At 46.3% G+C, this 134,514-nt stretch overlaps 2 protein-coding genes across 7 annotated transcripts; one reads left to right on the top strand and one right to left on the bottom strand.

The window, feature by feature from the left end:
- The first annotated feature begins 1,693 nt into the window (after positions 1-1,693).
- On the top strand, positions 1,694-33,079 carry ANGEL2 (angel homolog 2). 3 transcript variants are annotated; one of them, XM_073338931.1, is made up of 10 exons: positions 1,730-1,782; positions 5,435-5,464; positions 6,356-6,870; positions 14,009-14,262; positions 16,289-16,358; positions 19,093-19,514; positions 23,240-23,366; positions 23,936-23,996; positions 26,061-26,224; positions 28,553-33,079. In XM_073338931.1, exons 3-10 carry the CDS (start codon positions 6,363-6,365, stop codon positions 28,705-28,707), a joined length of 1,761 nt encoding a protein of 586 aa, XP_073195032.1. In that variant the 5' UTR covers positions 1,730-1,782; positions 5,435-5,464; positions 6,356-6,362; the 3' UTR covers positions 28,708-33,079. The 3 variants fall into 3 exon arrangements, with proteins under 3 accessions (XP_073195030.1, XP_073195032.1, XP_073195031.1); XM_073338930.1 differs by lacking the exon at positions 1,730-1,782 and adding an exon at positions 5,869-5,983 and having other exon boundaries at positions 5,433-5,464; XM_073338929.1 differs by lacking the exon at positions 5,435-5,464 and having other exon boundaries at positions 1,694-1,782.
- A 174-nt stretch (positions 33,080-33,253) lies between these two features.
- VASH2 (vasohibin 2) lies at positions 33,254-102,154 on the bottom strand. Of its 4 annotated transcripts, none has more exons than XM_073338932.1 (8): positions 102,068-102,154; positions 100,913-101,361; positions 86,138-86,226; positions 82,725-82,781; positions 66,188-66,262; positions 49,524-49,905; positions 43,995-44,110; positions 33,254-36,734 (listed from the first exon to the last, which is right to left on the bottom strand). In XM_073338932.1, exons 2-8 carry the CDS (start codon positions 101,186-101,188, stop codon positions 36,662-36,664), a joined length of 1,068 nt encoding a protein of 355 aa, XP_073195033.1. In that variant the 5' UTR covers positions 101,189-101,361; positions 102,068-102,154; the 3' UTR covers positions 33,254-36,661. The 4 variants fall into 4 exon arrangements, with proteins under 4 accessions (XP_073195033.1, XP_073195034.1, XP_073195035.1 ...); XM_073338933.1 differs by lacking the exon at positions 102,068-102,154 and adding an exon at positions 101,821-102,028; XM_073338934.1 differs by lacking the exon at positions 100,913-101,361.
- Between the last annotated feature and the right edge of the window lie 32,360 nt (positions 102,155-134,514).

A 134,514-nucleotide genomic window follows, 5' to 3' on the forward strand; every position in this document is an offset into this window, starting at 1 on the left:
GTCAAACACCAGCCCTGGAAACCCCATTAAAACGTGTTCGAGACCCACTTTGGGGTCCCAACCCACAATTTGAGAACCGCTGTACTAGCGGTCTATAAAACTAGCCAGAGATGACCCACGCCTGCTGACAGAGGGGGGGACAGTGAGGGCAGCCAGCTTCAGCAGTGTTACTTAGCATGCTTAGTCCGCATGCCCATACTTAGTACAAGCCAAACAGCAAATGGCCACATGACCCTGCATGCCCCTCATGCGTTGCCTCTGAAACTAGCATGAGAAAATTGGTGGAGCTATTCTGCAATGGCAAGAGGAGGGACTAGATCAGGGGTCGGCAACCTTTGGCACACGGTCCATCAGGGTAATCCGCTGGCGGGCCGCAAGACATGTTGTTTACATTGACCGTCCGCAGGCATGGCCCCCCACAGCTCCCAATGGCTCAGTTCCTGCAGCTCTTGGCCAATGGTAGCTGCGGCCACTGGGAGCTGCGGGGGGAGCCGTGCCTGCAGGTCAACGTAAATACAATGTCTCACGGCCTGCCAGCGGATTACCCTGATGAGCCGCGTGCGGAAGGTTGCCAACCCCTGGACTAGATTATCTAATGCACACATCTCAGACAGTGGTGCTATGATGTATAACATATACCGTGGTATTGGAACATAATATCACAGCATTGCGTCAAAGGAGATTATCCTACTGGAATAAGTTCTAAAGCTGTACACCAAAGTGCAGAACGTATCTGAAAATCATACTGTAAAACCGTAAGTGTTTAAAAATTGTGAGACAACCCCCCTAGAATCATGAGATCTTTTTAACAATAATACATTTGGGGTTCTTATTATTTTCCTTCTGGTTTCAGAACATTTAGGGTTCATGTTTTCAAGCTTTTCTCTGCAATCCTGGGGGCTGAGAACTTAGATGTTTTAAAAATGAAAGCTGAGTTTCTCACCTGATCCCAGGACTCCAGATGCTGGAGCTGTAAGAAAAGCATCAAATATTGTGTGACTCACAATAACATTGTGAGTGTTGCCAACTGTTAAGGCTCCAGTGGAAACCATGAACACTAGTAGGTGGCAGAGTAAAGTCACCCAATCCCCAGGCATTTCTGGACAAGGTAAATCACTGAGGATAAACGTGAGGCTTAGGGGCACCCTCTGCCCTTAGGGTAGTATGACAGAGAGTAGCCAGACAGAGCCCTAGGGAGCACAGGGCGTTCTTAGTTACTAGTCACCATTCCACAGTTGCAACTAAGTCACACATTAAAATAAAGGCCTTTGAGCCTTGCAATGTGCCCAGAGCAAAGATGGCTACTAAGCTTCAGCCCTTAACTACCATTGCCTCTCTGCCCGGCTTCAGCCCTAAATCAAGATGGCCCCCAGCCGCCTACCCTTAACCAAGATGGCCGTCCGCCAGTCAAGAAACGGAGCCTGCGCCCTAAACCAAGATGGCCGCCGATCTTCGGCGCTCTGAATAGGCCAGATTCCCTTAACAAACATGGCCTCCGGGAACGGTTCCTAGCGGGGCGAGGCGGTAGAACTACGACTCCCATGGCCCAGTGCGCGCCGCCCGGGTGCCAGGCCGGCCGGCTGGCGGCGATGAAAGCGTGGCTCTGTGTGAGGGGGGGCTGCAGCCGATGCGGTTGCAGAGGTCGGTCAGTGCGGAAGGTGGCCGGGAGGCCGGGCCGGGGGGGAAGGAGCTGGTGGCGCTCTAGGATGACCCCCCTGTGGGGGAGCGATGTAGAGGCCAGAGGAGCTCCTTGGAGCGGCTAGTGAGGCGCCCGACTTGGAGGTAAATACGGGCCGGCGGGGGGCCTAGGCCGCGGGGGCTAAGGTGGCGGGTGGGTGTTGGGGCCGGGCTGGCCCGGAGGCCTGGGCGGGAGAGGCGGGCCCAGGGAAGCGGGGAGTAATGGGAGAGGGGGCGCGCTGGCCCACTGGCATGGGCATGCAGTGATACTCTCCCACATGGCCCGCGGTTGGGGAACTGCCATTAACGACCTCTGGTTTGAGTATCTAAATGCTTCGGTTTGTGGTGTATGTGCTTTACAACTCTGTACGTAATTCCTTCTACTTCCAGATCCACTGAGTGAAAATTCGCAAAAAGAAAAGGAGGACTTGTGGCACCTTAGAGACTAACCAATTAAAGATTAAAATTAAAATTAAAGATTAAAACTATGGAGCGCTGTTCCATATAAGTACCTAACGGCATCCCACATAGCAACACCTACTTTTGTTGGGGAAAGAAATGTGTATCCCAATGAAAGTAGAGCTGCAGGCTTTGAATGAGCAAATAATAGGCAGATAACTTATTTATTTAAATCAGTTGAATTTTTGGTTGAACTGTATTTAAATATATATATAGAAAGATAAATATATTTAAGAAACGTTAAAATCATGAGTTTGGCAGAATAATTTTAGTTCACTACACATGCATCTCATCTCAGACCTCTCTCTACTTTTGATAAACAGTCGAAGGAAATTATTTGATAGTGGGACCCAGCAAAATATTTTAGTTGTCTTAATCAACACAAAGCTGAAGTTTTTAATGTATTTTTTTCCAGTGACACAGCCTGTTGTGAAAATATCATTACATTAGGGAGACAGTATGATTTCAAGTCAATGGTGTGTCCAATTTCATGAGCAGCAAGTCGACAGTAACTTTAACTGGCCTAATTTTAATACTGCATATCTAATGCCTTTCCAAAAACTGGAAGACTGCTTATAAATGCAAGCAAATGCTTAAAACCAAACTGCAGTGGGAATCTGAAAGCAAATGAAGATCATGTTTATATGCTGAATGCCCCACTAACTAGAACTTGGATTGGAGGCAGTCAGGTCATAAAATTGAGTCAAGCACAGTTTTGCACTTCTCTTTGAAATTCACCTGTGGTTTCCCAAACAAAAACATTTCATGAAAAAATGTATGGCTGTAAGAGGCTTTACATTTGAACTATGAACAAAATCTAATCTGAGTGATTATAAAACAAGCATTCTAAGAACTCCTATCAGAAAGTGGTGTGAACATGACTTACATCCTAACTGCAGCATAGCATTCTATTCCATTTGTATTAATTTCTCTGTGTAAATGACCAGGAGGGCTTCTAATAAAAAGCTGCTGCTAGAAGAGGAGAAATTGGATCAACTGAGGGTCACAAGTATTCTTATCCACTAGACCAAGAGGAAGCCACGAGGCTTTTGTCTCTAGCCCTCCTTCTGACAGTTACTAGCCTTAGTACTTTTTACTTGTAAATCCTATTTATTTAATTATGAAGTAATTAAATATCCCTGTGTCCATTTTACAGATGGAGAAACTGAGGTTTAGAAAAACTGACTTGTGTTGTGGCACTGTGGCTTAGGTTATTAGGCCTGGACTGGAAACAAGGAAATCTGGGTTCTGATTCAGACATTGGTTTTATAAGAGGATAATCTGTTTGAGCTTCAACTTCTCCATCTAGAAAACTGAGACAATGCTATTTAACTGTTTCATTAGTAACTTTTTGTAATCAGTGATGGGTTAAGAGGGAAGGTCCTCTCGTGGTTCAGTAACTGGTTACAAGACCGAAAACAAAGGATAGGAATAAATAGTCAGTTTTCAAAATGGAGAGATGTAAATAGTGGTGTCCCCCAAGGATCTGTACTGAGACCAGTGCTGTTCTACACGTTCACAAATTACCAGGAAAAAGGCATAAACAGTGAGGTGGCAAAATTTGCAGATGATATGAAATTACTCAAGATAGTTATGTCCAAAGTAGGGCTGTCAAGTGATTAAAAAGATTAACTTTGTTTTATTTTTTGAATACAGTTTTTTTACATAATTCTACATTTGTAATTTCAACTTTCATGATAAAGAGATTGCACTACAGTGCTTGTATGAGGTGAATTGAAAAATACTATTTTATCATGTACAGTGCAAATATTTGTAATCAAAAATAATATAAAGTGAGCACTGTACACTGTGTATTCTGTGTTGCAATAGAAATCAATATATTTAAAAATGTAAGAAACCATCCAAAATATTTAATTTTAGTTGGTATTCTATTGTTTAACAGTGAAATTAATCACGATTAATTTTTTGAGTTAATCCCATGAGATAACTGTGATTAATCAACAGCCCTAATCCAAAGCATACTGTGAAGACTTACAGAGGGATCTCACAAAACTGTGAGACTGGGCAACAAAATGGCAGATGAAATTAAATCTTGATAAATGCAAAGTAGCATGTCAAAAAACATAATCTGAACTATATATACAAAATGATGGGGTCTAAATTAGCTGTTATCACTGAAGACAGAGATCTTGGAGCCATGGATAGTTCTTTGAAAACACCTGCTCAACATACAGCAGCAGTCAAAGAAGCTAACAATGTTAGGAACAATTAGGAAAGGGATACATAATAAGATAGAAAATATCATAATGCCACTATATAAATCCATGATACGCCCACATCTTGAACACTGTGGGTAATTCTAGTCACCGCATCTCAAAAAAGATATATTAGAATTGTAGAAGGTACAGCAAAGGGCAACAAAAAATATTAAGGGTATGGAACAGCTTTCATTTGAGGAGCGATTAAAAAGATAAGGACTTTTCATCTTGGAAAAGAGGCAACTAAGAAGGAATATTGTGGAAGTCTATAACGTCATGACTAGTACAGAGAAAGTGATGAAGGAAGTGTTATTTTCTCCTTCATGTAACACAAGAACCATGGGTCACCCAATTAAATTAATAGGCAGCAGGTTTAAAACAAACAAAAGGAAGCACTTCTTAACACAACACAGTCATCCTGTATTGCCAGGGGATGTTGTAAAGGCTGAAACTATAGTGGGGTTCAAAAAAGAAGTAGACAAGTGCTTGGAGAATAGTTTCATCAATGGCTATTAGCCAAGATGGTCAGGGATGCAACCCCATGCCTCTGATTGCCAGAAGCTGGGAATGGGTGTCGGGGATGGATCACTTAATGATTGCCTGTTCTGCGCTTTCCCTCTGAAGCACCTGCTATTGGCCACTGTTGGAAGACCAGATACCAGGCTAGATGGACCATTAGTCTGACCCAGTATGGCCATTCTTATGTTCGTAAAGTGCTATAAGTATGAAGAGTTATACAAATCAGTAGCAGAGGTGGGGCTAGAACTCAGAACTGTCTAGTTCCTATCCTTGTGCTTAACTCAGTAGACCATGTGGCTTTTGGTAAGCCTCTAGCACATTTTCAAAATTCACAAGTGTGGCTTATTGAGGGTAAGTGGATCTCTGATTTCTTGCAAATTCCCTCTATAATGGAAAAAAAATCATGCAAAATGTCCTCAAAAACTGTTGAAACTTTGTAAAATTGATCCTATTGTGCTGTAGCTTTGTACACTCAAAGATAGATAAATTGTCAGAAAATGTCTGTTCTGATCATTCTTTACCCAGCTGCAGTTGATTTCAAGTTCTTGTTTTGTTTTCAGACACCTGTCCACATATCTTGGTACAGTAAGGTAAGAGTATAATTGGCAGTTAAAAATAAAAGAGTGAATTATCTGTCCAAGATCATTCAAAGTGAGAATAATAATAAACCCATTCCACTAGCCTGCAGTCTTGAATTTTTACCAAGACACCATTTAATGGGGAAAAAAATTAAAAATCTTTTCAAACCTGTGTATATATTAAAAAAGGAGGCAGGCTCAGTCTCTCTCTTCTCTTCCCCCCTCCTCCCCCTTCACCCCATCCTTTTTAAATTATTATTATTAGCATGTCACCTCTTTAGGCTAAAAATTTAGTTTTAAAGAGCAACAGACCATTTAGAAAAATTAAACCTCTTTGTGGTGGTGAAGAGCCAAATATGCTATATAGGGGAAACCAACTTCTGAATATGTTCAGTGACAGCTTTTCTTTTCTACAGGAAACTTCTACACTGAAGTGTGTGGTATAAGAGCCTATATTGAATAGATGATGTCCCAGCATACTAAAATACTGTACCTACCTTCTGGGCTTTCTCATTAGTACTCCTCATACAGGTACTGAATGAAAAAGCATAATCAAATCTGAAAAAAGTTATAACAGGGCTTGTTCATCTATTTTTTTTAATGGGCCAACTGTTTAAATTGTAACTGAAGGAAGAAGTGACAGGTTCATAAAAAGTGATTGGATCTGATAATCAGATTCTTATTCTGGGCATCCAAGCTTCTGAGTGAGTTCTAAATGGAAAATGTTATTTCCCACTATCTTCATATAAATCAGTGTATGGGGAAGAAATATCCTGTAAGAAATCACAGTCAGCAACTTAGGAAAAATTGTACCTGTGGACAGTAGTCTGCATCTCGTGTTCTGTAAGCAAACTAGTTGAATAAAGAGCAGTATGTTTTAACTAATCTATTCTTCTGTTGTAGACCCCCCATGCTGCCCCGTCACATGCAGAGGCTGGGCAGAGATTGGGTTGCCCACTGGGATAACCCTCAAAGATTCTGCTGGAACAATCGTATCTCCAATTCTATAAAGTGGGTTGGTCGCTATTCTTGGGCGCCGTATCTCAGCACTGGGGATTTTACAGTGAATTGGAGACCGCCTCGCTTTTTTGGGCCTTGGAGACCGCCTCGCTTTTTTGGGCCTTGGAGACCGCCTCGCTTTTTTGGGCCTTGGAGACCGCCTCGCTTTTTTGGGCCTTGGAGACCGCCTCAGTACTGGAAGTGGCAACCTGATAACTTCACACACAACTCTTCTTTTCATTTCTCTAATCCTAATATGAAATCTGAGGGTGATGAACCTTCTTCAAAAAGGAGAAGACACAGTGGTCAGAATGATGTTTGCAGTCCTAATGAAGAAATTAGCAGCTCTAATCAGAATGAAGCAGCCTGTCTTTCCACTCCACCAAAAAATGAAGAAGAAAATACTGCAAACACAAGAGGTAAAAAGGGTGTTTGCTATTTCTGTAGTGTTTTCTTTACATATTTAACAGGCTTTAAGTGCCATTTTCTAGCGCCCTCTATATTCCACCTCTTTGCTGGCGACTATACCAAGAGGGTCTTGGTTTTTAAAAGGTATTACAAATGTCAAGTACTGTACTTTATAGCTTTAAACTGTTTTGATTTTGTGCTCTCAAAGACCCGAATCTGGCAGACAGAGCTGAGCTCATGCTGCTTGAGACAGTCAGGGTGGCTCTCATTTTTTTGAAGTGGCACCACCAGGTGGTCATATTTGATTTTTGCCATTTATTTTGATAAATTATAATTTCAGCAGGCCTTGCTGCAGTTTTCTTTACTTATCTGAACATGAATCAAGTACACCTGTGCAGATTGTGCATATCTTAATGCCCAATTTCTCAACTCAAAACAATGTGGTCTATACAATTCAAATCTTATCAGGTCTAAGTGAGAATCACTGCATCAGCAATCAAATTATTTATGAACAGGGAGCCAGAATGCTTAATTATTTAAAGTCAACGTGCTTGATGCTAAGAGCACAGTGAGGTCTTCTGCAGCAACTACTCTTTCTCGATACTTTGACTTTAACGTACTCCTCCTAAATTGTCCCCAGCTGTTTGCTTAAGAGCTTTTTTTTTTTTTTTTACATAATCTGATTCTGGGACTTGTTTGACATTGTGAATGGCTTTTTTTCTTTTTTTAAGGGGTGAGGAGGGCAAAAGAAAAAATCATCTCATTTATCCAATCTACCCTAGCCCAATTTAGTGTCTGTACTCTGACCTAGCAGCAGGAACTTCTAAGTTTTGTTGCTGCTTCTGATGCCTTGAATTTTTTTTTTCATACCTCCCTCCACCCAAAGAGGCAAGTCTGTTCTCTTCTCCAATGGACTCCTTTCGGATACCAGCATGAGGTGCTACAAAGAGAAATTGGTAGTAGCTGTTAATGCCCCGCGGCTTCAGTCAGACTTCATAGGCTGCATTGTGCTTGGTACTATACATACATAATTTTATAAAGCAAAAGAAACAATTATGCTGTATATAAAATATGTTCAGCGACACTCCCCACCTGCCCAGTTCTCAGCAAGAAATTTTAGTATGGGGTCTAGACTTTTTTTGGAGACTAAAAATATCAGACCTGTCTGGAAAACGTAGTCCTTGTCCAAATAACTTAGCCTAGAGCCCCTGTCCTGCAAGCTGCCCAACACAAGCAGGTCCTTGTGCCTGCTTGGAGCACCATTGACTTCAGTAGGGCTCTTCATAAATGTAAGAGTGCCTACATAGAGTTTCTTGCAGAATTAAGTCTTATACAGGCGGTCCTCGGACTTGCAACACAATTGGTTCCTGAAAATTGCGTCGTAAGTCGGAACTCAGAACCGCAATCCACTCCATTGCGGGACCAAGTGTGGTAAAGTTGAAACCAGTGGTTGTAAATTGAATCAGGATGTCAATTCAGAAATGTCGTAAGTGCTGTTCATCGTAAGTAAAATGTCGTAAAGTCAAGGACTGCCTGTAAAGGCAAGTGACTTGCAATGGCTCTGGGGAAGAGGGATAAAATTACTTATACAAAACAAGCAAATGTATGTTAAATTTTAGATATGTATCAGCTGTCCAGAACTGACCCTTCACCTAGACATCTTGAGTTACCTGACTTCTTGCAGGAGTCTCAGCAATGGGATTTGAAGGACAGGATAGTGGTCTCACAGATCAGCTCAGGGAGGACATTCTGTACACAAGAATGGCATCAGAGAAGCAGACATGGGAGAGTATCATCTGGGCCATCATTGATGGAGCACAGGACATAGGAAAAGATGTGATAAGGGAGGAACACAGTTGTGAAGGCCCTTAAATGTGAGGATCCGAGATTTAAATTTAATAGAGTGGAAAAAGGAGTCGGTGGAGGGATTCAGAAAGATGACTGACAGACAAAAAGAGGAATGATCAATGGGCAGCCCCTCCTTTAGCACCTTAGCACGTGCAACTCCTCCCCACTCCTCTGAGGATGTGGAGTCCCAGTGGTGGAGTGTATTCTCTTTGGAAAGTCCTTCAGATTGCTGAGAAGATTCTGGGCAATATCTCCCTGTACTGTCTTTGAGTTCGGAATTGGCAGTTGTCGGGAGGGGGAGTCAAGGATTCAGTGAATGTCTGCTTTGGCAGGGAGGTAACTTTGTCACTGTGCTTAATCACAGAAGACCACTTTAGGATTTAGAATGGACTAGCCCAAATACAATTCAATAGCAGAGATGGGACAGCCACTGGCATAAATATTTCATCGGTGCATAATTTCGGTATCTGTCCTCCAGCTTCCTTTCAAGGGAGGAAGAGGCATAATTGTCATATAGTACATTTTTTGGCCTCAGGTTATATATAAACTTACATGAAATGGTCAAAATACACTTGTGTCTCAAGTAGTTGAACTGAATTGTTTTCATTAAAAATGGTCAATGCTTCCCAGGGGTATACTCATCCTTGCAGGATTCCCTTGGGCCTGTTCTACACTAAAAAATTAGGTAGAAAGAAGCCGCCTTAAGTCAACCTGTTAATGTATGTGTCTACACTACCGGGTCCTTCACGCCGACCTAAGTCACCTCTAACGTCAACTTCTGTAATCCACTTCTGCAAGAGGCATAGCACTTAATTCAGGAGGTAGTGCAGATGCAGCATTGTGTAATTTGACTTAATTGGACTCCAGGTGGTGTCCCACAATGCTCATCTGAGACCACTCTGGAGCTCATTCTCAACTCTGCTGCACTGCAGCCAGGTATACAGGAAACAGCCCCTTCACTGCTAAAGCCTTGGGAATTTTTGATTTCCCATTTCCTGTTTGATCAGCATTGGGAGCATGCCAGTTTGAGCACAGATGATCATGGAGACTACACACCGCAAATGTGCTCCAGCCTGGTCTGCACAGGAGGTGGTGGATCCTATCGCTGTGTGGGAAGAAGAGTCTGTGCAGGCAGAGTGCCGATCCAGCAGAAGACACACTGACATATATCCAAAGATCGCTTGTGGAATGGGGGATAAGGGCTACATGAGGGAGACACAGCAGTGCCGTGTGAAAATAAAAGAAGTTTGCCAAGCGTACCAGAAGGCAAGGGAAGCGAACAGTTGTTCTGCTGCTGGTTCTACAACGAGTTTTATGTGATTCTCAGGGGTGACCCTACTATAGCACCCTCACAAGCAATGTGGACACCTCACAGGTGTGATTCTAGGGACAACAATGAGGATGATATGGTGGATGAGAAAGAGGAGAAGAATGGGAGACAGAAGAATGGTGGATCCATTTTCCCCGAGAACCAGGAAATATTTTTAACCCTGGAGCCCTGTGGGTCGCAGGGCATCACGGTAGCCGACCGTGATGCCAGAGAAGGCACCTCTGGTGAGTATACAGTTACAATCAAAGTCCAGTTAAACTTTAGCAGACACACACATTCGATGGTATTGCATGTTTACTGTGAAGAAAAAGCAAGGTGCTGTGGCTCTCTGCTTACAAGAGGCCACTCCAGCTATGCAGAGAGTGGCCCCCAGAAAATACTGTTTATGTGGACTGGAATAGCCTCGGAATCCTCCATGGATATCTCTAGGAAACTTTCATGGTGGTACTCTACAATCCTTTGCAGAAGGTTTCTGGGCAGGGCAGTCTTATTTCTCCCACCATGGTAGGACACTTTCTCACCCAACTCCTGTATTAATTCTGCTGGCATCATTGCAGTACACAGCATTGCAGCATAAGGACGGGTCTGTGCCCAGACACTTGCCGCATCTCCTTCCTTTCCACCTGTTACCCTCAGGAGACTGATATCATATCAGGTCACCTAGGGGAAATGTGGGGAAAGTTCTCATTAAAAGTGCTCTTACAAGAAAAAAAGAGCGCATAGACAACCCCCACCCCCCACATGTTCTGGATTGCCAAACCACGCAGCCGCTAATGCACCGGCAAGTAGTTTAAAGTGGCTGAAAAGGGACTGGGGCCCCACATGAGAGATTTTGCAATTTAGGAGTGAAAACATACCTCTCCCTCTCTCCTCCCCCCCCCCCCCCCCGCCCAGTTCGTAAACAGCTTGCTGTGGGGAAGAGCCATTGTTTGACTAGCTACCTCTGTTCCCCACATGAGCCTGCCATAAACTTCATTGAAAGTGCAGTCACCTGTGACCCAGGGTGACCTGCTCACCATGGCTGGAGCAGCAAAACGGCACAGTGAATGGTTACGGATTCTGATTATGTTCTGGCTTGCACCTAGTGTAATAAGGGTTTTATTTATGAAAACAACCTTATTATGGAAACATTTTATTCATGTACAATGGCTCCTTTATTTTTTTCCTATGACTGACCCCTGGAAATGTGTCCTTCAGCGTGTCATCAAAACCTGAAAGCATACTTTCGCTGATTAGAAGGAGAAGAAAGAGAACGCGGAAGAGATAATGAATGCCTCCAGGACAGCTGAGACAGCTGAGAGCGTGGAGGATTTCACTGTCCAAGAAGTTAGACATGAACATGGAGAGCAGGAAAGCTTCCAATGAGCAAGAGCGTGCGGCGCAGGATGAGATACTTCGGATTATGAGGGACGTGTTGAGGCGTCTGGTTGAACTGCAGGAACAGAAGCAGGAGGGTAGAGTTCCTCTGCAGACCCTGGTGGACAGCCAGTCAGCATCGCCTGGTGCAGAATCACCCTCCCCCAAGTGTTCCATGAGGCATGGGCTAAAAGTCCATTATCCCTTTCACTTAACTCCGGGGGAGGGTACAAGGAACAGAAGGACGCCCATTCACAGACCATTGGTGGTCTGGAATGTGGTGTTATGTTACACAGTTGAAAATGTTTCTCCTATTCCAACTTTACAACCCCTTTTCCCCAGGGTTATCTTTTTTTCTGTTCTCCCTCTTTACTTATGTTTGTTAAATACAGTAAATGGATTCGAGAAATAAATGTTCTTTATTGAGTAGAAGCAGTGGGCTTGGGCGGGAGTTGGCTTTACAGGGACAGTCATACAAGGCAGGTAAGGTTTGGGAAAGCACAAGCAGCTCACGTTACTGTGACTCATTGTTGAAATGGCCTTTCAAAGCCTCCCGGATACACAGCATCCCTTGCTGTGCTGCCTTTATTGCCGTGGTGTCTGGCTACTCAAAAATGGCTGTCATCCCATCTGTCTCAACTGCCCAGCCCTGCAGAAAATTTCCCCCCTTTTTTTCCCCACAGATATGGAACACACAGTAGGCAGCTATAACCATGGGGAATGTTCTCTTTGCTAAGATCCAGCCTTGTTAGTAAACCTCTCCAGTTCCCTTTCAAATGACCAAAGACACATTCAACCACCATTCTGCACATGCTGAGCTTATAGTTGAACCATTCCTTCCTGCTGTCCAGATGGCCAGTGTATAGCTTCATGAGCCATGGGGAGCAACGGGTAGGCTGGGTCCCCCCAGGATAACTATAGGTATCTCAACGTCCTCAATGTTCATTTTGTGGTCTGGAAAGAAAGTCCCAGATTGCAGCTTTTTGAACAGACCCAAGTTCCTAAAGATGCATGCGTCATGACCCTTTCCTGACCATCCTACATTGATGACGGTGAAGCTCCCGCTGTGATCCACCAGTGCTTGCAACACCATTGAAAAGTATCCTTTTTGGTTTATGTACTCTTTGGCAAGGTGGTCTGGTGCCAAGATGGGGATATGCGTGCTATCGCCCCACCGCAATTAGAAAACCCCATCGCTGCAAAACCATCCACTATGTCCTGCACATTTCCCAGACTCACTACCGTTCATAGCATAAGTTGATAAATAGCCCTGCACACTTGGAGCACAGCAGCTCCCACAGTTGATTTACCTACTCCAAATGGATTCCCCACTGACTGGTAACTGTCTGGCCTTACAAACTTCCAAATAGCAATTGCTACTTGCTTCTCCACTGTCAGAGTAGCTCTCATTTTTGTGTTGCTGAACTGCAGGGCAGGGGAAAGCTTTGTACAAAGTTCCTGGAAGGTGGCCTTCCGCATTAGAAAGTTCTTCAGCCACTGCTCATACCTGCAAAACGATGTGGTCCCACCAGTCAGTGCTTGTTTCACGGGACCAGAAACCGCACTCAGAGTGCAGCTGCTTTGTGACTGCGAGCAGCAACTGTGAATTGTTTTTCAATGGCTTGCGGCAGGTCTGCTTGCGGGACATTGCTATGTTCCGCGTGGCAGACCCTACTTCAGCTCTGGAAATACTGCAGGAGAAGGTGTGAGGTGTTTGAGATGCTCACAGCAAGAGTGCACAACTGAGCAGACTCCATGCTTCTGGGGTTATGGCATACGCGTGGTGGTTTTAAGGCACGAAAACCACTGGGTGGTTTGCCGTTGAGCCCAGTGCATTGTGGGATGCCGACACAATGTTCCCATTCTCCCCTGTGATCAAGTTTTGGTCCCAAGAGGCATTGCATAAACTTCCCAAAACACACTGCAGCAAGTTGCACTTTGGGATAGCTAGCCACGATGCACTGCTAGTGAGGACATACTCCATCAAGACAATGAGCATGGTGTGGCCAAGCACAACTGACTGACTTAATTCAGAGGCTCAAGGTCAAATAAGATAAAGTCGACTTAATTTTGTAGCCTAGACAGGCCCTTAGATAAGAGTATCGGTTTTGCTACCTGTTTCCAGATCCTTTACTACTCTTGATACTGTATAGGAGATAATGCAGAGGCAAGATGGCATTTTCAGTGGTTCTTGTGGCTCCAAATTTAGAACCATATGAAAGCTTTTGAGTCTCTCTAATCCCCAAACTTTTCAGGAGAGTTATAAACACCACGAGTAGCATATCTGGAAACTGGCCATAATGAGCTTCATAGGATATATCCGGTTACTCCAACTTCAGAGAAGTCTGAAATGTGGGGCATACCCAGTGGCTACCAAGTGTGCAGTTTATATGAGCACAGTTTATTACTTCCATCTCAAATGGAAGGTCTGAAATATTTCTAATCATAACAGGTACAAACTTGCCTATACATTTTTTTTAAGCAAAGGGAGCTCTCAGGAGGAATCATAATTCCTTAAATACAATATGTGGCATACAAAACAAGTTGTAAGATCAATGTATGGTAATGTAAATGTATTACATGATCATTCATTTTGGTATTTCATGTTTTAACAGGCATGATCAAAAGACATTGGGAGTATTTCTGTCACCATAGTAAAAAAATGAAGATTCTTGAAGATAAGCAAATTGACCAGAACAATACAGAAGACAAGGGAAAGTTTGATTTTACTGTGATGTCCTACAATATCCTTTCACAGAATTTGTTAGAAGATAACTCCCACCTGTATAATCACTGCAGACGGCCAGTGTTAATCTGGGGTTATAGATTTCCCAACATTCTACGGGAAATCAAACACCTGGATGCAGATGTAAGTGGAAAACTAACACAGGTTTCATTGAGAACAACATAGTTAATGTGTAGCAAGAGTAGTTTTGGATTGTGTGTGATCTAGTAGATAAGATTTCTAATGGATTCAACTGTCCTTTAAGTTATCACGTCATGCTTATTAGTACTGCCAGTTCATGTTTACCAAAGTAATGTTTTCTGAGTGATCTAAACCTCAGGCAGTAGCCAGTGGTAGTGTTACTGTAATCCCCACTACTATATTTACAGATGCACTTCTGAAACTGTCCTTAATGCTTCTACGGTCAAACATAGTCTCTCATTATCCCATCATTCCTGCATTTTCATGATGTCATTTCCTGATTCTCTTCCTACCCTTTGGGTGTCTTATTCAGTGGGTCATCATCCTCCTCCCCTCCCTTTCAGGGGGAGGTCCTCTCTAGGGCTCTGCTTTGGCAATCTCTTCTTCTCCTTCAGTATCTTATCTCTGGTTGATCTCATTTGCCAATAAGGCTTTGACTACCATCTTTATTCGGATGACCTGCAGATCTGCCTCTCCATGCTAGACCTCACCCCTCCATCTAAACTAAAATTTAAGCTTGTCTTTTGTGATAGCTAGACATGCATGACGAGATGTCTACTAAAAATTAACACTGCCAAAACTGAGAATTCATTATTTTAATGAAAAATAAGAATTCATTATTTTCTTTTGAAACTAGCTTCTCTCCTGCTTCTCTGTTGGAGTGGACAGCGGTCTGTCACTCAGGCCTGTAACTTTCACTTCATCTTTGGCTCAGCCCTCTCTTTGAACCTACACATCCAGGCCATGTCCAAATCTTCCCACTTTTTCTTGCACAACTCCTCTAAGATCCAGTCTTTCCTCTCTGCCCGTGCTACCAAAATTCTTATCCAAGTCCTGATCGCTTCACACTTTAACTATTGTAATTTCTTCTCTCAGTGCCTGCAATCTCATCGCTCAATTCCATTCAAAATGCTGCTGTCAAGAACACCATCTTGCTTGCAACAACTCTCGCAAAGTCCTTCACAACCTTTTTAATTTATCACAAGGTCAACTCCTACCTTTCTTTCACCAGTGATGCCAGGCTTGATTGCCTGACTCTACAACAAGCACTTCCTGCTGTGCTGCCCCTTGTGAGTGGAAAAAGATCTCCATCAAAATCTAGAAAGCTGCTACCTCATCCTCCTTTAAATCTTTCTCCTTCCTTAATGTATATATGAAATGGTAACCTGTGAATGCTTAGGCTGCTGAAAAATTGTGATTGCTGCTCCCTGGTTGCTTGCTCACTGCTTTATAAAGCTCTGGCCTTCTTGTTAGCCCTGCCCCCTGACTAAGGTTCAGCCAATGAACATAGGCTTCTAGAGTTCAAACCTTGTTTAGAAGCTCACAGCTTCCAACTGCCGGCCACAGCACACGGTCCTTCAAACAGACAGACGAACACAAGCTCAGCACACGCCAAGTGAGAATACAAACACAAACTACAGCCATCAGGAATCAAGGCTAGAAACTTATTTTTAATCTCCCAAATGTGAGATGTATAAACGTAGACAGTGCTGTTTGAGGGAGTCTGTGGGCAGATATCTCCAGAGCCTCTGCTACTACTTAGTGCTTTGCAAGCTGATCACAAGGCTTCTCACATGAGTAAAGTTACTCAAGTGCATAAATGTTTGTCAGAGTGGGGCTTAAGTGCTGATTTGTGTCCAAGAATAGGATTAGGACGTCCCAATCAAGCACCCAAACTTGAAAATTTAGCTCCTTGTCAACCAGGAGCTTTTTTATTTTTTGTCACTTAGTCATTTGGTAAATCTACATGATTAGACAGATCAGAATTTTGAATAAATAAAATGGGTACCAAATACTACTTACACTAAGCAGTTTTTAAATAGAGAAAGCTCTTGCATGATGGTTTTTACCTCTTTAAATAAAGTTACTAAAGCTTCAAGGAAAAAATAGATGCACTAGTTAATGAAGTGAAAGCTTTTGTTAATATGTTTGTTAATATATTAAATTCAAATTGGGAAAACTCTTTTAGGTACTGTGTTTGCAAGAAGTACAAGAGGACCATTTTGGAATGGAGATCAAGCCAAGTTTGGAATCTTTGGGTATGATGGAACACTTTTGTCCCACATTTCATTACATTTTCCTTTTTAATGTACCGTATATACTCATTCATAAGCCGATTTTTTTTTTTTTTTTTTTTGTAAAAAAGGGAAGCATCAGAGAAGGGGGTCGGCTTATGAGCGGGTATAGAGAGGGAGGGGTGGGACACAGCCTCTCCCCCCAGCGGAGGGGGCAAGGAGAGGCTGCACAGCCAACAGAGCCAGAAGGAAAGAGGTGGGGCCAGAGTCTCTCCGCTTCTGGCCACGCTGCTCTCCTCTCAGCCTCTGAAGCAGCTGCAGCTCCGGGGTTAGCAGGCTGCGGCCGCGCCACCTGGCCCCGCCCACCAGAGCAGGCTGCGGCCAGGCCAGAGACATCCTCCCCTGGCCCGCTCCAGCTAAGGTGGGAAGGGATGGGATGGGGAGAGTGTGGGGGTCCTGGGCTACAGGTGGAGTCATGTGGGGGGTGGTCACAGGGGTTACTCCCCTGACCCCCAGCTCCTTCCCCTCCCCCCCTCCCCCCAAAAAAATTTCCCCACTAGTTGCTGTCCTGCCCATCAGGGTAAGCAGCTGGCGCACCGGGACGTTTTGTTTACTTAGGTTTACCTCCATGCCTGTGGATGCTCAAGGTAAACAAACCATCTCAGCCCACCAGCAGTCTATCCTGATGGCCCGGGAGCCAAAGTTTGCTGACCCCTGAATAGTAGGGTCAGCTTATGAATGGGTCGTAAATTTTTCCATTTTTACTTATCCATCTTGTGGGGGGTCAGCTTATAAACGAACTGGCTTATGATCGGATATATACGGTACTTATAAGAAATAATCCATGTGGAATGAAGAGAGATGCATTTTTGATATGGCAAAAATTAGATAAATAGTTGTTACTTTAAGACCTGTTCTTGCACTCCTTATTTTGGCAAACTCACTAATGCCTGAATTTTGCCTGCATATGAAGTGCAGAACTGGGCCCAGAACTGCTTTCAAATGAATTTACTTAAGACCTGATCCTGTAAATTGCTGAGTGCCCTCAGCTTTCATTGGCTTCAGTGGGAAAGGAGGCCACTCATCACTTCACAAGAGATGCTTAAAACATGCAAGTCAGTCCCTTAAATTCTAGAGGAATGTAGATGCTGGATCTTAGAATTCTAGGTTTAACTGAAGCTACAAATCAAAACCAGTCTTGTTGATTGGTTTCTAAAGTCTATATTATGTATGCTTTAGAGTTTAGTGTAACCATTTATTTAAGCTGTTGTGTGTTCCCTGAAGTGGTTAATACAGTCAAAGTATACTTTCATAAATAGTTATATTTAATTACCGTGGAAGATGTACAGCTTCAGTCATAAATAGAATTGTAGAAAATACTTACTTTTGTGACAGTTACAGCTAATGGAAAATATTATAATCCCAGAATAATGCATCGGTAATGTTGAATATAAATGTCTTGCTCTGTATGAAAAGAACTTTCAAAAAAGCTGTCATTTTTAAGCTGTGTTGGGTACAAAGCACTCTTAATATATTGAGAAGGCACTGGAAGCTTATTTTGAGACAATGCAGGTCTTACTACAGTAAAGCAAATTTCAGAAAGTTGGGTGATTTTTATATTAAAAGAGTAATGTTATGATAGAGTAATGTTCTTAAAGCTGTCAGACAATTATTTCTGACCTACAGAAATCTGTCAAGTACTGTTCTTAATAGGAATGTTTCACAGGTAAAGCATTATTAAGCTGCTCTGGTAGCACCCTGAATAAACTTTAAAGCATCAGTCATTTTACATTTTGACTTGTCTTTTGATGCATGAGAAGTGCCATGATGAGTATTAGTATTGATACTAATTAGTATATGAGTATTATAATCATTAGTTTAGAAGTATATACACCACAGAAGATACTGAACTGGATTTATTGTTCAAATTAACGTCTCACATCCAAGTGTTTCTTTCCTTTCTGAGTTCCTTGGGTGCATGATGTGTAGCCTCAGAAATCTGGTTTTATTTTAACAAGTCACACCGAACATAGATATGTCTGTAAAGGAAGTATGATATGGTTACATGTATCTTTTCTCTTTCAGAGAATGCAAAAGTGAACATTTTCCGTCCCGGAAAATAAAAACCAAATATCAGGGCCTGAAATTTGAATGTGGGTTGTTGAGCTATAAAGTTTGCCCTCTTGGAATGGCAGTATGGCGCTAGAGCGAAGCAACTCTTATTTTGAAAGATGAAGATCATAGGCCTGATGCTCACTTACACTAAGGCCCCTTTACACTGCTCAGTCAGTGTACAGAGCAGTGTAAACAGCTCTTTAGGTAAATGAGTTTCAGGCCCTATGTTAACGTGCACTAGGAGAGTGATTTTTTCCTCTCAGCAGCCATTAAAGCAAAAGGGGATTTATTGGTAGGAATATGTATTGGGAGGCATATTTTTAGTAAGTCATTTATAAAGACAATTTTCTCTTTACATATGTATTTAATTATGCAAAACAGCTTCCATTATAATCCCCCCATTTTCAGTTGCTTATATTCTTTTTTTATAATTAGTTTTCAGACAGAGACCAAACATGGCACATTTCAGCCCAAAAGGTGAAGATCTCAAAGTTAGGAACATTTGAAAATGGGTACAGTGGAAACATTTTGCAGCCTTAACTATAGCAGGCTCAGGTATTGACTACTATATGGAAAAACAATAGCATGAGCTATGTTCTTGTTTTGTTTTTTTTCGTTAGTGATTCACATTTCTTTCGTACAGGTTATCATTGTGAATTTAAAATGAGGACAGGAAGGAAACCTGATGGCTGTGCTATTTGCTTCAAAATTTCCAAATTTAATCTTATCTCTTCAAACCCAGTGGAATTTTTCCGCCATGATATTCCACTCTTGGACAGAGACAATGTTGGACTAGTGTTGCTTCTGCAGCCCAGATTTCACTGTAAAGCTACTTCTGCAGTCTGTATAGCCAACACACATCTGCTGTATAATCCAAGGCGAGGGGACATTAAACTGACCCAACTGGCAATGTTACTGGCAGAGATTGCCAGCGTTGCCCATCGGAAAGATGGTAGATTCTGTCCTATTATCATTTGTGGTGACTTCAACTCTGTTCCTGGTTCTCCACTGTACAGTTTTATAAAGGAAGGAAAGCTGAATTATGAAGGACTACCTATAGGAAAGGTAGGTGTTCTTTTCATCTCAAGTAAGAATGCTCGTGGGAAAGGAATATTTTATGGAGTGACACTGGCCACCTGTCATGGTGTGCACCACTCACTGCTTATCTGGTGCTTCCTCCTGATCAGTTGTAGGATTAGCTCTTGAATTCAACGCCCCTTCTCATGGTCACATACCATCACACACACCCTCTCTCTCTCAGGTCTGCAGCACCTCTCGTCCCGGGAACCGCAGCGTCTTCATGATGCAGCCCTCTGGCTAGGTCACTCAGCGTTCCCCCTTTCAGGATACAGTCCTTCAATTCTCTGTCACCACCACTGTAACCCAGACAGGCTTCCTGTTCTATGCCACAGTCTCTGCCATGTCCTCAGTGGCTAGTAGGGGAACCCAAGCTCATTCACTACTCCAGGGACCCTATGCCCAGCAGTTCTGGGCTTTCCTCTCCCAGCCTCACTGTTCCTTCCCTGGACTGCTTCCTACAATTCCTGATTTCCCCTTCTTGCCCTGGGTATAACAGCTCCAAACCCTCATCCCTTTTCTCAGCAGCAGCCCCTGTCTGTTGCAAGCTTCCTGGCTTTGAACCTGCTTGCAATCAATTCCCTACTCCCTGGCTTTCCTTCCAGGTGCGGCCTGTAGAGTTAATAGGCCTACCTGACCACCTTAACCCTTTCCAGTTCTGTGTGGAGTTGAGTTGCCATTAGAAGCCCAATTTTGATCTCCACTCTAAAATCTACAAACAGAGGAAAGTCTGTGACAGAATTGCTATGCAAGGTCTGAGGCTGACTCAGTGCTTTGTTTCAGAAGTGCAATGGCCAAGCTGGTACCCAATCCCCAGTGTTGGGAGCCATCTATGCCATTGGGCTTCACCAGTTGGTTAGTTTAATTCCTGCTTCATTTGGGTGCTATTAAATCCCATTTGGTGGTTTTAAACTCGGGCAGTGGTGGGCAGTATGGTCCTTGGGGACCTGTTATTCACACCCAGCCTCTGCTAGTACTTGGATTTTTATAGGATTAGAATTGTAACTGCTGTGTCTGCCAAGCCTGTGAGGCCTTTGTTTTGGTACCAGCACCTAGCTTTCACTTCAGTGAATCTCTAACATTTTCAAACATATAAACAATTGTTCTTGAAAGTGGTGTGTATATATACAGTTTTGTATCTGGGCCGTACCTCTGGCTTAATTTAAGTCTTGTCTTCAAGTACACCACCGCTGTAGTGCTTTAGGGAGGACTCTCCTATGCCAACGGAAGAGCTTCTCCCATTGACGTAGTTAATCCACCTCCCCAAAAAGCGGGAGCTATGTCGGTGGGAGAAGCTCTCCCATTGACATAGCGCTGTCTGCATCGGAGATAGGTCAGTAAAACTGTCACTTGGGTGTGGATTTTTTACACCCCTGAGTGACGTAGTTATACTGATATAGGTCCGGAGTGTAGATCTGGCCCATTTTTCTGGGAACACTTTAAATGCCAAGTCTAGTACTTGGCAAGTGTTCCTTTTCTTTTGTAAAGGGTACTTTTCCCAAAAAATAATTTTATTTAAGTATTAAGGTATTCCTTTTACAACTGGCAATACAATAGGGTCTAAGTTATTAGTCAGAATAAGACCAAGGTTCCCTTTTCATTAACTTAGCTTAAATGTCCATAAAACATGTTCTACTGACAGAGTAAAATACTGTTCCACCTTACACCATTATTAGTTTTGATTTAAGTGTCCCAGGTTTTTGTGTGGGAGGAGATTTAATCACAGACCATCTGAACCTTTTCAAAAGGATTATTCTCACAATATGGATGAGCCGGGGCTGTATTGATTAGTGTAAGTGTAAAGTCAAAGTTATGATTGCTAGGTGACCAAAGTAGAAGCCATGTTTGAATGTGGCACCACATTCTAAGATATTTTATGTGAGTTTAGTGTGAACATAACATTCGACGTATCACCAATAGCTATTTAATTTGAAGTGACTAAAGCATCTACGCTAGGGAAATGTGAATTTTCCATTATTGGTGTTAACTGCCCATCATCTGCCAACCCCATTTTCAGCCCCCTTTTGATTTTCTCCCAGAAGAATAAATGCCCCACTGTTAAAAGCAATGTCAGCAGTCAGTGAACTGTTTACACTAGAGCAGTGGTTCTCAAACTTTTGTACTGGTGACCCCTTTCACATAGAAAGCCTCTGAGTGCGGACTCGCCCCTTATATATTTTAAAGTGTTTTTAATCTTTTTAACACCATTATAAATGCTGGAAGTAAAGCAGGGTTTGGGGTGGAGGCTGACAGCTTGCAACCCCCTATGTAATAACCTCCCGACCCCCTGAGGGGTCCCGACGCCCGGTTTGAGAACCCCTGCACTAGAGCTTCTAATGTCACTAACGAGGTCTTGGTATTCTCTCAGCTTAGTCTCGCAAGAACTATTTTACAAAATAGGGTTGTTGTAAAGATGTTGATAAGCAAGAGCACGCAGAGAAGTTGCATATAAAGAATATCATGGTTTAGCAGAGAAAGCTTTGAAGAGCTGCTACAAAAGGCATGTTTAAGGCATGTATAGAAGAGTGGACTCACTGCAAGTATGCCCCCTCATGGCTGGGTGTGGCTTAACAGCTTTGCCTTCTCTAGCATCCCCTGTTGATAGTTATTCCGGTCCTTTAGTGGTCTTCCTCTTCTCACATTTTGGCCCTGCAGGCAGGTCAAATTTTAGTTCCATGCTCCTTTCATGGTAAAAAAGAGCCACAAACAGTCTAACAAATCAATCCCAAGGTCTCTGGCCCCTGACTCAGGGTCCATTTGGCCCTTACCCCCATCTCTCCAGGCTCTGAATTGCCCTAATCCCCTTACTTCAGGGGGCTTCACACCACTTTCCCAGTGGGTGGTATGGGAATGCAGAGCCACTCTCTATGCTGGGTTCCAGTCCAGAGAACCTAGGACGAGCAGCCAAGGTCTGCTCTGTCAGACTCTTTGCCACTGCTTCTCTGGACTCCTTTGTGTCATTAGTCTTTCCTCAAGCCTTTTTCTCCAGCCCCTTCCTGAGCCTTTTGTAAGGGCCAACACCTTCCAGAAGGTCTCCCTAGAGGTCGGGTTCGTACCCCTGGTCAGGGTCAGCCAGAGGAGCTTGCTCCAGACTTGTCTTCCAGATATCTCCCACTTTATAGTGCCCCGAGTGTGCCAGCAGAGTTCTTGCCTTTCTCCCTGGAGCCCCTCAAGGTCCAGTCCAAATGCCCCTTAAGATTTACTTATCACAGCCTCTTGAACTTAACTGCCTCTGGTTTCCTGCTGGCTCAAGACAACCTGCCCCTGGCCCTAGGCTTCACTATCCCAGGCCTCCCAATCTTCCTTCTGGCTTGAGGCCTTCCAGTTTTGGCTCTAGGCTTCAGGCCTCCCAGACTTCTCAGCCTTTAGCCAAGAGAGGAAATACCCTCTACGTCTCACTTGGGTATCCTCCATTGCCTTCCTTCTACTGCCCTCTGCTCCTTCCTTTCTGAAGATCCAGCTCCTCTCAGGTTGAGTTTGATCACCAATTATACCCTATGGCTTAATTGGGTTTAACCGCCCACTGTTTACCCTGCGTTCATACGCTACATCACAGCATGGATAAGAAAAGTGAACTTTTTAGCAGTATGTCTTTTTTGTTAATTGGATCACAGTTGACTTTAAAAAAATAGTTTTTTAAATTAAAATTTTGCACAGGTATCTTGTGAACTAAATCAGATTCTGTTTGAAACAACCATATACCTTTTTTTTAGGTGTCTGGGCAAGAGCAGTTTCCTAGGGGACAAAGAATCTTAACTATTCCAATTTGGCCCCCAAGTCTAGGCATTTCACAGAGTTGTGTGTATGAGGTACAACAGCATCGACAAGAAGAAAACACAGGTCAGTTTCTGAACAGGTAAACTTAGTGGTTCTATGAAAACATCACCCAGATTTACTGTTGAAGACCAGATATTTTTCCATTTAAAAAAATGGGCCCCAGTCTTGCAAACATGAGCTCAGTGGGACTACTCGGGGATAAAGTTTTTCACCATCCTAGGCATTTTCAGGCTTAGGCCTTAGAAAAATAAATTCCTTTGAGATTAACATGCAGTAGGTGACTAGAATTATTAGAACCATTGTTGTGGGCTATTTTTAAAACCTTCCATCTAAGTCTACTTTTTGTCTTTATGTTCAAGGTTAAACATACGTTCAGCTCATCTGAATTGCTCTGTAATTTGAAAGTGTATGTTTCTAGGTAAAGTTTTCTGGAAAGGTACAGATTGGTTTGAAGGGGCTCTAATGAAACTGGGCAATTCAATCCAGTTTTTATTTATTTGATCTTTCCCATCAAAAGAAAAATAAATAGCATTTGAAGATGTTGTCCTAGGCTACTTTTCCTATAGTTTTTCTCCAGTGGTCTTAATGATCTCATTTAAAACATAGATAAGAAATTCTCTTTATTTTTGTAGGTGGAGAAAAAAAAGAATCGAAACTGGAGCACACAGAAGAGATCATAATAGCAGCTGAAAAGTAAGTCCTGGAAAACCTGAGAAGGCTGTTGGTTGGCTCCTATTTATAAAAAAAAAAAAAAAAAAAAGGCAAAACCAAAACCATGATCATCTATGGTATGATTTCAAATTAGATAACTGATAAAACTGTACGTGATCTTCTAATTGGGTTTTGTATCTGCCGGTGTAGGTTGTTAAAATATACGTATTTACATGTCTCTATTTACATGGACATTATCTAATAAAACACACCCACAACAAAAAAGACATTTTCAAAAGTAGACGTCACCACACCTAAACCCTCATCTTCTCAAGTAAAAGTCTCAGAAATGGAGTCAGTGCAGTTTTCAGAGCTAATGTAACGTTTCCTCTGACATTTCACAACTGTGTTCTGGTGAGTTAGTTCCTGCACCCTTGAATTATCAGAGCAGTTAGAGGATGTGAATAAAAACAAACTAAAATTAAATTGTATGTTTCATCATTCTTATACTGGTGATCTTACTTTCAGCAACTACACTAGTTCAAAAGCATGGCTGCCTATTGTTTTCAAAAGTAGTAATTGGAGAATAGAACCCAGAAAAATTTGGATTAGGATAACTATGCGAAGGGCAAAAAATCATCTTTCATTTAAAAGTGAAAGAAAAGATAACCACAGATGGGAAAGGATTAGAATTATGTATTGTAAAGGACCATTTCTGTATGTGCAACTGATGCATGTTATTCCAAACTAAGGAGCTGAGGTTAAGGAAATATCAAGACTGGCTACTGGGCAAGATCCATCTCTCCTCATTAAACAATACTTTTGACATCTGTTTACTTTTGGATATAACCAGCACTCTTTGTTTTATAGTGATGTAGCAAAGCCATAGAATTTGGGGCCAGCAGCAGAAATCTGTTTATAAGTGGCAGCAGTATCCAGCTGCTTAAATTCTCATATTTCCTCCTATTTTGATCATTTTGGAGATGCTGGTTTATAAATGTTAATAAGTATCCTTATTGGGAAACAAAGAACTGTGGTAATGAAGAGGGGAGAGATCAAACTGGATAGAACAGGAAGAAGTTTAATTATTTTAAAAACTCTTCTCCCCAAGAATTCCATATTGGACAGGCATGGAGACAGGTACTTCCTTTCTCTTTTTAGACTCATAACTAAGTTTTAAAAAGAAAAAGCCTAAAAGCATTTAAAGATTTAATGTGAAGACTCCTAGTTAGACCCAAAAGTTTACTTAAAAATCAAGAGGGTGCCTTCCAGTTTAGACTGGCATGGAGGGACATGTGGTTGGTGTCAAGAGGAAGGAAGAATACAGTAATTACATGGGTGGAAGAGCTAATCCAGAGGAAGCACTTATCCAAAGGTCTGGCCTACATTACAAATTTAGGTTGACTTAACTACATCATTCAGGCCTGTGAGAAATTTCACTCCCTGTGCAATGTAATTAAGCCATCCTCAGTCATGGTCGATGGAGGAATTCTTTCATCAATTAGCTACTGCCTCTTGCTGAGATGGATTTACTACAGTAATGGAATAACCCCTTCCATCTACACTACAGCCATACAGCTGTGCTGCTGTGGCATTTCTCGTGTAGACTGACCCTAAATCTCTTTGAAAGTCAATGGGACAGGATCCTAAGTGTTAAATCACTTGAAAATTGGACTTAGGGCATGCTTACACTACCACTTATGTCACTTAGGGGTGTGAAAAAACAGACCCCTGCTTGACATAAGTTTTTTACTGGCAAAAGCACTTGTGTGCACAGTGCTATGTCAGCGGGAGACCTCTCTCCTGTTGGCATAGAGTGGCTACATGAGCAATCTTATAGCGGTGCAACTGTGCCACCCACCATAAGTTCGCTAGCGTAGACATGGCCTTAGACTCCTTTGAAAATTGTACCTTAGGTCCCTGCTCCAAGAAGTTAACAAGATGCAAAACATGAGAATGTTACATTCGGAGGGTGTTAAAAATAGACTCTGTTTATGCAGCTTATTTGTTTTGCCATAATAACTAAAAAAGTGTGTTTTATTAATGACTAAGTCTTTTACTTAGTAGCGATAATGAAGTAAAATACTTCTGTGTAATTCTGTTTAGGTTTCCTTCAAAATTACAACACCACTTTAGATTATCTTCGGTCTATTCTCATTACTTACCTGAAAGTGGGATTCCAGAAGTAACAACTTGTCATTCCAGAAGTGCTGTCACTGTGGATTACATTTTCTATTCTGCAGCAAAGGATGATAGTGCTGCTCAGCCAGGTAAAGAAGCTGAATTGAAGCACTGAAGTTCTCTTAAGGAATATCTCCCTGCTGAATGATAAACTTCAGAACCTAGCCTAAAAGGAGGCATATTGGTAAATTTCACAGATCTCAAGTACACAAAAGATACTAACCTCAGTGATTTACAAGTGCCCAAACATTTTGAACATGTGAACTGTTCCCTCACAGATTAATGCTACTGTCTTATCTCTTCCTGTCATTTATTTTCTCCCTTACTGATTGATGTTAGCTTGTTGTTTGCTGGGATCATTGTAGTATGTAGGGGACATCCTCTGTAGAACACTGCAGAGGCCTGCATAGTTTCTTTTACTAAAAACTTTGACGCTTATGTGGTCGTCATTGTCTCCCTGACTATAAGATTCAAGGAGGTGAGACTCCTGACGAGCATTAAGTAAAGAAGTGAACACCAAGGTAATATCACTGTCATTCAGTAGCCTATGTGAGCTTAGTGACTAGACCAGTGACATGATTGGTTCACATTTTCAAGAATATGATGAACAGAGATTTCAGATGCGTTAGAGATGATATATGACCACTTCGGCATAAGTGCTCATATTTAAAATTACCTTGGAGCAGCATTAGTGTTTGTCTCAAGAGATGACCTATGTGGTTTTGAGATCTCTTGGTATGGGGTGAAAAATCACACTGGAGCAGCGCATTTGTGTGTGTGTGTGTGTGTGTGTGTACCTGTGCCACAATTTTGTGGTTGTAGTTGCAGCTAAAACTCACCAGATGGTGCAAGGAAGACATAACGCATTTGAGTGGGTACCCTTTCTTGGCTTTTAAATGTTACCAACGAAGCAACATACCACTTACCGTATTTGTGGTCTTGTTGTGGGTTCCCTGAGAGACACATTTCCATGTTTTACAATTGGCCATCTGCTTTGCTTCATCCTACATCATCATACAGGATAATGAGCCTTTTATATTGCTTGAAATCCTTTGTTTCACAAAACCATTATACAGTGCAGCCTGGCCAGCTGAATCATTCTAGGGATAAATCCCAGAACAGGGAGACCTGGGTTCCATTCCTACCTTAAGCACAGTCTTCCAGTGTGGCCTTTTCAAATTGCTTAACCATCTGTGCCTCAGTTTTCTATACACTACCAAATGTAAAAGGAAAAATGCAAGAAAATTAATCTAGCGTCAAGGACTTGGTTTTGCAATGTGCTGAAAACTTCTGCAAGGTGCCATGTGTCCTCAACTGCCCCTGACTTCAGTGTGAGTTAAGGTTGCTCAGCACCTTGCAAGACTGAGCCCTAAATACCTAGAATGCCCTAATTGCGTGCCCTAATTAAAGTTGTATTCAGTTTTGCTCTGAAAACAGGAGTTCAGGCTCTTTGTTTTATATGAAAAAGTGTATCTGCCCCAAACTTTCAGCATATAATCTGAGTAAAACTTGAATTTTCTGAGTAGTTCCAAGAAAACTGATTAGTTAGTTTCCAAGTGCTAATAAATTTTAAAAATTGTCGAATAAAGAGTTTGTGTTCTAAGTCTGGTAAGGTTTTGGACCTCATTATCTTATAACCTACAGGTACGTTTGGGGGTGGAGGGGTCTCTGGAGCTAGGTCAATTTGTTAATTAACCCCAAAAAATGGGTTTTACTGCATAGCTGTTGGTTTATTGTATGCTTAGTTGTGGGAAACCAGTTTGAGACCCAGCTTTTGGTTCTATGTAGCCCAGGAGTTCTGTGGTACTGTTCAGACAGTTCAGGAGCGCTCCTGAACCAGCTGAATAGTTTTATCCATGAAGATCCAGATCTTTGCCACAGCAACTGTAGCTTTGAAGACCAGGATGTGTGCAAAAAGTTCCGCTGGTTCAGGATCTGTGCTGAAGCCGTATTCCTGAGCTGACTGAACAGTTTCACAATGACTAGGCTTGTCTTCAGTGCAGTCACAGTTGCTGGCTTGTTAGAGCTCTGGAAAGCTGCTTGAAGAGTGAAGTTCCTGAACCAGCTGAGTAGTTTCATGGAGACCAAAAGTAGCTGCTGGCTTGTTGAAGACCAGGAGTTCTGTGAAGCTGTCCAGCTTTTCATGAACAAAGCAACAGCTACTGTGTCGAAGGTCTTGTTTGTTATGTATAGAATGAGCTTAACTCTCACACAACACAGTTGATATCAGCTGTGAAGTGATCTGTGCAAATTTGTGTATAGCATCGTTGTTACCAAAGCATTGTATTAAGACCTCACAAGTCACTCCTCCCAGGTTGGAGTCCTCCTTCCATGTATAAGGCGGGTGTGGGTGTGTATGATTTGACTCACAACGGTGTGTTTTCTGCACATACTTTTCTTCTTTTCTTTTTATGTAGGAGCCGAAGATACTTTTGATGGAGGTCTGAAGCTTCTTGGTAGATTATCACTTTTAACAGAGCAAGATCTGTGGACAGTTAATGGTCTTCCCAATGAACATAACTCTTCCGATCACCTGTCCTTACTAGCTCAGTTCAGGCTTATTGAACAATAATTCCCAAATTATTTTTATATCTGCACTTTCCTTCACCTTCTCTTCTTCCTGTAATTTGTTTAATTCAGGGATTGTCAGACTGGTTAAAGTTAAGTTCGCCTGGATGCTGAATTTTTAGTGTTGTGTAAAGTAGAGTTTTTAAAGAGATTTCTTTGTAAAGTTGCTTAAATTACTTTATGGAGTCATTAAGAGAAAAAAAAAGTTTACATTAGCTTCCTCTTTTTGATAATGGAAAATGTCTGTGCCATAATCTGAAAATGGCATTATTTTTTAAAAAGATAATGTTTTTATTGTAAATCATAGTAAAATGGGTGATGGTTCTTAAGTACAGTGTACATCTCTCAATCCTTCAAGCAAAAGATTGTGTGTTTGTAGCAAGCTTTATAATGAGCTCAAAGTAGATTTCTATGTACTTTCAAGTGTGCTCTATTTCAAGTTGTTTTTGTTGCCTTCCCCAAATATCTAAATATTGGACACAATCTTGGAGTCCCTCGGCAGGAATTTAGCTAGTGCCGGGGCAGCAGGATTGGGCCTATTCTTGCAGTATAGTAATTAGTTGTACTCTAAAAAGTGATTGTGTAATGGTTAATCTTACAAGAGTACAACATGTTTTGCTGATGTGCAGAAGCTTTAAAAAGAATCTGAAATGAAACCAAGTAGGCAAGTGGTGGTAGCTGAACACAAAGCGGTACAACACAGGCTGAACTGAAGGAACTTTCATATTTGAAACTGGGGTTTTTTAGTTTTTTTTTTTTTAAACAGACTTCTCAAAAAGTCTCACTCCCAGATGTTTCAGAAGTGTTTACAGAGTAGATGAGGCTGTTTTTCATGTATTCATCATTTAAATATTGTAACATTACTACAGCTCCAGAATATTCAGCACGTAAAGATTCCCTCATGTTCAGTTTCATAATACACCATGATGCAGCATACCCTGCAAAACACCTAGGATTTACAGATTAAACCTTAATGTACTACTACATTAACAAACTTCTTGGATGAGGGGAGGACAAACAGAAATTCTTGTGACTTAATTCAATCGCACACAGATCCATACATAATTTAACTAACCAGTATAATTTCTAAATAGAGTTGCTCTCACTAGTGTGCTGATAGAAAAACTGAAACTTCTACTTGATCATTATATTCCAATAAGCAGCTGAATTCAGAAACATTTCTTTGTTCAGTCCACTTTCATGTCCCATTTTCTGTATTAACTTTAATTTTACTATTTTAATTACAGAATAACCATCTTCTTGATTGTCACTTTATATTCTGAGACTTAAGCTAAACATTATTTCATGCACCAGAGGAATGTGGGGCCAATGACAGTCCAGTTGATTTGAACTCGTAATTCAGACTGTTCTGGGGTGATTGGATTTTTGGTTCAGTTTGAATGGTTTTCCTCTGATCTTTGCTAACTAGATTGTGACTTAAGGATCCATCTGCACAGTGAGCTACTCTTTCTGGCTGTATAGCCACCCATTCAGTTAATGCTGAAAAACAAATGCTAGCTATTGTCTAATACTAAACTTTATTTAAAAATAGGAAATAGTTCTTGGTGTACCCCATTTTATGTGGGTTAGGGCAAAGCCTTTAAGGTCTAGGACTAGTAAATGCAGCTATGCTGGCAGGCAAATGGCTGAATGACTTAACTATTTTTGTGAAGATGCCAGATAAATCTGAAAGGGCCATCTTCTGAGCCTATTGTACAAGTGCTGCATGTGGGTGATCTGTATAGGAGCAAGGGGAGATAGCAGAAAGGGTTGAAGCACTGTCACTGTGGGAGAAAGAGATGTCTGCTGTCTGGGACTTCTATCCCCTGCTCTGGAGAAGCAAAAGGATCCCTGATGGCACCTGCTTTCTCCTGCAAACACCCCATGTTGTCTTCCAAGGCATTCATTCAGCCCCTTCTGCCATTGCCTTTCCCATAACCACTGCAGCTCTTAAATTGGAGTTGTTAGATTATTATATAATCTATTGACAGTAATTCCCACTTTGTTTCAGAATTCAGAGCTATTCTGATGCATGTGTGTAGGGGAAAAGGCCTCTTGCTTAACCAAGTGGATCTAATGTGCTACATGAGAAAAGAGTGCCTAGCACTAAGCTTATTGGTTGTTCTGTCTGGTTCATTGTCTCTGACCTGGTGTGTTCAATGTCAGATTTTTAGGAAGCTTTCACTGTCCTTGCTTGTTATTCATTTTTTTTTTCTTTTGCTGCTAGGACAGATTAGGGAAGATCAGTAAACGGTGAAAATGTATAGTGCTTGGGGATAGTAGTAGAGGTTGGGAAAGTGGCAAAGAGTCCTGTGGCACCTTATAGACTAACAGACGTATTGGAGCATGAGCTTTTGTGGGTGAATACCCACTTGTACATGGAATATCACAGAAGCACATACTAGGCTGTTTGTGTATACTTCAATACCTGGAACACAAGAGCTTTGAACTCCACACATTTGTACTCTGATTCATGGTGGAGTGTTTTTCCTGTGTTAGTGTTTTTTTTAAAGTGGCTATGGGTAGAATTTGATAAATTTACCTGTTCTATTTTAAAATGGTTTAGCTGTGGTGTTTAAAGAACACTGGGAAATTCTCCAGCTTTATATAATTGAAGTGGGGAAAGGGTGAGAGCTTGGCCCTTTTCTTACTCTTCATGTAATAGTGCTAGAGTTTCTGGCAAACAGCTGACTCTGACCTGCACACTGTTTAACAGTGGTGCTAAGTCCTTTACAGCTCCTTGAATATCCTTTACATGAAGACAATTGAAACGTTTTCACTAAAAATGTTTGTTCCTGAAAGGGAATCAAAGATTTCCACTGAAGCTGGAGGTTTGTCGGTATGTCAGCTTTTATTTATCTACAATTCATATGATAAAGCTAAATCAATTTAAATTGTAATTATTTTAATGGGGATGTTACAATAAACACATGAGCTTCCTAATAAACATACAAGATGATGGGGTTGCAAATGCAGCCTATTCCCCAACTAAGTGAGATGGGCAGAATTTGACATTTAAGCTATATACCACTTATCTTAAGTGATCATTAAAAACTTACACCTGTCCCACACTTACTGAGCTGGCAGAACTTGTGCTAAGCCACTGCTCAGGCTCAACTAGTGCGAGAGTTCTTGCATTTTGATGGCTGAAAGCAAGAGTCAGGCATGAAAAACTAGAGCTACCTTATCACTGACTGGAGCCCTAGCCTAGTTGTAGAGCAACATTGCTCTTCTTACAATTTTAGCAATGCATCACAACTCACAGTTAACCCATCACATCACTACAGACGATATTAGGCTGCTGCATAACAAGCTGAGCCTCTGTATGATACGATATCTTTCTCCCAACTCCTGACTTCATAGAAGAAGGGCAGGCTGAGATCTTATTTTCTTCTGCCAGTGAATGGCTTCTAGTTCTTCCCAAGGGCCTGTTCTTGTTGAACCCTCCACTTGTGGCTTTGTAAGAGGCAGTGCTGATACAAGCCAAGGCTTTAAAGAGCTGTCTCCAGAAACATTTCTGGGCGTTGGTATACTCAATGCACATACTTGTCCGCACCGGCTCCCATACCAACCTCCTAGTTCATACATGAGATTGTAGACCAGACAAACTTAGAAAATAGTTGAGAAATGTTCATGCTGAAACATTGAGTTTCCACCTCCCTGCCCTGCAAAGCATAATCTTGGTTTGGTAGAAAGAGTACTTTTTTCTTCTATCCCTACAGGATAGGGGAGCCCAGCCATGGAATGAACTATGTACAGTGCTAGTCTGTATCTGGTCACAGTTTTGAAAGATATTGTTTACCAATTGAACAAGCCAGACACTTCAGAAAGTAAAAGCTTACCCTAGTTTTATCTGATAGATAGCTATTTGGTGCTGCTAGAACTACAGAGTACTTACATGCAGGCTCTATCAAGGAAGGCTTTTAACATCTTAACAGCCAATTAACCAAGGTGTTGAAGGAAGACACCTGCCTGCCTCAAGGACATTCCCCGTTTCCCTCCTGCCCAAATCTAAACCAACAAGGCCACTAATACCGTTCTGCTTTATCAGCACATATTATTAGCAAAGAACCTGAATTACTCCCTTCTCTCTTCAAGAGACAACCCTTGTCTTTGGACAATGCTTTAGGGGATGGAGCAGAGACTTTACTGTCAGGGCAAAGCAACAGCTGTTAGGGGGGAGATGTAGCATTCATTACTGATGAAAGATGCTGAGTGAGTGGTGTTTATTATTTCAAGGGTCTCCTTTTAGTTTCTTGGTAGGTGCCATCACTAGGGGAAACAAGAACCCACCATATGATTGAGTGCTTAATGCTTAGGTTACTTTGTGCCAAATAGTCATGGGCTGATTTAATAAAGATTTGATTTTTTTGAAATTTTGCATTAACCCCTCCTCCATTCTGGTGTTACTAGCCTATACTGAGTGAACGCTTTAAAAACACTTTTCCCCACCATGACTATATCATTTAGTTCATACTGCTTCTACCACCACCTGTACATTAATACACATGGCAAAAATCATAATGGGCTATTTAAAAAAAAAGATCAAGACATTTTATTAAAATTCCATGCTGCACATAAACATACAAGTGATAAGAAAAGCAAGACCTGGAACCATGCACATGTATTCTAGTATATCAATTGACAAGTTTGCAATGAGCTAGAAAAACAGGCAGTTGGAATCACAGTTTTAAAAGGTAAGACAAAAATGCAAATGCAAGAGCAAATTTAAAGAGAATTAATAAAATTCACTTGTACTTCAAAACAATGTACAAAATAAATTTGTCACAGCTTTATATCTTAGAAAAGCTTCGGTGTAGTAAGTTAGAAGTTCAGATAAAACATGTAACCCAAAATACTCTGGATGCCGGTAAAACCACATCATCAAGTTGGAAGAAATGCAAAATAGTCAGGGTACTGTAGAAAAAGAGATTTTTCAAAATCAAGTGTATTCTATCTAATGGCACAAAAGTACAGTTAAAATCAAGGCTTCTGTTGCTTAACTAATTCTTATTTTCCTTATCCCCTCATTAATGAGGAACCTGTTGTGTAAGCTAAGAGCTGACTCATGCTTACAAGGTCACAAAACTGAGCTGTACATGTTTTAGAATTTAAATTCTATTGATAATCATAACTGTTTAAAATTTGACACTAATACAAACCATGGTCTTTCCCCATTCTTTACCTCCACCCTAACCCTCTCCCCTCTCCTCCCCCGGCCCCAACCCTATCCTATTCAAAACCTATCTTAAAGCATATCAGACCTGATAAATACACAAAACAAAAAGGCTGTGGGCTATAATGAAACCTGATGTTTTACTGCAAGGAACCCTCTCCATAACTCAGGAAAAGGAAATCCTCTCAATTCAGGTTTCAGAGGAGCAGCTGTGCTAGTCTGTATCCACAAAAAGAATGAGGAGTACTTGTGGCACCTTAGAGACTAACAAATTTATTTGAGCATAAGCTTTTGTGAGCTACAGCTCACTTCATCCGATGCATGCAGGTCATCCTCACCGGTGCTGTTCTTCAGACAGAAGGGAAATCGTTTTGAGAAACCAAAATGAAATGTGAATTACGAAAAGAAATTACCAGCAGTTTTTTATTTGCTATGGGGGGGGGGGGAGATAGATACATAACCCCAATCTTGCAATGAGCTCCAAATACATCTGCAGCAAACCCAGCCAATTACACTGGAGCCCTGTTCAACTGCAGCAGGACCTGCCAGGGCTCATTGCCAGAATGGGGCCTTAATTTGTTCTCTAGTCATTTTGTAGCTTATTTCACCATTGCGTATTGCAAAAATTCCCCCTCTTTTTATAAAAAGTCATGTTCTCTTCCTCCAGGCATAAGACAGGCCAGACAACAGATCAATATATTATTCAGTGTTTATGTACTAGTTTGCTTGGGGAAACTTTTCCGTTAAAAGTACTAAGGCAGTTGATTTACTGTACTTTATAACAAAATGGCCACATTCACCCCTCCCTGCCCCACCAAAATGACTATGGCCTTGCACCCTCATTCACGCCTAGTCCCGCTTACACTGTGAACGTGTAAAAATAACACTGCAAGCTGCAAGGCCATGGAAAATCAGACTCCAGCTTTGGGGACTGACTTCTCTTAACAGCTAAATATTTATTAAAAATGTGAGACTCCTACTTCTCACAAGGGGCTGCGAGCTCCTGCCGGGCAGCGCAGCAGTGGTTGGATGGGCAGAGGTTCTGGGGGGTGGGGGCAGTCGGGATGGGGAACAGGGTGGGTTGGATAGGCATGGGAGTCCTGGGGCCTATCAGGGGGTGGAGGTGTGGATAGGGGGCGGGGCAGTCAGGGACAGGGAGCAGGGGGTTTGGATGGGTGGAGGGTTCTGAGGGGGACGGGAAGTGGGAGGGGGTGGATAGGGGGCAAGGGCCAGGCCGTTTCGGGAGGCACAGCCTTCCCTACCTGGCTCTCCGTACAGTTTCGGAACCCCGATGTGGCCCTCAGGCCAAAAAGTTTGCCCACCCCTGGTGTACAGGCTAGCTTTTTCAGAACAGCTCAGCTCCCACTTATGCACCTAAATGAAGTGGCTAAACTTTCAAGTACTCAGCACCCACTAACTCCCAGAGCTCAATGAGAACTCCTGGGTGCGGAGCACTTTGAAAATTTGACCACTTCAGAAATCTGACTACTTCCATTAGGTCCCTAAATGGGAGCTAAGCTGGTTTGAAAATCCAGCCATACATCCATAGTGCTAGTTAAATCCATCAGTAAAAGGACACTATAAGGAAGGAGGAGATAGACAAACTTGTTCTTGAAAAAAATATCCTGAAAATCAACTATTATTGCTACACTTATTCTAATAAGAATTTCTTTAGCCAGGTCTTTTTAAAGGTCACTAAGTTACTGTAATGCATATAAACAAGAATCTTCCCTAATTTGTGATGTCTGATCTTAATATAAGACACAAAGGCATCATCACCTTAGACTGTTTAACCTTCAAAGACAAATGATTCAAAATTACACACAAATATGAATAGAAAAGTAAACTCTCAAGGAAGCCTATTGATTCTGACATTTCCTCGTGAATCTGACTGTACACGCAGTTTGACTGTTAATACAATGCAAATGCTAGTCTCTACAAAACAATGATCTCCAGGTCTTGTGCTTTAACAGTCTAGTCTGCAAAGTTTAAAAGCTTGTGACAAAGTTTTAAAAAATTATGAAATTTTAAAAATTCATTGTTGGCCGGTTATTAAAAAACCCAACAGAAACCTCAACCGGTTCTCTGTATTTCTAATAAGACAGCAGTGCTTTCAAGAAGACACTTGCATATAATCAAACCTTACACTCTCTCATAGGCATGCACATGATAAGAGTGGTGGGGTGCATCTAATGCAGTTCTATAGTACTCCCAGAAATGCTGGCAAACCGTACAAATTGATTATAAAATTAAAATGGTCAATTTTGCATATCTGTTGTATACTGAGGTAATAGACACTTTAAAAGTCACATCCACCTCTGCACTGCCATTTTTATTGCTGAATAAAAATATTAATACTGACTGTTTAAACCGACTGCCCCCAGCACGTTAACACTAACGAGAAATAGATTTCATCACCACTCTTCTAATACTACCAATGTAGCACAATATTCAAAGCCAATTAAATAGATTAGAAACAATTATTTAAAATAAAAAAAAAACAACCCACCACCTTAGTTCCCTCCTATTTGACGGGGGGAAGAAAGCCTGGTGAAGATAATTTAGTTTTTCATTGATGCCGCTTAATGAACTTAAAAAAAGATAATACTGCCATCATCATTCTAGAATTTCTATTTTCTAAGTGAAACTTGAAATAAAATCCACAAGTTCTTAATAAATAGGCCTGGTTTCTTTTCTTTTTTACCCCCCTTCCTTCCAACGGAGCGTAGGGTAATGGGCGGGTGAAGCACCATGGAAGCCCTCCATCTGGTCTATGGCTTTGTTAGATGCGTAGTTGATAGCCCACTTCATTCAATGTAGTGAGATCACCCACTTTCTTGTCCATCACGGCAGGCCTGCAGTCAAAGAGGGAAGAGGTGGTCAGCAGTCAGCATTTCTTTGACACAGAGATTGTGCAATTGAAAACACCATTTCAAAAAAAGAAACTAATGGAACAAAGTCTCTTGTCACTTAATCTAATGTAAAAACAGGACTAAACTTTTTTTTGTTGAATGAACTAATTATGCCATGTTATCATCTTGACATTGTGATGGCAAGAAGATCAGAGCTGCATGCAGAGACTTGGGGAACAGTGTGTAAATCCTTTAAAGGTAAATCCTGTAGGTTCCCCACTCCTTTGCAAGGATTTAAACATTACATAGATAAACATTAAACAGCAAAAATAATCTCAGAAAAATACAGGATTTATTTAGAAAAAGTGAAAGAAAGAGAGATGCTCTCAAGTTAAAAGTCAACCTCTTCAGGCATCTTCTTTTTTCTGGTGAATACTATTTAACCTGCTCTCATTAATTGGATCAAAAATTTTGGGGGCTTTGTTGGTTGGCATCTCATTTACTAACCAATCCTTTTTCCTGTGACTCTGTCTCTGCTGTACAGTTTGGACAAATACCTTTCCAATTGAGTTGTAACTGGAGCAGTTCACTTTTGACTATTAGCTGTTCATTTGAGATGCATTGTTTCTGCTCTTTGAGTCAGTCAGTTGCACCAGTGAAGGTGAGGGCAGAAAATAACACTTTTCTACTATGAATTCACATAGCTTTTGAGATTTAGGAACCTTGTTGTGAGTAGCTAGTGCTCCTTTGACTATTCACAAATTGAACTCAAATTGTTTATTCACTAATCTGTTTCTACAACTAGCGCTATAAATAGTTTTAGCCTCTTCTGAATTGTTACCCTGTGTCCTGTCTTATTTCTTATTTAGCTTTTAAACACTTTGCAGAAAGGAAAGTGTCTTAACTATGGGCCCAATCACCTGTGAGAGGGGATTAAGCCTGAGAAGATCTCTGCAAGGTTTTTGTTGAGGTTTTTCACATAGTCCTTCAGAGAGGATCGGGCCATAGCTCCATCTCCCAGAGCCTGTGCAGACACCAGACAACCAGTGGGAGATCAGCTCCATGTCCACGAAGGCCAACACCCTGGCTCTGCTTCCTCAGCCTTAAAGGGGGAATCCCAGCAGTTGGTTCAGTAAGGCCTGGAGTTGTATTCATTTTCCTCCGCAAGTCTAGTGTGGGTGGGATGATTCCCTTGGGTCTGCCCACATTTTACCAACGTGCCTAGTCCCACCAGCCCTCCTGTTTGTGAATCCCAGTACCTGCAACATACATGAGGCTTGGGGGAAAAGGCCGGGGAACACTGACATGGAGGCATCAGAGCTCCTTTCTTTTCCCATGGTGGTGGAGTGACTGGCACCGAGGGTCCCTTCCATGTGGATTATGGGGATACAGTCAGGCCTTGTAACTGTGCTAAATAAATACTCTATGAGTAGCTCTGATCTTCCTAGCCTATCATGTCCAGCAGGCTGCATTTCCTGTTGGAATTGTGACTAAAATGGCAGCCTCAGGCACTAACCAGCTCCTCAATTCATACTGATTGTGAAACATCCTCAGGTATTTTTAAATACTGCTTCAAAGTCTCCTTGTATATCCTAATCATAGAATATCAGGGTTGGAAGGGACCTCAGGAGGTCATCTAGTCCAACCCCCTGCTCAAAAGCAGGACCAATCCCCAATTAAATCATCCCAGCCAGGGCTTTGTCAAGCCTGACCTTAAAAACTTCTAAGGAAGGAGATTCCACCACCTCCCTAGGCAACGCATTCCAGTGTTTCACCACCCTCCTAGTGAAAAAGTTTTTCCTAATATCCAACCTAAACCTAATAGCCAACCTAATGAAGTATATCAACCTCTAGGCGTCCAGAGCAGCACTAAAACCACTACAGTTTTCCTGTCAATGTCTAATCAAAGTCAGTCTCACTAGAGATGCACATTATTACACTCACACAACATGCATTTATTAAAATTTCATGTAATATTAGCTGACATTTGCAGCACGGCTATTGGTGCTGACTCTCGCATTACATCCAGGCCCTAACTCTTCCCCAGATTAAAAATGAAACATTGCTTTCCAGTTTCATAAAGATGAATCAGAATTACCAGCCCCTCTGCTTTGGGTTTAGAAGAAAGAACAGAACCAAACAAGGGACCATTCTGTGCTAAGGCAACACTGCAATTTAGAGGGGTTTTTTTGTTTTGGTTTTTTTTGTTTTGGCTTTATTCTTGTAAAATTTTCCAAAAGGATAAAAATAACATATAGCTTTTTATTTAAATGTAGAATTAAATAATATGCACCGCCGTGTGGCTGAATATGGGCCTGATTCTCTCCTTAGATCAGTATTACACTGGTTTAACTCCATTGATTTCAGGGGAGCCACTCTAGATTTACGCCAGTGAAAATGAGATGCGAATCTGACGACAAAGGCCTGATCCTGCAAACAGTGCCTGGCATGGTGCTCAGCATCCACTGTAGCTGTAAATCCAGTAGTAAGTGTCTGCAGGATTAAGCTCTAATTTAAATAAAACTAAAAATTAATCTGAAATAACTCTCTTATTTGAGAGGTTTTCAGTGCAAAACTAAGTAACGGGGGAGATTCTTCCGCATGGCTCCATCTAGCTGGGTTGTCTAATTAGAAGTTCATGGATTAATCTATCCCTATTGTATTTCACTTGTAACAAGAGTGAATGCACAGAATTAACTCAAATTTATCTTCTGAAAGCCTGGATTAGCATTCCGGTCTTTTAGGAAAATACAAAAACTCATTAAACTGTAATGAACAAGAGAAGGAACTGAAGCTATTCTATTTGGATGTGTTTACACTAGGCTGGAGGTACCCCATCGTTGTGAAAGGCCTGAACTTAACAATGTAATAGGAGCCAACATTTCAGAACACTCCCTCCCTTGGTGCAATCGCAACATTGCACACACAATATGGGCTTATTTAGCACTAGCATGCAGGTGAAAGGTTGGGGTAGATAAGGGGCAGCTCTAGAGGGACCCATGGGTGCAATTTAACCCACAAAAGTCAGGATTAATGAATGTGCACTGCAAAGGGTCACTTAGATTTGGCCCAGACACGCTTCTGTCACGACAGAATGGCTGCTGGGCCAAATTTGACCAAATGATGTTGCGAGCTGGCACATGGGGTCACAGCACTACTCAGGTTTCACACCTACCCCAGCAGGGCCCAGATCCCACTGGTGCTGTCACTAGATTCATTTCATTGGGCCCGAGGAATCCAGCAGGCCAAGAGCCAGAGGTAGGAGCGGGGTCTGGGGTACTACTCCCATCGGCGGTGGAGCCAGAGCTCGGCGAGACGGGACCGGGAGCAGCTACCCAGCCGCATGCAGGGCAGAGCATCCCCATCCCTGCAGAGAGGGCAGCAACCCCACAGGTCTGGCTCCTCTGACGCCCCTTCCCCAAACCCCACATCTATTCAATCGTGAGGCTACACTGCCCCTGGGATGTATATAATCCACCTAGAAACGGAAGGATTCACACATCAGCTCTTGAGCTCAGGAAAATGCTGTAGTGAAAACATTTCAGCTTCAGTGTGCTGAGTCTTCCCAGGAGGGGCCTATATAATTTTATTGTCGACAAAGAGCAGTCTGTAATAACAGCTTGCCATCAGCAGGTGAACCCTCTCCAGTGAATGCCAGGATCTTATTCAGTCTCTGCCAGCTAATAATGTAGCTCAGCCTAGCATGGGTATTGTGTGGCATGAAAGGCCTCTCTACTCTGTAATTGGCTATAATTAGAGCATGCAAATAAGAGATTCATAAAGAGATAAGATGCACAATGCCCATATCCACGTTCAAGCTGTTCATTGTTTGGTTAGGAGCACAGGTGCCTAAACATCTTTTTGCCAGCGGAATAAATTTGAGGGCATCTCAAAACAGCTAGGTTCTTCCCAGCCAAAAGAAGGGGGAGTGCACAAGCTTCCTTTATGTATTTCCTTCCCTGCATTAACTAACCTTTGGAAACCTCTTAACTCTACGGGACCAGCATACTCTCCATCAGTCCTCCCAAGTCACTTACTAAGTGGCACTAAACTCACCTCTTTGCCCCTTCGTTTCCCTCCTGTCCCAGGTCTGATAGCTCCAGTTACAATAGGCAGAAACCAAGAGTTGTTTGGCCACAGAGGGGAGCAGGCTCAGAAAGCAAGGGGCTCCTGGAATTGGAAGGGATGGTCTCCCACCAAGAGGCTACCTACAGCATCAGAACCACCTGCAAGGCGTTCCACTATGGCTTGGCTGAAAAGAGGAATGTGGCCAGTGCCCAAGCTGCCATAACTGCCAGTCAGTCAGTGTCCTAGGGGTTAGTGTGGTTTTAAAACAAGGCCTGGATTCTGCTCACTCATCAGTTCTACATCAATGTGACTCCACTGGCTTAGTTACTCCTGATTTACCCCCGTGTAAATGAGAGAAAAGTCGGTCTCCATGGGCCAGACACTGAAGTATTGAGGTGCCTGAAGACAGAGATAGGCACCAGTAGGATAGCAGTGGAGGTGCTTTTGAAAATTCCACTAGGTGCCTATCTGCATCTTTAGGCACCTAAACAGCTTTGAGAATCTGGCTCCTGGTGACTACAGTGAACCACATTCTAGCATAAACAGACTGTATAATGATGGGAAGGAGCATCACTTAACACCAGCTTCTTCAACCTTTACCTAAACCAGGCATGTCCATCCATATCCAGACGCCTTTACTAAGGCCTGCTTTCCAAAGGAGCGGCTGCAACTCCCCTAAAAGTCAATGAGCAGCAGCAAGTACTGTGCACCTCTGACAAGCAGGACTCTTAGTTAGGTGCTTGAATACAGATTTAGGCATCCACGTTTAACACTTTTGAAATTCTCTCTGATGGTGGAAAGGTGCCTCTGTTCATGAGCAACACTCGCAGCTTGGTCCTTGTGGAAAGGCCCAGTTGGACTGCACAGAGATTTTGGAAGGCCACCACATGCACACAGACAGCTCTTGAGCTTTTCCTCATATAGTATGTCCAATGAATCCACATTCCAGGCTGAATGGCAGTCCTGACATTCCTCCTTTGTGGCATGGCAGCTGCAGGCTACTGACGGACTTCAGGTCAATAGGCTAAACATCCAAAGTTACTACGTAAATAAAGACACTCCAAACCTCATCACAGCTGGCAACTTTGGTGACTTTTCTCCTCCCCTTTCTCCCATGGAACCTGTCTAAGGCCAAGGCCTTGTCTACACTGGCACTGTGCAGTGCTGCAACTTTCTTTCTAAGGGGTGTGAAAAAACACCCCGCTGAGCACTGCAACTTTCAGCACTGTAAAGTGCCAGTGTAGACAGTACCTCAGCGCTGGGAGCTACTCCCCCCGTGGAGGTGGGAGCTACTCCCCCCGTGGAGGTGGGAGCTACTCCCCCCGTGGAGGTGCTTTTTTTATAGCGCTGGGAGACTTCTATAGTGCCGCGACTACACAGCTATGTTAAAGCTTAACGTTGCTAGTGAAGACATACTCTCAGGGCTTGGCTACACTTCCATTTTATAGCGCTCTAACTTGCTGGCTCAGGGGTGTGAAAAATCACCCCCCTGAGCGCAGCAAGTCCGAGCGCTTTAAAGCACCAGCGTAAACAAGTTCCGAGCGCTGGGAGCATGGGTGCTAATCCCGTCGTGGAGGTGGATTACCAGGAGCGCTGGGAGAGCTCCCTCCCAGCGCTCGCGGACGACCACACTCACACTCCAAAGCGCTGCCGCGGGAACGCTCCCATAAGAGCACTTTGAAGTTTCCAGTGTAGCCATGCCCTAAGTCCGGTCTACCCTGGGGGACCACAGCACTGCCTGGAGTCTCTATAGCACTACGTGCTGCAGCCCAGTCCCCAATACACTGCCTCCTGCTGCATGCCCCCTAGGGGGAGGGTCTCAGAAGGCAGTCTTATAGCTGTCTTTTTCAGTTCTGGTGCTGGGGGAATCCTCCCCGTAGCTGGATGCAGAACTTCAGAGCCCCTTCTTTATGCCACTAGTGTAGAGGGGCCGGAGCAGGAATGAGAATCTCACGCAAGGAGTCTCAATTCTCAGTTTCCTGCTCTAATCAGATCTGCTGTCTAGTTACAAGTCATCATTATATAGTCCAAGGCTTTATTTTACTATAACTATATGTAATGCCATTAGAGATGGAGCACAAAGAACACCATGCAAGAGAAGGATCCTGGGCAGGTGTGTGTGTTTCGCGTGGAAATGCAGACACTGCAGACCATGGAGTCACCACCTGACTCCAGTGGGTCAAAGCTAGACTACTTTTATTTCACTTGTCCTTTCATATTGAATAAATTAAGCAATAAGAATAGAGCAGGGTTGCTGTACAGCTGACGCTTGCTCAGCAGTTAGCTCTCAGAAAGCCTGAGGCGTCTTTGTAAAGCCAGCGACATTGACACTCCTCTCCAGAATGAACATCTGTGCCATTCGAACAACTGCGGTAGCAGTGTTAGAAACCCAAAGATGAAAATATCCCTCAAGGACTATATGGGAAGGGAAAGTGCCTGGAGTGGCAGGGCCTTTAAACTACTATAATTATCCAGACACCAAATGAGGACTGGAGCCCCTGCTGATCAGCCCAAAATATAATGATGCAGATAGAATACGAATTTACATGTAAAACGTAAACCTGCTGTTAAATCATCAGCTGCTACCTGCATTAATATAGATTTAGAAAGTCAGTCTAACTTCTTTCTTAGCTACTAACAAAGAATTAGACCAACAGTCCCACTGGAAACTTACTTGAAAAGTGCTCATCATAAATAGTGACTAATTTGTGGCCACACAGGTACTTCATAGGTGTCATTCTGCTGCACAGCATGGCCTTTCAGAACTTCACTCCAACCGCAACATGGCTAGAACTCACATCCTCCGACTCCAAAAGCACAGACCCTTACCACTCGAACTCTAGGAGAATCTCCACTAGCTTCTAGCAGTATAAAGCCCATGATACAAATATCCCTCCAGGAGTACGTGGGAAGGGAAAGTGCTTTCTGTCCCTCCAGCAGCTGTTATTAAGAGACCGCGTGAAGAGCATGTGCAATACCACCGTGCTATTAGCACTGAGAGCTCGAGCCATAGAGTTAACCAGAATCTCTGAAGCATACACAAATAGGCAAACTGCTATGGCGGATGAATCCCAATATCCCTCCAAATCCATAGTTTAGCTTTACTGCGTCCTTACGCAGAGTTTCTGATCCATCAACAAATGGGGCATCAGCTCAAAGAGAACACATGAGCGGGAGCAAAGCAGAAATACTCACGATTTGTCTCTTCTGCACACCCGTCTCGGAGGGCTGACTTGCCTTCGCCGAGGGGACAGTGACTTGCCTCGTGATCTCTCTTTGATTGGAGAGTGGGCACTTGAGGGTTTCAGAATCTGGAAGGAGGAGGGGAAGAGAGGCACTGAATAAAGACGCCTGTTCAACATTTAAAAAAAAGAAAGACCCCGTGATAATACTGGAGATCAGAAATGGGACACAGAGCCTGTAGTCTCTTGAGGTTTATGTGAATCCTGCCCAGGCTGGAAGGGACTGAAAGCTGTTATCAGTGCCCCGTTGTGAAATTAGTTGGTGGCCTCAATCCAGTTTCCAGATACGCTGACGTCACAAAAACCATCACCACAACTGGCCTTCTAGTCAGCAGTCTCAGCAGAGAGACCATGGGACGGCAAACGAACTACCCTGTCCCCTTAGCGGCGGTTGCCCTCAACTCACAGTAAAGCACATTGTGACAGCAGCATGGAACTGTTCTATGGACAAATACGAAACTTGAGTCTCAAAGGCTATCACTGGGCCTGATTTGTGTCTCACTTAGCTCAGTTTTATACCACTTCTACCAACTTCAGTGGAGTAACTTCTGATTTACCCCAGTGTGATAGGGAGAAGTATAAGATCCATTATTCTCTATCTAAAAAAATCATGAGGAATAGCCATCTTTTAAAGATTAGACAAAAAATAGTGGACCAGTTCCTCCGCTGGCATAAATCCTAGTGGTTCTACTGTGGCAGGTTACACCAGCTGAGTGTCTGGCCCATAATTCCTTTTTGACGGAACAATGCAAATTATGCTCCATTCATCCCCATGGCAGAGTGAGTGATCACAGTGGGACTGACTCAAAATGCAGAAGTTCATCTCACCCCATATTTGAACATGAACACGAGAAAGATTTAATGTGTGTTATAGCAGTGCAGGGTCACCGTACACTTGTTTTCCACATCTGGAGACCCTGGGAAACATTCTGTTCTCAAAAAGAACGTGGAGTACTTGTGGCACCTTAGAGACTAACAAATATATTTGGACATAAGCTTTCGAGGGCTAAAACCCACTTCATCAGATGCATGGAGTGGAAAATACAGTAGGAAGATATATATATACAGAGAACAAGAAAAGATGGGGGATTGCCTTACCAACTCTAACAAGACAAATCAATTACAGTGGCAACCCCCATCTTTTCACGTTCTCTGTATATATATCTTCCTACTGTATTTTCCACTCCATGCATCTAATGAAGTGGGTTTTAGCCCACGAAAGCTTATGCCCAAATAAATTTGCTAGTCTCCAAGGTGCCACAAGTACTCCTTCTTTTTGCTGATACAGATTAACACAGCTACCACTCTGAATTCTGTTCTCAGTTACATCAGTGTAGATCCAGAATAGTCAGTGAGTTCCCCCAGATTTACATCTGTGGAACAGAGAAGAATATGGCTCCCTAGCTCTTTGGTCCTGCATGGAAATCCATCTGGTGTTTCTTCCTGCATTTGGGTCTGATGGACACTAGGCAAATGACCTATTGTCAACAAACCTGTTAATTGGAGTTGATGGGGACAAATCTTTTCTCCACCATCACAGGGAAACCTGCTAGTGCTCACTAGACTCCACATTCTGTCCGAAAGGAAAACAGTGGGGCCCCAACTACACTGTTCTCAGCTGTCTGAGAAAACCCACTGTCAACAAGAGATCATTTCCCTAGTGTATTTGGACTTTTATTTGTGCACAGCATAAGCCACCAGAGGGTGGAAGAGCAGGGTGCTGCAGGTTGGGATGCGGGGTCCACTGGCAAAGCTGTACATGCGAGCTTTTGTGACACCTGCAAATACTATATATCGCCAAGACCTGCACTGTTAGCCCCTTGCTTGCCTAAGCACTACATTCACTCAAGTTAAAAATTCCACAAACATTGCCTTGGCCTAATTACATTCCCCTCCACCCCCACCCCTTTGTTAAATAAAGGAGCTTCATAGGAAAGTGTGGATGAACAACAGTGAGCTCTACAAAATGGGGATGATGGTGCTTGCCTCCTTTGTAAAACAGAGCTATGAATGAGAACTGCTATATAAGAGCTTATTATTAAGACAAAGACATGCATGGAGTGAGACACATTCCACACTGAACAAGGAATGTGCTTTCTCACACGGGTCTTGCTCCAATTCTCGCTTTCTCCCCTTCTGTCATGCAGGCACATCTAAAGACTTTACATTTAGGGGATGAATCCTGCTGGTCCTTACTCTTGCAAGGAGCCTGTCATAAATATAAAGGGAAGGGTAAACCCCTTTGAAATCCCTCCTGGCCAGGGGAAAGCTCCTCTCACCTGTAAAGGGTTAAGAAGCTAAAGGTAACCTCGCTGGCACCTGACCAAAATGACCAATGAGGAGACAAGATACTTTCAAAAGCTGGGAGGAGGGAGAGAAACAAAGGGTCTGTGGGTCTGTAGATATGCTGGTTTCTGCAGGGGATAGACCAGGAATGGAGTCTTAGAACTTTTAGTAAGTAATCTAGCTAGGTATGTGTTAGATTGTGATTTCTTTAAATGGCTGAGAAAAGAATTGTGCTGAATAGAATAACTATTTCTGTCTGTGTATCTTTTTTGTAACTTAAGGTTTTGCCTAGAGGGGTTCTCTATGTTTTTGAATCTAATTACCCTGTAAGATGTCTACCATCCTGATTTTACAGGGGGGATTTCTTTATTTCTATTTACTTCTATTTTTATTAAAAGTCTTCTTGTAAGAAAACTGAATGCTTTTTCATTGTTCTCAGATCCAAGGGTTTGGGTCTGTGGTCACCTATGCAAATTGGTGAGGCTTTTTATCCAACATTTCCCAGGAAAGGGGGGGTGCAAGTGTTGGGAGGATTGTTCATTGTTCTTAAGATCCAAGGGTCTGGGTCTGTAGTCACGTAGGCAAATTGGTGAGGCTTTTTACCAAACCTTGTCCAGGAAGTGGGGTGCAAGGTTTTGGGAAGTATTTTGGGGGGAAAGACGCGTCCAAACAGCTCTTCCCCAGTAACCAGTATTAGTTTGGTGGTGGTAGCGGCCAGTCCAAGGACAACGGGTGGAATATTTTGTACCTTGGGGAAGTTTTGACCTAAGCTGGTAAAGATAAGCTTAGGAGGTTTTTCATGCAGGTCCCCACATCTGTACCCTAGAGTTCAGAGTGGGGGAGGAACCTTGACAGAGCCCCAGTGACTCCACTGTGCAGTCAGCACTGGTTTCAGTGGGACTCCTCGTGGAAGTAAAGCAAGCAGGTTCTGGCCCTTGATTAGCTGTTAAAAACCAACATTCAGTATCTTACAATATCCTCTGAGGTTTAAAAGGCCTAATGCAAATAAGCTGCCCTGACAGTCCCATCAGCTAGAATGGGGCTGGGCTCCAATGTAGAACTTTGCAGTGTTGCTGTGGGACAGCACAGATGCTTACCTGAGCCTGCACTGCCGACTCCCACAGTTTTTGACCAATAACACAAGTTAAGCTGTAAGATCTCAAAATAAGACAGACAATCTCAGACACTAACAATAGGCCAAACTCCCCTAGCATGAATCAGTTCCACTGTCTGACTGCCCTACAGACCAGCCAGACGCTATCAGACTTGCTCTCAGGAAGCAGGGCCTCCCCTTCCACTGCCTTCTTGGATTCATAACTGTGCTCTGCACAGCTCACTGGCCTTGACTTGAGGTGAATGATCTGGGTGAGGAAAGTGCTCGTGGACAGAAGCCAGGATGAGGATAGTCACTTCAGACCCACATCCCATCCTCCACACGTGTACCTTGACAGTGGCAGGAGAGGGGGGCTGTAGCGGCAGCGCTAGGAAGTCTCTGTTTAGGCAGATTTACCACCCATTTTCCATTGTGCTAACCGGTGCCTGTGAGCAAACTGAAACGGTAGAGACAGACTCTGTAACACCAGGTCACATGTAAGAAGCTCTCTCTCTACCCAGCCAAATGATTCATTCTTAGGAGGGCGAGGAGGGAGACAAAAAGTCAGGAGTGGTGTGTGAAGTAACTTACAAATGATGCCACATACCTCTCGGAAAAGGGAAGCAGCCCTGCACTTCGTGAGTGCACCTGCTTTACCCTAACTGCCGACAGGTGGCTGGAAAGACATCAAATCCAGTTTCACTGCAACTGATACCTGTTCTTCACCCCCAGCTGCCACTGAAGCATATTCAGGAACTCCAACCAGAAAGGGAGTCATATTCTCAACTCTTTGGCAACCGCAGACCTTTGTCTGCAAGTGTCCTCTAAGCTTTTCAATCTGACTCTCCAACGGGGAAGTGCCAGCAGTCTAAGGATTAAACAATAACGAAGAAAAATTAATCTGTTGCTGATTCTAAACCAGAGAACCAATCCTGCTGCCATCAGTGGAAGGCGGAACTCTAGCAGAACGTCCAAACCAGATGTAATGAAGGGGTAAGCCAGTTCCAGTCCTCTGCAGAGGAGAATTTGTTCACAATGAGACAGCACATGCTCATGAGACCCTGGAGACAGCTATAGTATTTTACATACAACTCCTCTGGAGACTTAATTTCAGGTTTCTAATTGGATACAGAAAACAGCGCACCTCTTGGCAGACTTTTCTGTGCCACAGGAGGCCATTGCAAACTAAAACCCTGTTGGCCTAGTTAGGCACATAAGGTGATACTTTAACCCAGCGACGCAGAGGAAATAACAGAACTGCTTGCCACAAAGCCCTCACCATGTCCCTTCCACAGTGAAATTCCCCACCCCACCCCCAACACACAACAGGGCTCACTCCATCTACAGGTGAGAACAGGTTGGAAGGCAGTTATGACTTTGGCAGCACAAAGAGGTTGGGATATAATCCTAATTCCTCTTCTGAGGAGTCCTCAGTGGGGGAAGAGCTGGCATAGCTGGTTCCTACACTTCCCTCCCCACAACTCCTACTGCAGAAGAAGAGGCACAGCCAGAGTATGCTGCCCTTGGTTATACCCAGCTGGCAGATGGTCCCTTGGAGGCCACTCTCAGCAGGTGCATGTTACAGCTGCCTCGGGGCTGCTGTAACATACAATAGGGCTGGGCAGTGAATCAGGGAACCATAACTGGTTCCCTGACTGCCTGGGACCACCTCTTTGCTGTCCAAAGCAGGAAGTTGGTGCAGCAGATAATCCAAGCCAACAACTGGAGCATGCACATGACTCCCCAGACACCAGAGAGTCACTAGGTCTGCTCAGTGACTTTCTTCCAAGCTCAAGACTCAACAAGCTATTTGCTAACAGCAGACTGGATATTCACCCTTTATAACTAGGAAAACTTCTGGGCCACAAATGTCAGGTGAGGAGGGAGAGATCCTACAAATAAAAAGTTACAGAACATGCAACACACAGTTCAGGAGAAACACACAGAGGGACAGAGTAGATGGATACCAGATCTGATTCTAATCTCACACTGGTTTTACTCCAGTGTAACTCCATTAACATCAACAGAATTACTCCCAATCTACTCCAGTGTGAATGAGATCAGACCCAGACTCCCAAGGCATTATAGAAATCATGCACCTACCTTCATTCTCATATCCCTGGCATATTTCTCCAGCTCCTTCCTTATGTCCGTCCGCATCATCTTTGCTACATTGAGGACCAGCTGCTTCCACTCAATGGGCTGAAAGCTGTGTGGCTCGTGCGGGACATATAATCCAATTTTTACTTTTTTGACTGAATGTAAATACTTTTTATAGGAATCTTCAAATTCAAAGACAAGATCGGTCAGGGTTCGATAGGTCAAAGGTTTGTCCATCAGATCTGATCTTCTGCTCATGCCCAGTGAGCCATACCGGCCATTACAGTAAATCCCAAGCACCACATGATGAAAATAGTTTCCTGAGAAGTGGGTTTTAAAGCTGATTGGGAATCGTTCCACGGAAGGCTGCCCATTGGTTAAGTATCTGATATGCACTGTGTCAAGGCAGCTCTGAACAAAGGTTGTAAAGCAAATATTGTTATAAGTCTTCTTACACCTTCCACCCTAGGGGCTCAGAACAAAAACATTCACTCCCACAATGCCCCTGCAAGGTAGGTGTTATAATACCCATTTTCCTTACTGGTAGATGAGGCACAGAAAGCTTATGTAATTTGCCCCAGGTCATGCACCAAGTCAGTAACAGAGCCAGGAAGAGGCCTGACTCCCAGTGCCCTCACCACGCCTGTAAAAAAGGCAAAGCCCAATCAGTATGCCGAAGAACTAGTGAATGCCCCCAGCATTTGTTCCTTCAATTAATACCAATGCAGAGTTCCTCAGTTCTGCGCTCCAAAGAACCTTCCTCTGGTTCCATTTTGGAGCTGGCTGCTGCTCAGAGTTTTCCACAGCCTTCAGATGCTAGGAAAGATCCCACTCCATACGTCTCATTTGAAGAGAGTTTTATTCCTCCAGTTTACAAACTCACCTTTGTTCTGTCAACCAGTGCCATGTGAGTGTTTTTGTCCTCAGATATCCCATTAAATGCATGAAACAAGAGCAGCTGGATTAAAGAAAGGATTCACTCCAGACACTGGCACAAAGAGGTGACCAGGAGTAGCCACCTTTTAACCTGACCATGTTATGGTGATCAACCATTCCAAATACGCCTTGAGAAGTCTCCAGAAGAGAGCTGCCTTATACCAGCATAATACAGTACTCCACAGGGAAGCTACATGTAGTTGTCTAGATCATTTCCTCAACCCCTGCTGGTGCCACCTCCGTGTGATCATTTCTGGAGTGGCTCCCTACAGACTCAAGACTGGTGCTGGTTGGTTCTAGTGGGAGCCAAATCCAGCCATCCTTTGCCAGCAAGGAGATTGGACAGATGTAAGGGGCACAGATATGATCATCAGCAGCATACCAATCAAATTATCTCTGCTGAAGGGTGAGAGGGAGGGACTAGAAGGGAAGCACTAAAATGAGATCCTTTAGGCCTGGTTCTGCTCTCAGTCACATCAGTGAGAGTCAAGAGTCACTCTTTAAGGTCAATGGAATCAGACCAGCGTGAAGCCAATGTGAAACAGAAAAGCAGACCCTTTGCCCTCAGAGAAAAATGGCCTCCCCTCAAGTCAAAGGGCCAGAGCTCGCTGAAGCAAAACATGCTCTGTCCACACTCATGGCACACCTTTGTGGTCCTCCCTACCATAGCCAGCTGATTACTCCAGAATCCTCAGCTGCTCCAGTAGCATAAAGGGGCTGGAGCAGAGGCCAGAATCTGGATCCTCAGCTGCCTTGTGCTGCTCTGCCAGTGGGTTTCTTTGGCAAGGTAAAGCTGCTAACTCTTCTCTGTAGTGGAGGCAGGGGACATGGCTATGGGAAAGGTATATTGTTGGGGTATCCTTATGCCCGACTACACCCCGGCTGCTGGAACAGGCCTAGAACAGCTAGAAGAAGTTAGAGGAGGCTTCAGGCCTTAGAAAATGCTCTAAGTTGTACTGTGGGGGAGAATTAGAGGAATAGGCCTAGCGCAGATCAGCCCAGGATCCAGAGGGACTAAGATGGTTTAAGACTATCCCCATGCACTCTCACCCACACTGCCCCGACTGCAGTTCAAGATCTGGCCAAAATCTCTCTCAGTATAGAAAACAAGGGATGACCCAACAAGGAAAATGTTGCATATACAATTCCTGATCCTGGGATCTTTGGCATCCTCTCCCTGCACCCCCCCCCCCAAAAAAAAATTCTTTAACACAAACACAACAATAGGCATTATATAGTTGAAATGGCATAGGACATTAGTCTGAAAATTCTTCCTGCCTATAGCCTGTTTTCCTCCCCCCTTCCTGCATACCAGGAGTGCCTGACAGCTGCTTAGAAACTGGAGAACAAAAAACTTTTTACCAACACAAGAAAAGAAAAGATCAGAGTCCTGATTCTGATCTCACTTGAACTGATACTATATACTTTTGCCAGTGTAACACCACTGAAATCAATACAGTAGCATGAACTCAAATTCAGCCCCTAGTTCCTAAAGCTGTGTGAAGAAGAATATCCAGTGATCCTCATACATCCTCCAAAATCTTTTCTCCAGGTGGTTTCACCCAGTTGGCATTGGACAAGTCTCACTTTGTGAGACCACCACCATTTTTTCCTATTCTCCTTCCAGCATGAGCATGCCTTGGAATCCCTGAAACTCACTAGAAAAGGATTCCAGGATCATCTAGACCCAGAGGTCTAAAGTCCATACTCCAGAGGTTAAAACATATTGATGTCTTTGTCCAGCAATCGGCCAGATCCTCTGCTGGTGTCAGCATAGTTCTATTGCCTTTATCAGAATTATGCCAATTTACATCAAGTTACATCACCCCTCTACCCAGTGAGACCAGAACATGAACTCATTACCCTTTGGTAAGAGTGAGAAGAGAGGGGCTCTACACGCGACAAAAGCTCACTTGTCCTAACCATGGTAAAGGCCTGGAGCCATTAAACCCAGAGTCGCTCCACTGAAGGGGAGGATTAAACAGGAATCCAGCACATTCAAGAAGGCAACATTTTTGAGCAAGAAAAAAAATTTAACTTCTGAGCATCAAACTGAAGAATTTGATAAAGAGAAAACACATTAAAAGAAGTAGAGACAAACATAGCAAGCCTGGCAGGTCTACATCTTCTGCACATTAATGGACTCTCCCCACCAACCAATATCCATTTCTTGCAAAACAGAATAAAAGAACAAGCCCGCAGAGTAGATCATTTAAGCAGCCCAGAAATCCAAGTGCAACACATGGTGCAACTGGATAAACCATGGCAGTATATGCATCCCTCCATCCATCTGCTACCTCCAGATTACAGTAAACAAACACAGATTCTGATCTTAGCTACACTGGTGCAAATCAGGAGTATCTCCATTGCATTCAGTGGTCTTGACTGTAAGCTCAATTACACCAGTGAAAATCAGGAGTAACCTCACTGAAGTCAATGGAATTAAATGAGTGTAAATCCAGTGAGAGATCAAAATCAGGCCCAATGCAGTTACACCAGTTGGAGAATTACGCCTACAACTGCTTCATTTAAAATGTGACCTCAGTCTTCTCGTAACAGAATGCAATATTCTGTATATGCTAAGATCAGGTTACTATCATTTTTCTTCTGTGGATATACTCTTTTAACGGCCTATTGTATTTATTATTCTATGTAACTGACTAGACCAATGCCTTTTGTTAGCACCTAATAAACTTTCAAGTGTTTCACTGATCTGCCACAATTGTTCCCTTCATTATAAAAGGGTTTTAACCCCATTTCACTCTGAGTAGCTCTCTACTAAGTCCACACAAAGCCTCCATGGCCACCTGCCCATATGCACACGCTTCTACCATAAGGTCTCAGAAGTCGCAATTTAATTGCATTAAGCTCTAAGTAGGAGTAAAAGCCTTTGGAGGAAGGAAATGGCTTTACTTACCAGCAGCTATCACAGAAACAACTGCTGTGAAAATTAACCTTTAGGTGCATGATGCGTCTGCTAAGCGACAAGTCAATCAGAATCTCCAATAGAGATGAAATGAAACACACAGCAACTTGGTTAGAAAGGCAACTTAGATCTTCCCCTCTGGCTGGGTGTCATGATCTCCTTTCTAGTCCCCCCACAAGTAGAGCTGTGCTGCAGCAAACAGAAGGCCAAGACATACCAATACTGCTGTCACAGTCACATTTTTGAGAGACGTGGGTCTGACTGCAGGAATGGGAATCGGGAATTCAGTTCTGTGCTATAGCACAGAAGGCACAACATGCCAGAGATGGAAGAAGCAAAAGTGGCTACCCCCTCTAGATTCCAGGCTACTGCAGGGGCCGATATAGCTCTGCTTATAAATTAGCGCAGTCTCCCCAGGGCTATCTATGGGCTGTGCAGCTGCCCAGAATCCCCCATAGCACTCAGGTATGCTAATCTCCCAACCTGCCTCATCTTGCCTGACACGTCTCCTACTCCAGGGGCCATGGGAAGGGGTGGGAGATTCCACAGGGTATTTGTCAGCCTACACAACTCCTATGCCACAGGAATTCTCCCCTGGCCACTTGCAGTTCCTTCCTTGTCCCTATACACCACTGGAGCACATATGGAAAATGAAGCATGAGTGGACTCACCATTCCCCACCCTCAATCCCCTGGCAGGAATTCCCAAGTGCTACTCCTGGCTCTGATACAGATTCCCTTTGTGGCTTTACACTAGTCATTTAACCTCAGTTTCCCCATGCGAACATTAATGGCTTAGTTAAAGGGCCTGGTTGTGATCTCTCAGATACACAAGGTGGTTGAAATCAATGGACATGCACCAGACTAAAATCAGTGAGAGGAGAATCAGACCAAAGCTTTAGGGGCTTTGAGGATGGGCCAGATTCCCAGTTGGTATAAACTGGCATAGCTCCATTGAGAAGTATTTTAATAAATTCAAAAATAAAAGTTAATGGCCTGTATAAAATAAACATTTTCTTTCTTTTCAGCTATTCATATTTAAGTCTCCTTTGCTTTAACGGTAGCAAACACTAGAGATGAGCCCAAACCCCAAATCCTGCTCTGAACCCCCCCTGCTACCCTGATCCTTGGGAAAATTCAGATCCAGATCCAAACTTCATAATCTGGGATTCTCTCTGTAACTGACCTGAATTGGAACAGAAAATTGGAAGACATCTGAACTCTGAATCTTGCCTGATTTTCCTCTCACATTGGTGTAAATGAGAAATAACACCAATGAAAAGGCCTATTGTATTTATTATTCTACATAACCAACTAGACCAGGGGTTGGCAACCGACGGCACGCATGCCAAAGACGGCAAGCGAGCCGATTTTTAATGGCACGCTGCTGCCTGCCGGGTCCCGGCAGCCGGCCCCGCTCAGCCTGCTGCCGAACCCAGGCTGGGACCCTGGCAGGCAGCAGCGTGCCATTAAAGATCCTGCCCACCCCGGCCCGCTCTTCTCCGCCTCCCCCCGCAGTGGCAGGGTGAAGAAGCTTGGTCCTGCTGGCTGCTGCTGCAGGGCAGACAAGCTCCCCTCACCCCCGCCTCTTCCCCCAGCGTGCTGCGTTCCTGCCTCTCCTCCTCTCCCTCACTGCCACCAATCAGCTGACGGCCTTTGCGGGGAGGGGGAGAAGCAGAGCCGCAGCACTCGCTCCGGGGAGGAGGCGGAGAAGAGGTGGGGACAGGGCCTTGGGGAAGGGGGGTGGAATCAGGGCATATCCCCTCCAGCCCCCTGCCGTGAGCGGCTCTGGGCAGGGGGCTGGGAGCAACCCCAGGACCCTAGCCCACACCCCCAGCCCTCTTCCCTGACCCCTGCACCCCCCACACACACACCCAGCCTCCTGCCCTGACCCCTGCACCCCCCTCACACACACCCAGCCTCCTGCCCTGACCCCTGCATTCCCCCACGACCCCAGCCCTGACTTCAGTACCCCCCCATGACCCCAGCCCTGACTCCAGCACCCCCCATACCTGCCCCCAGCCCTCTGCCCTGACTTCTGCACCCTCCTCACACACCCTCAGCCCCCCCCCCCACTGCATACCCGGACTCTTGCACCCCCCATATTCCCACCCCAACCCTGAGCACCGAACGGGAGCTCCTGCACACACACCCCCCACATTCCCACCTGCACCCCTCACACCAAATGGGAGCTTCCCAGGTAAGCGCTCCACACCCAAACCTCCTGCCCAACCCTGAGTCCCCTCCCTCATTCTAGCTCCTGGCCAGACCCTATATCCCAACCCCCAGCCTACTCCTTCACCCCCAGCACTCCCACCCTCAGTACACTCAGTGCACTCCCACCCTCAGCTCAGTGCAGAGAGAGAGGAAGAGAATGGGCTAGAACCAGGGAGAAGGTAGGTACCCACTCTATGAAATCCCAGACTGGCAGCGGGCTGAGAGGGGCCGGCAGCCGGGACCCTGGCTGGCAGGAGCCGGTGGACAGAACCCCAAACTGGCAGTGGGCTGAGTCAGGTGTCCCGGCCACCGGCCCCGCTCAGTCTGCTGCCGGTCTGGGGTTCTGACTGCCGGCCCGGGGTTCTGACTGCCGGCCCTTTGCCAGCCGGGATCCCGGCCGCAGGCTCCACTCAGCCTGCTGCTGGCTAGGCGAATGGAACCCCAGGCTGGCAGCGTGCTGAGCGGCATAAGATCAGCATTTTAATTTAATTTTAAACAAAGTTCTTAAACATTTTGAAAACCTTGTTTACTTTACACACGACAATAGTTTAGTTATATAATATATAGACTTATAGAGAGAGACCTTCTAAAAATGTTAAAATGCATTACTGGCACACGAAACCTTAAAGTGAATAAATGAAGACTCGGCACACCACTTCTGAAAGGTTGCCGATCCCTGGACGAGATCAATGCCTTTTGTTAGCACCTATTAAACTTTCAGGTGTTGCACTGATCTGCCACAATTGTTCCTTTCATTATAAAAGGGTTTTAACCCTGTTTCACTCTGAGTAGCTCTCTACTAAGTCCACACAAAGCCTCCATGGCCACCTGCCCATATACACATGCTTCTACCAGAAGGTCTCAGAAGCCGCAATTTAATTGGTCAGTGAAGTTACATTGGCTCACATCAGTGTAAGTGAGATGAGAATCAGGTCTAGTCTTTAAGTTGGATTGATCACATCTTGCATTGACACTTGAATCCATGTAGGGTGACTAGACAGCAAGTGTGAAAAATCAGGACACCTTTTTCTCGGGTGGGGATGGGAGAGGGGTAAAGTTGTGTATATAAGACAAAGACCCTAATATTGGGACGTCTGGTCACCCTAAGTCCATTTGAAAGCATGTCATTGACATTGCATTCCAAACCTATTTCATTATCAATGGAACAGTCATGATATTTCACGGACAGCATGATCATGGCTTTTAAATTAGACGGAAGTACTCAGGCTGCTAGATCCCAGCCAGTTGTAAATTAAAAATCCAGGTGTCACATACCTGTTTTCATACATTTGCAGTAGAAAGAGATTGTAGCCATCAATTTTTACCAACACTTCCATGCACCACGGATGCAACAACAGCTTTAAAAGTCAGAATTGGAACACAATGCCATGTTCACAAGAGTCCTAGCAGGAATAAAGTACCTTCCCTCCCTACTGCCAGGTCAGAAGACAGACTTTAAGCCACCCTCCTTGACATTCCTTATTTATTCTTCAGCAGTGACTTCCAGGTCGACTGTCCTCAGTTTGTTAATCTGAACACAATTTTTCTAAGTGCCAGCAGCGTGGGCTCAACTCCAGCGTCAAAGTCAAGCTGTCTCTGGGCTGTGTACATCAACAACAAAGTTTCTGGAATGGGCACTTGCAGCTGGCAATATCTATGTGACAGCAGCTGGCTTTCCATGGGGAGATGAGCTCAATTTACTGCCCAAAAGTAAATTTACACAGAGCCAACAATACTGAGCATGTAGGACTGGGCCAAGGCCCGAAGGCCTTAACCAGTTCGTACCCAGGCCAAACTCCTGTTGACTTTGATGGGAGCTTGGACTGAATAAAGACTGAGGCATAAACTGCCCCCTCTGCCAGTCTGAGAGAGAGGGGAACAAACACCTGGCAGTCCTGGGGAAGAACAGAGGTGGGCAGACAGGATTGCTGCCTTCAGTGAATCATACTCCATTTCCTGGACCTTCAGGAAGCTCCTCCACCAGGCATCTACAGAGGTTGCGATTCACTGCTGTGGGAGAGGATGCTCTCTGTAGCATTATTTCCTCTCAGCTTGCTGGGCTCACTATCTACTGGCTCTATCGGTATTAACTTAAGCACTTTCCCCTTCTGCAGCGTGAAGCCCTCCCTCCAACCAGGGACAGCTACAGAGCCAGCAGGGAATTCTCCTCTGGAGCTAACTGCTAGGAGCTGGAGGGGCCCCAAGAGAGACCACAGAGATATGCCAAGGGCCACTATATACTTGCGGGCTTTGAGAGCCAAGTCTCACACACACACCCTACCAAAGGAATGATCCAGGGCAAGCTCCATGAAGGGAAGGTTGCCCGGATGTCAGTTCCCTGCATGGGATTTTCCTTGAATAAGGACTTGAGAATTTTTCCCATGGAGAGGAGATATGGACAACAACAGGGGACTGACCTTGTTTGGCCTTAACCATGCTAGGGTAACGGCTGGCATTAAAGTATTTATACAGTAAAATGGATATGAGATGCTCGGCAAGTTAAATTCACTTCATCGGAGGGCCAGGACTTTCCAGCTGACTATGAAGGAACTGCACAAAGGAGTAACTTCTGTAGAGACAAATCTTTCCATAGAGTCTGTTTCAAGCAAAATGGCCCAGCTGCAAAGTTCAGACCTGAACCTGAGTTTCTCTCAAAGCTTGGAAGTGTTTAGTTTTGGGTTTTGGGTTCAACCCAGCATAAACATAGGGTTCAAGACACCAAAAATATCAGATCCAGATCCAAGTTCCAGAATCTATGCTTTCACAGCGGGGGATGTGGGGGGCAGTACTAAACTGTGTCCTTATAGTTGACAGGAAAAGCCTGAAAATAAGAATCTGAGCATAAATAAGTGCAACAATGTCTTCCTAAATCTGCAGCCAGCTTGAAACAGTAGCTCTGAAAGGTGTGAGTTGTTCCATTCAGCTCAAGTATTAGCTCTAGAAACTAAGGACAACAGTTTAAATGCCAGTATTGTTAAATATTTCACTGATGGTGATTTTATCAGAAAAATTCAGTTCGGTGCACTTATCTCAGACCCCAAATTATCTACAGCACCTTCCCAGGTACCAAAAGCCATAACATCTCCTTCCTCAGCGGACAGGATCATAGGCGATGACTTTTAGTTTTCCCTAGGGGTGCTCTATCCCTGTTCCGCCCTGAGGCCCCGCCCCTTCCCCCAAGGCCCCACCCTCGCTCTGGCTCTTCCAGCCCCCCCTCCACCCTCTCCCTAAGGCCCCGCCCTCTCTCCACCCCCTCCTGAGGCCCCGCTCTCACTCCACCTCTTCCCTCCCTCACTCTTCCCCCTCCCAGAGGCCCCCACTTGCACTCCACTTGCTAGTCTCCGCCCTCCGACAAGCTCTTCCTCGAGCTTCCAAACAGCTGTTTGGCGGTGCCCCAATCCACTAATTGGGGGCGCTGCCAATCGGGGTTCCACCAAACAGCTGTGGCTGGTGAATGCTGAGCACCCACTATTTTTTTTCCCATGGGTGCTCCAGCTCCGGCGCACCCGTGGAGTCGGTGCCTATGGCCAGAATATCCAGATTTGCTCTTACATGCAGTTATGTGTTTTCAGTACAAACATCTGTGTCCTATTGAATGAAAACTGAAATAGCAGAGAGAGCATCACATTGAATTTACTTCAGATAACTTGCAAGCCCCTGCTGTACTGATTGTGCTATTCATTTTCACAACTAATTCACTAAAATCCTCCATCATTTTACATATCTCCAGCCTGACACACCCTAGCACCCAGACTCCAGGGTCACTGCTGAATTTAGGACCAGCTGGCCTTGGAGTACACAGGACTCTCATATACCCTCTTTTCTTGCCCTTGCCCCAGGCCAGGGGAGCTGCACATAAGGCCCCTGGAGTGCTCACTGCTGTGGAGGAGGAGATGTCACAAGGCACTGCACTCATCCTTAGTTAGAAAAGCTGAGGGGTAAGAGCAGACAAAATGGGAAGCGGCTTTATTTAGATTGACAAGAGTGAGGCTGCTAACTTGGAACAAGGCGGCAGAGGGGGAAATAAACCTCCCACCCTTGACACGTTTGTCAGAGAAGGTTTAAGACTTCAGCAAAAATGGATAAGCTACTTGCAAAAGCATCATGAAACTGCTAGCAATATCAGAGAGGCAGAGGGCCTCACAGGGCCAGCTGTACATAATCAGAGAGGCCCCAAGCAACTTAATGTGGATTCAGATCCAAGTTCCCCAGAGTCCAAGGATGTTTAGATCCAGGGATTTGGTCTAGTTCATTATTCACATCTGGACCTGATCTCCAAGTATTTGGATCCAGAGTTTTGGCGCAGTCCTTCTCTAATGAGAACCTCTGTGTATGACAGCTATGGCTCCCAAGGAATACAGCCAGGGCTTGAGATAGTGGAAGGGGAGAAGATGGGTGGGCCTCTCCTCTCAAACCTGCCATGCCAATGTTGCCCTTCCTAGAGTGCCAACCTTCAGAGTCCAACTAGAATTAAAGATTCCCAGGAGTTTTCAGTTACATAGATGGCCCATTGATAGAGATTCCTCTTGCTCCTTTTCACAGCATTTATTATTAGCTGTCCGAGTGCTTCTAGCTATTAAGTAGAACTCTTTCAACAGTCCAGTTTTCCTGCAGTAAGGGAGTATCTTTCTTACAGAACTCAGTGATAATCAATGGGATTCACCCTGCAGGCCACAAAATCCTTTGCAGGACAGGTGGAAACACAGGGATCCAGGATGGTAGCTGTGGCAGGTGTCTTTGAAACTGGTATCCATTAATCAAATAAATGGCAGGTATAATAGGGCATTAAATCTCCGCAATTCTCACCTTCCTAGCATAGTTATATGCTGGTCTCTTTTCCCCGTACAAATGCTTTGCTTTTTCTTTAAATATACTCTCTCAGCCAGATCCTCAACTGGTGTAAATTGAGGTAGGTGCTTTGAAGTCAGTGATTATATAAGCTGATTTATACCAATTGAGGATCTGATCCTCCGTATTGCACATAAGATTTTCCTCCTAGGTGACCTGCCCTCCCCCCGCTTATGATTTCTTACCTTCACCTGTTTTAATAAGACAAATTTGGGGTGGAAAAGGTTCCCATGGCACTTTCTGGTTAGCTTTGACTCCTTCGCCATTATTCCCATCCTTGAACAGAACTAGTTCTAATGCTGTCTTGCAGTGGATGGGGTGGAAGTTCCATTGTTCGATGGATTTAAACCTGGACTGAACAATGCACAGAGAACGCATTAGGGGGCTCATTCCTGCACAGCTGGGCCTGTGATGACGGGGTGAGGCCATGGAAGCAGATAGTTAGATGGGCTCAATTAAGCAGGTAGTTCGGTTAGATAGATGCATAGACAAGGAGACCTATATAGGTCCTCCCCAGCTCTATTTGCTAGGAATCGAATAGCCATGGATGTGGGAGAGCCTCTGCTAAGCACAGAAGAGCTGCTCTCTCTGTATATGCAGGCACCGCAGTACCAGTATCAGTATCTAACTCCTCCCGTGTCCAAATGTTCTGGGATGTGTCTAGTGCGAAAGGACGTTATGTAAAACCTAATTCGACACGAAGAAGGATTGCACAAGTGGTTAAAAAAAGTCTCAGTAAAAGCTGATGGCACAAGCTGGCAAGCAGCCTGATTAAAGTGACATCTCCCTAATCTGCTCTGCGCTAGGAGGTCTCAGCTTAAAGACTCCCACAGAGGGCTGCTGTGTTGGTCTATGCCCTTTTTGGTAGCCAAGCAACGGGGAAGCTTGTCAGCACACAGAAGTTATTATAACCAGTATCTTATTTCCACAGGCAGAGAAGGGAACCGGAGGGCAACGCAAAATTCAGGGATGCATGGCTCAGACACGTTTGAAAAGATCATCTTGACATTCGGGAGAGGGAGGGGGGAGAGAATGACAAATAATTTCTCCTAACTGGAAACCTAGCCACAGATGCTCACGCTCACTGCTGCCTGCACAGAGAGGACAGTGTCTGGGGGCAATCCACAGATTATGACAAAACTGCTAAAATATACCACGGGCCTGATCTAAAGCCCAATGAAGTCCATGAAAAGACTTCCTTTGACGTCAGTGGACTTTGGATCAGGTCCCCGGTGCTTGTCACGAAAGGACCCTCAGACCATCCTTGCCAAGTCCCTTTACAGAAATACATTCCCAGCCATAGGCACTGACTCTGTGCATGCTCTAAGACTGGAACACCCACAGAAAAAAAATTGTGGGTGCTCAGCACTCACCGGCGGGCCCCTGCTTCCCCTCCCCCAGCACCTCCCACCAATCAACTCCTCCCCCTCCATCGCCTCCTGCCCACGGAGGATCAGCTGTTCAGAGGCGTGCAGGAGGCACTGGGGGAGAGGGAGAGGAGCAGGGGGCAGGAAGAGGCGGAGCAAGGGCAGGGCTGGGCGACACATCAGGGGGACATCCCCAGATGCCAGGGAGTGAAAGGGGCTGGGGGACCAGGAGCAGGACCTAGAAAGGGCAGGACTAGGCCCTTCCGGCCGCTGGGACGCTACTCTGCAGAGTGACAGGCTGGCAGCTGCCTGAGAGAGCCTGGCCAGAAGGCAGCTTCCACTCCCCGCCCAGGCTCGGGGGCAAACGAGCCTGAGCCCTCCCGGCACATTTCCGGTTCGCTCAGCATGCCTCCTACACAGCACCCAGCAACTACATTCACAAACAGGCCCTGGGGGCATCACACTTTGCACAAGAAATTTTGATGGTGAGTTTTGAACATGTAGCCATGCACATGACACCTGGACCAGCTACTAGTTCCTGGGGGTTCAAAGTCTACACGAGGAAGGAGCTCCTACAGGAGGTTCCATCCCCTCCCTGGCAGCAATGCCAGGTGGCTGGAAAATGGGTGGGGTTGTCTAGGGAAACTAACAGGAAAGCAGTTTTTAGTCAAATGTTCCATGAAAAAGTGTGCTTTTTTGGTAGGAAAGTCAAAAAATTTCAGCCAAAACTGAAAACTGTTGAAAATTGCCAAAACAATTATCCAAAAACTGCTAAAAGTTTCCAATTTGGGGGCTCTCAGTTTGCTGACTAAAAATTAATAAAGTTTTCAAGGGAAGCAGACAATTCCCACAAAAATAGTCATTTCCTTGAAAACCAAATTTTCTGACAAAAAAATTTCAGCAGAAACTTTTCTACTAGGCCTAGCAACATCATATTTAGGTGACATGCCTATAAGCATTCTTTATGTATGCAAGTACATTCCCATCTCTTTATGTGTATATAAATAGGATGGCATATGACAGAACACCATGATTACAGGCATCACAGATCATCTCTTTTGTTCCTGGAGTCAGTCTTTGGCCCTCACAGCTTGACACTACAAGTGTGCATAGGATTCCCAGACCTGCATAGTCACTGTACTAGCTGCTGTCCTTTTGATTTTCATTGGGAGGGTGGGGAAGTTTTAGGTGTGGGGATTGTCTCTCTACTTTTATGGGCCCAAAATAATATAAGATCTGATCTTCCCTCCTACTTCTACCATCCAGAAAGTGAAATACTATCAGATGATCAGAAATTATGTTATTTTCGTCCCACAGATGGCTCCCTGAGGCTTTAATAACATTCCAGGAAAACCCAAATGAGCCACTTCCCCACCCCTATTTAAAACCTGTCGGAAAGGTTGTTCACGTCCAAGAGGGCAGAAACCATCAGGCAAGAGATAACGAACATCTGAAGTCCTGATTCTGAACTTTCCTATAGGTATAAATTCAACACCATTCAAGTCAGCGGAGTTAAATGGGTGTAAAGCAAGCACAAATGAGATCAGAATTAAACCCAATGTCTCTTTTCCCTTTTCTATCATTTTAACCAAGCACAAATGCATTGTAGACTTGAGGGACCACTCATGGACTTCACTGACGCAACAGCCACTAGCCAGGCAAAGTCAGCTCCATCCAAAGGAGAGGGTTGACTGTGGTTCCTTTCAGTTGTAGCACCAGTATTCTAAAAGACATCTTTGCAAATGAAGATCAAGTTGTAAAGATTCTGGCCCTGAATCTATTCCCAGTTTCAATGGGGCTGTTTGGGTCTGACTGGGAGCAGATCCTGGCCCTCATTCAGACAGTTTGCATGGAAGACACTAGACGAAGCTTCTATTTTTGTCGTGGGGAAGGTAGATGAGAGAAGGAAAGTTGATGGAATCAGCATTTCGAATGTCATGAAACAGTTCTCCTGGAGAAAGCACGAGATCTTACCTCACCCTTTTGTAGGGCTGTTGATTAATCACAGTTAACTCACGCAATTAACTCAAAAAAATTAATCGTGATTAATCGCAGTTTTAATCTCACTGTTAAACAACAGAATACCAACTGAAATTTAATACATATTTTTGGATGTTGTTCTACATTTTCAAATATATTGATTTCTATTACACAGAATACAAAGTGTACAGTGCTCACTTTATATTATTATTTTTATTACAAATATTTGCATTGTAAAATGATAATCAAAATAGTATTTTTCAATTCACCTCATACAAATACTGTAGTTCCACCTCTTTATTGTGAAAATGCAACTTAACAATGTAGATTTTTTTTGTTACATAACTGCACTCAAAATCAAAACAATGCAAAACTTTAGAGCCTACACGTCCACTCAGTCCTACTTCTTGTTCAGCCAATCGCTAAGACAAACAAGTTTGTTTACATTTTTGGGAGATAATTCTGTCCACTTCTTATTTACAATCTCGCCTTCTGGTGACATCAGGGATTTTTGTAGCCAGCATTGCAAGGTATTTACATGCCAGATATGATAAACATTTGTATGCCCCTTCATGCTTCGGCCATCATTCCAGAGAACATGCTTCCATGCTGATGACACTCGTTACAAAAATGCGTTAATTAAATTTGTGACTGAACTCCTTGTGGGGAGAATTGTAGGTCTCCAGCTCTGTTTTAGCTGCATTCAGCCATATATTTCATGTTATAGCAGTCTCGGATGATGACCCAGCACATGTTGTTCATTTTAAGAACACTTTCACTGCAGATCCGACAAAACGCAAAGAAGCTATCAATGTGAAATTTCTAAAGATAGCTACAATACTTGATCCAAGGTTTAAGAATCTGAAGTGCCTACCAAAATCTGAGAGGGATGAAGTGTGGAGCATACTTTCAAAAGTCTTAAAAGAGCAACACTCCGATGCAGAAACTACAGAACCCAAATCACCAAAAAAAACCAAAATCAGCCTTCTGCTGGTGGCATCTGACTCAGATTTTGAAAATGAACATGCATCAGTCTGCTCTGCTTTGGACTGTTATTGAGCAGAACCTGCCATCAGCAGGTACGCATGTCCTCGGGAATGGTGGATGAAGAATGAAGGGACATATTAATCTTTCATGCATCTGGCATGTAAATACCTTGTGACTCCGGCTGCAAAGGTACCACGCAAATGCCTGTTCTTATTCTCAGGTGACATTGTGAATAAGAAGCAGGCAGCATTATTTCCTGCAAATGTAAACAAACTTCATTGGCTGAACAAGAAATAGGACTGAGTGGACTTGTAGGCTCTAAACTTTTACATTGTTTTATTTTTGAATGCAGTTATTTTTTTGTACATAATTGTACATTTGTAAGTTCAACTTTCATGATAAAGTTATTGCACTACAGTACTTGTATGCAGTGAATTGAAAAACACTATTGCTTGTGTTTTTTACAGTGCAAATATTTGTAATCAAAAATAGATATAAAGTGAGCACCGTACATTTTGTATTCTGTGTTGTAACTGAAATCAATATATTTTAAAATTTATAAAACATCCACAAATATTTAAATAAAATGGTATTCTATTATGGATTAATTTTTTTAATCGCGCGATTAATTTTTTTAATCACTTGACAGCCCTACCCTTTTGCATTTAGGGCCCTCAATGCTCAGTCACTGAACTTCCCTGGGAGCAGGATCAGAACACACATGGTAGGCAGCAGCACATGCAGCCCAATCTTGTGCTACGACAGTACCTTGGGACAAAACAGGTTAATTCACAAGGAAGAGAGTCTCACCCTGAAAGCTGAACATCCTTTGCTTTTCTGGGTTTGAATAAGAACCAGAGTGTTACTTTACAGTGGTTTAAAGGTTTGGCTACATTACAACATGCACATGTTTAGTTCTGTACACAGCACAATTACAGGGGATCAGAGACAAAAGGCAGCAAGACTCAGATAGTACTGTGTTGGGCATGTGTTATAGAAACCTAGATAGTACAGACCTGAATTTCAAACTCAGTTAACAGGCCGTTAATGATTTGCCCAGGATGGCGATGGAAGAGTTTAAGAGCTGAACTAGACAGCTATTTATCTAGGCATTTAGGGTCAGATCCTTAGATGGTGTAAACAGATGTCAAAGTCAATGGAGTTGACTTTAATAGGATTATGCTGATTGACACTAGAAGTTCAGGCCCTAGTACCACGCTGAGTTCCTAATAAGGAGGATTCCTTTATTCAATCAATCACTGAAAATCACTTAGACACATGGAGCCCCCTTAACTCACCTTCCACTGAGGTTGTCATCCCGCATCCCTAAAGTGCGGATACATTAACTAGTATTATTTTTAAGTGGTTACCCCCATTGGAACAAACTGCACATGGAGAAAAGGATACATCCCCAGGATAACTGCTTCAAGGCATTTGATAGGTAAGGATTCCCTGGTCATTTCTCTAGCCGTCTCCATTAACCTAGGATAGAAAAAACTTTCAGTCCTTTTGGTCAAAATAGTCAACAAAAATTAAAGGTTCCTCTTACCTTATTGGGGGCCAAACCCCTCTGGTCTTATTGGGCCCAATTCGCCTCTCAAACCACATTCACGTGGATGTAACTCCACTGATTCCAATAGAATCACTAGTTTACAGTGGAGGGGGTAAAAAACAGGCCCCAATGTACGGGCAGCCAGGACTGAGTGGCAGCAGATGTATGGGAGAACCCAGATGTCTCAGAAGGGTCACCTTCAAGCAATGGCTTTTGCTATTTTCTTTACTTAGGGGCAGATTCTGAGCCCCTCCCTCACATTCAGTAGTACCATGCACCAGCGGAAACCAATGAGACTACTCGAGGAGAAAGGATCTACCCAGCCTGGATAAGGGCATCAGAATCTGAGCCTTAGACTAATCTCGATGGAGAAGGGACTGTTTCTCACTGCATGCTTATACAGGGCATAGGGACTCTAGGTGCTACTGTAATACAAATTTTACCAACATTAACAGAATATGTTATTAATTCAGACCACCACAGATGTGCATGACATTTTGATTTAAAAACAAATGCCAGTGATAAACTATTATTATTAAAAAGACAACAGTTCTGCTTTGATCAGGAAAAGCTGGTACGTTTTCAAGTAAGCATTCGTATCTCCTGCTGCAGCGTCATCTAAGTTGAGAGCTACCTGCCAGTGGAGTCACAGATTTAAACTCCCGTCCCAAGGGGTGCTGCAGGCTCCAGCTCACTGTGTTCACAAAGTCTCCTCTTCAGAGATCGAGATTCTCAAAGAAAAAGTTACCGTGGATGCGCCACGTCTCATGCCAACAGGAGCTTGCACAACTAACCCCATGTGGGCACTGCGTATGCACACTCTAAAGCCTCACCACCCTCAGCAGCCCCAATCCTCTCCCAGGACGAGAGCCTAGCAGCTGAGCTGTTTGCTATGCAGTTCTCTGGTGGGGGGGTGGGGGCAGCCTCTGCACTGCCTGCATGGGCAGCGGGTATTATAGGCAGGGGTAGGCTGTGCCTCCCCAAACAGCCTCATGTGGCTCCACCCATGCTGCACCCCAAGGCCCGGCCAGGCCCCCTCCTGCCGTTCCCAGCTCTCTGCCCTGGCTGGCTGGCCTGGCTCCCGCAGGGACTCGGTGTGCCTGGGGCTGTGCTGGCCTCCTGGAGCACCAGGGCCGAGGCCTCACCTCCTGGCTGTCTGGCGCTGGGGCTGGGGGCTGCGGTGGGGGTGCTCTGGGCACTGAGCTCCTGCGGGGGTGGAGGGCAGAAGGGGAGGGGCTGGGGGTGCTAGCCTCCCCCAACGGCCAGGTCACCGGCCGCCCATGTCTGCACCTCTGCCCCAGCTGCAGGCAAGGAGGCCCCATGGAGCTGGGCTCCAAGACCCCCTGGGCAGGTTCCCCAAATCCTCCACCACCCCACATGCAGTGCTTCCACAACAGCCGGGCCCCTCCACACCAGAGGTACCAGCAAATTACACCTACATTGGAAACATTTTCTGATGTTTGTTGTTGTTGCTAACATTAATGAGCCCACACAGCAGGACAACTCCCTGCAACACTCAGAGCTCAATTCCACCCTATGACACAGCTGTGTAGTTCCAACTGAAATCCCAGGCATGGGGTTCCCCCGCCAAGGGCAGAATTAAGCCCAACAGGTGAGATATTTTCAAAGCTGCCTAAGAGTCGGACATCCAATTTCCATGGGAATCCAAATCCCCTTTGTGGCTTTGAAAACCCTGCCGTAAATGGGCTGGAAAGATACAATATTTTCTCCCCTCCTCTGCTTCTCCTCCCAGGACTGCATGGTAAACACGTCCCTGAGGGCGCTGGCAGCAGCCGAATGAGGCTGCAGTTCAGGGCACTGCCATGCTACGGGGTATTAATTCTGCAAGCTCCTGCAGCAGGTACATGAAACCTTCTTTCCAAACAGCAGCAGCTTCTAACGTATCCTCCTATAGTATTAAAATGGCTCTGGCTCTTTGTGTAGAAAAGAGGTTGTGCGCTCAAAATGCCCCCCTGTGCCTAGGGCAACTGGACTGGATGGTTCAGGTCTGCAATCCTTTTAAAGAGACATCACCATTGCTTGGCACAAACAATCCAGTCTTGGTGCAGCTGAGAAAGGGCTACTGTGCTGCTGGCACAGTGCCGTCGGTCAATAGGTTATCGCTGGGCACCATCGAAGGATGGAGAGAGAAACAAAGCATGGAAGAGGACCGGAAGAGACCAAGAGATAAAAGAGAATCATGTTCAGAAGTAGCTGAAAAACTCAAGGGTCGGGAGAGAGGTATTATTTTGAAATTCTTCTTTAACCTTAGCCTTTCCTGGTCCAACCCAACTGGAAGAGATCCCAGCACCACAGAAACGTTATCTTCAATATTATCAGCATTTGAACTAGAACGGCTGGTAAAGGTACACCTGTCAAACCCCCAGTGTCCTATTTTTGCCATCTCCTAACTTATTATGGTGAAACCCATCTTAAAGCGTGCCTGTTTTCCGAGCAGTAATTCAGTGAAGACGGCATTAGGGTTCCCTGTTTATTGTCATCTTTTCATTTGCAAACTCAACCTAGCCTGCAGCAAACTCATTTGAAACTCAATCTGCAGAGACAAACTAGCATATGAAAGTCAAGCTGGGTCTTGTCTGGCTCCTATCGCCTCACCGTCAGTAACAGAAACCCCGTCACTGGAATTCAGTAACGATTCGGCTGATGGTGCAGAACAGAATCCTAGTCGTTCTCCCAGTGCTAAGTCAGAGTAACAAGCAGCACAATCACATTTTAGCCAGGAAAGGAAGTACCTAGGACTCTGAGGACCCAGAGAGAGCGTCTCGCTCAGGTAGGAAGTTGCCACACGCGTAACTTGCCTCAAGCACAGCAAGCCCCAAACACATCACAAAGCACAATTAAGTCAGAGTTCTACAGACTTCTAGAGGGAGAAACAGGATAGCTTTAAAATCTGGACATTTCAGGCACACACCACACCAAATGTTCTCCTTTGGACAGAGACAGTCTTCCCCTCTGCTCCATGCAGCACTGAGCACACTTACAATACAAAACCAGATACCAATGGCAGAGAAGACAAACAAGATTAGACCCTGTGTATGCCAAGCCCTTTGTTGCAGCCTCTCCACTGGCTGCGGCATCAGGTCCCTTGTTGACTGCTGTTATAAGTTCATTATTATCACCAGTTCCAGAAGCAGTCAGCGTGGGTATAATATTAATGTCCCCATTGCCAGGGAGCCTTTGCAAACCAACTGGCATAAACAAGTTGCCAAATTAGTAGTGATTGATCCGTCATGGCAACATTCATATTGTTTATGACTGTTACAAAGATACATGTTCTGTTTACAATGCATGAACTCATTTGTCTTCAATCACAGCTCTCCGAGATACTTAGAGGCCATTAAGACAGATTGAAATTCAACATATGAGGCATTCTTCTGGCTTAACAAAGACAGATCCAGACTGTCTATTGGTGCACAACCCTCCACATACTATATCGGTCTGCCTCTCATCGAAGTCAGTGGCAGAATTCCCATTCAATGGAAGCAGGATCGGCCCTCCTCTTTTTTGTATTATTGTTCTGGAACAGCTGTAGTCCCTAACAATAGGGATTGGAATGGGATTCAGAGCCTTTCACCATTAGATCACCAGTATGGAACTGAGCTAGAGCACTAGTGACCAACAAAAAGTTACCAGTGATCATCTGATGGCTGTTCACAGGCATACAGGGAATGAGCTGGCTACACAGTTCTTTTCACAGTAGACACGTCATGGGAAACCATCATAATGCACACCACTGCTTACAGTGTCAGACGCCAAGGACTGACTGGGCAGGGAGACTGAACTGCTCACTCTCCACTAGAGATGGCCCCTCCAGGTCAAGGCTGAGACAAGCTAGTACAGTGATGAAGCTTCCCCTGGGGCTTCCTGGGCCAGGCCCCAAGGACTTCAGTCTCCACAACTGTCAGTCACATAGATGTGCAAAAGAATTATATTTTTCCCCAAAGGCCTTGTTGATACTGGGGAAAAAAAGCTATATTTGATTTGAATTTGCATTTGTAATTTATCTGGGGGGGGGAATAATCTCATAGTTAGAAATTAATCTGGAACACGGTGCTATCAAAATAGGATCCAGTCTAGTTCCCACAGAGATCAAAGACAGTCTTTTGTTGCCTTGAGCAGCATTTGGAACAGGCCATTAAATTACATTTGTTTTGGTTATTGGAAGTCACCCTATTGCAGCGGTGAGCTGGAGCCGGTTCGCACGAACAAGTTGTTAAATTTTGAAGCAGTTTTAGAACTGGTTGTTAACCCACTTCCCTGCAGGGGGTGCTGAGGCTTTGATGGGCTCCGGTCGGGAAGTGATGTTATTCCTCCTCCGGCCGCCAGGGGCGCTGCACTGAGGGAGCCCTGTGGACTGCCGCCTGGCCCTGGGCACAAGCCCTTGTGCTGCTGCTGCTCCCCCGAACCCTGGCCCTGGGGCTCCCGCTGCTGCCTGGTGGGTCCCCGGCTGCTCTGCTGGGCCTGGGCTGCGTCCTGCTGCTCGGGCTGCTCCGAGCTGCTCTCCCCATGAGCACCCACCACCCTGCCCACAGCCAGCCCCTGTCTCCAGCCACCCCCTGCCTGCTGCCAGCCCCTGCCGCACCCCCTGCCCTGCCCGCACCCAGCCCCTGCCGCATGCACCCCCTGCATCCCCTGCCTGCAGCCAGCCCCTGCCGCACCTCCTGCCCTACCCAAAGCCAGCCCCTGTCTCCAGCCACTGTCTCCAGCCACCCCTGGTTGCAGCCAGCCCCTGCCGCACCCCCTGCCCTGCCCACAGCCAGCCCATCTCCAGCCACCCCCGTACCCCCTGCCACCCCCCCGTCCTGCCCGCACCAGCCCCTGCCTCCAACCACCCCCTGCATCCCTGCCTGCAGCCAGCCCCTGCCGCACCCCCTGCCCTGCCCGCAGCCAGCCCCTGCCTCCAGCCACCCACTGCATCCCCTGCCTGCAGCCAGCCCCTGCCTCCAGCCACCCACTGCATCCCCTGCCTGCAGCCAGCCCCTGCCTCCAGCCACCCACTGCATCCCCTGCCTGCAGCCAGCCCCTGCCGCACCCCCTGCCCTGCCTGCACCAGCCAGTCTCCAGCCACCCCCGCACCCTCTGCCCTGCCCGCACCAGCCCCTGCCTCCAACCACCCCCTGCATCCCCTGCCTGCAGCCAGCCCCTGCCACACCCCCTGCCCTGCCCGCAGCCAGGCCCTGCCTCCAGCCACCAACTGCATCCCCTGCCTGCAGCCAGCCCCTGCCCTGCCCGCACCAGCCCCTGCCTCCAGCCACCCCCTGCCTCCCCTGCCTGCAGCCAGTCCCTGCCGACCCCCTGCCCTGCCTGCAGCCAGCCCCTGCCTCCAGCCACCCCCTGCCCTGCCTGCAGCCAGCCCCTGCCTCCAGCCACCCCCACATCCCCTGCCCTTCCCGCACCAGCACCTGCCTCCAACCACCCCCTGCATCCCCTGCCTGCAGCCAGCCCCTGCCGCACCCCCTTCCCTGCCCGCACCAGCCCCTGCCTCCAGCCACCCACTGCATCCCCTGCCTGCACCCAGCCCCTGCCGCACCCCCTGCATCTCCTGCCTGCACCCAGCCCCTGCCGCACCCCCTGCCCTGCCTGCACCAGCCCCTGCCTCTAGCCACCCCCGCACCCCCTGCCCTGCCCGCACCAGCCCCTGCCTCTAGCCACCACCTGCCTCCCCTGCCTGCAGCCAGCCCCTGCCAACCCCCTGCCCTGCCTGCAGCTAGCCCCTGCCTCCAGCCACCCCCTGCCCTGCCTGCAGCTAGCCCCTGCCTCCAGCCACCCCCTGCCCTGCCTGCAGCTAGCCCCTGCCTCCAGCCACCCCCTGCCCTGCCTGCAGCCAGCCCCTGCCTCCAGCCACCCCCTGCCCTGCCTGCAGCCAGCCCGTCTCCGGCCACCCCCATACCCCCTGCCTGCAGCCAGCCCCTGCCGCACCCCCTGCCCTGCCCACAGCCAGCCCCCATCTCCAGCCAGCCCTGCACCCCCCTGCCCTGCCTGCAGCCAGCCCCTACCTCCAGTCAGCCCCTGCCCTGTCTCCAGCCAGCCCCACACTCCCTTGCCTCCAGCCAACCCCGCACCCTCCTGTCTCCAGCCAACCCCGCACCCCCTGCCTCCGGCTAGCCCTGCCCCACACCCCTATCTGCAGCTGGCCCCACGTCCACTAGTGCCCTGCAGTTCCCAGGGCAGTAACCCTGCACACCTGCTTCAATGAGGGGGGCAGGGAGCAGCTGGGACCCACACATGTGCACACCCTAGGGTGACCAGACAGCAAGTGTGAAAAATCAGGACGGGGGTGGGGGGGTAATAGGAGCCTATATAAGAAAAAGCCCCCAAAATCAGGACTCTCCCTATAAAATCGGGACATCTGGTCACCCGAGCACACCCCCAGAGAGTGGCGGGGACCCACACATGTGAAACGGAGCTCATTTCTAGTTCAGGCCCATCTTTTTAAAAAAAAAACTTTAGGCAGGGTTAACATACATCCATATTTTCCCTGACAGGTCAGGCTTTTTGGTTCTTAAATTGCCGTCCGGGAGGAATTTTTAAAATTTAAAAATTTAAAATTTAAATTTAAAAATTCCTCCCAGGAAAATACGGACATATGGTAACCCTGTTGGTACAAAAAAAAAAACATACTGGGGCACATCCCTTAAATCAGAACTTTTGATAGGGAACCGGTTGTTAAGATTTTGGCAGCTCATCACTGCCTTATTGGACTTACCACTCATGACCCTGCTTTGAGCAGGGGGTTGGACTAGATGACATCCTGAGGTCCCTTCCAACCCTGATATTCTGTGATTCTATGATCCTCCACTGTATCCAAAAGTCACAGCCAAAAGCATCTCCTCTTGTGGCCTGTGAGACCCTCGCTTGGCCTTCCTGTGACTGCACAGCACAGGTACGCAAGGCCTGACCCAACGGACCTTTCCACTGCCTTCAATGGGCTTTGAATCAGGCCCTCAGCCAGTCAAAGAAGGAGTCTAAACTTAAATTGTCTTAAACGTCACACAACTTCTCTCTTTGCTGGAGTGTACAATTTGACCATCACCCCCAAACCTGCATAGTCACTCTTTTCCCCCCAAGCACAGCCACTCCTACCCCTAATACATGTAACCAGTTCAGCTGGTTGTTCTAACCAGGAGTCGTTTTCCTTTTGCTGTACACCTAGCACTGTTTCAATGGGCAATATTTCCTTCTTCCGCAAATTGCTTCAGGACCATAAACTATCGGTGTGCCCGTCTGGATTAACTCCTTTGCCACACATACAAAAAGAAAATAACAGCGTGATAATGGCACCTCTTAGGAATCTTGGGGTTTCTATTAAAGCAGGAGTGCTTACAAAAATTCCACAGCAGTTGCTTTTTTACAAATAAAATCAGTTCACTATACCCATGTCACATAAAGGGTTACATCTAACTGGCAAAAGTAAAATTCACTGAGGCCTGGTCTACACTACAGTTCGGTCAATGGACGGCAGCTTACAGCAACCCAGCTCTGTAAGCGTCCACACTAAAATGTAGCTCCCACCAATGTAACTCATCTACTGCACCAACCAAATAGTAACTCCACCTCCGCGAGAGGCAAGGCGCGGGTCAATGTAGTTAGCTTGACGCTGTGTCAGTGTAGACACTTGTTGCTTACATCAACTGTTGCTGCCTTTCAGAAGCTGTCCCAGAATGCCCCACACTGACAGGTAAATCGGTGCAAGCACTCCTGGTGAGAATGCACACCGCTGGCACAAGGAAAGGAGCATAGTGGCTGTACTCAATATAACTTAGGTAAACTTAATTTTGTCGTGTAGACTTGCCCTCAGTGTCAACCTCTTATCAAGTACTTTAGAGTCTGAGGGGTCTTGACATACTCCCTCTGCTGGAGTTTATGGAAGTGATTCTTTTCACTGATGCACCTCCTCCCCTGGTACTGGCACATTTGACATCCATGAACTCACTCTCTACCGTATTTCTACAGCTCCTGGCACTTTGCTATCTAAGCACTAGCTTTGCCAAAAGTGAACTTCACAAGGTTTCCTCAAAGTACCTCACTACAAGGGAATTTCTGTCAGTCCTCTGCATATCCATTTAAGCTTTCTGGGCACTTCGTCTGCATATATAATGCCCAGGGGCTGTGTACTCTGTGGAGAAAACTAAATCAGCAATAATTTAGTATTCCCAACGACATAGACAAGAAAGTGAACTGCTCAAATCCAGCTACAGCAATTGGAGCAGCTACTGGTAGAGTCATGACAATAACATAGGGTTGCTTTAATGAGAAAATGTGCATTTAGCTTCAATCTGAATAACCCAGTATGTCCGTAAATTTTCCTCTCTCTAGCTGCAAGATTAGAAGCAGATGTTCAAATATTCTCTCCAGGCTATTGTCTGGACACAATATGTGCCAAATTCTTCAGTCCCACTGGGGTTCCTTGAGAACGGGGTATGTTAACAAAGGGCTTGCTCTTCTGTTATTAGGGTAAGTAGATCCCACCTGCCTGCTTCTGTCACACTTCGGTTTGGGGTTGTTGTTTTTTTAAGCACTTCTTTAATCAATTATCCACTATATTCTCAGTAACAGAATTACTCAACCTCTGGTCTTTCTGCAGATCAGCCTCTGTACTACAATTTCTCTAAGCCTTTGGAATCTGACTCAAGGAGTCTGTCCAGATGTGAGGTTTTGGTATGGTTATAACTCAAGTTAACTGATTATCAGTTAACTTGAGTCAATAACAAAATTGCAAGTGTTTGTTCCTTGTTGTGGGTCATGTTTGTGTCCTAGAACAAAAGACTGTGGAGTTCTAGACTGGCATTAGCAATTGTGTTAATTGATTCCCAATCCATAGAGTTAACTACGTGAGTTACAATACAGCCAAAAATGCCAGAGAAAAATTTTCATAAGCATGTAAGTGACATAGGCCTGGTCTACACTTTGAAGTTTTAGAGATATGAATTGTTTTACTAGTAAAGAACTCTAGTACGGATGCAGTTTTATCGGCTTAAAGGTGACATACCAGTACAGTTACTCCCCTTTCCATATGGCAACAGCTGTACAAGTATTTATAGTTAAAAAAGCTTGGTTAAGGCTGTACACCTTTCTAATATAGACGGGCCTGTCGCTTTTGAAAATGGCACCTAGGCATTTTTGAAAAGTGTCTCTAGTCTAGATAAACCCCGAGGGGTCTGGCTGGCTGGTTGCCAATTGTTAGCCAACAGTGAGTTATTCTTAACATCATTTTTAAATATTGCATCCTATCAAGCCTGTCTCCCTTAACATTAAGTGTCTCAAACAGATAATTCATGCTCTCCTTCCTGCGCGGAACTCTGAATTTTTATTTTCTCATGGATCAGGCGGATACTGGTAATAAATCCTTCCTGCGTCTAGTCCCCAATTTCCTAACAATAGATCAGAGCTATTTCAAGTACAAATTCACACGGATTTATTGATCTTCAATTTGTATGTAGCTTCTTTACACATTTGAGCTCACCCATTGGTCTCCTGAGGGGAAGAAGCAACAGAACCTTTGTTAGCTCAGAGCCTTCACAATAGAGAATCATTTAAAAAAAATCTACTTCATAAGCACAAGTCAGGAGCCCAGTGTGGCACTGCTGAACAGGTACAACTCCCAAAGGAATCAATGGAAACTGAGGGCACGCTGCTGGATCAAGCCCCATATGTATGCCTGCTCATCCAGATGGACTTCTGGATTTCCACATGATCAATACAATGGAAGTACTGAGCCTTTCACTAGCATCTTGAGAGGGAGACACTTACCAAATGCAGATTTTATAGAAAGCCAAACTCGGAGGCAAAGAGCTATTAAAAGACTTCAGCTAGTAACCCTTGAGAAGGATGGTCTTGTAGTCACTAAAGTGGGCCTAAAAAGATCAAGGTTCAATTCCTGGCTCTGCTCCAAATTTCCATTTTAATGTTGGGCAAATCACTTTCTCTGCCTGCACCGCCATTTTCCATCTGTAAAAAGGGAATAATAATGCCTTTCCCCCACCCTTTGTCTATCCTGTCTATTTAGATAATTGCCAAACTAAAACCAGGATTAGTGACCATTAAGGTTACAGCAGGACACACCCCGCGCACCCAAAACCTTAAAAGCATGTAAATAAGAAGTTTACGGAAAAGACTTGTACATTTCTTGCCACCTTCAAGTTGCCTGCAACACTGCTTCAGTAACACACTCCATGAGGCTTTCACTTCCATCTCCAACAGTTATCCCAAAGCGATACCTACCCCAGCTCCAGACTTGCACTCTAATACCGTAACAGTGACCTCATCTGCGTTTATATCAATTACTACAACAGACCAGCACATCTGGCCAGCACACGTTCCATACATTTGGGAAGTGTTACCTATCAGCTGTGTTCTTGGGGAACAAGGGTGCAGTACCCAGTCTGTCTGACTCACAAAAGACCTTCCCCCTTCCAGCCTCTGCTTGAACCAAAGCCGATCAGAAGAAAGACTTAGAAAAAGCAGTGAAAAGGCTGTGGGAGACCCCTGGGACAAGGGTGACAGGATTAAGGAAACCCCCCTAGCCTCATTTGCATCAAAGATGGGACAGGGAGGCATCCCCATTAGCATACAGAAGGGAGAACAAAGATTCCAAGGCAAGAACCGCATGGAACTCTGGGATCAGAAAAAGCAGGGAAGCACTGCATGATGGGGGTCTCTGTTCCAGATGTTAATGAACCCATGCCCACACACACCCAGCTCAGAAGTTATCAGACCAATTTTAGTAATAAATACTTTATTGATATCCAAAATAGCCAGGAATAATCAGTTCCTATTGTCTAGCCTGAACAAAACAACTTTGATATATCCCCTTGAGTTATCAGTTTACCCACAAACAAATCTAGTGTTCTCCCCTGAACCACTGTTCTTTCCTTACAAAAACTCCAACTCATGCTCAAGTATGTGTTCTGATGCCTGGATCCAAAATCTGCATCAGTTCCATTGGGACTTCATCTTCTCCTGACTGATCGTGCTGGGGTCTCAGCCTGTCTCCACCCTCGGCTAACACCACAGCCTGGAAACCCCAGTCGATTCTAGCTTCACGGCGTCGTGAAAACCAGCTCTCTGTCTCGCGCTCTCTCTAGGTATCACCTTCTGATCCTGACTTGTGTGATCAGTTATAGTTTTCTAAACCTGACTTTTATAATCAAATTTAACTTAGATTGAATATTATAACTGTTTTGTTTGTTTGGCTCTCCTTGTATGGTTATTACCTGGCAATAAATAACTTTCATGGTTAAGCTGGTTGCTTCTCCCTCTCTCTCTCTCTCTCCCCCCCACTCGTGGGTGTTTTTTGGCTTCCCCATTCACTCTGCAACAACACTCCTCGTACCTAAGCTAAAGGTCCCTGCAGCACCCAAAAATCCTGTGGGGTTTGCTCATCAAGTGGGTTACTAGCAGAACAACTGTGATGTGAAAGTGGGGTTAGGGACGTGCTGAACCTGGGACATATGAGGGTGGCAGCTTGAAAGCGCTGCTCGACCCAGCCTGCTCAGCCATACTCTATTCCAGTGCGGTGCCCATGACATATGAGGGTGACAGCTTGGAAGTGCTGTTCAACCCACCTGCTGAGTCCAGGGACATATAAGGGGTCAGCTTGGGAGTGCTGATTAACCCGGTCCTCTCAGATGCGCTCTGTTAATGTGTGTTCATCTGATTCTGGGGCTGGAAGAACCTAGCCCTGGGGAAACTAGGTCCTGCAGGAGAGCTCCATTGGGAGGGAACTTGCAGAAGGGAGAAATAGAGCTCCGTATGAGAACACAAGTGACACAAGCAGTACATTGATAGAATTACAGAACACCCCCCCACCACCCCCAGAAGAGTAAACCCAATGAATGAGCGTACCTCAAAGTAATGGGCAAATCTGGTAACAGAAGTTATTCTGCCCCAACACTGCTGAAGATAAGCAAATAAACTGGTATAATCACCCTGAAAGCCAGTGTGGTACAGAGCCTAGGACTGGAGTTTGACCTGGATTCTGGGGCTGCAGTGAGTGACCTGTTTCTATTAACTTATTTAAAGCCTGGGGGGAGGGGTGTTCAGCAGCTGTTCCCTAACCATCTTCTAGGTTGGGGTTCATGTATTAGTTAATCATAAGGGTAGGGTAGGGAATGGCAATTTCTACAGCACCAGAACAGGGGAGATTTGAATTCCTGCGCTCTTGTTTCCTAGCTCAGGGAGCTTTCTCCTACATTCCAGGGGTATTTGGTGAGGGAGTCAGAGCGCATCACTCATTTTTTTAGTTTTTCTCAGAAGTAAGTGACTAGAGATCGGCTATGGCATTAATGCTACCGAACTACAATCTGGAGGATTTGCTTTGTGGCAAAAGCTTGTTGTTACTATTAAAAAGTTATCTGTGTTTTATAGGCAAACATTCCTGATGCATAACTGATATTCTAGGAACCAGCATACGGGGAGCAACAACGTGGCCAAAGGAGAGGGCCCAGAGTGCTTTAGATTTCTTGAAAAAGGGGTACCAAGACACAGGAGACAATCCAGTGAAAAAACTGCCCAAATGGGTGACTTTTGCAGGTTTGTTACCATCAGTTCGTTTTTCCTCGAACCACCATGAAAAATTCAGATTGTGCTCAAAGCTTCGATTCCATGGCTTAGTTTTTGCCATTTCAATGAGACTTTCACAAAACAAAGATTTAAAGCACCTGTTAAAACTCAGCTCTATAACACAACTTATAACTACAGTGATGTTACCTCTGCATCGTACGCTCTTCAAGGCAGGGATTGAGACTTACTGTATGTGTATACTGTGTGGTTCTGATCTCAGGTGGGGTCTCTAGGCATTACCGTAAGAAAAGCGTCCAAAATAAATCTTGTAAATAATAAACTTAATTCATCCTGGCATGAAACTTCTGAACCGAGACCTAGACCAAAAACTCAAACTCAGCTGTACAATGGAGGGAGGAAAGGGGCAATACATGATCACAATTAAAATTTGAGAGAAAATCCCAAAGAAATGTACAAAGCTAAAAAGATCACAGCTAGCAATAGCTAATGAAAGTAGCTCACCCAGCAAGCTTTTCCCCAGTACTCCTTTGTCATTTCAGGAACAAAATACACTTGGGGCACTCAATGGGTAAACCAACAGGAATCACTACGGAAGCACTGAGCAGTAAAGCCTCTGGAAGCGTCTCTGAAAATATCCATCAATCGCAGCAAGCAGAGTTTGCAACAAAATGGAAAACTTCTATTTGGCCAGTGGCCTTTGATTTAAAAGCCAAACTTGGGGCCTGACCCTGCACGGTGCTGGGCACTTCACCAAAGTGCTGTGTGTCTTCAGCTGGAGTGAGGGCTCAATTCAGCAAAGCAATTAAGCACAGGCTTAAAGAGTCAGCGACTGAAAGCATGTGCTAGAAGTCAAGCACCTACTTCAGCATTTATTGAATAGGAAGGGATTTATGCACTCCTTACATGGTTTGCTCAATTGGGGTCTATGCACCTGGCTTCAGGCTTCATGAACAGCTGCACAGGGCAGCTGGAAGACACAGTGATGACCAACGATTTCTTCTCCTGCCTGCTTTCCATCCCCACCAGCAGTTTTTTAAAAAAACTAACAAATAAATCCAGCTAGCATTTTATAGCCAATAGCTAAGTAATTGCAGAGCAAAAAATGGCTTCCCGACAGAGCCCCTATTTAATCATTGCAATAGCCATGGAAAAATGTGTGTACTTAAAGGGCCAGATCCTCAGCTGGTGTAAATCTGTGTAGCTCCACTGACTTTAATGGAGCTATGCCAATTTACCACACCTGTGGAGCTGGCTCATATCATGCAGTTCATTAGAGTACCTCAAAACAATTTACAGTATTATTCCTGTTTCATAGGTGGGGAAACTGAGGCACAGAGTGGCTGTGGCCAATGTTTTCAAAATTGGGTGTCAAAAGTTAAGCCCCTAAATCCATATACAAGCTCTCTAATGAGCAGCCTGAATTTCAGAGTAAATTAAGTAAAATGTGGGTGCTCAGCTGGAGACCCTCAGCATCTCACAGGACTGAGCCCTTTATGAGAAAGCATTATATTTTCATACAACCTGCAAACAAGCTGAATGAAGCTGACCAGTCTTCCCATGCCTCCAGGTATAAGTGGTTAACTGAGATCACAGAACACTAGCATGATTATGGTAGCTCAAGATCTGAACCATTAGCTGCTTCAATAGTTCTTATTGTAATTGCGTGACAATTGTCAGAATTACCCTCCTCCCATATATAGTAAGTTAGGGTACCCAAAAAAGTCCAGAAGATCAAATGCACCTCACAGGCCCTAAAGTACAGCTAATAGCTGATCAAATCTCAGCTATTATTGCTGGTGACCTTCAAACAAGTAACTTTGATTCATCTGTCAAAGAAAGGACCAGTACAAGCAATGTTACAGTGGGCTTGTAAGGATAAGGCCTATAGCCATATTGTAAGGCCTAAGGCCTTCGTCTGCAGCCAAGTTAAAAGAGCAGCAGCCATTAGCTGAGAAGCAGGAAGTTACATCCTCACATTCCATCTAAATTACATTAAAACAATGTAATATCAGGCCGTTAAGAAGGAGACCCTGTCCTAATAGCACCCACTATCACCAGATAAAGAAACAGATCTTAAGATAGTTAAAGAAAACTTAGTTTGATAGCATTCTGCCTGGCAAGAAACCACTTATCAATAGTTGTGGTTGTGAAATCCTCATTTCCTTATTGTTTTGTCATTATGGTCCCCACTTCCCTATTGTTTGTCTGTATGATCTCTGTCTGGTTCTTTGATTGGTTCGGTCTGTTAAATAATTAATTTTGCTAGATGTAAATTAATGAAGGTGCTGGGGTATGATTGGTTAGAGAATTTTGTTAGGATTGGTTAGTAAAATGATTGGTTAAGGTATAGCTAAGCAGGACTCATGTTTCACTGTATAAACCGGGGTCCAAAAGGCAGTTCTTTATGAACCAACTCCAGGACACAGCCCCATCAGAGCTGCCAGACCTCAACACTCTGCCAATGACACCATGCAGACACTGAAGTCCCCCAGATGGACCTGATCCCAAATGGCCAGCAGGGAAAAGTTCACCTGTCTTATTGGGCGTGGTGAGCATTGTATGTATAGCATGTGCATTCTGTTTTTAGTGATTATTAATAGAGGATAAAGATCTTACTGTGTAAGGCTCTTTCACCAGTAAAAGGTCCTGCAAACCTGCAGAAAATTACGCCCTGAGCCCTAGGAATTGAGTAAGGGTGGGTGCCCTAGAGCATAAGGTTATGCCTGAGCTCACAGAAGGGTAAGAGAGGATGCCTAAATTAAGAGGGTTACGCCTTGAGCCCTAGGAACTGGGTAAAGGTGGATGCCCCTAGAGTGTGTGAGTAACAGAGAATTTTGTCTGGGTAACAGGCTGAGTTCACACTTCTCATTAGTGATGTAAATTTATTTGCAAATAAGATGCAGCCCATTGCTCCCAGAAAGTTGACATCAGTCACAAAGTGAGGGAACTCTGCTCTTAGCGGTGTTCTTCAAAGCTCTCTACAGGTTGATTTTGTTCTCCATCAATGAAGTTCCTCTCAGACTTTATGAAAAGCCCTTTCAGGCAGGTAATGATGAGAAAAATCTAAGTGCTTCCAGCTTTTATTAAAAAAAGATAGAGATAAATGGGTAAATAAAGGAAATGACTCACATTAGAGCCCATCATTGCCAAGGGGTTACAGGAATATCTTGATACTGGTACATTCTGATTCACCAAAGACGGTCATGTGAGGCCTTAAATGAAAACCAGGGTCACACTGGTTGTTAATACCATTGTGAAATGTACGTATATAGATACTAAAAGGAGTTCCATGGACGTATACTGAAAATATGTTTTTAGTTTCTGTATCACAGCAGAGGTGGAGAAACAGGTTTCCTGTCAGATTGTTTATTCACCTGTCTCTCTGTCAGATGAAAGCTAGCACAAGGGACATCCATTTACATATGAACATACGGAAGGAACCGTGAAGTCAACAGGGCAGCACCACACAGGAAAACAAACAATGGGGAAGGTGGGGGGGTTATACTGTCTGAGGCAATAAACAGGGAGATAGGATATAAGTAGGAAGCAAGGAAGACTTCCATCATAATGACCCAGACTGGACCTTCTCAATCGATTCCAGATTTCCAGAACTGCCATCAGTCTCAATTGCAAGCTGTACTCGGGCCAGGCATTTATGATTAGTCACAGTGAAGTACAGGAGAGAAAAAGCCTGGGTCAGATCGTTAGCTGATGACTTCAACAGAGCTCTGTCACTTTACACCAGCTGAGGATCTGTATACATGTGTCCAGGAAAAGAATTAGACTATCTCAGAGCCTCAGGAATGTAAGAGAACCAAACCAATCTGCAGGCAGGCAGATGCCACTTACCCACTTAGAGGTCTTGTTTTCCTAATTTCAAAGAACTGAGTTCCTGTGTGATTGTATCTGGATTTTGTCATTTAAAGTAAAGTAACTTTAAGAAAGAGTCAGATAACAAAACAACAAAGCTCACCAAGGTGATGGAAAGTCTCTTTTCACTCTCAAATTGTAATTTCCGCTGGAAGCATAAAGCAGGTACTAAAAAGCCATCGACTCTCATGGCAGAAATTAAATCCTGTATATGTGAAATAAAACTTAATTCTATTTTCTCAACTGTGAAGAAATGCAAGTGAAAGAAGTTGTTAAATCTGATCCAAATATCAAATGCTTCAAGAAATAATTATTAATTTTCTGGCCAGCTCAGACCCTTCTCCTGTTAGTATGGGGGGGAGGAAAGAATCATAATGGGAAGAATCACAATGGAAAAGAGAAATACAGTTTATAAATCTATCAACAGTCTACCTCATTCATTGTTTAAGAATGCTCATAACCGCGGCCCTTCATGCAAAAAGAATCATGCTATTCATGTAGGTTTCCCTATAGGCAACATGTGGCTGATAATTTCCACATATAAACAGATGTAAGTCCTTCTCTGTGACAGCAAGACAATGAGAACATCTGTTAACAATATGCGGTGGGGAATGAGCCACAAGCACACATCGCACTAGTGGAAAAACAAAATGTCATGACCATTTAACTGAACGTAGCCCTGACTCTCAGCACCAGTGGTGTGAATTTTCAGAACAACTGAGCACCCGCAGCTCCCACTGACTTCAGCTGGAGTTGTGGATGCGGAGCACTGATGAAAATCAGGCCCTACAGACAAAACAGAGCCTGAGCTCTGAGGTGTGTTGCCCTTACTCAGAGCATTCTGAGTAAAACAGAGTGGCATGATAGCCTTCAGTGAGAAACCAAAACCCTGCATTTGAAACCCAGCAGACTTTGAAGCCTGTTTCGATCTGGATCCAAACTTTGAGTTCTCAAGGCCATCTCTAGCACCTACCAAGTAGAGTGGTGTCTACTTTTGAAAAATTAAAAATCCCACATATGCATTTCATAGTGTGACAGAGCCTCCTGTCTGCATCATGCCGTTCCGCCCTTTAATGCGCATTAGCAGAGCTCACTGTGTCTGAGTAGCAATCATGCACCAACAAGTAAAGAAATTCCATGTCCAAACCTAGCCCAATATACGTGTTCTCTAAACAACAGGTTAGCCATGCCTCTCCCTCTCGGGTTCAGCTGCTGCTGTATCTTCTGCTGGTGCTTTGATCTTTATTGCTGCTCTGTCTGGCCTACCAAACCTCCTGCTATTTTTAGATACTCTTCCAACTGTCTGTTTTTCCTCCAAATGCTCACCAGCCCCTCATGCACCTTTGTTTCTACCTCCACTGCCTTTCTGCCAAATAAAGATCAAAAAGTTACAAGAGGAGAGAAATAACTGGCAAATGGAGCAAGATGAAAGAAGCTAATTCAATATTGACTCCTGAGGGCATTCTGCACCAAAAAATTAAAAATTCTGCGCACAATATTTTAAAATTCTGCACATTTTATTTGTCAAATAAATGTGGAGGCTCATTGGGGAGCACAGGCCACTGGCTGCACAGAGATGGGAGACGACTGTGAAGCCCCCCCCAGCCCTCCCACCAGGATATGGACTCAGCGGTGAGGCTGCACCCAATCCTAACACAGCGCAAGGACTGGACCTACCCCAGAAACACCCAAAGGCCCTACCCCTCCATGCCAGGTGCAGCAGGTGTGGGAAGGCAGGCTCAGCAATGCAGGATCCAAATGTGGAGGGCTTAGTGTGGGGGCATCCAGATGTGGGTTGAAAGGGCTCTGTGTGGGAGGTCCAGATGCTGGGGGAGTGAGGTTCTGGGGTGGGGATCCAAGTGCAGCTGGTTGGGGTTTGGTAGGGTGGCAATCTGGGTGTGGGTGGCTCGTCGAGGTGGTCTAAGTGCAGGGGGAGTGGGGCTCATGGGGGGGGGTTCTAGATGTGGGGGCATGAGGCTCGGCGGGAGGGTCTAGTATGAGGGGGTCTGGATGCACGGAGGTTGGGCAGATGGGGGAGCAGCTCCCTGTACCAGGATCTCTCCCCTTGCAGCTGAGGAGCGATGAGTGCAGGAAGCACAGAGGGGTGGGAGCAGTTTGCAGAGCTCCCTACAGCTGGGGCAGATATCTGGGGATGGGTCTGACATGGCCCCAGATGCCGTGCAGGGGGACAGGGAGTCCCGTCCTCCCCTGCCTATCCAGGACTAACAGCTGAGCCTGGCGCAGGTTAGGAGCCACCAGCCGGGTCTTCTCCAGTCCCGCCCCCTGCCCCACAGTGATTTACCTCTCTGCTGGCTGCCTTGAGCACCCAAAACATACTGCTGGGAAGGGTCGCATGACCGCTCTTGTGGCTTCCCTTTGCTTCCTGTCAGAAAGTTAATTTTCTGTGAGGAAGCAAAGGAATCTGCGGGGGACAAATTCTGTGCATGCGCAGTGGTACAGAATTCCCCCAGGAGTAAATATTCTGGCCAGTGACTGCTCATTCCATCATGCTGCCTATGTGCTGTGGAAACACAATCAATGCTCCGCGGTGGGGAGAGAAGGGGAAGAAATGCATGTCAGGTTCTGATTAAATCCACAAAAGGCAAGAAACTGAGACGTGGCCCTCCCCTAAGCATCAAGCACTACTCTAGGGCACGCTCACAAACGTGCAGGCCTCATTAGGGGGGTTGGTTTGGAGAGGTCAGGACCAGGTCTCTATTGCCGTTCCTGCACTTTGCTTCAGGGTGGGGAGAGCAGCAGCAAAAGTCCCCAAGCACTAATGCAGCAGGGGACTCCATCTGTGTGTTTTGCTTGAGCAGTGGCTCAAGTTGAGGGGAGAAGGAGGCCTCTTGCATGCCCCTCTGGAGTCCACCCCCAGGTAGCTGAGCAAGTGCAGCCCACCTCCTGGCCCGGGGGCAGCCGAATCCCTCCCTCAGCGAAAAGCATGAGCTGTGGCTGAGAAGGTGAGGGTCGGATTCAGCCTGGAGGGGAAAACACTGTAATCACAGGCTGCAGCTAGGTTAGGAAAGGGGTGGACACTGGCAATGCCAACTGAAAGTGAGCTATCAGGAGAGGCTGGAATATATTTCTCCAGGCACCGTGAATGTTGATCATTTTGAAATTGGCTTATGAGGTTCTTCAGAACATTCCTATTCATCTAGAGAGTTGGCACTTCAGTTAAATTCTGCTCAGTGTCACTTAGGGCTAATTGTGTGGCCCTGAAGACCAGAATGAGGAGCTCAACGCTTTGGTCCCTCACAAAGCTGGCAGAGTGGGAGTTTTTGCCCTCCTGAATTATCCTCTGCCTTTGCGGCAGCCTCGTGTTTCAGTAAGTTACCCCGTGGGTTCAGTGCAGAGTGTAATGACTCTGCTGCCCAACTCAAGAAGGATACTGCAGCATCTTCATGTAATTCTGTATTGCTTGAAGCCATTCTGGGATAGACATGGAGAGCCTGTAGTTTGGCACTGGTGGCACTGAAGGCTGAAAACAAAGAAGGATAAAAAGATGACATAGGTTATTGCTTCCAGGACAACAGCTAGAACAATTTGGCTCTCAAGGCAGGTGCTTAAAGGGATACAATTCAGATTTAAGGGCCCGATAGTGCAAACCCCATATGAAAGCAATCAGCCCCATGCAAATAGTGCAGATTCTGAGCTCAGTTACAACAATGTGAACTATCCGTTCATTGGAGTTACCCTGCATCTACTCTGGTGGGACCACTGGCATGAGGAAGGGGCAGCCTTTAAATATCATCCTAGACTGAGAGATCCTGGCACAGAAACCAACAGCGTTTGCATTTTAAAACTAGAAAAACCAATTTTGCTCAGATTAATGGAATTCCAGTGCTGGATTTGTTCCAGACTCTTCAGAGTATTAACTTCAATTTTAATCTCTGGTTTTATCCATCTTGAGAGAGAGAGAGCTGAACAGAGACAAAGAGCAACTTTGACAATACACATTTTCCCATCTGCTGGTGGTCAGGGCTCATTAACGGAGTGCAGCACTGGACCCTAAGTCCGCTGGCAGGGCCAAAGCTCAAGGATTCATCAGGCCACCCCGGCTCAGCTTTTGCCATACTGTCCTGCCACATCATAATGGTCATGGGAGGCGGAGAGGGGGCTGCCCTCACCTGTGACTAATTAGCTGCCTCCTTGCTGCGGCTGTGGGGCTAGGGCTCAGGTGACAGCTTGAAGATCAGTTGGGGCCAGATTTTGGAAGTCAATGGGAGTTAGGAGCTTTTTGTAAATTCCACTAGGCACCTAAATACCTTTAAAAATCTGCCCTCCAGTTCATGAGAGAATCTCAGGCAGACAGCCTGTGCAGTGCAATCCTGTAAGCGCTGGGTTGGGTTAAAGGGCAAAATTGATATGTTCAGATTATGTTAACTAGTTTTTATTTTGAAGAAATAACTGAAGCCATGAAGAAAGGGACTGGCACCCTGTGGCTGGAGAGTGTTCTTTGGTCAGCAGGCTGGTCAGAGAGCTCACTAGTTTACAATAACCTTGAGGTGCCAATTATTCTCAACCCAGTTAGTTTTCAGTGGGACTTTGGGACATGCAGTGGCTCACAAGAAGGACTCAGCCATTCACCGGTTCAAGCCTTTTCGGACAGGACCATCTTCAAGGTCAGTTCTAGCTCCATGCCCACTTAAAGCCAATTTCACCAAATCAAACAAAGAATGTTGTATCACTGCCTTGAGGAGACGCACCTCAGTCTCTGCCCCTCACTGCCAGTCTAGAACCTCCCCAGGATATTCACTAAAGCTGTTTCTGTGCCAGCATTATAGGGCTCATTATTTTACCTAGCATTCTTCATCCTTTTGTGCAGGTGATTAATGAATTAACATGACACAAGAAATAAACAAATTTTAAAAAGCTGTAACTTCACAAAGCACTGCAGAAGGCAGTAGCCAGACACCAGTATCCCTGCATTACAGACATTCCAATTTGTTAAGCATAAAGCACTTGTACTAGGGAACCAAGTTCAGGAGGAGCTGTTTATTTAAAATACTAGGCCAAACTTTTCAAAAGTGTCTAGCAATTCTGGGGAGTCCATTTTTGGGTGCCTGCTTGAGACACCTTAAAGGTGCCTGGTTTTCAGAGAGTGGGCAACCAGCACTTCCGGGGGAAAAAAGGGTTCCTTTAAAGTATCACAGGGTGGGCACCCAAAATCACCACAGGTTTTGAATATATAGGTCTTAGGGCCCAATTCTACCATCAGATACATGATACAATTCCATGGGAGAAAAAACTGAGGAGTAAATGGATTGGAGCCCTTTGGGAACTGCACCCACGTATTTGAAGGCAGAATTGGCCTTAAGAATTACCTCCCCATACCTTGTGATGGTAGAATAGTTTCCGATTGTTTCCCAAATTCCTGAACATTTCCTGCAAATCCCTTCAGTAAACTACTATACTGCAGCTGTACCCAATTCCGATTGCCTAATACATTTGAACTCCAGTTTATCATTTTAAACTAGTTTGAATGCTGAACTGAACAAGTAACAACTGCAATCATTATAAACCTAATCTCAAGTAGACAATGTGAATTTTTAATAATTGTATTCACACAGATTGAGCAATTCACACATCCATGGGTTGGGTGTCAGGAAAGCAATGTTCAGAAAAAGTGGGTGAAATCTTGACATTGTTCATGCCAATAGCAAAACTCCTACCAGTTTCAATAGGTCCTTTCACCCAAGGTGTTTAGAAGACTCAGACAGGTTAGACCCAAACTATACATTTTAGACAATTGCTACTGGCAGCCAGATGGGTGATCAGTCCTTTTTCAAAGAAAAAAATAAAATAAAAACACACACATACACACGGATCCTCCAACATCAGTGACATGGAGAAATAAAGTATGGGAAATCCTTTCAATAGAAAATACGACAGCCTAGGATCAAGACATTTATAATGTATGGTTACCATTTTTGGAGTTTGAACCAAAAAAAAATTAAAAAAATAAATAAATAAACCACCAAACAATAAGACATTGACTAAACACAAATGTGTCTTTTAATGGTAACAAACACAGGTTATAAATCAGATTTGTTAATACTTGTATGGAAAATTCATGTATGTTAAGGATTTTTTAAAATAGCTTTATGAGGAGAAAAATATTTTTCAACATCAATGTGGGTAGTGTAAAGAGACTCATTCACTATTATGGCAACGCTATGTTAAATAAAGTGATCAATCAATCTATAAGGTCTCACTTAACAAAAGCTCACTGTTATAATGATCATTATTTTGTCTCTGATATTTACATGGCAAGGATTTGTAAACCTGTTAAAACCCCCTAAATAAATAAATAGTTAAACAAAGAAATGTTTTGTGTCTGCCTGCAAAATATTCCCCTTTACTTCTTGCAACACAACCATTGGGACACTGGGCTGCTGCACACAGACCAGAATGTGCCCAAAATGCAGGAACTGCACACAGTAAAAATGGTGAAAAATAACATGGATTGTTTCAAATAATTTCAGGTTTAGTCATTTATGCGGTTGTAAACATAAGAGTAAAATCGCCCCTTTCTTTTTACGTTACACAGACACACTCTCATTTTGGGTGGGCTATTCAAAAGCACTCCATGTTAGCTGTACTCTGCTCCCAATGTGAAAACTCCCATTGACTTCCAGAGAAGCCGACTCAGGCCAACGCCAAGCACTCCAACCCTTTATGTTTGTACAGCACCTAACAGAGACCCCAATCCTGATTGGGGCGCTTGGATGCTACCACGCTATGAATAATCTCACAGTGTCCCATTAGGAACAACTCGATAGTGAAGTTTTGTATGTATGTGAAGTCAGAGAATGCAGTTTAAAATGATTTTTATCTTTTTTCAAGCATGTGAGGCACATACAGGCCCTCACAGACAGACACTAAATGGCTCAGGAAAGGTCAGATTTGCAGGATTGTTATGCTTGAAACCATTCCACTATCAATTATGTTAAAGCATGAAGGATGGGTCTGCCTGGAACCCAGGAAGGCCAGGCAAGGAACTCCGCTGTGTCTCAGAACCACACAGCAGACAATTTCCCCCCAAGGTAGCAACCAAGGACCTAATCCTGCAAGACACTGAGCACCTTCAACTTTCCCTGACTTCAGTGGTTGCTGAGGAGGTTCAGCATTTCACAGGCGGTGCTCAGCACCCTGTAGGACTGGGCAGCAAGGGGAAAACAGAAGTTTGTTTTCTGCGGAGCTCTCCATGCTCCAGCCCACACTGAATTTCCAAGCACTTACAGCTCAAGCCATGCAATAATACTTTCAAACCCAACTCTCTGTGTGCTCAGACAGACAGGGAACCTACAGGCAGTGCCACGGGGGAAGTGTGGGGGGGGGGAAGGTGGCTGCAGAGGCACTATGCCTATGGGGAATGACTCCAGGGCACTGGGCAGCAAGCGCTTCTTTGCAAATAGCTCCACAGGCACCATCCAGTAAGACCGGCTCCTCACCAAGACACACATCTCTGAGGCTACTAGTGCTGACGGCAGTGCTGGTTGGCCTCCCCCACTTCTGCTCCCAAAGCACAAGCCACCTGTTACAGCTTCCTGAGCCCTCTCAACCTCTTCCTCCCAATGCACCCAGGCTGCTCAGACCTGGATTTGGCCCTTCATGCTGTGACAGAATTCAGTTCACACATTCAAGGGTAACATTTGTTGTTTGTGATACGCCAAGCAAAGCAGGCACCTCGGGCTGAAAGCCTCTTACAATAAAGCCTGGAAGCAAAACAGATTAGTAGAAGTTAAATAGCTTAACTCCAGACAGGCCACTCTTCAACTTTCTTCTCAGCTCCGCAAAACTGCCAGGGAAAGACTGTTAACTAGAGCAAACAAGAGACACATGGATGCCCTGGACAGGTAACACTGAGACAAATATTTCCCATGTAGGTCTGAAAACCAATATAACGCAAGAGAAATCTGTGGGCCAGCCTCTCCAGTCTCTTAGGGCAAACCCTGCCGAGAATTCACCTTCTCCACTACCAGAAGAGTGGTAGAAGCAGCTTTATGAGTCACCCTCCTATTCCAGCAGAAAGAGAAGGAAGGGGCATGTTGGAGGATGGGGCGGGAAAAAGGGGTAGGGTTGCCAGGCGTCCAGTTTTCGACTGGAACGCCCAGTCGAAAAGGGACCCTGGTGGCTCCGGTCAGCACCGCTGACTGGGCCATTAAAAGTCCAGCCAGTGGCGCAGCAATGCCAAGGCAAGCTTCTTGCCTGCCCTGGCTCTCTGCCTGCCCCGGCTCCGTGCAGCTTCTGGGAGCAGCCAGCATGTCCCTGTGGCTCCGAGGCACAGGGGCCACCATCGAGACTCTGTGCGCTGCCCTCACGCCAAGCACCAGCTCCGCAGCTCCCTTTGGCCGGGAACCCTGCGGACAGGGGCAGCACGCAGAGTCCCCCCGGCCGCCTCTGTGACTCGGGGCCAGAGGGACATGTTACCACTTCTGAGAGCTTCCCGAGCCCCCTTCTTCACCCCAAACCCTTCATCCTCGGCCCCACCCCAGAGACCACACCCCCACTACCACTGAAGTCAATGGAAACAGCAGGTGCTCAGCCCCTCCCAGGATTAGGCACTTGCTGAGGCTGATATAGTTCCAGAGTCCTGAGCTGGGCAATCCAGCACAGAGTCAAGATGCTGATCAGGAAAGACACTGTGCCAGACACATCTAGTTGTTAGAAGGACAAGTTCTCCATGTAGATCAGATTACCTGAATATCTACAGAGGGGTACAGGTAATTGCACTGAAAACCTTGTTAGTTCTAATTCCAGCAGTCGGGGGATAGGGAAAGGAAGTGGTGAATAGGTTCTGTGTTTGACGAAAAGAATGGATCTAAAAGCTAGCCAGCAGATAACACATATTTAAGTAAATTTTTAGTATAAGCTTCAAACAGCCAGGAGTTTGCTTAGCAAGTTTAAATGACAGTAGAGAGCTCGAATGCTGAAAATTATCAACACTGCGTGGGCAGGTGTTATTCTATTTGCAATATGCAAGCAATTACAAAAGCCAGTGTCTTAAATAAATACCAGAGGTTAAAACCTAGCTCTGATGAAGTTTTGCTCATGATTTCCATAGAGCAGAATAGGGAGGAAGGGTGGTCTTGTGGCTGTGGCACTAGCCTAGGCCTTGGGAGACCTGGGTACAGACAAATCACTGGGCCTCTGTTCCCCGTGTGTAAAACAGGACAACAGCACTTCCCTACCTCACAGGGGCGTTGTGAGGATAAACACAGTAAAGATTGTGGAGTGCTCAGATACTAAGGCAATTGGGGTGGGGGGGCATATAAGTACCATAGATAGAGCCAGGATGTCACCCCAGGTTAGTACTGTTGCACCATTTACTATTAACATATCTTGACAGAGCTGTCAGACCAAAGGTCCTGTGTCTCCTCAGGAAATTTTAGTTTCAGAAACCCATTAGTCTCTTTCTCCTGTGCTGTCCCCACTGAGAGTCTCTCTTCTCCTTGCCACATGCAGGAAGCGAAGTGACAGGGACCCTACTTTCTGAAGCACCCTTTGCCGCTCTCATTCGAATACCAAGGGAACACGTACCGTTTGGCTTCAGAGGCACTGACTCTTGGTGGACAGCTACTCACTACTCCCTGCAGAACATCACCTATAGGGGAGTGCATCACAAGCAGAAATAGCCTGTGGAAACCTTCCTCCAAATAATAATAATACAATTATATTCTCTATAGTGTAGTTCACATCATCTGTGTACTTACTCAGAGACAGAGACTTTGAGTTAAATACATAGGGCCAAATTAGTCTTTGGAATAACTCCATGGATCATTACAGTTATGCTAGGGATGAATTTGGTCCATGGAATCCAAGTGAACTTCTGAAATTTATATCTGAGGACTGTCTTATAAACAAAGAACTCCAAAAGCTAAAAATCTCAATGCGCTTTATTGTTTTATACCTTGAGTAACACTAGCTGGATAAGATCATTATAAATTAACATCTTTTAGCACACCATTTCTGAGACTGGGGTCCGCAAGGGTACTCCAGGGGATCCGCCGGCCCCGCTGATCAGCTCCTTCCCCTCCCTCCCAGTGCTTCCTGCAAGCTAGGGAACAGCTGTTCAGCGATGTGCAGGAGGAGTTGGGAGGGAGGGGAGGAGTTGAGGGAGGGAGGGGGAGGAGTTGATCAGTGGGGCCGGCGGACCCCCTGGAGTACTCTTGGTTCCCTGGCGTGACGGAGGTGTTGGGAGGGAGGGAGAGGAGCAGGGATGGGATGCACTCAGGCAAGGGGGCAGAAAGGGTGGAAGAGGAGGGGCAGGGGTGGAGCGGGGGCAGGAAGAAGTGGGGCAGGGGTGGGGCCTTGGCGGAAGGGGTGGCATGGGGGCAGGGTTTGGGGCTGAGCGGGGCGCTTGGGGGTCCACAAAAATTTTTACATCAAAATGGGGGTCCTCGGGTTGCTACAGTTTGAGAGCCTCTGTTTTAGCACATTTACAACTAGGCTAAGCAACTAGGGGTAAGTTCCATGCCTCCAACTTGCATTTTTCCATTCAATTTACACCTAGAGTTGGCAACTACTCCAGACAAAGGTGCTAAGTTCAGTCCTCCCACAATTCTACCTGCTCATTCCATACAAACAATGCATGAAATGCTAATGCAGCAAAGTTTTAGCCTCCCATTTAAAAGAGAAGCGTGGCTCTGTGTCAATACTATGCCATCAAAAACAGAGTACTCCAGTCATAGCCACATGTCCCAACAGATGCAAGACATCTGCAAGAGTTTGTAATGGGATAACTGAACAGCTGAAGGAGCACAGAGTGGAAGGAAACATGAACCCAGCCATTCATAAATTATAAAGTGAGTGACAGATTAACAGAGACATACAACAAAGGGGCAGATTCTGATCTCATACCAATGCTATTCAAGAATAATTCCACTGAAGACAAGGGAGCCACCCCAGTATAAGATATGGGTGAGACCAAAGTCAGGTCCAAAGTCTGTATTAAAGCCCACACAGAGAGGAGGGATTGTCTTGAGGCTAGTACTTTTCACAGGACTGGGTTTCAAGCAATATGGATTCTATTGATAGCCCCGCCACAGGCTTCCTACATGACCTTGTGCAAGTCACTTAATGCCTCTGCACCTCAGTCTCCCCTATGTAATACTTACTGACCCCAGCACCTGATTCTGTGCCCTCCCTCCGTAAGTACTCCCATTATTACTCAGCAGAGTGGAGCCATCAGAGTGACTGTAGGTAGGCTTCACTCATTAGCGTTTGCAAGACGCTTCGAGAGCAGAGGCTAGCTGACACTATAGCAAAGGCTCTATAGTTGGCACTAGCTAAAGGACCAGAACAATGTACTAGGCGCTGATAACAAACTGAAGATGGGGGCAGGGTGGGAACGGGGACAATCCTGAAGATGCTGGCATTTCCAAACTGGCCACTCCATCGGGTTTGAGAGAGAGAGAGATCTTCATTTCCAGAGAATCTGGCGTTGGGAGGTAGAGGGAGAAAAATCAGCCTTGTGTTTCTGTAACTTACATCTGTCCCACTAACAGCAGCCCAACAGACAAACTCAGGAGCTGCTTACTGCTCCACACTAAGAAGTTCTGAGTCTAATGCTAAGGTGATTAGCTCAGTCAAATGCAACGGTCTGGAAAGGGAGGAAAAGTCATCGCCCATCACTGGGAATTAAAATGATTCAGAATCCAAACTGAACTCATCAAATTCACGCAAGTAGCTATGTAAATAGAAATCAGGTTCAGCTTTTAGTTACTGAAAATATAAAAGAGACTAAGATTCACTTTTTAGAAGGAAGGTGTAAGCTAGTGGACTCTCTTACCAGCTTGAGAAAGATCAGTGCTACACCAGTGACTACTTCCAGCCCTGGCCTCCGGGCACAAGTTATTGGTTAACCAGATACTTAGGCAAAATATCAAAATAAAGAAGTTCTTCTGCCCTACCCGGGCTACAGTCCCAGGGACTTTTCTCTCACCTCTCTCAGCCAGTGCCCTGACCCAGGGATTTCTATAGGAACCTTTCTATGCACTACAATGCTTTTCTTCCCCAGTCCATTTACCTAGGACCCATCCAAGAGCCAGGGCTCCATTTTCTACTCCTTGTAGTTCACCAGCCCAACTGATCATTTGTGGGGCCTCTATAAGGACCAGGTGCATTCAGGCAATCATTTGTCCCCTGGCATCAACTGGGAGGCAGCTAACTAGTCACAGGTGCGACTGGGCCCATCTCCCCTTAAAGGTGCCTGAAGGTCTCCTGTTGCACCATAGAGGAAGGAGAATGAAGCACTAGGAGATGGTAATTCTCCCATTGATCAGGAAGTAGTAGCCTGACCTTTCAGGAAAAGAACACATGAAACTATCCAGCTGTCTAGTTTGACAGGTATCAAGTGTTATCTCTACACTATTACAAGGCTCGCGTGTACATAACATGGAATGGGGATTCAACTCTGAAGATACTGAAATGCACCACCAGTGCTACCCAGCATTCAGCTATATCAGGTGGCCTTCCACGTGCTGGTATACTTGGAATGTTTCTGCTGCAAGTAGATCGTTCCCCAGTTGCTTCATCAATCACAGACATTCCAAGCGTAAGTCGTATGATGCAGCAAACCCTTTGGGACTGGAAAGCAAGGGGAGAGAATCAAGTCCAGTATGTGCTTTGCTATCTTCGAATTGCAACTAGAGATGCTGGTCAACAGTGAAGTCGTCAAAGGAACTCTGACCTTTCAGTCCTTTCCACTCAAGAGGAAATCTACAGATACAGGAAGGCCTACACACCTTGTCTAGCCCTCTACACTCTGAACGGAAAAAGTGTGCGTGTCTTACAGTCTATATACCACCACCATTGCCCACACAAACCAGATTAAAAATAAAGTGTTTCAAGTCAGCTAAAGGGTCCACAACAGAGTCTAAATCTAAAGACTGTCACCAGGAAAAGTGTTGCCAGATACACAAAGAGCAGAACCTGCTAGAAAAGACACCAGTACCTGATGTATTAACACAAGATCCCAAATCCAATCTCTTCCTAACACAAATTGCCTATGGCTCAGCTAAAAGATGGCACAAAACATAATGCAAAGAAAAACTCCATGAGCCTGTGAGTAGCATAGTAAAGTGTCAGCAGCCAAGCAGCTATGATGTTATCATTAGTACCATAGTTTACAATATTGCACTCCTAAGCAGGAGTAGATCACATTCCAGGACAAGACCTGGTCCATGCTATTATTTTAACGGGGGAGAGGAAAATCAAAGAAATAAGCAGCAGGGACTACACTAGGAACCCAACTGCTGCTGACTGTGATTGTCAACACATTGTGATTGTCAGCTCCTCCTGCCATCCCCTCTCAGTCTGTGTTGGAAACACTTTGGCCATTGGTTTAGACAGCTTGATCCATTTCCATGTCATTAATGAAGGCATGACAAGTGCTTCATTCCACCAGGTGCAGCTGGACCCTTCATCTAACAGCATCTCATCCTGGCTACTTCCTATAGGACCCAGGAACTGCCGTAACAGCATAGACCAATGGCCCACATGCAGTATCATTGACCTCTGCCCAGGACATACCTAACACTTCAGAGGAAGCATGACACGCTGAAGTCAAACCTTCCCACTTCACGTGGATCTTAACTGTCATTTGAGAAACACCTCCCCAGGGAAGGGACGCTCAGGTGACAGTCACTTATCTTTCCAACTTCCATATGAGTTACTTTGCTAGGCCCAACTCCACACGCCCTTGCAGTAAAGCCCTCCCAGGAGTAGGGAAGAGAATTCAAGAACTCCGCTTGATTCAGCCAGTTCGTCTTGTAGGATTTCTGCTCCATGCTCCTACCGGGGGCAGGGCTTTACAGCCTTAAAGAGAGCAGAGTGTGGGCCTTCAAACTCCAAGAGAACCTGAGGCCCCATGGGGAAGGGATGTTCCAGACGAGTGGATTCTTTGGGATGGGCTGCTATGGGTTCTCCACGCTGCACCTGAGCTCTACGGCCTCCAAGCAGGGGAGGTGATGTGGTGATCAGGACTGCTGACTTTCTGGAGGATAACTCTGGTGTTTGAGCCCGAGGGGAAGAATCCTGGGGAGTGACTGCTCCTGGTTGCCACATGCAGTGCCACAGCGGTGCAGTGCTCAGACAGAGGGGCTCCTGCAAGCTCAAGGAAAGGGGAAAAAAGCTGGAAACTTAAGCCAAGATCCACAGAGGAACTTAAATCCAGATTTAGGCATCACTACAATCCACAAAAACCCCACTCAGCGGCTGCCGAACCCTGTAGGTGCCTTAAACTCACACAGCACCCTACATTTTTGTTGCAGAAGTTCCCTGAGCACCTATATTTCTGCATCTGGGCATGTGCACTTCTGCCTTGCTTTAAGCAGGAAGGCCTACACACCGTGTCTAGCCCTCTACATTCTGAACGGAAAAAGTGTGCGTGTCTTACAGTCTATAGACCACTACCACTTTTGCCCACACAAACCAGATTAAAAATAAAGTGTTTCAAGTCATCTTACATTTCAAGTCTTACTTACATCAAAGTCCCAGAGTGATCCACAAACTGGGGGAAGATAGGCACTCCTCCTCTTATCTTGCCTGTGGGGCCCAATCAGTAGGCATACTGAGTACACCTAACTCCATACAAAATGCCTGGGGACAGGAAGAGGCAGCCTCCCTTTAGCCCAAAGGTTAGGTAACATCTCTGGGATAGGGGAGACCCTGGTTCAATTCCCTCTTTGTCTGATAAGGCATTTGAATAGCGATCCCAGACCTCTCAAGTGAGTGCCCTAACCACTCAGCTAAGGAGTGAGAATCCCTGTCTCTGGCCTAACTAATTATTCAACTTCTACGGAAGAGACAGAGAGAGAGTCCCACATCACAATATTCCACAGTCCAATGATTGATACCCCCTCCTGAGAGGCGGGGAGCCCTTGTCCAAATCCCTTCTTATCAAGTAGAAGGCAGAACTGAACGGGGGTCTCCCACATCCTGGGGGAATACCCTAACTACTGGGCTAAAAGTTATAGAAGAGGTCATGGTCATCCTCCTGCTCCTCCCCATCCCAATGGTCCATTGTGTGGCACTAGGCAAGTGCCTAACTCATTCTTGTAAGAAACGGCTTAGGCACCTAAGCCACCTGACTCCGGGAGAGGAGTTCCCAGTTGTGAATCATAAGCAGAGATGGGCACCTCCCTGCAGCCCAGACTTACGTGCTGAACTCTGTCAGAAGGGTGGAGCTTAGCCCTCCCCACTTCTTGGCATCTCTCATTGGCTAGCTCAGGCATCTTCCCACCTAGCATATTGGCTTTTACATGAAGCCTAGGCACCGAACTCAGGCTTTGTGGATCCCAAAGTTGTTCGAGTGATTTTCTCGGTGCCTAAAAGTTAGGCATTGCAGTGCCTAAGTCCCTTTATGGATCTGGGCCTTTTCTCTTCTTCTCCTTCCATGAATTTGCCCACCTCTGTGTCACAGAGCAGAGAGAAGCACAGGGCTCCTAGTTACTAACCTAGGCAAAGAACAGGGATATAACTAGCCATCTGAAGTTCATACACATACTACATTTATCAAACCATTCCCCCCTGCCCATCCCAATCTTCTTTCCCAGGAGTAAAAACTCCTGATCTGCACTAGTGTAGATCTCACCACTAGAGAATCAAAGCCATAATCTCTGAGGGTAGACAGATAGTTAAATACAGTATGATTACTAATGCAGTAGCAGAGAGACAACCAGAGTGTGAAGAGCAAAACAAACCTGCTAGTCTCAGCAGGAAATGTTGCCAGCAGAAACGTTAAACTGTTCACCATGGCTTACATGCCCTATGTCCACCTACCCCCAGCTCAGTCGTTCATTAAACTAATATGTTAATGCAAAGCTACATGCAAACTATCTATTCCTCACCAAGGGTTTTTCAGTCTTGCATTCATAAATCAGTAGAGATATAAGGGGCGGGAGGGAAGAGATGGGCTCCAGCTGTGAAGTCCAGTCCCCGACCTAAACTTTGCCAAAGTCTCATAAACACACATTCTAGGTGAAATCCTGGCCCCACTGAAGTCTGTGGGAAATTTGCTATTGAACGCAATGGGGCCAGGATTTCACCCTCTTTATTAAGAGAATGTCAAACTTGTGCAATTATTATTATTCCTGTTTATTACTATAGTGCTTAGGCACCAACCAAGAATGGGGGCCCCACAGTACAAGCCCACACATACACTTCATGAGACAGAGGAAAGCAACTGCTCTACTAAGTTTCTTGAGATCTCAGGGTTCTGCCAAGGCCTAGAGCCACTTACTTTAGCCAGGTATACAAGGCACTGCACAGAGTACGTGGCAGCCCCTGCCCTAATGAGCTCACATTCTAAACAGAGAAGACAGACAGAGGGTAAAAGACAGGGATAGAGCATAAATAAAGAACTCAAAGGCCAGGAGAGTCCACAGCACGGTTGTAAAGTCAAGGTTTAAGATTGCTTTGGCTGAGGCAGGACCCCTTAAGAGCTCTTCCTCATTCAATCTGGAACATGGCCACTATGCAGCTGAGCGAATGGTACATTTGCGCACAGCGCAGCTGCAGTTCCGTCGGAACGTTGCTTTTCAAGTGTCAGGGGTGTTCCGAGTGCACGGTCCATGTGCGAAGGGCGGTTTTCATGCTCTCCTAACTGCCAGATCAAAACGAATATTCACCGGAACACTCCAAGGCACTTCTCAGTGAGGGTTGTTAACCTGCTAATTTTCAAATTAGGTTTGGTCTAGACCGCTAAAAAAAAAAAAGTGTGTTTTTACCATGGATTAACTAGAGTGCACTAGCTAAAACCCTAGTGGAGACAAGGCATTTTAGTTTTACTGCAAGGTCAACCACAGGTGGAGGGTATAGCACCAACCTTGCCTACCAGCTACCTCACGGAAAACTCTATAGTGCAACTCAGCCTGGATGTGAGGACCTAAACAGAGGTCCACGTCTAAATCTTGCAGATTCTTTCAGCAGAACATCAGCAAAATAAGACCTTTCTTGTCTTTTCACACAGCAAAACTCTCATCCAAGCTCTTGTTATCTCGCATCTTGATTACTACACCATCCTTTTCCCTGGCCTCCACAAATGTCCCACTCAGATCCATTCAGAGCATTGCTGCAAAGATCATTTCTCTAGCCTATCGCTTTGGTCACATTACCCATCTGTTGGCATCCCTCCATTTGCTCCCTCTTGTCTATCACATTAAATATAAGCGATTTGTCTTCCCTTTCAAAATCTTTCACGACCTAGCCCCACCCTACCTATTATCTGTCATTCAGAACTGTAAGGTCTCCTCCCACTTCCACCCGGGCCCATGAGGCCAGTCACCATTGCCCTCTTGTTAAATTTTCAAATAAACACCTTTGTGCTTTCTCCCATTTCCACCCAGGTATACCGTCAGGCCCACAGGCTTCAGAAGCTGGTGTTCCTTCCAGCAGAGTTTTCACCAAGTTAACCCTTAGAGGGTCCCATTTAAACCCCACACTTGGGAGGCGTTCCCTGTACACATCTGCAAAGCCACCTCATTATCCACCTTCAAATCCTTCCTCAAAGCTCGCCTTTGCTGTGATGCCTACCAAAAAAACTTGACAAGTTAGGCTGCTGATGTGCAGAGACCATAGCCTATCATACTGACCAACATCATCTGTTTCCTTGGATACAGACAAACTGATGGGGAAGTACATCTGTTGTCTTTTTTCTTACAAACTAAGTATTAACTCTTTGGGGAAGGGACCATCTTTTTGATCTGTTTATGTACCCCACCTGGAAGAATGGGGTCCATGCCTGGGGCTACTAGGTGCTGAAGCAATAAAAATAATAGAATATGGTGCTTTATCTCTATTAGGATTTTATACTGAGATAACTAACATGCAATAGTTATCTCACTGTTAAAAACAAAAAAACCTTTGCGGCATTGAAGACTTGCATTGCCAGTGCAGCATTAGAGCTGTCAACAAATAGTTGCAAACATATACATATATTGGCAGAAATCAAGCCTAGAAACCCATAGGTGATGTTTTCAAGAAATTATTCATGATGCAAAACAGGTGCTTAGAATGGAAACACTTAGGCATCTTTAACTATAGCTTAAGTGCAAATAACAGCTATAACGTACACATACACTTCATGAGACAGAGGAAAGCAACTGCTGTACTAAGTTTCTTGAGATCTCAGGGTTCTGCCAAGGCCTAGAGCCACTTACTTTAGCCAGGTATGCAGCATTCCTTATTGTCTCCACCATCTCTCTGCCTGCAGGGTGCACCTTTGCCACATGCACCCACATCCTCTCCCAGGTCTGCCCGTCGATTGGGAAGCCACTTTTATTGACGAGGAAAAGCACCCCTCCATCTTTGTCTTCTTCTTCTGAGCCCCCGTTGTTGGCTGTGCTGACAGGCCGTGCATGAGTGCTCCTTGACCGGCCCCCTTTGGCTCCCTTGGGATGGGGGCAGTGGTGGGCATTGGAAGTAGAGCCTGTCATGATGGGTTTGAATTGCGAGAGTAGTCCAAGTAGGACGTATGTATACAGTTCAATGCCACAACAAGGAAGCCTTATCCATCTCTCACTTGCTGCCACAGCAACTAGGCAGAGTGGTTATTAGCTAAAATTAGCCAGCGTGAGTGCTGCTGGGTTTGTTCTCTTGTGGGCTGAATCTAAAACCAGCAGAGGGTGAGAAAGAGGGGGAAAGAGAAAGCATGTTAGCAGAAGAAGAGGAGCAGAGTTTATGCAAAGCATTCAGCTCACTGCATCACCTAAGGCTGGCACATGAGAGGATAACAACATGGCTAGATCCCTTTCCATATCAACTAAGACTGACAGACAAAAGGAAAATAGCAATCTGGAGAGACACCTCTCTGTAAAACTCCTGCAGGCGTCACACAAGGGTGACAATAGCAATCTACCTAGATCTCTCTCCCCATATTACCCCTGGGGTTCCCAAAGTGACCTGGACCTGGCTAGATCCCTCGGCATATCGCGCCTAGGGCTGTCACTCTGGCTAGATCCCTGTCTGCATCACCCGGTTCAATCTCAGACAATGCCGGAGTCCAAAATGCAAACGCAACAGAATCCCCCTCGAACTGAAGCCCAGAGACTCCACACTCCACACTCACCCTCTCCTCTTTCCTCGGAGGTGGGTGATTCTGTGCCAGCCGCCAGCAGCAGAGACCCAGACTGCAGCACGACCAGTCTTATATCAGGCTCAGCTCCAGACGGGTCCGCTCGCAAGCGATCCCCAGCAGCAGAGGGCTGGGCAGGGAGCGGGTGGCTGCCTGGCTGCTTCCCCCGCTGCTGCTGCTGCCGGCCGCTCTTTAACAGACATTCCACCCCTGCCCTGAGTCCGCCCCCCCGCCGCCTCACCTGGTCGCAGCGGGATTCATTGCGCCACGGACCCTCCGGGAGGCTGGGGCTGCTGCGGCTGCCTCTTTCGCCTTAGCCCATGGTCCATGATTGTTACTCTCTGACACGTAACCATGTTACCCGGCAGCCGCCGACGTTCCGAGCGCCCCTATTGGCTGCCGCAACAAAGAGGGGCGGCCCCGGGAGCTGGAAAGCCAGGCTGAGAAGCTTTGCCGAGTTCTGCTTGGCGGTGATCCTGCCAGGGGGCGGGGCCAGCGGGAGAAATCTGAGCACTCAGAGCTGGAGCTGAGCTGCCCTCGGTGCCTGGAGCTCCCAGTGGTTCAGTGCGTTTAAATCATAAATCGGGGTGTTACATGTTAGACATTTGTACGCAGATGAAGATTAATTCTCTAGCACAGTATTCTGTGTCGGAACATTTATTTAACATACTGTGCTAATCATTCTAAATGGGGGTAGATTACTGCTTTCTCTGGTACTCACAGGCTGCAAGACACTTCACAGCGACAATCCCTGTCCCAAACAGTTGACAATCTAAAACCTCAGTCCTGTAATCAGATCCACACGGGGTGACATTTGTATCTGTACAGATCCAGTCACAGAACCATGGTCTAAAGCAGGGGCTCTCAAACTTCATTACACTTTGAATCCGTTCTGACAGCAAAAATTACTACGTGACCCCTGGAGGGGGTCCGAAGCCTGAGGCCCCCCAAGCCCCACTGCTCCGGGTGCGGGTGAGGGTGCAAAGCCAAAGCCTTGGACAAAAATCGAAGCCCAAGGGCTTCAGCCCCAGACAGGGGAGCTGCAACGTGAGCCCGATTGCCCAGGGCTGAAGCCCTCAGGCTTTGGCTTCAGCCTCAGGCAGTGGGGCTTCGGCTTTGGCCCCAGGTGCTGGGGCTTGGACTTTAGCTTTGGCCCTGGGCCGCAGCAAGCCTAAACCAGCCCTGGCAACCCCATTAAAATGGGGTTGCAACCCACTCTGGGGTCCTGACCCACAGTTTGAGAACCGCTGAAAGTGCCACCCTGCCCACCACTTTTACCCTCTCTCCCATACCTCAGTGTGTTGTAACCAGCGACACTAACATTCCAGTCATACACATCGTCCCACCAGGTTTCCCCATTTCCCCTCCCCAGGGAGAACTTCCAACTCCTCTTCCTTACTGCCCAGATTCCAGTGCCAAGAGCAGTGTTGTTTCCCTTCACAAGTGATACCTTGCAGAGCATCTACACTGCACCACAGTATTCCCCTGAGTCCACACTTGTGTTACTGCAGGATGGGTTATCTGTAAGCCAGGGAGAGACTCCACCTCACTGGTCCCTTTCTTCCCTCCTTTGGAAGGTGCTGGGGGAGAAAGAGAACATGTCCCCAGGGCTGAGGCAGCATGGGATTGCTGGAGTTGCAGCATGAGATTGCTGGTGTTGCAGCATGCTCTCCAGGAGCCCTCAAGCCTTCCCTATCAGCTCTGCAGCATGAGAACAGCAGAGCCTGGACTGGAGCAAGGGAAAGGTCTGTTTTCCACAGAATCCTTCCCTCAGGCCCAGAGCATTTAGAGCAGAAATCCCTGGGGGAGTTAATGTTGCTCTAAAAAGAGCTGTACAGCTTCTTGACAACACCACGCAAAGTGATCTGTTTGTAGAGATGCATAAAGCCCTGCACTGATTTCTCTGAGAGGATTCCCCCGAGCTGTTGGGGGAGGCAGGACCTTATTCCTTACCTCTCGTGACAGGGCTGTGAGAGAGCTTGTAGAGAGCCAGAGGCAGCTTTCTAGAGGGTTAATTCAGAAATTCCGTACGGAACCTAGGGGCTGCAGCCTACGCCAGGAAGGAGCCAGGTGCTTGTTGGAGCGACTCTAGGAGGAATGCCATGGGATGGCTCTCTGATCACCTCTTCACTCTGCTTCTTCCCACACCCACCTTTGGGGTAAGTCCATCACCTCCTCCTTAGTGCGTGTGGGCTGGAAACCAGATACGGCCGTAGAGAGGTTGCCCACTCAGCCCATGAACAGGAGGATCCATTGCAGCTCAAGTCCTCCTGCTTGTCACAGCCCAGAGGAATGCATGACACTGAGCCTGGACTCTGTGACTGCATTAGTCACCAACAGGGGAGTGTGGCAGGAGAGGACACATAACATGTCTACAAATAACTTTTTCTGGACTGCTGAGGTGGGGGGAGAGAGGCCAGATTCCATCTGGCTCCTTAGGACTCTGAGGAAGCTCTGGGATCTGGAGAGAGGTCTCTGGAGCCTTGGGATGTGCAGGTTTGGAGACATGTGGCTGCTACCTAGTCCAAAGTAACCTGCCGTGCTCCCCCACAAAAGCCATATTAACAGGCACCACTGCAAGTGACCCCCATGCCTCTCTATTTCCTTGGCCACATGTATCGTGTCCTTTTTCTACTCCAGAAAAAGAGGACAAGAGTTCACTACAGCTACCACCTCAGGGATTGGTTGGGTTGAGATCAGCTGGTAGAAGTATGCAATATGGACAGAATCTGGGACTTCAAGCCCCTAGACTGACCTCTTACCTTTATGGACCTGCCCTTTCATCATACGCGGCTATTTTAAAGTTTAGCGTGATAGTAAAGAGACCCATTTTTAACCCTTTACCACACAAGACAAAGCCCACAGTATTCATCATTAACTATTTGTTTCTACTCTCCTAGCTCCCAAACTGCTTTTCCTCCCTACTGCCACCAGCCACCTTTGAGTTCTCCCTCTTCTCTCCCCAGCTCTGCTCACTTGATTGCAGCATCTCAGCGGATGGTCCAGTTTTGCTCTTTCACTTCCATTCTTCTTCACTTCTGTGGATGGCTGCATTTGCCATTGAGCAGCCTGATGGAAATACCTGAGCCCTCTGCCTAGGCACACAGGCCCAGCAGCTAATGCCAAAGACCGCCCCCCCTGAGAGCAGGGGGAGATTAGTTTGGAGTGTCAGGAGTGGAGGCTTGGCCCATGGGGACCCCAGGCACTGCAGCTGCTGCCACCTACATGGTGAATCCTCCAACCCATCGCCAAACGGCTCTTCCATGTTCTGCAAACTGGCCCCACTGGCTGACTATCTAGGAGAACAGACACCCTTTGTTAGAGCAGGAGAGTGTCTTCAATACAGCTCTCTTTCCACGGCTCCCAGAGGGTCATAGGGAAATACCTGCAAGTCTCTAGGAGTCTCTCAAGGAGTTCCCTGCTCAGTCACTTGGCACCTCACTAGCAATGGTCTCTGACAGTGACACTGCAAAGGGGAGCTCAGCAGATGGTCCCTTCTATGGCTTCCTGAGTGGGAGGGAGGTTGGTCTTGTCATTTAAGACCTAGCTGTCAGAGTCAGGGCTCCTGGATTCTCTGGCTTTGGAAGTGGGTGGAGTCTAGTGGTTGGAGCTGGACTGGTATCAGTACCATGCTTCCTTCCTGCCTCTCTCAATGATGTTGTGTGAGACCTTGCAGCCAGTTGCTTTCCATCCCTGTGCGCCAGCTAACAGAGATAATACTGACCCTCCACCAGAGGGGGCTGGCAGGGGTCACTACCGTAATGACTCAAGTTGGAGTGAATTGTGCTCTTGGCAGCGAAGGGCCCAGATTCAGACCCCTTGGATACCCAACGTGTCTATAGGTGGCCATGGTTTGACTCACCTAGCATTACAGGCTGTTTAGCCCGGTCCTGGCCATGCCTGGTGCATCTGCTTCTGGTCCTCTCTGGCACACAGCTCCATCACACACAAGAACATGGCCCACCAAGGACAATCTATCAGCTCCCATCTGGTGTTCACCTCCAAGATGGATGGTGAGCCCTAGTCAGACCACAGAAAGACAGGGTGGTGTTCTTTGGTGGAAACTGGAGGAGCTTCAGCCTCTGCTCTCACCTCCACCCACAGGCTAAGGGCTTCAAAAGTGATTCCTGATCCCAGGTAAACAAAGTAGCTGAGCTGAGGCCAGGGTGGGTGGAATTACTGCTGGGACGGAGCCTAAGAGAAGAGCAGATTTCTCCTCTGCTCATGGGAGCTCCCCATAGGAAAAGCAGCTGGGGCGGGGGTGGGGACAATACAAGCACCACCCCTCAGCCCTTAAATAGCAGGCAACTAGGACTTTGGGAGCCAAGGGACTGGTGTATCTTGCCGGACAGCAAAAAAGAGCATTGGAGAAATTGTACAAAGTCAATGTCACGGCTGGGTCAAGGGCAGACAGATCTTCTGGACAGAGCCAGAGTCCACACTCACATGACAGGAGTCAAGAGTCAGCTGGGTCAGGATACGGGAAGATCAGAAGCAAAAGACAAACTTGTGATCGCAACCACAAATCAGATGCCAGAAAATCAAGCCAGGGGAGTGGCAGCAGAAACAAGCAGGACACGGTCCAGGACAGGGAGCAGCCCTGGTGTTCAGTCAGCTTCCTGTTCCTGCTGCTTCCTTGCGCAGGGCCAGAGGGCCAATTAGCTTCTCTGGGACTCCTCCAATAGGACCTCAGGAGTGGAGCCTCAAACTGGGGCTGAACTTCATGGGTCCTAGGTAAGCAATTTTCAGCAGCTTCCAGGTGGAGGGTTGGAGTGTGGCTGCTCCCATGAACCCTGCAGACCCAGGTTGATCTCTCCCCGTTCAAACCTCCTGCAGAAAACATTATCCAGGATCCTGGACACATCCTCTGAGAATAAAATGAGGATATCATGATGAGAAATAGGTCTCTGTACCAGGGCTGGGATCCAGGGATAGGGAAAGCTCCCAACCAGGATATGTAGCAGGAGCCCCCAGTTTGTTGCAAGAGCCCCAAGTGGCAGGAAGAGTGAACAGTTCTTACCTCCAGGTGATGCATGGGATCTTCCATCTGAGCCTCAATGAGACCCATGTTGCTTAGTTTGACAGGATGAGATCACCTGTCCCCACTGCTCCCTGAGCTGGGCTGGCTGCACGATACATCTGTGTGAAAGGCTGAGACAGAGCCTAAACGTCAGATGTGACAATCAGGGTTCTGTCACCCCATGGGGAGAACAGGGGGTCAGAACCCCAAAGAACAAGCAATTGAATCAACTGTTTCAATGCAGAATTATTGTGCCATACAGGTACATCCTAAGGTCCTCTCATGGATTGGTAACTGGTTAAAAGATAGGAAACAAAGGGTGGGAATAAATAGTCAGTTTTCAGAATGGAGAGAGGTAAAGAGTGGTGTCCCCCCAGGGATCTGCACTGAGACCAGTGCTGTTCTACATATTCATAAATAATCTGGAAAAAGGGGTAAACAGTGAGATGGCAAAATTTGCAGATGATAAAAAGCTACTCAAGTTAGTGAAGCCCCAAGCAGACTGCCAAGAGCTACAAAAGGTTCTCACCAAACTGCACGACTGGGCAACAAAATGGCATTGTTCAATGTTCAAAATCCAATGTTGATAAATGCAAAGCAATGCACATTGGAAAATACAATCCCAACTCTACGTCTAAAATGATGGGGTCTAAATTAGCTGTTACCACTCAAGAAAGAGGTCTTGGAGTCATTGTGGATAGTTCTCTGAAAGCAGCCACTCAAACACGCAGTCATCACTGCGAACAGAGGGCAGAGGCCTGTGTGGGGCAAGGAGGGCAGGGATTTGGGAGGGAAGAGCAGAGGATCAAACACTTTCTTAATGTGGGTCAGGATGATCCCCATTTCAAAGATAGAGAAAGTGAGGCACCAGGTAGGAGTGTGACCTGGCCAGGATCACATTACCACTCAGTGGCAGGACTGCAGTACAACCCGTTCCCTGCTCTCATCACTGGACCCTGCTGCCCCTTCTGATTGACCCCTCCAGCCATCCTCTCCCATAGGCCATCCCCACCACTCTCCAGTACCAGGCTGTTTCCATAATGGAAGCAGGCTTGTAACAGAATTCACACACCAATAGGCGCCCCTTCCTGGCAAGGCCTAGTGTCACAGCTTTCTTGCTGGGCTAGCACCCCTGCTGATAGTCGCTAGGGTGCTCTGGCAGGTTTTTGGCTGGGAACTCAGCCCTTCAGCCAGGTGACCGTCTTTGAGTCCACTCCTTCCTGGATTGCGCTCATCCCAAACTAAATTCCAAAAAGGTCCTTTACAGAAACAAGGTCTTCTGTCCCTTTGAGGGCTCTTCCTCAACCTGACTTTGGCTCAGCCTGCCCTTGCTGGCCTTGGTAACCCTTTCTGTGGCCTTGTACATCCCCTTCCTTAGAGATCATGGGAGAACCAGTCCTATCCTGGATTCAAGGTTCTGCCCCAAAGCCCTGTATCGAACAGCAGGGCCTACTCCTTGTACCTTCGCTGTGGTTTTCCCTGGTTTTCCCCTCAGGTGGAGCTCACTCTGTAATCCATTTGGCCTAGCTCCAGGCTTTATAGCCCACAGGCCAAGCCCCCCTGTTACATACCCTCCTCCTTAGAACCTGGCCCACATGGGGGGCAAGTTCTATTCTTGTCCAAGCTTCATCCCTCGTCATCTCGTCACTGTCACCGGCTGCGCGCTTGGACAGCCTGCGCACAGTGTCTCCAGCTCCACTGCCAGCCGCTCACCAGAATGAAGAAGCAATCCTTCTCTTCTGCAGTATCCCAGCGCTCTTCCTGCAGCCACGCCTTCTCATTAACCACTGCTTGCAGAGCCTCTTCTGAAGCCTTTAGCTTCTTCTGTAGCCTTTTTGCTACTGCTGCTGCATACACCAAAACCTTTTCCGTCAGGGTCTGAGAACCCACCATGGACAGCTCCACCCTTGTAGTTGTCCCTTCTTCAGTCTGCTTCATCTCTGGGCCAACCATTTCGTCCTTCACCTCCCTGCAGCATCTGACAGGGTGTGTGGGTGGAGGGTCTGCAAGGTCTTGTCCCCATCTTGGCACTAGGCCACGCTTGTAGACTTTCTCATGCCCTGCTCTCCTGGGCTAACCTTCTCAGCACAGCCCAGGCATGCTCTCTGTGTCTGCTCTTTTTATCCATGAGCAGAGCAGACCCTGGGTTGATTTCCCTTTGCAGGATCTCTCACAGGCATTGCTGCTGCCGCGTCTGTAGCTCCGCCTGCATTTCCTTCTGCTTCTGTTGGTTTTCTAGGAACTGCTGGAGAAACCCCTAGACCTGCTTTGGCTGCTTAACCAGTCCCTGGAACTGAAGTGGGAAATCCAGTGACCAGCTCGGTCCCTCGAGACACCCGCTTGGGAGAACAGATCTGCCTTCAGCAACCAAGACTTCCATCAGCCCTCATGGATCACCGGGGGAATTCAATCCTCCTGACTATGCCAATCAGAAACGAATCTACTGGGAGTTACGTGCCCCACTGATGGGCAGACATGGCATCACAGCCCTCTCGCTGGGCTAGCATCACCCCTCGATGGTTGCTCCAGCACCATGGCAGTTTCTCTGCCTGGTAACTCAGCCCTCCGGCCAGGTCATCAGCTTTAGTCCACCCTTCTGGGGCCCAGCTTGTCTCACACTAAAAGTCCAAAGAGGTCTTTCCACAGAGAGAAGTCCTTCTGCCATCGCTGGGGCTCTTGCTCAGCCTGCAGCCCCCTTGCTGGGTTTGGTAACCCTCTCCGGGTGCGTGTATGCACCGTTCTTTGAGGCCAGTAGGGGAACCCATTCCCACCCTGACATTGGGAGCGGCCTAGGGCCCTGTACCCAACAGCTAGGTCTGCTCCTTTCTCTTTCCTGCAGTTTTCCCTGGGCACTTCCTACCTCTCTTCTCAAGTTCCCCTCCAGGCTTTCCTTGCTGCTCTGAACTTCCTACCTCGTTCTCATTCCTGTGGATACCCCAGCTGGGCTGTATCACCACCGAAGTCTGGCTCTTTATGGGGAGGTACATGGTGCCTCTCAGTTAGGGCTCATTTTATAATCAGCTTGGCTAATCCCCAGGCTGTGCAGCCCAGGGGAAAGCACCTGGCCCACTCCTACTGTTACTGCGCTGGGGTCCTTGCACCCCACCTGGTTTCCAAAGGGGCTGAGTACACAAAGGCCTCATTGCCTGGAACTGGAGTGTGCTTGTTCTGGTGACTCTGACATTCAGGCCCTTCATCATTCAGAGGCTGACAGGTGTGGTGAGGGTGCTGGAGAAACCCCACTGCTGAGCGGAAGGATGTCAAGGAGTTGGGATTCTGGGAGCTGATGGGTTCATTTGCCCTGCTGTGGGAAGTGGAGCTGGAGACAGGAGATGCCATGGGAACGAGACTATCTGATGCTCTCTTCATGCCTGAGGGGCTGGAGCCTCCTGCCGGAAGTGCTCTCAGGAGTCCAGGTTCGAGGACATCTCTGGGGAGCTGCTTCCTAGGAACAAAACCAGGGTGGTATGATGATGGAGACGTCTCTGTCCCAGAGCTGGGAGCCAGGGATGGGGGAAGCTCCCAGCCAGGCTGTGCATCGTGGATCCCATTTCTCCCCCAAGAGACCCACATGCCCCAAGGAGTAAATGGCTCTTACCTCCATGAGGGAGTGGGGTCTTCCATCTAAGCCTCTTTGAGACCCAGCATTGCTTGGTTTGATGGGATGAGATGACCTGTCCCCACTGCTCCCGGAGGTGGCTCAGCTGCAGGTTGCGCCTGTCTGGGAGGCTTTGCCAGATCCCAGGGCCTGGAAGACAGCTGGGAAGGAGGCTTCTGCCCCAGATGAAGGAATCTGGGGGGCAGAGGGAAGGATCCTGCTCCACAGAGAGGGGAGAGAGTTTCTGTGAGTGCCAGGGTCTCCATTTCCCCTTCCACTAGCTCCCCGTTTACAGCGAGCCAGAGCAGTACCTGCAGCTGGGAGTGGGAGTGGCTGGTGGCCTCAGAGGCACAGCCCCTGCAGTGCCTCAGGCACTTGGCGCAAGCGCTGGATGATGCAGAGCTGGCGCATCACATTGGCCACGACGTCCTCCTGCTGCACGGGAACGAGAACCTGTCAGAGACTCAGACGTCCCCGAAGAATCAGGGGGGATTAAGGGAACCTGGAACCAGCAGCATTCCCACCCAGCACCTGCCCACGTCGGAGGCATGGATTCACCCTCCTGACCCCCAGAATGGAGGCTTGTTGTCCTTTCTAGTGACCTCTAGTGCCAACCCCCCTCCTTGTAGTGTGAGCTCCTGCCACCTCCCCCTCAGTGCCCCTGAGAGCTGTTCCACCTCCAATCCACAGCTCAAGTTCTCAGAACCCTCTCCTCCACCCCCACCCCCACCCAGGTTGGGCAGGGACGGGGCTCTAGCGGGGAGGCGGGGGGAGGAGGGATTCTGGCAGCAGTGAAGTAGGATGTGGGGAGGTTGAGACCTTTCCCCAAGTCATCCCAGCCACTAGTGCTGAAGCTGCAGGATGGCAGCCCTGGTGAATGGGGCAGATCAGCAGCCCCTGCTGACTGAATCCTCCCGTTCTCTCTAGAGTGGGTCCAGCCCTGCCAGCAGCAGGACAAGTTTCCCCCGCCCATGTGCCTCAGCCCTGCCTGGTCAGTTCACATCACCCGTCAGTCCTTGGCCTCCCAGGCTGCCAGTGATGGGAGCAACTCTGGGTGGTGGCTCGGGTGACATGGACACTAGGCCAGTGATGAACTGCCAAAATCTTAACAACTGGTTCCCTCCTCACCCCACGAGGGGGTCGTGACCCACCTCCACCCCCAGGGACTCCTGCCCCATCCAACCCCCTGCGTTCTTTGACGCCTCCCCCCCCCGGAACTCCTGCCCCATCTACCCCCCTCCCCTGTCCCATGACTGACCCCAGAACCGGGCAGGAGGGTCTCGTGGGCCACCGTAGTGGGTGCCACCCCGCCCCTAAGAGCCATAGGGACCTGCCGGGGGCAAGATGTGATGCTCCCAGGAAGCATCCGGCAGGTCCTTCTGGCTCCTAGGGACAGAGGAGCATAGCTGGGGGGGGAGCAGGAGGAGCAGCTGCTCCCCCCATTGATCACATCAAAAGTGGTGCCTTAGGCACCGACTCCGTGGGTGCTCCGGGGCTGGAGCACCCATGGGGAAAATTTGGTGAGTGCAGAGCACCCACCGGCAGCTCCCCGCCCCGTGCCCGGCCCCAGCTCACCTCTGCTCCACCTCCGCCTCCTCCCCTGAACACACTGCCCCACTCTGCTTCTCCGCCCCCCCCCCAGCTTCCCGCAAATCATCTGTTCGCACGGGAAGCCGGGGAGGGGGGGGGGGGGCTGAGAAGCAAGCGGCAGCTTCGCGCTCAGGCCCAGGGAGGCAGAGGTGAGCTGGTGCGGGGAGCTTGCTCAAGCCAAGCTCATTATCACGACTCTGCCTCCCCAAAAAGAACACTCCAAACCCACAGCCCCTGCAGCAGCAGATCCTACAGCTCGTGGGAGCCAGCCCACCTACGCCTGGAGTCAGGAAGCTGGGGTCAGAGGTCACTTACGTCAAACTCAGGGAGGGTGATAATGAATCTTAGCAGGGCCGTGCTGCTCCTAATGGCCCTGGCTCTCTCTTGCGACACCCTGGACACGATCCAGTAGTTAATGTGCTGTGGGGAAAGGAGGCAGCATAGGACCAATGGGCAGGTGCACGTGTTGTGCAAATGAGACCCACCCCCGATCCCCAGGGGGCTGAGACATTGTGCGCAGGGTGGAATATCTGATTCATTGATCGCAGAGCTTTAGAAGGGGATTGTTGCCCCCAGGACGATGCTTGTCTCCTGCAGGTCACAACTTGTCATTGTCTTTCTAGATTGGAACAATGTTCGGTGTCTGGGCTGGTCCCATCCTCCCTGAACTCCTGATTTCTGAACAGCTCACCAGGAAGAGACAGACCCCTCACCCCTCCCTGACTCTCACTCAAGTCCTTGGTTGAGTGAAGGGACTGAGTGTGAGCACAATCCCCACAGGAATCTCACGGCCCGTCAGAGAGAAGGGCTGATTCTCTGGGGGTACTACTGTTTCTCTAGGAAGGAGCCTGTGACTCTTCTCTGAGGACCATCTTCTGGATCTCACAGGAGGGGTTCAGACTCTCACTCCCCAAGCCAGCCAGGGGCCCTGTGGTTAGTGCTCAACAGAACCAGGCAGAGCTCTGGCTTGAAGTCCCAGCTCCTTCCTCTGTCCTTCCAGGAGGAAGGGCCTGACACTGCATTGCACTGACTGCCCTGACCAAGGACGGCCCACTGGGGGCCCAGCTAAGAGGACAGACTGGAAAATGGATCTAAGAGTTAAGGTAAAATTGCCCCCACCCCTCTCATCGGGCTCACCTCCAAGAAGTAGTGGAGCCTGCTGGTGTCTGGGGACTCTGCCAGCAGGTTCCCCAGCATGGCATCCAGGAGGTCTGGCAAGACCCTATGCAGATCCTGCAAAGCAAGGGAGAGCCATGGGTCAGAGTTAAGGAAAGAGGGACTACACCTGCCACAGGATGGGAAGAGGGGTCTCTGGGAAGCACTGGTGAGACCCCCAAACACATATTCTGGCCTCTCTCATTCACATCCCACTGCAGGCAATTTGCAAGGATTCATGGCAGGATGACAGCTGGCTCTTCAATCCATGACTTTAGCATGATCTACCTGGACTTGGGTGGTGTCCTTCTCCGTGCCCAGGGTGAAGATGACATGCAGGGCAGCTTGAAGGAGGTGGGTTTCCAGCTCTGGCTCCAGGGCAGGTGTCATGGTGCTGACAAGAGAGAGGAGCCGGTATTAGACTGTGCAGTGCAGGGGTGGGACTGTCACCAACATGGATGTGAAACTGCAGGGAAATAAGCACAGGCTGGCAAGAATGGAAACTGAGGCACCGAGCCAGGGAATGACAAGGCCAAGGTTTCCCAGACAGACAGTGGCAGGGCAGGAATAGCACCTCTTCCCTGGGCCCTGCTGCCCCTCCTGGATCTGATCCTGGGAGGGAGCCTCTCCCCAAAGCCATTGCAATGTTACTGAAGTGAAAAGAACAGTTCAGCACAGAGAGAGTGAACCTTCCCACCACCTCTGCCAGAGGAGCCACCCTTGGGAGGTGACTCACAGCCCTGGAACCTGAGCAGCGCCAGGGTTAGGGGAACCAGGAGGGAGGGTCTCGGTACCTGAGGTTGCCCACAGCAATCAGGGAGTTAGCGAGGACGGCGCCGGGTGGAGAGTTATCAGGCAGCTCCTCAATGAACTCCTGTGAGACCCAAAGGAGACAAAGGAGTGTGTGAGATTCAGGCCTCACTGACAATTCCCAGTTAGGAGATTACACAGTCAGCGCCCCACACAGCCAGCAGGATCACCCCACCTGCCTCCCACTCCTCCGATTCCTGCCCAATCTCAGAATTTCTCCCGTCTCTTCTCCCCAATCTTCAGCTCCAGCCATCCCTGCCCGCAGCTGCCCCTCCAGCATCAGCCAGCCCCGCATCCATTGGGCCAGAGAGACTCCTGCCCTCCCACGTCTCTGTCCTCCCTCCAGCTGCTGGGCACCGTGTCTCGCTCACCACAATCCTCTCCACTACAGCTGCCTTGCGGCAGTTCGGCTCCAGTGTGTCCTGCCCTCTCTGACGTGCAGCGAGACACGCGGGGTGGATGGTGTGCAGGAACATGAGGTGCTGGGCCTCATCCTGCACCCACCAGGAGTGGGGTTAGAGGAGAGAGAGCCAGTTAGCCAGGGACCTCCCTGCCCCACCCCCACCAGCTGCAGGACTCAGGCCTGAATGGGGGAGAGTGGGGACCCCCCCATTGTCCAGATCACCCACGACTCCTGCACAAGCAGTGCTTGTGGGGGGAAGACCCCAGCTGGTGTGTGACAAACACCCGCATCTTGGGGGTCCCAGATCATGGAGGAGAAAGGTCCCCATTAGGGCTGGTGGATCATCAGAGACAAGACCCTCTGCAGGGGGTCAGGGTGCTGGGAAGGGGCAGGACAATCTCGGTTCCAGCACAGCTGGGGAACGTTTGTACCTTTTCTTGGCCTTGGAGCTGCTCTCGGATGTTCCTGAGAGCAGCCTCCTCTGTGGCCATATCCACCCATTCCTCCTCCTTGTCCTCTGAGTTCCTGGGGGTCCCTGCACCAGGGAGAGAAGGGGACAGGGTCACGCCTGCTGCCACTCAGGGAAAGGACAGGGGCATGGTGGGGCAATGTGTCCCCTTCCCACCTCCGGGACCCAGGGCAGATCGGGCCCCACACTCTCCCCTCTCTCTCAGTGATGCCTTCAGCCCCCAATTCCTTCAGGAGTCCATAGCAAAGAGACCTGGACACTGTCCTGGACTCCCTGGGAGGTGCCTGTCCCCCACCCCACAACTGGAGCACCAAGGACCAAAGTGGCTAGTGTCAGTGGGGTTCACGTGGCTCAGGCCAGACACCTGGGCTGGGGACCCACCCCCATAGCACTGGTCGAGGGCCTGGACCCAAGGTGTTCACAGCCCCCTCCTCACCCCTCCCTGAGCCCAGCCTGGCTCCTCACCTGGAACAAAGCAGCGGCGCCCATCGGCCTCGCTGCTGCCCGAGTCATAGGTCCTGCTGCTGTCCCATGGGGAGCAGACCGAGCTGCTGGTGCTGGGACAGGGATACTCCACCTCCTGCCCTGGGGAGGCTGGAAGGTCCTCAGTGACCGGGCAGGGAGACGCCTCCTGCTGGGAATCAGGGCTGGGTTCCTGGGGCCGGTGCTTCCCACACAACAAGTCCCAGAGCCACCCTGCCCGGTTCCCCTCCTGGGCTGGGTCCTGCCTGCCCAGTCGCATCCTGGGCCAGCTCCATTTCGGCCTGGCCGGTGGCTCTCCCACCTTGGCGCCTGCGCCGGGAGTGGGTTTCCTCTGCCAGAAGGCTGGGCACTTCCACCTCCTGGCCCAGCCAGGGGCTCCTTCCCCACCAGCAGGGAGGGAGGGGCCGCTCTGCTCCTGGGGAAGATGGCAGCTGCTTCCCTCAGGCTCTAGGGCCACCTTCTTCCTGAACATCCTCAGGAGCTTGGCCATCCTGGAACCGAGCGGGGAGCAGGCATGAGTCTGGGGTCAAGGCAGCCTCTCACTAACCAGCCTTTTTTGTCCCTCCCCATCCCTGCCCCAGCCAGAGCAGCTCCTCCTCCCCCCACAGGGGTGCAGGGAGTGTAATCTCCACACGCTGGCAGGAGCTCATTGCATGATCAGCTCCCAACGTTCCCCCTCGTCATCCCTGGTGCTGTCTCCCCGGGGAGTCTCCTCCTTTTCGAGCACTGGGGTCAGTCACAAAGACCATCAGTCACTTTGGACAAGCAGCTTACTCCTGCCGTCCCAGGGCACATTCCCCCCCAGGCTAGAGAAGGAACAGAACCCAGGAGTGCGGACTTCTCCTGGGAAACCATTCCCCACGTCAAAGTCCCAAGGCATAGCATGCCCAGGGCTCCCTCATTTCCCATTGATTTCCATGCTCAGCCGCTCACAGGGTCTGGCCCAGCTCAGAGACTCTCAGCCTTGGGAACAGTCTCCCACAAGGGAAGGGCTGTGAGCCCCATTGCTGGGACCTTTCCAAACACACTGGGGACAGCTCTGGAGAAGCCCCTCCCCGGTCTGAGAGCAAGGGGCTCCTGGGGGCGGTTTGCAAATCCAATCTCCTTTGGGAGAGATTCTCTCCTCCTCTTTCTGCCTCTCCCCAGACAGACAGGAGATGCCACAGAGGAACCCTAATGCCACTCACTTGCTCTAGGTGATGGAGCGATGGATGACGGATGTTCAGGGTCACCTGCTGTCGCTCGCCCTCCTCCTCGCTCTCCAAGCCCAAGGCAGGCTGGAGAGGGTGGTGACCTGAGGAGTTACCCTGCCCAGCCAGCAGGCAGGGTGAAAACACTGGGCGATCAACTGGCTGTGAAAAGAAGAGTCTGTCTTATTGCCAAGGGACGGAGAAACTCAGCCAGCAGCAGGGGGTGCAGAACACTGCCCTAGTGCAGGGGTGATGGCGCCTCCCAGCTCCTGACATCCCAGCACTTTACACACCTTCCTGGAGCCTCCCAATACCCCTGGGCTGTAGGGACTGTGACCCCCAACCCTACTGATGAGAAACAGGCCTGGGGAGGGGAAGCTACTGGCTCAGGGTCACACCAAGTGTCAGAGCCATGGATGGGACCCAGCAGTCCATATTTCCAGACCCCTTCACTAACCACTGCTGCACACTCCCTCCCACAGCTGGCAATTACAACCAGGCCCTCATGTCCAGTCCCCCTGCCTTTGAGGGGGAGTGTGCTCTGTTGTAGAGACTGGACCAGGGGGTTGGGAGTCAGGACTCCTGGGTTCCATTGCTGGTTTTCCTATTGACCTGTGGGACTTTGGGCAAGTTGCTCCCCACTCTATGACTCTGTCCCCAGCAGTCAAATGGGGATTTCCTACTTTCCCATTATGGGAAAGTGCTGGGAGAAAAAAGCTGCTCTGACAGTGCTAAGCAGCATCTGACTAATAAAGGTCAGTGTGCACTGCCCAGGAGGAGGAGTGTTGGGCTCTGGGGTTTCACTTCAGCCCAGTCTCTAGCCAGGGGCCCAGTCATGGAGTTTGGCTCAAGTAGACCAATTCTCCAATTTGTTAAGGGAGTTTTGAATTCCAATCCTGTGCTCCAAAGTGCTTGGTGTCATTTGCAAATTTTAGAAGCATACTCTCCACTCCATTTTCCAAATCATTAATGAAAATATTGAATAGTTCCGGACCCCAGACTGATTCCTGCCGGACCCACTAGGTACACCCTCTCAGCTGGACAGCCAAACATGGAGAAGGACTCTTGGAGTACGGGCTTTCAACCAGCTGTGTACCCACATTATACTAATTGCATCAAGACCACATTTCCCTAGTTTGCTTGTGAGAATGTCTGATGGGACTGTGTCAAAAGCCTTCTTAACGCCAAGATAGATCACATCTCCTGTTTACCCACCTCGACTAGGCCCATAACCCTGTCAAAGAAGGAAATAGGATTGCTTTGGAATGATTTGTTCTTGACAAATCCATGTTCACTAGTCCTAAGAATCAAATTATCCTGTAGGTGCTGACAAACTGATTATTTAATAATGTGTTCCAGTATCTTTCCAGGGATGGAAGTGAGGCTGGCTAGTCTGTAAGTCCCAGGGTTCTCTTTATTCCCCTTTTAAAGATAGGTACTGTCTTGTTAGTGGATGGGAAGATGTTCTTTTTCGGGGATCTCAGAAGAGAACTGGGACACAGCACCTGGTTTGTTAAGACCACAAAAATGGAGGCAGGAACCTCTTCTCTCCTCCTGGCAAAGAACCCCAGGTACCTAAAAGAGTGGGACTCACATCCCTGAATGGGCTTTAAAAAAGACAATGGTTAACATTTGGCCCCAACCATTTCTTGTTTCCACAGATGAGACATTTTAGCAAAGTTTAGAATTCCTTGGTGCTCAACACCGTGAAACTCCCCTTTCTCCTTCACAAAGGGCTTTAACGCCCCTTATCTCACCCAGGATGACGGCTGCCCAGAGTTCAAGAATTTTCCCTCTTCCCATTGGACAGATGGGGAGCCTGAGGTTCAGAGAAGGGAAGTGACCTACCCAAGGGCCTACACAGCAAGGTGGTGGCAGAGCCAGAAAGAGAGGCCACCAGTCCTGACTCCTGTTCTAACAGACAACAAACCCCCCAGAGGCAGGGATAGAGCCCAGCAATCGAGATGGCCGGGAAATTACATTGAAACCGTTTCTGTCAGAAAATTCCTTTCAGACTAAACCAGTTTGTTTCTTGAAATCATAACAAGTGGGATGAAAATGCTTTGCAAAAATATTTTGTTGCAAAACAAAAGCATCTCCTGTTTGTCACACTGTGTTAAATTGTCTCGTTGCACATAAAGAGAAGACACTTAGATCTTGAAAATTAGATAAAATGCTTCAATCTGAAGTAAGTAATTGCTGTTCTTAATTTCAAAATAATAAAATACAAATAAAACAGAATATTTCAGCTATTCTATGATGTCATAATCTGATCTGAGGAAACGTGATAGGAACCTCATATTATACACTGTTCCTAGTGACACTCTCCAATGGATCCCCATCCTCCACCCACCGTGAGGTAGGTAGGAGCAGATTGTTATCCCTACTTGAAAGATGGAGGAGCTAAGGTTGAGAAAGGAGAATTGACTTGTCTTAGGTTGAGAAAGGAGAATTGACTTGTCTTGTCACAGCCAGTCAGTGACAGAGTTGGGAATAGGACCCAAGAGCCCTGACTTTCAAACTAACCATCAGATCTTGAGTTTCATACATTGAATAACCTCAAAAAGTGCTCTCAAATGAGCTCCAGATCAACAATTCACAGTAATTAGTCAGCAAGTATTTTAGGAGAACTGGAATGTTACAGAGAATCATGAACTGCTCAGAAACAATTAATGAAGAGAAGCAGCAAAATTCGTCAAACATATGACTGGTTATGACTTATTTACTTGGTCTTAAAAGACAACAACAAAGACCTGAGTCTCCTCCCTGTCAATAACCCCCCTGCTCAGCCAATCAGGGTAGAGACTGAGGGGCAGGCGGGTTCTCTCCAGAGAGCCCAGAGGATGGCCCAGATCACCGGTGGGGATCACTGTCCAAGCACTATTTCAGCCCCGGGTGGACCTCCCACAATGGGAGCTGTAGAGCACCCCCCCCAACACCCACACACCCACACATCCCTCCCTTCCTGGTGGTGGGAGGGGAACAGGGGAAACAACAAAAGTAGTGAGAAAAGAAGAGAAAGGAGGGAGGGATGGAGGAAAAGGTAAAACAAAAAGGACAAACCCCAATGTCCCCAGTGATTCTAAGGGACAAAATCAAAGGTGGGGAATAAAATTCTCCCACCTTCAGCTAGTATTTTCCATTCCTAGAATTCAGCTGGCACCAGATGGATCAGACTGAACAGGTTCCAAACCTTTTGGAGACTCTTACCTTGTAAACAGGGACATCGGTTTTCTAGTAAAATCAGGAAAAGGAAAGGAGAAAATTTGAAAGAGGTTCTTCCTCGCTCTCACGTATGTGAACCCTAATACTCTCTCAGTCCTCAAAGAGAGACTTCAAGAAGGAGACTTGCTGTAGCAAAGCCACAGGGGTCTCTGAGGTTTCCCTGGCCCTGAGCCCCTGTCCTGCCTGGCTGATGTCCGCATCTCTCTGTGAGGTCACCACCTTTGACCAATAGGCTGAGGTCCTGCAAAAGGCCTTTGTGATGCCACTGCCACACCACCCCTCCCCCGCAGTGCTAATGTCCTTCCACTGGCCAGACCCACTGGAGGTTTGAGCTACCCCTGTGGATCACTCCACTCAATGAGTGTTCATTCTAGGAAGCAAGCCAGCTAGACAGTAAAACATCAGAGGCTGCTCCCAATGCAACACTCAGTTTTTCAGAAATTAGTAGACTTTATAGCCAGAAGAGACCATTAGAGCATCTAAGCTGACCCCCTGCATATCACAGGCCTCCTGTATACCACAATAGCTACTTTTTGGGCAAACACATTCCAGAAAGGCATCTAGTCTTCATTAAATGACATCAAGAGATGGAGAATCCACCACTTCCCTTGGTAGCTTGTTTCTGTGGTGAATCATCCTCGCTGTTGAATATTCGTGCCTTATTTCTAATATGAATTTGTCTCTTTTCACCTTCCAGCCATTGGGTCTTGTTATTCCTTTCTCTGCTAGATTAAAGAGCCCTTTAATACCCAAGATTTTCTCTCCATTAAGCCACTTCAACACTTCAATGAAGTCACCTTTCAATCTTCTTTTGATAAGCTAAACAGGTTGAGTTCTTTCAATAGCTCACTAGAAGGCATTTTTCTCCAGCCCTCGGAACATTTGGTCGCTCTTTGCTGCCCCAGCTCCAATCTCTCAACATCTTTTTCAAATGAGGACACCAAAACCGGATGCTGTATTCCAATATCAGTCTCACTGATGCTGTGTCACCTCCCTATCCTACCCACGGCTCTGCTCCTATGTCTAATGATGGCTTTAGCCCTGTTCACCACAGCATCACACTGGCAGCTCGTGTTGAGTGGCTTCTCCACTATGGCCCCTAAATCCTTTTCATAGTCACTGTTTTCCTGGATACACTTCCCCATTCTGGAGGTGTGGCTGGCATGCCTTGTTGCTAGGTATAGGATCTTGCATTTGGCTCTGGTCAAACTTGTTTTCGTTGAATGGGTCCAGCTTGCCGAATGAGCCAGATCGCTCTGTATCACTGCCCTCTCCTCATCAGTAATTACCACGTTGCCACTATTTTGTCACCCACCAATCTTATCAGCAGTGATTGTATGTTTTCTCTCAATTCATTGATAAAAATTATTTTAAAAAATTAGTCCTTGAGAGCTTCTTCAGACCCTTAGTACCCAGGACCTGCTCCCCACAGCACAGTGAGAAAAGGCCGTCCAGCCCTGCTGGTACATAGGGGATAAGCACAGAACAAACACACCTTGAGGAGCTGTGTTGTCAGTAGGCTCTGAACAACAAACATGTGGGGGTCAGCAGCTTACAAATGCACTACAGACCTGTAGTGTAGACAGGTCCCAACTGTGTCTCGGTTTCTCACCCTGTAAAATGGGGAGACCAAACAAAACCTTGATTAGCTCTATTTGATAGTTGGGGAAACCGAGGCATGCAGCAGTGAAGAGACTTGCTCATGGTCCCAAAGCTAGGAATAGAAAACGGCAGGTCTTCTGATAGCCAGTCCTGGGACCTAGCCACAGTTATCCTAGCCTCACTGCTCTAACTTTAATCACAGCCTCCATGTCTTTTCCTCCATGTTCCTTAACCCCACGTCACTGCAGAAGAAGGATTTTCTGTTAGCCAGCTGGCTCTAATGCATGTGGATGTCCTTCCAAAAGAGGTGCTCTGGCTCAGTCCCATGTTATGGTTGGCTGAAGGAACCACTTGGTGACATTCTAGGGCCTGAGTTATACAGGAGGTGTGACTAGATGCACATAATGGTCCTTTCTGACTTTAACATCTATCAATCTATACATTTTATGCTGCTAGGAAGATAACTCTGGACCTATTTTCTCTCATTCACTTTCAGTTGGAATAATTGAAATCCAGGCCAAAGGATTTCCTCTTCCATTGTGTCTTCAGCACCTTTGAGAGCAAACAGTTCCTGTTATCCCACAGGTTCCAGTTTCAACCTGTCCCAGGGTGAGATGGCGAGGAAAGGGGTTGGAGCGCAACTGCACTTAGCCCACGTTACGCAGCTCCCTAGGGCGAAGGGAATAAGTGTGCGGGTAGGCTGACCAGATAGCAAGTGTCAAAAATTGGGACAGGAAGTGGGGGAGAAAAATCAGGACTGTCCCTATAAAATCGGGACATCTGGTCACCCTAGGTGGGGGGTCATGTGACAAGAAGCAGCATGTGACTAGGACCCAGGCCTGCTGAGAGATAGAAGGGCAGCCTGTGCTCAGCCAGGAGAGAGACCCCAAGGGGAGCAGGTATGGGAGGGGCTTGGAGAGTCCTTTAGAGGTCAGGGACAAGCTGGGAAGGGGCCAGGCTGAGCACTTAGGACAGTGGTTCTCTAACTTTTGTACTGGTGACCCTTTTCACATAGAAAGCCTCTGAGTGCGACCCCTCCTTATAAATTAAAAACACTTTTTATATATTTAACACCATTATAAATGCTGGAGGCAAAGTGGGGTTTGGGGTGGAGGCTGACAGCTCGCAACCCCCCTTATAATAACCTTGCAACTCCTTGAGGGGTCCTGACCCCCAGTTTGATAACCCCTGGCTTAGGACATGGACCTAGGAGGGAAAGACAGAGGCGGGTTATGTGATGGGGCAGATAGTCCAGTTGGTTTAGGCTCCAAAGGACAGACACCCACAGGTGAAGGTGATTGTCGGGGCTTATGTCCTTCTTTGATAGTGGAGAAGACTGATGCCATAAGGGGAAAGTGAGTTAACCCCAAGGTCACCCAGTGAGTTTATATCACAAATGCATACTCAGAAGGATCCAACAGAAGCATGAATTTTCCAGTCTCTTCTTCCTAGGAGTCCCAAGGGCTAAGGTAAAACCCTTGCTGTCCCTCCCCGTTCTGCTCACCTCCAAGATGTGCTGGAGTTTGTCTGTGCTGGGGGGTGCTGTCAGCAGGATCTAGAGCTTGTCATCCATGTTCTGTGGGCAGGCCTTGCTCAGAGTCTGCCAGCGGAGGGAGACCCTGGGTCAGGGTTATGGAACCTGGGGCTACAGCTGCCAGGATGACAGCTGGCTCTGCAGCCCTTGCCCAGAGCAGGTCTCTGCAGAGGGCCTGGTGCACAGCAGGGTAGGGAACAGCCCAGCTGCTAGGGACGGGACCTGGGCTTCTGGGCAGAATCCAGGAAGCAAAGCCCAGCCTGCGGAAAGAAAGGACTGCCCACAGAGGGACAACGTAATGTCCCATGGAGGGAAGAGGCTCTCCCTGCCATTTCTTAACCTCACGGGCTGTTCTCATGCTCTGCCAACCCCACCTCTCAGTAGCTCCAGCTGTCCGAGGGAGCAGGGACCAGAGGCCATCCTGCTGCTGAGACAGAGATGGAGGTTGCAGTTCTACCTGCATATGGGTGTTGTCCTTTCTCATGCCCACGGTGAATACACCATGCAAGGGAAGCTCACAGGACATGCGATTCCAGCTCCAGAGCCAGGGACAGCTTCAGCTTTCTGGAAGGAGACTGCGTCTGAGACCTTGCAGTTGGATGAGACAGGCACTAACATAGGCATGGAAGTTTGGGGAAATGGGGGAGAGGCCGATGTTGGGCAAGGAGGGCAGGGATTTGGGAAGCAAGATCTGAGGATCAAACACTGTCTAATTGTTGGTTAGGATTATCCCCACTTCAGAGAGGGGGAAAGTGAGGCACCACGTGGAAGCGGGACCCGGCCGATTGGGCTGAGCGTCTGAATAATCGCTAGAGCAAAAATATAAAAGCCATTAAGTGTCAGAAGAACATTCATCAGGGAACTGGAGAGTTTAAGGCTGGCCAGAAAATGTGCTCTGCCACCTCACTGGTTTTGGAGACAAGGGTCCCTCTCTTGGAGAGAGGACTTAGAGGATCTTTGTCTGAGACATACAACTGTCAGTAGTTGGGAACAGAAACCCCTCTGTAATTTTGCTCACTGGCCCTGCCGCAAACTCCACCCTGCAACCATCGTGAGCCAGGCCCGGGAACGCCATTCCACTGTCACAGTTACATGGACCTGCCCATCTGCAGACACTGCAGCCGGCACACGCACTGGGGCTGGTGCTGTGACATGAGCTGGATGACCCACCCTGCTGGCCCCACATCCAGCATGCCCTCCCTGAGCAATCGGCACTGCTCCCTGCTCTTCCTACAGCAACCCCTGCAGCAGGCTTGGCCCAGCTTCTCTCTTCGTGGACCATGGAGGCTTCTCTCTTCGTGGACCATGTCCCTTTCCTCTCTGGCTCTTTTGAAAGCCAGCTGCTCCTTGTTCCTCCTTGCCCCTGTCTCCAAAAGCTCCTGCATGGTCCTCCTCCTTCTGGCCCACTGCTGGCTGCTTGTAGCACCCGCAGTCCCAGGCAGCAGGCTTGGCCCAGCAGGTGTGGAAGTGTCTTCCAATGGAATGAAACAGAGGGTGTGTTAATTGTATTGCCATGGGGAGAAGGAGAAGAATCCCCCACTTTGCTTTCTGTCTGTCCACAAGGCCATGATTTCCAACATTGCGGAATGCTTCGATATCACTCATAAGTTCTCATATACACTCCATCTCACTTCTGCCCTTGGAGGATTCACACACTCACACCCTATGCAGGTGTGTGTGTAACACTGATTTTACCTTAAATCAATACCAAAGAAATTAAGAGGCTGGATCTGGCTGATGCAGGGTAAGTTGAAGTCGTGTTCTGGGGACATTTACCAATACTGACTCTGACTTTGTTTCATGCACCATGGAAAACTTCCAAACATCACCTTCCAGGAACAGAAGGAAATCAGGATCCAAAGTAACATACTTTTGGTTAGAATGTAGTGTTCTATAGGCAGCAGAGTGGATTCTCACCAACGCTCCTCCCAAATCCAGCAACAGAAAAGCCAGGACGACACAGGGCAAAAGAATGCCTGCTGCACAAAAGAATGCCTGCTGCACAAAGCATCATCTAAAGTCACCTTCCAAGGAGTTAAGGAGAAGCCAGGATAAAAAAGGATTCAAAATTCACATTGTCACTACTGGATAGGATAATAATTTGCTACCCAAAATATGCATCTGCAGCATTAGATCGGCTTACCCAAGATAACGAAATGCCCTGCTTGCAAAAATAGCCCCTCAGGCTTTGGCTTCAGCCCTGATGACCCCATTAAAATGGGGTTGCAACCCACTTTGCAGCCCTGACCCACAGTTTGAGAACTGCTGGTCTAAAGTTACAATAGGTCACAGTGTCATATCCAGAGTAATCTGTGTAGTTTCAGAACTCGCTGTTGCATGCAACAGAATTGCACTAGTCCCATATGTGTGGAAAATCCCTTATTTGGGATTAATTTTAAAGCAGCATTTAAAGCATCTCAGTCTGATGGTGAAGGATTCATTTATGCTGTTATTACAGTATTTATAATTACCTTAGCATCTAGAAGCCCTAGTTGTGGATCAGGACCCCACTCTGCCAGGGGCTCTGCAAACAAAACAAAAAGACAGTCCCTGTCCCAGTGAGTTTACAATGTTAGGCCTACATGTAAATATTAGGTGAACATAGCTACATCACTTCGGAGTGTGGAAGAAAAGAAAAAAGATACACACACCCCTGAGTGACATTCCTATGCTGACCTAAACCCAGTGTAGTTGCAGCTATGTTAATGGAAGAATGCTTCTGTCAGCGTAACTAGGGTAGTTCAGAGATGTGGTAGTCCTACATTGATGGAAAAAACTCTTCCATTGGGCAGGCTGCATCTACACTATGGGGTTATGCCAGCATAACTACAGCACTGTAGCTAGGCCAATAGAGTCTCTCTAGCATGGACATCCCTACGTGTAAGAAGAGAGACAACAGTTGGGGAGTACACAGAGACTATCCTGGTCAGCACAATAGGCTGTGTATGTATATTCAACTTCTTAAAAGTCACATTCAAACTATGACGCTTTGACTTTTCATTAGGGCTTGAACAGTCATTCCATGCAAAGAGAATGATGACAAAGGAAGAATGGGCAGATACAAAAAGTGTTTATTTGTGTTACCAATAACAGTTTAGTATTAATACTGAAAGAGTTATCAATAATCTAACATACTTTATCAAATAAAGCTCTTTTTTATACTTCGTTTGTCTTAAATTAGACTCAAATTGACAATGAAAAGAGATTTACCAGTTTCGCTTTTGTTTATAGTCAGGCCTTGTCTACTTTGAGACAGTCACACCAATTTAAAGAAAGATGTGATTTTAGATGCATTTAATTAAACTGGTGCAAACACCCCTGTGTGGATTTATTTTGGTTTAGGTTTATTTCAGTTTATTTGGAACAAATTAGGATTAAGATAAAACAAAATAAACCTCTCAAAATGAAACCAGAGCATCCATGCAGGGAGTAAAAACTGGTTCAAGTTAAAATGGTTCAACTTTCCTGAGTAGGCAAGGCCTCTGCTTCACTACTTTGAAGTCCTTATGAATTAACACAAAACTGCTGAATTGCAAACACTGAAGGGAAACTTTTGTCATTTCAAATAAACTGCTTCTATGGACAATTTTAAAACAAAAAAAATAGAAGCTTTGTAAAGGCTGGGGGATGGAGGGAGTTTGAAAAATCTACATTTTGGCCCAATAGCTCAAACAGGATCCCTTTTTATATTAACAGCCCAACAACAAGACCCCAAGAAGAGCTCTGTGTGCTCAAAAGCTTGTCTCTTTCATCAGCAAAAGTTGGTCCAGTTAAAGATATTACCTCACCCACCTTGTCTCAACAACAAAAGTAACGGTCACATTTAAGTTTGCTGTCTGCTTAACTAAATCTGCCTGTTTTTCCCAATATTGCAGATCAGTGGCAGGGACTATGTAATATTATGGATTCTACAGTTCTGGGGGATTTACACATATGTTGCTGTGTTCTTGTGACACTCTGTACCTCGGGGAACACCCAGCACCCCCCATGTTCATCTTTATAAAATGATTATGTGGTATCCAATGCAAAGTTTGTCATGTTGGGTGTCTTTGGAAGGCTCATAATGCACTGAGCATGGTTATTATAGTGATGTTATAGTAATTGTTACAGTAATGGTATAGTAAAGTTATAGGTTATAATTTCAGTATATAGTTATGAGGCTGAAAATGTATCCTCATGGCTTAATGCAAGCCCATGCAAAAACTCCCCAAGAACAGAGAGGCAGTTCACACCTCATCAGGTCATGGATGGGACAAACCCAGTCTAGCCTCACAGAAACAATGGACACTGGCTTAGGCAGCAACAAAAGAATCTGTTAGACCCCCCCTTCCTTTGGGCAGTTTGGGACTGCAATGAAGTAATGCTCACCTGACTCTGAATGGGGGGGCGGCAAAGCCAGGAGGAAAGAAAGGACATGATAAAAGGGAGAGACATTTTGCCTTGCTCTCTCTCTTCCACCTACATCTACAGATACCACCACCATCAAGCGACTGAAGAACTGATCAAAGGAGAGAGCCTGGCTGAAGAGCTGCCAGCCTGTGGTGAGAAGCATCTAAGTTTGTAAGGACACTGAAAGTGTTAAGATCAGCTTAGAATGCGGTTTGCTTTTATTTCATTTGACCAAATCTGACTTGTTATGCTTCAACTTATAACCACTTAAATCTGCCTTTATAGTTAATAAATCTGTTTGTTTATTCTACCTGAAGCAGTGCATTTGGTTTGCAGTGTGTCAGAGACTCTCCTCGGGAAAACAAGCCTGGTACATATCAATTTATTTGTTAAATTGGTGAACTTATATAAGCTTGCAGCATCCAGCAGACATAACTGGACTCTGCAAAACGGAGGTTCCCAGGGTTGTGTCTGGGTCTGGAGATAGTGGATGGTGTCATTCGCTTGCAAGTAGCTGGAAGCAGCTTACATGCCAGAGGCTGTGCATGAACAGCCCAGGAGTGGAGGTTCTCACAGAAGAGCAGGGTAAGGCTGGCTCCCAGAGTCAAGGATTGGAGTGTCCTAGCAGATCACTGGTCCAGACAACATCAGAGGGGAATGTCACAGTTCTTCAAAAAGAAGTGTTTTTTAGCCTATTCTCTTGCAATCAGCCTTTACTGTTCTGAAAGGCCTCTATGAAATAATAGGGTTTTCAAGTTATAAACACAATTGTAAATGCTAATCTAGACACTCCACAATTGTCTGTTCTTAGGACAAACCAGTAACAAATGTATGTGTTGTACCTAGATTAACATTTACACTTAAATTTGTTAACTTGAGTTAATTGGCAATCAATTAATTCAAATTAAAACAGCTGAAAACTCTAGCATAGACAGGCCTATTGAGGAGTACCTTACTTTGTAGGAAAGAAACGTTTTAAATATCTTGAGATGGACAATTCTGCTAGAAATTATAATTGACCAGAAAAGGAAAATAATTGTTTGTGCCCTTTTTGCATTTTTATGACGTGGTCTGAGTAATTTTGGGGAGGAGGACTAGGGGGGAGGAGAGGCAGCTTACACCATTACTTTTTAAAAATGTATTTGTCTATGATTTAGCTGGAGGACTTCATGGAGGATTAGAGAACCAAAGTGGGAGCTTTCTCAGTCTCAGCTGTGAACGGGTAGAGATGTTGACATTTTTGGCAGAGAGTGTTTTTCTCCCAAGTGTTTTTTTCAAAACACAGAGTTTTCAGCAGTCTGTGTAAAAAATCCCTTCCCTTCTCTTCTCCACTACTCAAGTCTCAGTCTCTTGTTCTAGCAATGTCATAATCCCACTAGATCTCCAGACCCCCAGGGAGTCCTCCAGAAAATACAGAGAAGTCAGAACTTGATATTTCTAAGGTAAAGAACAAGCAAAATAAATCTTTCAGGCCTTCCTTCTACATCATACACAAGCAGAAAAAGTCACAAACTCAATTTTTCTCCCTTGCCATTTACCTGAAAAGATAATGAAGAGACTATTGAGTATGGGTTCTTAAATGTTACTATGTATCATACTCACAAGGGCAAGTAAACCAAACCAAAGCTAGAGATGAGGGTCTTTTCATCTACAGCTTGACTGTTGATGTACTTTAACTATTCATATTCTGATTAGGGTAAATATACAAAAACAAGGGAGGGGCAGTGCAAGCTGAATTTGTTGAACTTGACTTCCATGAGCATAGACTGTTTTGGATCTAATCCTAGCACGACAGCCTACTGTGGTCAATAAAGATGGGGCCCCTCGGATCTACCGAAATGGTGCCAAACCTATTATAGTCAAAATACCAACGAGATTTTAAAAATGAAAAAACAATACAAGATTGAAAGATTTATTTTGAAAGATCCAGTTCTCTCTTCATGCTTGTCTTCAGTGAGATGCATTTTGCCTGCCATGAGTTACACTTTGTCAAAATCTAGCACCTGTGTAGTAACAGAGGGGCAGGATTCCTCCAGACCAATGGAATGTCCCACCAACCCAATAAATTCACCAAGCTGCACAACATGGGGAGGAAATTAAATAACAATTTAGCTGCCATACTGAATGAAGGAAAAATCCATGGTCAGGCCAATTACTTAGATTGGAAGATCTTTGGGAAAGGGACCATTGTTTGTACAGCACCTAGCACAGTGGGGTCCAGTCCATAACTGGGGCTACTGTAATATAAATAATAAATAGTGAACTGGCTGCCTGCCCATTACTAGTGTTTCCACATTTGCCCCTAGAGGAAAAGACATGGCATAGCATCATCATTCAGAGAGAATTCCTGTTGACTTCAGTGAAGATAATATTTTTGACAGAAAGTATAATAGATTAGGCCCCTTGTCAATGTCTTGATATGGCAGGGAGAGGTAATCTAATCTCTCTTGGCTATTTCTAAGATGCCTATCAATGTGGTATCTAAATGTCATGATACAAACATCATCACACTGAAGATGTTCTATTCTCTCACGCAATTACAGCTGGGAATGTGTCAATATCTCCATCAAAATCAACTCACACAGCCAGCCCACTTTCCACTATAACAATTGCTGTGACCCCAAGGACTGTCCATCTGGAGCCCCTTCGGTGGTCAAGGTAATATACAGATTTACCAATAAACCTGCTGCCCCATGGATGAGTTTGTGAGGCTGGAGTTTTTATCCAGAAGTCAGAATAAAGCCTGAACCAAAACTGGCCTGAAGATCCTCCCAGTTTGGGGGAAACTTTTGCATATCCAGATCTGAATATCTCAGCTGACTCTATTCAAAGGGCTGAACCAAAACCCCAGATGTGAAAACCCCAAACTTTGAGAAGTGGCATGAGACTTTGAGAAATTCCAGATCGGAATCCACACTTTATGCCTCGAGTCCCATCTCCAGTTTCAAAGGTAGCTGGGGATGTTGATCCTTAGGGATCTGTCTGACCGAGAGGAAATATTCTGTTTAACCATTGATTTTAATCTTAGAATGCTAAGATTAAGATGATAAGATCCAAACTTGAATACTGAGGCAAAACAAGTCTATTAGCTCCCCTTTCTATCTGATAGCAATGATGTAACCTGGGGTTTTGGAAAGTCCCATCACAGGAAAGAGCTGCTTTGATCTCTTCTTAGACATCAGAGTCCCTCTTCAGCTGCCCCACTACCCACAAATGGCTCATGTGGATGATGCAGATGCTATTGTATCTTCCCACTGTTTGGTGCTCATTCCGTTTGAAAGTATTTTCTCATCTAGTGCTAGGAGCTGTGGGTGCTGGACTCTAGATTAGAGAGAGATCAATTATAGTGTTGGGCTTCAGACTGAGTGTTTCGCTGACACATGAAGTGCAAACGAACAGTTTGTTAAGACTGTGAGTGGGAACACAGCCCTTAATGAGCGTTGCTTTAGGCTGTACCATACACCGAAATGACATCCCTCCTTGTTTATCATGAAGCAGTTGGAGGTGTCCTATATGCCACCTGCACACACACAAATGTGCACAGTACCGCTGATGGTACCTAATCTATGCTGAATATGCCCATTTTCCCATTCTCAAATCCATTAACCTGTTCTTTTAGCTTCCACTCATATGCACTGAAACCAAAGATCAGCATTTTCAGTTCCTCTCCCTCCTCTACTCTCCAAATGGTAGAATCATGCAAGTTAGAGAGGGAAAAGACTTATTGGATCCAATATAGGATTGTTTTTTATTGTATATTCCCCAGCGTCTTGCCTAGCCCCATGTTAAATTACCAGATAATGGAGCTTCCATAACTTCTCTTGTGAGACTGTCCCTCACCTAACATATCACCATTAGGAAATGTTTCCTGATATTCAACCTCAGTTTTCTTTGCTTATTTCCATCAAGGATTTTGTTTCTGTCCCATTCATTTTTGCTCATTTCTGTTTACTCCTCCTGCAGAAAGGTATGATAAATGATCACACTTTGCAGTTCCGTAATGTGGTAAATTCCTGTGGGGAGTCAACACTCCATTCCATGACTGTATAATCCAGGCCAGGTTTTAGGAAGCGTTTGTGTGGGAATCTTGGGAGGCAAAAACTATTGGATGCATGAGTCCTGAACCCTAAATGAAATATCCCCTTTGTGTGGACTGTACTCCCCTCTGGGAATGATGCTCAAAGCCCGACCTCGCCACACCCTAGAATGGAAGATCCGTATTATCATCATCATCATCATCCCCATTTTACAGATCAAGAAACTGAGGCACAGAACCATTAAATGACTTGCTCAAGGTCCCTTGGGAAGTCAGTGGAAAAGCCCGTCAGATCTCTCCAAATCTTGTGCTTTCACCACCTCCCTCTTGCCATCCCTCCTCTTGCCTCTAGCAAAATCAATATAATTCTGCCTCACATCACAATAGGCTGCCATGGAAATTATTAGAGCAGGGGTTCTCAAACTGGGGGTCAGGGCCCCTCAGGAGGGTTGCAAGGTTATTACATGGGGTATCATGAGGTTATTATATGGGGGATAGTGAGCTGCCAGCCTCCACCCCAAACCCCGCTTTGCTTCCAACATTTATAATGGTGTTAAATATATAAACAAGTGTTTCTAATTTATAAGGGGGAGGGGGTTGCACTCAGAGGCTTGCTATGTGAAAGGGGTCACCAGTATAATAGTTTGAGAACCACTGGATTAGAGAGAGACAAGGGGAGTGAGGTAATATCCTAGGACTAACATGGCTACAGTTACACGGCATACACAGAAATGATTGTGATTTTGCAAATGGGCTTGTGGCTTTCAGTGGGGAATAAGCAGCAGGCCCAGATGAGGAACAAAGCTAACAGACCACTCTGGGGCTGACAGGCCGGGGATAGCTGGGTGCTGCTGACCTGGAACCAGCATCTCACTAGCACTTCCATAATGATTTATGGTTTGTTTTTAAATCAGGGGCAGCAGTGGTGATTCTTCCATCAGTGTTCGTAGGGCACTTCCCCACCCTGACATACAAACCCTAAAGCAAACTATGCACATTTATTTTCTTCTCAGGTTTTTTGCTCCATACACAGCTGTTAATTTCCCTGTGCAACACTTTCATCACTCAGATGATCTATGCTTGCAAAGCCAGCTGCTCCCCATTTCCCTAATGGGCAGTGTAAATTCCACTAAGGGGCTCCAGAGCAACATAAGCGGCAAGCATTTAGGAAGGGCACCAAGATGTTAACAGACATCCCAGTTAACGGTCAACCCACAGCAGAAGTCCCTGGCGCTTTTAAAAGAACCCTATATTCACAAATGTATATGCAGCTTGTGCTGAAGTGGGGATTTTCCCTTATGTTGTATGTGAGTCTTACTGTTGAGCCTATGTGAGTTTTACTGCTTTGCATGAATAATGTGTGCCTCAGTTTCCATGTGTGCACCAATACCTCAGTGGTGGGAATAGGGGTGTGTGACTTTGGTTGAGACCTCTGGGGCAGGTGAGGCTGTTCCAGCTGTCTGCATGTATGCTATGACCAGTGCCCTTCATAACCTGAGACCCAGGAGGGGGATGCAACCAGGGGACGACCAGGTGACTGTTTGCCTGGGAAGTGAGACAAAGACAAGGAGGAGGAGAAATGGGGTCGTTGGAACCTGGCAGTCAGCTTGGGGGAACTGGAAGAGGAGGACTCCAGGCCGCCTGCCCCAGGACTCCCCTAGATGGACTTGGCTGAAAGTCACTGATTTCTGTGCTAAAAAGTTCTGTTCTATGCTGTGTTCCTGTCGACGAATAAACCTTTGGTTTTATGCTGGCTGAGAGTCACGTCTGACTGTGGAGTAGGGGTGCAGGGCCCTCTGGCTTACCCAGGAGCCCTGCCCAGGCAGATTCGCTGCGGGAAGCGCACGGTGTGGAAGGGGATGCTGAATGCTCTGAGGTCAGGCCCAGGAAGGTCGAAGCTGTGTAAGCTTCTTGCCCTGGAGACAGTCTGCTCAGAGAGAGGAGGCTCCCCCAGAGTCCTGACTGGCTTCATACAGAGTAGCTCCAGAGCATCGCCCGGTAACTCCATGACACAGCTAAGGAGCAACCACAACCCACTGGGAGTCAGCACAGAACGAAAGGGTGGTCTTGTGGTTAAGGCATTAGAACAAGAGTCAGGAGAGCAGGGGCCAGTTCCTTGTTCTCCTGCAGATGGCCTGTGTGACCTGAGACAAAACATTTAACTGTTCTGTGCCTCAGTTCCCTATCCATAAAATGGCCATGCAAATACTCCCCTGCCTCTTGTGAGGATACTTACATTAACAGCTATGAGGTGCTCGGATACGGTGGTATTGTTTAAGGGTGTTGATAGAACAGTGAGGCAAATTTTAAAAATTGGGGTTGTTGCGGGACCAGGAGTGAGAACAAATGAGTCCTGCAGTTGCACTGAGCAGAAAATGAAGACGAATCAGAAAAATCGACAGGACATGCCCCAGGGTTGCACCTACATTGCTGAGTAACAGGAGACAGGTCTGATTTTCAAAAGCTCAGGCACTCACCGAGCATGCGCGTTTGCATGGCATTTACCATGATTGTGCACACAATTCACATTTCTGAAAGTGCAAATGGCCAGCTAGATGCAGAAATACCCACTGTGCATGTACAGTCACAGCAAGTGCATATATAAATGCACACCTAATCTTAAGAGCTGTTGCACTGCTGCAATCATTTTTAAACTGACTTTTGATTCTCTGTTAAAACACTTTCTAAAGTATTTCTTTATTCCTCCCTAAAGTATTTCTGCACATTGTCTCTTGCTGTTCTCTGTGACCCCAACAGTTTTATAAGGCTTTTTACCCAACAGAGCATGGAGGGTATGGGGTACCATATAGCACTGCTCCCCGTGTGCTATTGATTGCCCACTTTGATTTTCAACAGACACAGCTGTGTTAACAGTACGTGTTAGCTGTCTTGACCTCACTGTTGGGTCAAGCGTTTGATTGGTCTTTGGTAAAATTAGGGAATAGGAGGATGGCTGGTTGTTAGCAGAGGTTTCATTATGCTTTTGATTTTGTAATTAACTATTTTATGAATGCATGCCACCCTGTACAGCTATACATTTCTAAAGCTAAAATGAATAATATTGTTATCCTGCAATCTAATTCTGAATGCCGGGAGATTGCTGCAGAGCTGTTTTCTTGACCACAGCAGCTACTTTGATCATAAAATCATAGAAGTGAGTTTTACCTTCATTATTTTAATTCCC

This window comes from Lepidochelys kempii, chromosome 3 (assembly GCF_965140265.1).
Source record: "Lepidochelys kempii isolate rLepKem1 chromosome 3, rLepKem1.hap2, whole genome shotgun sequence".
In the NCBI taxonomy this organism is placed as follows: domain Eukaryota; kingdom Metazoa; phylum Chordata; order Testudines; family Cheloniidae; genus Lepidochelys; species Lepidochelys kempii.

Bases quoted from the DNA above. Each gene is read 5' to 3' on its own strand.
- ANGEL2 (XM_073338929.1), top strand. From the start codon at position 6,363: ATGCTGCCCCGTCACATGCAGAGGCTGGGCAGAGATTGGGTTGCCCAC. The intron at 14,263-16,288 runs GTAAGTGGAAAA...AAACTCTTTTAG, and splicing joins TCAAACACCTGGATGCAGAT to GTACTGTGTTTGCAAGAAGT. The intron at 23,997-26,060 runs GTAAGTCCTGGA...AATTCTGTTTAG, and splicing joins ATCATAATAGCAGCTGAAAA to GTTTCCTTCAAAATTACAAC.
- VASH2 (XM_073338932.1), bottom strand. From the start codon at position 101,188: ATGACAGGCTCTACTTCCAATGCCCACCACTGCCCCCATCCCAAGGGA. The intron at 86,227-100,912 runs GTAAGTGGCTCT...CTTTGTTTTCAG, and splicing joins ATGCTGCATACCTGGCTAAA to CCTTCAGTGCCACCAGTGCC. The intron at 44,111-49,523 runs GTAGGTGCATGA...TCCTCCTTCCAG, and splicing joins CCAGGGATATGAGAATGAAG to ATTCTGAAACCCTCAAGTGC.